The sequence below is a fragment of the Chenopodium quinoa genome, unplaced genomic scaffold, assembly GCF_001683475.1.
Source record: "Chenopodium quinoa cultivar QQ74 unplaced genomic scaffold, ASM168347v1, whole genome shotgun sequence".
NCBI lineage: Eukaryota > Viridiplantae > Streptophyta > Magnoliopsida > Caryophyllales > Amaranthaceae > Chenopodium > Chenopodium quinoa.
This window is the reverse complement of record NW_018743906.1, coordinates 1,521,616-1,662,865: the sequence shown is the minus strand read 5'-3', so window position 1 is coordinate 1,662,865 and position 141,250 is coordinate 1,521,616. Positions and strand designations below refer to the sequence as shown.

General features: G+C 36.4%; 7 protein-coding genes across 8 annotated transcripts; 2 read left to right on the top strand and 5 right to left on the bottom strand.

Moving 5' to 3' along the window:
• Positions 1–9,853: 9,853 nt before the first annotated feature.
• LOC110686952 (UDP-glycosyltransferase 79B6-like) lies at positions 9,854–11,905 on the bottom strand. Its single transcript, XM_021863575.1, has one exon. It carries the CDS (start codon positions 11,580–11,582, stop codon positions 10,203–10,205), a length of 1,380 nt encoding a protein of 459 aa, XP_021719267.1. The 5' UTR covers positions 11,583–11,905; the 3' UTR covers positions 9,854–10,202.
• Positions 11,906–93,905: 82,000 nt separating this feature from the next.
• LOC110686951 lies at positions 93,906–96,301 on the top strand. The gene is made up of 2 exons (XM_021863574.1): positions 93,906–94,766; positions 95,516–96,301. Exons 1-2 carry the CDS (start codon positions 94,179–94,181, stop codon positions 95,966–95,968), a joined length of 1,041 nt encoding a protein of 346 aa, XP_021719266.1. The 5' UTR covers positions 93,906–94,178; the 3' UTR covers positions 95,969–96,301.
• Positions 96,302–109,916: 13,615 nt separating this feature from the next.
• On the top strand, positions 109,917–115,350 carry LOC110686948. The gene is made up of 4 exons (XM_021863569.1): positions 109,917–110,421; positions 112,156–112,371; positions 114,910–114,935; positions 115,019–115,350. The coding sequence occupies exons 1-4, from the start codon at positions 110,086–110,088 to the stop codon at positions 115,236–115,238; spliced, it is 798 nt and encodes a 265-aa protein (XP_021719261.1). The 5' UTR covers positions 109,917–110,085; the 3' UTR covers positions 115,239–115,350.
• LOC110686949 lies at positions 115,315–118,334 on the bottom strand. Of its 2 annotated transcripts, none has more exons than XM_021863571.1 (2): positions 118,135–118,334; positions 115,315–116,133 (listed from the first exon to the last, which is right to left on the bottom strand). In XM_021863571.1, exons 1-2 carry the CDS (start codon positions 118,300–118,302, stop codon positions 115,504–115,506), a joined length of 798 nt encoding a protein of 265 aa, XP_021719263.1. In that variant the 5' UTR covers positions 118,303–118,334; the 3' UTR covers positions 115,315–115,503. The 2 variants fall into 2 exon arrangements, with proteins under 2 accessions (XP_021719263.1, XP_021719262.1); XM_021863570.1 differs by lacking the exon at positions 118,135–118,334 and adding an exon at positions 116,221–116,574.
• A 168-nt stretch (positions 118,335–118,502) lies between these two features.
• On the bottom strand, positions 118,503–120,230 carry LOC110686950. The gene is made up of 2 exons (XM_021863573.1): positions 119,655–120,230; positions 118,503–119,201 (listed from the first exon to the last, which is right to left on the bottom strand). The coding sequence occupies exons 1-2, from the start codon at positions 119,820–119,822 to the stop codon at positions 118,575–118,577; spliced, it is 795 nt and encodes a 264-aa protein (XP_021719265.1). The 5' UTR covers positions 119,823–120,230; the 3' UTR covers positions 118,503–118,574.
• A 7,038-nt stretch (positions 120,231–127,268) lies between these two features.
• Positions 127,269–130,568, bottom strand: LOC110686947 (myb-like protein V). The gene has a single exon (XM_021863568.1). It carries the CDS (start codon positions 130,114–130,116, stop codon positions 127,648–127,650), a length of 2,469 nt encoding a protein of 822 aa, XP_021719260.1. The 5' UTR covers positions 130,117–130,568; the 3' UTR covers positions 127,269–127,647.
• A 7,372-nt stretch (positions 130,569–137,940) lies between these two features.
• On the bottom strand, positions 137,941–138,648 carry LOC110686944 (histone H3.2). The gene has a single exon (XM_021863566.1). The coding sequence runs from the start codon at positions 138,526–138,528 to the stop codon at positions 138,118–138,120; it is 411 nt and encodes a 136-aa protein (XP_021719258.1). The 5' UTR covers positions 138,529–138,648; the 3' UTR covers positions 137,941–138,117.
• Between the last annotated feature and the right edge of the window lie 2,602 nt (positions 138,649–141,250).

Here is a 141,250-nt window from a genome sequence, read left to right as displayed (position 1 = left end):
ACACAAAAGTTTCATTGCTGTTCGAGGGGCTGGTCAAAACCAACACCTTCTAATTGATTTATCCTATCTCCGACAAAGGATTCTCAGACTATTTTCTGTTTCTTTTTAGGCTCCACATATACATCTCGTTCGCTTTCCTCCAAAACAGCATAAAAAATTTTCTTTTGAGCAACTCCTGATGGGGGTAAGGCAGCATTGGAATTCATCACATTCTCGCTCATATTCTTCTTTGCAATTCTGACTTTCCTCTTCCCTATATTCACTTGTGGAGGATGTTCTAGAATTAAATCATGTTCCATCTCCACGACCCCCTCCTCCTGCCTCACAATCTGCTTAAGCAAATTTTTGCACTTGTCCAAGTCTACATTCGGTGCTAAAAGATTCGGTTCCCCAGCTTTCCCCTGCTGCTCTTTCTCTGCCACACTCATTATTTGGAGAACAGTTCTCGAATTTGTTTCATCAACCACAGGGACTAGAGCATCTTCCCTTGATCATGGCAAAACTGCTTGACCTTTTTCTCGGATTGGGGTTGAGAAATGAAGTCTGCGTGCAGCCTCAAGAGGGCCAAGTTTAATAGCAGCATCATCATAGTAACCATGAGCTCTTCCCTTCCTAGGGTGCTTTAACTCCACTTTTAGTTTCCTCTCCTTCTCAACTTCAAAATCCGAATGACGTGTTGTCCTCCTAGGAGAAGCTCTAAGCCATGGACCATATGGGAAGACTATGTCTCTACAATCATCCCTCGATTCTTCTTTGAACGAGCAGCTACTTTAAGTATGGTCTAATCTTTCGCAAAAGAAACAGAACTCCATAATTCGCTCATACTTGATGGTAATCAACTTAGAAGATGATTTCCATTGGTCAGGAACAAACCCCTTCGCAAGGGTTTTTCTATGTCTAGCAGAGCTTTCACACGCATGAATTCCCCTCACCCTAGCAGGTCTGACTCATCGAACTCGATAAAACCTCCAAGAAAGTCACCAATTTCACGCATGAATTCCCCCCACCCTAGCGGGTATGACTCATTGAACTTAAATTATTGTTATTGAATTTAAATTATTTTTTACTGAAATGAAAGATATTTTACCAAATCAAAATTATTTTTACTAATTCTATATTTTTTTTAACTAAATTAAATATATTATTAATTGGTCTCATTTTAAAGAACTTTTTGAAATGAATTTTATGATAGAAATAAAACCGAGTTATAGGATATTTATTAAAAATTATGATTTATTTTGTATATATGAAATATTAGAAGCATAGTGATAATAAAACTATATACAACATTAATCTATATATATACTAAAACAGAGGACACTCGAAGCTCCACTCTAACTATACTTTGACACGTATCGAGCTATTGCTAAAAAAATTTCCGCTTCGTTTTTCACTCCTAAATATAGAAACTAAATCAAAGTTTATATGTTATAAAATAATATAAATATTTTATACACATTTACCTATTACCATAATGTACCTACTTCCTTCTTATGATAATGCGTGTTAAATCAGGATATAATCTTTGATTATACTTCCTTATAATATTATACATCTAAATATTTTTATTACCTTCTTAATATTTGATCTTAACATTTTTTTTTTGAATAGCAATATTTGATCTTAAGCAAGATTCATGATCTTAAGCCGTGAAAATTCTTAATTGCACTACGAGCATGTATTTTTTTTTAACAATGGGTCATGGGTTTGCACTTCATCATTATTGATGATGTAATTTTAAAATATATACACAGTATAAGAATTTTTAAAATAGTGCAATTCATTTTTCTTAAACCATGAAAATTTTATTAGATATGTTAGAAATGATGAGATAATTGATAGTGTATAATTTTGTGACCACATTGTGGCCTGGGATAGCGAGAAAGTGTTATTATGTTGATTAAACCTAAAGTACACAGTTTAAAGGTAATCATAAAGTTTCATAAGATGCTACAAAATCAGTTAGGCCACATTAAAAAAAAATTGATCGGGGGTGTAGGGAATATTTCAAGCATCCCACACATGAGCCTCACTGTGATCATACACTTAAGCATGGTGGCGTCCAAAGGAAAGGAAGCTAGAGTAAAAGAGTTGCCAACAAGTTTTAGAAACTTGTAAATCGTTCACAGGGTGAAGGTTACACCCCTTCACGATCCATGAGATCGCTAACTCCATAGTGGTCTGAAACCATGATTGGATATTCGAGGATGAAGGTACAAATCCAACCTAAAAGAGATTGAACATGCTCTAATAATAGGCCTCTACTTTATTCTTCTCATATTCATGTGCGCTTTCTGACTAACATGCAATCATTAGGTTAACCCAAAATCTTTTAATCTATGTTGGTTGAATTTTAATGCACAAACAAATCAATTATTGGCGATCACTTGAATTATAAACATATTAACCTAAACAAAATTATTAATTATCTTATTAACCATGATTACAAGTACAAATTCCCTTTAAACATGCATAAAAGGCGTGATCAAGCAATAACAATAAATAATACATATCAAGCAACATAATAATAAAATAATCTCAATAAAGCATAATAATATTAGCAAGATCCTAGGCATGATATTAACAAGATTAATAACAAATACTAGCATGTCACTAAACATTAAAAAATCAAAGCTTTATCCCTAACATGGTACTAACATGATATTAAAAAGGATAGGTTGCCACCTAAACATGATACTAGCAACACATGATATTAGAAATTTTAGTTAATACCCTAAACATGATACTAGGAAGCAATAAAAACATCTTAAGATGATACTAGGAATTAAAATAATCAAAGCATGATTTCTTTATCAAAAGATCAATAAAGTAATTAAATTACTTACTTAGATGCCTCATATCTTTTTCTAATAACAAAATACACACGTTAGTAACTTCAAGGAAAATATTAAATCAAATAATTAAATTAAATAATTGAAAGGGAGATTTGGGGCCAAACCCTCAGAAATTATCAACCTTTCACGTTTAGGGTGAAGGCAATTTCGAACTTGGCTAGGTGTGTCTAGAACTAATGTATATGGAATTTTGTATTAGGGAAAGGTTTAGAAAAAGAATAGAGAGGGAATAAGCTTCTAGCTTTAGAGAGAGAAAATAGAGAGAGATGATGATTGTGAATGAATAAAAAAAATGGAGATACGACCCCTATTTATAGAAAATAGGTCGAAAACCGGTCAAAACCAAATCAAGTCCCATTCGGAATAAAATACCTCTTGTCGTGAACGACGGGAGTTAGCGTCAGACGACAAGCACCAGTGCCAGGCGACAGGCTTGTTGTCTTGCGCTGAGTCAGAAATAAAACGCACTTTCCACGCGGAATCCTCTTCTTATATGATTAAGCAGCAAATTCCGCGTTTATCAAATTAAAATTGGGTTTATGGTAAAATACTTATTTTATTCCAAGTAAAACTCTTTAAAATATAATTATCAATCCTAATTCCATTAGAATTTAGAAGGACCTTCTAGATTATTCTAGAAGATTAAAATCAATCCTAATAAATTTAGGAATAAAAATTAATAATAGGCCCTATTCTAGATCATTAGACTGCATATAAAATTCATTTCAAGCTCAATTTAGTATCTTGACCATAACTTCCTCATTATTTTTCGGAATTGGGCTTGTAATATATCGTTGGAAAGCTCTTTTCAAGCCCAATCCAACTACACTATTATTGGATCCTTATCATGAACCTAACTAAATTGGATTGGCTATTTTCATAAATAGTGTATAAAAAGAAATATTTTCAAAAACAGAAAGAGAGATATTTTGATAAAAACAACCACATCACTAGACTTTTCACACTTTCACTTCGTTCGATAATCAAATGACGTGAAAGGTATTCATAACTTGGTTTGGTTTTGGTGAGACACATTTGGGTGTTTGCAGGGGGTTATTCCCTTGGCCAGGGGTTACTTGGTCAGTCAGAGGTAACTTGATTAGGGGTTACTTGGTCAGTCTCGATAGATCAGGGGTTACTCATCGGTTAGTCATGGATTACTCAGTCAGGGGTTACTCATTGGTTAGTTATGGATTACTCAGTCAAGGGTTACTCGGTCGTGGTCAAGGGTTACTTGTATCATTGAGTGTTAGCTGTTCACTTACAAAAGTTGCTGGTAACATATAATATATATAAATGAGCATGAGTCATCCGAATATAAAAAGGTAAAATATGTAAAGGCCATAAATCTTTTTATATCTCCAATTTTTTTTTTTGTAATCCTACATTTAATTAAAATTCTGATACACAATACCATGATAAAATGGGTATATATATCTGTGAATTTGCACGGGTACTAACATGATAAAAACCATAACTAACAGTAAGCTAATTTTAGTTTCAAATTTCAGCATATATAATACATCAACTTTTAAAATCATGCAATTTGCACGGGTACTATACTAGTAACACCTTTTTGTCATCTTCGTGGTGCGACACTAGGCAAAAAATTGGAATATCAAGTGTCGTTATTTCGTGGCCTGGCTGGGAGACCTGATTTATGTATTAGTGATATAATACGATATGATATGATATGATTTAGGTAGTAAATATTTTTTTTTAACACAAAACGAAGGAAATATAATACTGTTATTTAAGGCTTAAAAACATTCAGTACAACAAAAGCATTGCTCTTCAAATCATTCGGAAAGGGAACCCAAAATAAAATACGGGTAGTAAATATCAATAGCAGTTAATACTTAATAGTTATACCTTGTATGATTTATGAACAATAAAAATATTAAATATGGCAATGTAGCAACCACTATGATATGACCTGTCCCAACGGTTTAAGCTCATGTCAAAAATAGTACTCCCTCCAAAATTTGGGGTCGAAACTCCCGCACCGTGATAAAAAATACATATTTTAAATAAAAAGAGGTATTGAATTTTTTTATTTTTTTATTTTTTTATTAAGTTCTAAAATGTTCAATCCATTTGCTTTTTTTTTAGTCCTAAAATGTTCAATCCATTTGCTTTTTTTAGTCCTAAAAACCATTACTATCACATTTTTATCAAAATTCCCCATGTAAATTTTGCATTTCTCATATACTTTTACTCTTTCTGTTTTGTATGAATTGGAACATTTTCTTTTTACACCCGTTTCATCTTTCATATTAATTACAACATTTTTATATTTGAAAAGAACCCACCATTATTTTATAATTTCTCTCTCCCATTAATCCTATTTTTACAAATATTTTATTATTTATCTTTCTTAGAGCAACTCCAACAGTGTAAAATTAGGACTAGCTTGCAATTTATGAAACTAATAAATAATTAGCTTAACCATTGGAATTGCATTACCAAATTAGCTAGGTAAAGCTATTTGCTTAGCTAAGCTAATTAGCTTAGCAAATTGTGGGAATTAAAAAAAATTAATTAAATAAAAAAATTATTGAAAATTTGCTTAACCATTGTGGGATTAATTAGCTACAAGGTAGATTAGCTTTGCAATCCTAGGTGGCATGGCAAGTTAATTTCACAATTAGCTTACCATTGGAGTTGCTCTTACCAACCGCACTTACACTACTTTTATTTTATTTTATTATTATTTCTATTTCCTACTTACAATAATCTTAAATATACTAAAATAACAACCGCTGACATCATCACTTATTAAAATTATACACATGTCAAGCTGTTGTTAAAATTTTCCCCGCCTAAATCAATTGCTGACATCATTTTTTTTACCTTAAATTATTACAATATTTTTTGTGAAGACAATTATTATTATTATTATTATTATTATTATTATTATTATTATTATTATCTGACTTCAAAATATAATTACTATCGGTTAAATAGTACACATAATACATAATTTGCTTAAGTTTATATTGTTCTTCAAAATTAATAAGATCTAAATATCATTACAAATGGCAAGTAATAATTATGTTTTTATAATTTATTTCATATTAGAGACATATATATTTATTTCAATATATTTTTTTACGTCGTGCTTCAAAATTAATAAGATCTAAATATCATTGCGCACGGGACTTATATAGTTTATATTATAAAAAATCCTATAAATTTTCTTAAATTTTGTGAACACCATGGATGGAGCATTACTTTATCTCTATATTTTTTTGCATATCCCGTGTAAATTTACCTTTTTAATGTATTTTTATTATTCTTATTTAAGTTTCTTAATTCCCATTAAATTTTACCAAAATTATATAAACTATATTAAGAGATGGAGGGAGTATTCTTTCTTTTTCTTTTTCTTTTTTTTTTTTTTGGATCATCCATGAATTTTAAGAGGTTATGATAGATTTATATTATGAGGTGATGGCTCTTATGATTTGTCAGTTTTAGCAATAAAGTGATGTGTCAATTGGTTCAGCTTCTTTTTTTTAAAAAAAAAAATTGAAGTTTCTTCATTTTTCATGGTGAGATACTTTGGCCTTGTTTGGTTGATAACATAAAATAAGAGAAGTGGAAATTCATGGGATTTGATAAATTGAGGAGTTGTTTGGTTGACACAAAAAAACTAACATAGGGGAAGTGGAACTTTATAGGAATTTCAACTTCCCACAAAACAAGGGAAGTAAATTACATATCCCTTCCTAGGTCAATTAAAATTCATGGAATTTCTTAATTCTTATATTATTAACCAAACAAATTTAGGAAATTTCTAAGAGTTTCATGAGAGAAATAATTTCCCATAAAATACAATTTTCTATGAAAAATTAATTCTCATGTCAACCAAACAAGGCCTATATATTATTCAACAATTTGTTATAAATTTGATGTTATTCCACCCAAAAATAAGACAATTTTGTACAGGACGACAATAACAAATAACCTACTACCTTGCTCAAAATGAGGAGAGAATCTTACCCACATATATATATATATATATATATATATATATATATATATATATATATATAATTATTTATTTATTTATATTATCTATGATTAATTTGGAAATTATTAAGCTCGACTTTTTAACATTTGTGCCCGCTTTCTTATTCTTATTCTCATAATCTCATGGGATAGTATCAAGTATCAACAATATGTCAATATCCGAATCATTGAAATTGAGTCCGAAAAATCAAACCAGAAATAAGGTAATTGAACCAAAATTTAGAGAAATGAACAAAACTAATCTTTTATACAGTTTATCATATCTTTCGAGTTTAATTCAAAACTTACGATAATAATTTAAGGCGACAAAGATTAATTTGGTATGCAAATTTCTTGAAAATTTATATTCCTCTGTAAGTACTGGAAATGCAAATTCCTTTATGTTAAAGGACCAAATCAACCGTCTTTTAGAAAAAAAGGATCAAATCAATCAAAAGCTTAAATTGATGGTTGAGGTCAAGGAATATGTTTTATACTCTATCACCCGTCTTCACATGAAAGGTCCTTTGGGTTTGAAATGTGGATGTAACACAAGCACTCCCATACCCGGCGCAAATTAATTCCAATTTGAAAGATGGATGGATGAGATTCAAACCCATGACCTTTATGTCACCTTGCTTTGATACCATGATAAATTTCGAGAGAATATGAAATGGGCATGGGTAACCCGAACAAGGAGGAGGAGAGTTTGGTCCACAAACTAGGCTTAAGAGCTTCCATACTAAAACCAATTGGCAATAGCAGGAGTTACTCCTCTACCTTATAAAGTGAAACCACATCTTCTCTTTCTGCAATGTGGGACACTCACAAGTGGGCTACAATGGGTTTCAACACCCCCCCTTCACTTGTGAGTATCCTTAGAATTAGAGCACACCAGAAGGTACAATATAAATCCTCTTTGGAATGAACATCCAATAGAGGCCCTTTAATCAGTGGTTTGACAAATACCCAGTTATGAACGGCCCAACAAACTTGGGCTTTGATACCATGATAAATGACCAACTCGACCAAAAGGTTAAGCTGATGGTTGAGGCACGGGAATATGTTTTATACTCTATCACTTTGAAGTTTAATGAGAAGTTCCAGTTACCAAGGTCTCTCTAGGTAATTAAATTTCCCCATTTTGTAGGAAGTGAAATGAATTTGTCAAAAAAAAAAAAACCTTAAGAATTGCAATTTCAATCCTTTTTTTTTTTTTTTTTTTTTGTCAACCAAACAACATCCAAAATAAATTACCAGGGTTTTAAATATAATGAAGAGTTTCCAAGTAAATTTAACATTACGTATTATAGCTAACTAAAATCATGTCGATGAAGAGTTTTCTAAAGTAACTAAACATTCACTACAAAAAAAATGAGAATAGACAACACTTAAGATTGCAACACTTACAGAAATGTTACTCTTAATAATCTAACGCAACAATATTTATTTGTTACCTTGAACTAAAGTAACGGAAAAAAAAGTGTTACTCTAGACTATATAAGGCAAAAGTTGCTTAAAGTGTTACCTTTTTCTTGTCTAAGACAACAAATATAATAATTGTTACATGAAAAGATAACAATAACAAAACTATTGTTTGAAAATGTAATATTAATATCTATGTTGCCATCTATAGCAACATTTATATATGTGTGTGTGTGTATATATATATATATATAGCAAGTTTGGTAGAGCCGGTGGGAAACTCAAAAGTCACAAGTTCGAGCCCTACCAACTACTAAATGTTTGGGAGTGACAACATTTAGAAACATTTTTTAATTATCTCCTTAGATGGCAACATTTTTCATTTGTTGTTTTTGTAAAAGTGTTGCCTTATGTATCATTTTACCTTGGCTTTCAAAATTGTTGCCTTTGAATAAAAATGTGTTGCCTTATGAATAGACAACGGGGGCATAAATTACGCCTCATATGTGTTGCCTTAGCTACAAGGCAACACTTTTTTATATTAGGCAATGGTTTTCCATTGTTACCTTTGCTTTATTTTGTTGTAGTGATTATTACAATTCAATTTGGTAAGAAAAAAAATGATGCACATAAGATGACACATGTCGTAATTGTGACACACTACTGACACCACATCATAAAGAAGGGTAGCACATGTCATTAATATGTTGGCTCTATATATTGTACGGAATATTCTTATTTTATCTATGGAACTCTCTCTATTCCTAAATAATTAAGATTTGAATACACAATTTGCATCATTACTATCTACAATTTTTTTGATTGAGAAAGATCACTACTACAATATTTACAATTGTATACAGTTAAAAAAAATAAAAAGCCAATGTAAATACTTCCTCCGTTAAATGTTGTGCAACTTTGGGATATTATTTGTGAGATATAAAATATTCCAAAGTTGTACATAACATTTAACAGAGGCAGTAACAAGTCAAAATTAGCATTCTTAACGTTTTCTTCATACTCGTCCTTTTCGAATGGAACGTGATGCTAGCATTCAAAATATTCCAAACTTTGGGATACTAGCATTCTTAACGTTTTCTTCATACTCGTCCTTTTCGAATGGAACGTGATGCTTCAACTACCCTCACGGGTCATGCACTAATGCTCATGCATCTCATCACTCATGTCATGGGCGTTGGGGTGAACGAATTTTATGATATCATCGATGGTTTTTTCTACCGTCGAAAAATAGATGTTTTCTTAAGCTGTGAAAATAGAGTATTACTCCCCCATCCATCCGTGTTTTAATAAGTGTTATACTTTAACCAAACACGCATGTTGAGACACATTTTTAACCATCAATTTATCTAATTATATATTAGAAAAATCATATGAAATTTTATAATATGAAAGTGTACATAATAACGAATCCAATAATGTCTTATTCAACAACATTTGTTTTTATTTATTTTTTATATATTAGTAAAATAATCAAGTCAAAGTCATTATGTGAATAATAAAAAAAAATCAAATTGTAACACTTATTAAAATACGGAGAGAGTAATAAGTGTATTAATCAAACTGATATACTATCTTGTTTTTTAACAAGTGCTTTATTTTGACTGATAATATTTTTTAATTAGCAACTATAGAAATTAGGAAAAAAAAAATATTTAGAAACTTTAAAGTCAGACGAATCTTACAATTACAAACATGACCTTATTGGTTTAGAACAAAGGGATACCTAACAGCATAAACCCTCTTTATTTTCAAATAAAAAAAAAAAAACATAAACCCTCTTAATTTAATTTGTGCTCATCACCCAGTGATCGATGCACTTATTTAATAATGGAGGGGGATTTCTTATCTTACTATCTTAGACCAAACATTTAGATCTTAGGTACCAAATTAATTCATAATCTTCTCCAAATCCATAATAAAGTTATCAATGTAACCCTTCATAAATCCTTGGCTAGCCATAATTTGTCTCCACTTAGCATGATTATTTTTAATTACACACCCCACTTCACTCTTCTCATCCATCACTAACTTAATAGCATTACACAAACTTTCCTTAGACACCCACCCATTCTCTGCCTTCTCCACCTCCACAGCCACCTTCAGCTCCCCTGCCATCAACCTTGTGTTCAATATTTGGTCACCCAATTGCGGCACCAACACTATCTGACTCGCCGCCATCAAACTCTCCCACATGGAACCGAACCCACAATGGTTCACAAAGCACCCTACTGAAGGGTGTGCTAGTATTTGAGGCTGTTGCACCCACCCACCATGCACCACACCCCTATCTCCTACTCTTTCCTTGAACCCCTCGGGGAGCGCCTCCTCGATGGTGCCGCACCCCTTGGGTGGCTTCAAGGCCACTAAGAAGGGTAGTTTTGTCATTTCAAACCCTAGGAGTAGCTCCTGGAACTGATCCCTTTCAAGGATGAACTGACTCCCAAAGGCACAGAACACAACCGAGCCCGGCCCGAACCCGCACAACCAGTCGGCCCATTGGGCTTCAAGTGGGTTGTTACTATTGTCATTTTCAGGAAGTACCGGGCCGGTGAGGATCACGGGCTTGTTGTATTGGGCCGACACGTAATCACAAAAGTTGCCTTCAATCTCACGGCAGGTTCTAATGGCAATGGCGTCACATGATTTCAATGCAGTTGTAATTCGTTCGTAAAAGGTGAAACCGCTTCCATAATCCTCCCCTAAGAAGAGCAAGCTATGGGCCTCAGGCCCGTGCAAGACAACATTAGAGGAGGGGTAGCCCGGAGGAGGCCGGGCTACGTCCTCCTCAGTAAGAGGTCGATCCCGGGCCAGGTTACGGGCCGGGACCAAAGCGATCGCGAGGGATGCAGCGCAAACCACATTATAATTAACGGACTTAATCCCGAGCTTAGCGGCGATCTCAGATGCCCAATGGGCGATATCGTAAAAAAAGAGGTGGGGTTTGGGGCTAAGGCCTATGATCACGCTCTCGACCTCAGGACGAGTGAGGTCAAGAGCGGTGGCAAGATGGCCGGTAAGATTAAGGTGGATGTCGGAGGCGGTTTCGGCCCCGAAAGGAAGAGGGTGGACGTGAGGGACCGTGATAGGGTGAAGGGTGATAAGATTTGGGTAAAGCACCAAATGTTGTAACTGAATCTTGGCTTTGTTGGGTAAAAAGAATGTGATTTTGTGGCCTCTGTCGGCAAGTTTGTTAGCAAGGTGAAGAAAAGGAGTCATATGACCCACGGCAAACCATGGAAACATCACAATGTGGAGTTGTTTAACCATTTTTTTTTTTTTATTTATTTTTTTTTTCTAAAATCTCTTGCAATTATGTTTATACGGGAAAAAAAGGAGTACAAAAAAGGGAGATACCTTCGACTCTATTTATGGAGTGTAAGGTGGAGGGAGGTTTATCCTTTTTCACTCACATTAATCGGTAAATGGTTGGAAATAAATTTAATGTTCAACTAGCATAGTGCCCGTGCGATGCACGAATTATAAATCAAATTATTAAACCCGTAGGAAAAATAAAAACAAAGGTAATTCATTTACTATTAAAGGACTTGTATTAATGGTCAATAAAAAAAATTAAAGGAACGTTATTTGAATAGTATTTTATGTTATTTAAATTTCTTTTAATTTTTTATAATATGTTTTATTAATTGAAAAATAATTGAATAATACTCCACATAGCTATATAAGTGTGGACTAATTTATTTATATCTCCCGTTGAGAAAAAACTAAAATTTTCTTATTATACCATCCGCATCAGTAGCTACAATCAATCTAATATATACATGTTTTATTTACCCGTCGCACTCATTAAATCTATAGACACAATAATAACCTTATATTTGACCTATCAGAACATATATTTTCCTAAGTTAAGCATTGTGCCAAAAACTATATATTATATAATAGTCATATATATAACCAACAGCTGATTAAATATAGTATACGACACAAATACTTCGTATATAGGTATGGATACTGATAATTTTATATAAATAAAATATACGGAGTATATATTACTAAGATTTATCCCTACCTTAATTATAAAAAGGTTAACAAAACTCTTATAATAGTGCATGGACATTTATATATCTAAAATGTTCTTTTTACATATATTTTCCCCCATTTAATTTTAAATGCCTTAAAATTGTCTCTTGAATTCGCTAAATTGATTTAAAAGGTTATGTTTATTTCAATATTTAAAGCCATTTACTATTTTCATTTCCTTTTGTTTTAATTTTTCTATTTAGAATTTATTAGACTATTAGGTTTCAAGATCGAAGTCAATATTTTTTTACCGCACAATCACTAAATCAAAGTCGCTCAACTAAAGTTTTGGACATTGCATAGCTACACAACATCCAACACATTTAATGATTACATGCAAATAATTTTAATAAAACTACGCATTCGATATAAGTTATTAAACAATTTAACTATATATACATTTTGATAGGTTTATATCTTTCATATTAACAAAAATTTACAAATGTTATTATCATATTGTAGGGAATAGTTTCAAGCCTTAAAATCCCACTAGCTTGAACCCCACTGTGATCATACACTAAAGTACGGTGGCGTCCAAAAGGGAATAAGATAGAGCAAAAGAGTCGCCAACAAGTTTTTAAGGAACTTGTAAACCGTTCACGAGGTGAAGGTTACACCCCTTAACGATCCAAGAGATCGTCAACTCCATAAGGTCATGAACCAAATAAGGGTTCGGGGATGAAGGTGCAAATCCAACCTAAAAGAGATTGAACCTGCCCTAATAATAGGCCTCTACTTTATTTTGCTCGTATTCATGTGCGCTTTCTGATTAACATACAATCAATATATCAACCCTAAACCTGTTTAATCTATGTTGGTTGAATATAAATGCACAAATAAACTATTATTGGCGATCACTTGAATTATAATCACAATTAACCTAAAAAGATTATTAAATTATCTTATCAAGCGTGATTGCAAATACCAATTCCCTTTAACCTGTAATAAAAGGTGATCAAGCAATAACAATATAAAATAATATGCATATCAAGCAACACAATAAATAATAATCAATTAATCATAATAAATATAAATATTAGGAAGAACATAGGAAGCATCGTACTTTTAAGCATACTTAATATTAAAGATACCCTAGACATGATACTAGGAATCATCAAAATAACAATCTAAGCATGATTTCTACATCATGAAATCAATTAAACCATTAAAGTACTTACTTTGATGCCTCGTACCTCTTTCTAATTACAAAATACACGCGTTAGTAACTTCAAGGAAAATAATAATCAAAACAATTAAATTAAATAACTGAAATAGAGATTTGGGACCAAACCCTCAGAAATTAAAACCTTTCACGTCTAGGGCGAAGGCAACTTCGAATATGGCTAGGTGTTTCTAGATCTTGTGAATGCGGAATTTTGTATGAAAAAGTAAAGTTTAGAAAAAAATGCTAAAAGATTAATGTTATTGAAAATTGATGAATGAATGATAAAGATGAAGAGAAGAGAGTTGATGAATGAAAAGAATTGATTATTGGTAATTCATAAAGTGATTGTTGATGATAGATGATTGTAGATGATTAATGAAACGGAGTTTTTGATACGATATTTATAGAGAAAATCATCCAAAAAAGATAATTTATCAAACCAGAGTCTGAAAACCACAAAACTAACTTGGCGCCAGCCCTGGCTCATTGGCGCCAGGACCAGTGGCTAGAGCCAGGCGCCAATGGCTGGCGTCTGGCGCCAATCCTGATTCCAGGCGCCAAGGCTTGGGGTTGGACGCCAATTTGGATTTCAACGTGTTTTCGAAAATCTGATAAATTTCCTGTACTGGAAGATAAAATAATATAATTTCAGTCGAAAATGCTATTTGATCTAATTAAAACTCTGAAGAATCCTAATTGAATTAAGAATGATAAGACCTTCTAGAATGTTCTAGAAGACCAAAACCTTTCCTAATTACATTAGGAATGATAAATCATATTAGGCCCTCCCCTAGATCATTGGGCCGTACTTAAAGCTCAAACTGGGCCCAGTTTAGTAAATTGGCCATAAATTCCTCAATATTCATCGGAATTGGGCTTATAATATATCGTTAGAAAGGTCTTTGCAAGCCCCATACAACTACATCACTATTGGACCCATATCATGGACCAACCAAACTATATTGGCTGTTTTCTTAAAATAAAGTTTTCAAAAATAGAGAGAAGAGAAAAGAAAAGAAATAAAACTTTCCGCAACACTAGACCTTTCCACACTTTCGTTTCATTTGATTATGATTCAACGTGAAAGACACTCATCACTGGGTTTGGTTTTGGGGAGACACAAATGGGTGTCTACAGAAGCCCCCACTTTGACTGAGTTTGGATAAACGCAAGTTTCGAAAACGAAAGTCAAAGTATCGATAGGGACGGAGAATGATTCAGAACGTTCTGCGATCCTAAATCAATCTTATAACGCCGATACCTGCAAAACTAGCATTAGTTAAACAGATAGAAGAGTTAAGAAACACGTATCTTGCACCGTCGAGCACACGTCTCTGAAAGTAACCGATTGCTGCTGTATTGTTGCTGCTGTTGTTTTGATGACCTTCCGCAAGCTAGAGAATGCCATCCCGCTTGAAAACCGCTACACCTGTAACTGCTTCCAAATTAGAATATTGTTTCGCCTGAAACTACCTTCTCCGCTGTGATAATATTCCACGTCCAAGGGAATATCATCGAAATTATTTCTCTTGAAATAATTCTCATCCGCATTATGATCATCTTCTATGCCTCAGGAACTATGATCGAAGACAATTTCGCCCGAAATTACCTTCAGTTGTTTGTGACAACTTTCCGCAAGCTAGGGAATGATGTCGAAGACATCTTCTCTTGAAGTCACCCTCATTTGATGCGATAATTTCCCAAAGGAAAATACCGAAGATCCACGCCTGTCGATCTTTAAAAGTTCGCCTGAACTTGCCTTTTGCTATGCCTGTATGTCGGCGCTCTTTGCTCTTGAACCTGTGTGTCGGTGCCTTTTGCTAATGAACCTGTATGTCGGTGCTTTTTGCTAATGAGCCAATGCTTAGGCGCTTTAAGCTTAGTGAGACGATCTTTTTATCAGGTCGATCACTTTATGTAATCAAGTCGATTACCTAATCATGTCAAATTGCTTAGAGGGGCTAACTGGCGTACCAAAGAACCCAAAATATATTGCAGAAGGCTAGCACAACCCCAACAGGTGACTGGCTGCTTTGGCGTCGCTGAAAATCAATCAGCGCCATCCTTACGGCATTAGCGCCATGCGCTGAAATTGGCGTCTGGTGCCAAGCACAGAAAGTGACGCCAATGCCTAGGGACTGGTGCCAGCACGGGAATCACTTTAAATTCCCGTTTTCAGTTCATTTCGTGCTCTGGTTTGTCGCGAACGCTGCTCGAAAGAAGTCGAAACTTCAATTGATCGTTGCTAATTCGTTTCTCAACCGAATTCGCTCAAATTTGTTGCAAATCAAAGCTCTTCTCATCCATATTCCCGATCTATGTAAGTTTTCCTCCAACTCACACCGGTTTTTATGAATTCTTGACATGTTCATTCACGAATTTCATGAAAATTCGAAACTTATGATGCTCAATTTGCTTTTTTTTTTTTATCAAGTTTTATGTCATGAAATTGCTTGTTTATGTTTGTATATTTCCTTGGGAGTAATTTGAGACTCGTTTGACTCAATTTGGTGAAGAAATGAGCAATCCGCCGTTGTTAGACCTCCTAAGGTCGTGAAGAACAATGTGACCCATTCTTGATGTTTCTGCTAGCAATTCTTGTTCAATTTTTCACAATAATCACTATAGTGTTGCAAGAAATTGTTTGATTGCTTGAAAAAATGTTGTCATGCTCAATTTGAATTTGTGCGCTGTTTTAGTACTACGTACTCTGTTTTTGCGAATATAGTATCATGCGGCTAGGCAAACCTTTAGATACTATAGAACCTTGATTTATGATGATTTTGCACAATGTAGCATGGCTAGACAACGAGGCTCAGGTTCACGGTCCCGAAACACTAGACGGGAGCATGAGCCCGTGGAGGACGACACCACACCGTCCACTTCGCTTGGTCAGTTCCCAGAGTGGGATAAGCAGACCTTGTTCTTTGCCCCTGTCCACCACATTTCTGAGAGGGTGAGACGGGGAACCGAGCCTGGGAGGACACGACATCACGGCTCTGGCTGTGATGGTCTGGCAATTTATATAGGATGCATATCGCCAGAGATCGAGAGACAAGACTCCTATGGGAGTCGTGCGGACTGGTTGCCCTGTTCGAGACCTCCGAGGCTATGGTCGCCTCTAGCGGGGGTCACCACATAGTACGCGCTCTGGTGGAGTTCTTTTGGGACACCACCAACACCTTTCATTTTCCATGGGGTGAGATGATGGTCACTCCTACAGACTTCAGTCTCATCACAGGACTGGAGTTCTCTTCTGTGCCGCTGCCATTTGACGGCGGTATCGACGTCTTTTCTCCAGAGGTCGAGGAACTGTTGGGGCCGATTGCTGTTCGGGCCCGAGCTGAGGTCGAGACGACTCAGTTCAGTGCTAGGGGGATTCGCCGCTCGACGCTGGCAGCAGCTCTTGATGACGATGCGACCACCCGAGAGCAGCGGGTGCACATCTTTGTGCTGATGTTGTTGTCAGGGACATTCTCCCCTGACAGGGGTAGTAGGGCGTTGCTTTACTATCTCCCTGCTATTCGCGATCTCCGGCGGATCGGGACTTATGACTGGGCCAGCTTGGCCTATACTGACTTCGTTCGCGCACTGAGGGACTCGTGTCGCCACCGGTCCTTTAGGACAAATGTTGCTTTGTCTGCTTTCTGGAAAGTCGTAGAGGTAAACATTATTCCCTATAAAGTTTAGCCCTATGTGTTAGGCAGCATTTACTCATGCTTTAGCTTTTTGTAGATCTGGTTCTATGAATACTTTCCTTCCATTGCGCCGGCGAGACCATCGCCGAGGGGGTATCCGGTGAGCGCCTGTTAGGGCGGCCACCATGTGGACCCGTCTACTGCACGTGTCCGGAGTCGGGTCATCTCGGTACGATTTTTAGTGTTTATCTTGCCCTTCTGCGACGTTTTAGACATGTTCTTACCCGATTGGTATTTTTATAGGGACCTGAGGTAGTATACCGACCATGGGGTGGTTGGACAGTCCCTGGATTAGTTGCATAGTACTCTGCTGAGCGCCGTTACTTTCTGGGGACCTACGGAGCTGTTGTGTACTTAGGAGAGAGAGTCGCCAGACAACACTCTTCCAATGCTTTTGTTGTTCCTGCTCCTCCACCACGCCACATGTTCAACGAGAGAGAGTTGTTGAGCATGGCTGAGGAGCCTGGTTCTCTTTGGCGGTCCCATGTGATCCTTGGGCGGAGTTATGCTGAGGATCTACTTCCTTTGTTGGCTCCAGCCCCCGTGCCGGCCGAGGATGTGAGGGTAAGATTCTTAACTTTTTGTTTTTCGCTGAGTAGCCCCCAAGTAATACCTTACTGATTTCTTTCTGTTTCATCAGGATGGTCCCACTGAGTTTGTGCCACCCCGTATGTCCATCCACTACCAGGGGATGTACGGGCCGATCGAGGAGATGATTTCTCCGGCTCCTGAGGGCGAGCGCTTCGTGGAGCGATCGATTCCTCGTCACCGGACCAGGGTAAGTCTAGCTCTAATTCAGAATCTTGTATTCAGTTATTGTGTATTTTTATTGACTTAACTTTCCTTGACAGTTCTCACGCGAGGTGGTTTCGGCTATGGCACGATGCCTAGATGCCTTCCGGAGCCAACTTGTCCGGATGAGGAATGCGGTTACCTGTCGTCGAGACGACGCTGTCCGAGAGGTAACTTTTCTTTACTTATTGTTTCTGCACTATGCTTTAGTTTTCACCTTGTTTCTGATTTAATTCTTTTTGCAGGGTCAGCCGATTGCTTCTCACACCCGTACGAGGCCTGAGGGGCGGAGAGAGCCGGCGAGGTCTAGCTTGAGACGTCGTCGCACTTCGTCAGGAGGTAGAGGTGGCTGTTCCGAGGCTGCTCGAGCCGACGTTGCTGAGGGCTCAGGGTCTTCTTCTGAGGATGCTCCTGCTGCACCGGTGGGAGAGGCTACCTCGGCTTTCAGAGGTGGTGGGATGTACGAGGTTGGCTCGTCATCGCAACATCCTCCGCGGTCTCAGCCTCAGGTTGACCTTGGCTGGAGCGGTCCTGTTTTGAGTTTCCCTCCTCCTACGGAGACTGGAGCTGGTGCTGAGGCCGGAGCTGGTGGAGAGGTGACTCCTCAGACGGCGCAGTTTTATGGCATGATGGGTCTACGTCCTCCGGCGCCGTAGTTCATTTCTGTATATGTATTTTATTTTGACTTTTTATAGAACTTTGCCTTTGTCTTGTTATTTAGACACTTTGTTCTGTATTATCTATTATTATGTTAGTGTATATTAGTGTGTGCAAATGTGATAACAATTTTGCGCAAAAATTCCGTCATTTTCATTATTGATGGAGGGTATTATCCGACTCCCCCCAAAAGAAAAAATAAAAAGGAAAAATAAAACGGAGAGAAGGCTAATTTTTGAATTTTAATATAAAATCCAAAAAAGGAAATAAAAAAATTAACTAAAAATAATTGCTATATTTAATAATTAAGAAAAGGATAGAAAGATATTTAGAAGAAATTAAAACAGGGCCATAAAGTCATTAACCGACTCTAATTTAAAATCAGAACGCAAATTGAGCACGCGCGGCTGTCCTGCTGACTTGGCGCCAGCCTGTGGCGCGTGGCGCCAGGCGCTATTGCTAGCGTGTGGCGCCAAAAGCTGTTGTGTGACGCCAATATCGGGGTTTTGACGCCAGTCGACGCTGACTCCGTATTTCATTCAGATTGAAAATCCTCGTAATTTGTGTATAAATAGCCCCCTGCTCAGCCGATACTTCACATAATTCCAGCAAAAAAAAAATTATTCTTCTCTTTAGAAAAAATAATAATCATGTCTTTAGCCACTAAAACCTTCACCTAATATTCTCATGAATGGTGTCGATCTCTCAATGCTAGAGAAATAAAAGAATTGGATTTATTTCACTTGGGGGGAATATATGGCATTAAAGGGGTAGATCTAGACATAGACTTCATACATACCGCTTTAGAATATTGGAACATTGATACACATTGTTTTAGAATAGGGTATGATGAAATTATCCCTTTGCCAGAGGAATTTGGTGCTATTTTAGGCTTCCCTGCAATAGACTTGGTAGTAATCCCTAGAGTAGATGCATATTACTATAAGGATTTTGAGCGCTTTTTTAACTTGAAGGAAAGGGATTTATCAAAAATAGTAGATGGCAATGTGGTGAATTTAAAAGAATTCGCACGCTATTATTTTGATAAATCGCTTTCTGAATCTTTTCACATATATAGAAGAAGGGCGTTCTTATTCTGCATGCTTAATCAATATTGTCTTAGTAGTGGTAAAATTAATGAGGGTCAATCAATTATAACCACTGTGCTTGAACAAATTGAATCAGGGAGAAATCCAATGCCTTTAATAGTTGGAGAGACTATGATTAGTCTAGATGAGTTGAAAAGGGACCCAAAAGCACCTCTTCGCGGTTCTCCAATTTTATTACAGGTAGAAAAATAATATTTTTAATTACAGAAATCAAAAAATATATTTTTGTATTGTAATATTAATTTATTTGCATTGGAATTATTTTTTCAGATGTGGCTAATGGAAAGGCTAGGATTAATTAGCCCTCCGGACGACATTGAAAGTTATACGCCCACTTGCTTTGTGAGAAGAAAGAAGCGCATCCCTAAAATTGGGCGCCATGGGTGGAAGAAAGTCTTTGAATCACGTGATTTCACTATCAAGTGGGTCATCCCATGGTGGAAAATAAAAAGGATGGTTGGTGTTAACAAGCAACCTTTCTGTCGTCTTCCAAGCTTGTCTCGCATGACATATTATTACCTCTGCAGAGTAAAGAGACAATATGGCTTGCTTCAAAATATTCCTTCCGCGGATCTTCGTCCTCCCTATGAGTATCCCATATCTCAAGAAGTAGATAAATTTGACACTTACTGGAGCGCTAGACCTTTATGGGAAGTGATTACCCAAAAGGTTCCTCCTTCTTTACCTAATGATGTAAAGAAGTGGTTGTTGAAGAAGTCTTCAATTGATCAGGGTAGAACCGATGTGAAGAATCGTCTAGGTGACAGGGTGACACCGGCCAAGGAACGCTTAGGTGCAAGAATTGAGTTCAAGACACCTACAATGCCTAAGAAGAAGAATACTACTAAAGACAAGGGGAAAAGGAAATCTACAGACAAGAAGGCTTGGGTGGAAAAGAAGCATGGGGTGCTAGCTGAAGGAGAAACGATCTATTCTAAAATTGAATGTAGGTCCTCTAAAGGATGCCTACTGGCTAAAGTAATGGATGAAGAGGAGGAGGCAGAAAAGAATTGGAAAAGAGCAAAGAAGGAGAAGAAAGACTAGACCATTGCTTAGCTTTAGATTTATTAGATTCTTAATTTTTATTTAAAGTTAATTAATTTCAGCCTTATTTAAATTCCATTAACAATGCAATTTTATTTCATTAATGAAATTTCAGCTTTAAATTAAATTGTTACTTTAAATTTATTTTATTAAAGCAATGAAAAAAACCGAAAAAAAAATTACTTTTCGGAAACCTTTCGAGTACGAAAGTCGAAAATTTTCCGAAAACACCGAAATTCGCCCAGATTTTACGACTGAATTGGCGTCAGTAATTGCATATTGGCGCCAGCTATTGAGGTCTGGTGCCAGGCGCCAATACCGTCGTCTGGCGCTAATGGCTTTTGGCTGGCGCTAGACTCTGTTCTGTGACGCCAGTTGCTTTTCCGACTTTTGTTGACTTTTTGTTGATTCTGGAATGCGAAGATGTCAAAAAATAAAGTGGCCGCACCCGTAATGGGTTTCCTACGTATCCTTTCCTAAGGAATCAGGCCAAACGTAGCTCTCTTGAGTGTCCTACTCAAGTAATTATGGGTAGTATTTTTTAAGTTGATCAAGATTGGTCATGTTTGAGAATTCATTGCCATCCATGTCAGTTAATTTTGCTGCACCACCTGACAGGATTGTTTTGACAATGTAGGGGCCAGACCAATTAGGTCTAAACTTTCCCCTTGGATCTAAAACATTTTTCCTTAGCGCTTTTAATACCAAATCTCTTACTTTGATATTTCTTGTCTTGACCTTCTTATTAAAATGTCTAGCCATACGAGTTTGATAGCACTGAGTGTGATGTAGAGCTTCTAGTCGTTTTTCATCGAGTAGGATCAATTCTTCATATCGTGCCCTAGTCCATTCGACTTCATCGAGTTTACTCTCTAGCGTAATACGTAGAGATGGTATTTCTAGTTCGACAGGTTGTACGTCATCCATTCCATATACCAAAGAAAATGGTGTATTTCCTGTTGACGTACGGATTGACGTGCGATAACCCCACAATGCAAAGTGAAGTTTGTCAGGCCAATCCTTATAATTTTCTGTCATTTTCTCGATGATAGTCTTTAAATTCTTATTAGCTCCCTCGACTGCTCCGTTTGCTTGAGGTCTATAAGGGGATGAATGATGATGTTGGATACCATATTTATGTAGCAATTCTTCACATTCGGCTTGAAAGTGAGTTCCATTGTCACTTATCATTTCATGTGGGACTCCATATCGACAAATGATATTTCTCTCGATAAAGAGTGCTACATGTTTTGCGGTGAGTTTAGCATATGACTGTGCTTCAACCCACTTCGTAAAGTAATCAATTGCTACTAGAATAAATTCATGGCCTCCTGTCCCTGGAGGAGCGATCTTGCCAATTATGTCAATTCCCCATGTAGAAAATGGCCATGGTGATGTGTAGGTGTAGAGAAAAGATGGGGGAACGTGTTGTAGATTGGCATAAATTTGACACTTAGGGCATCTTTTTACATATTGATGGCAGTCCCTATTCATATATGGTAGTCCAATAATACCCTTCTCGCATTATTTTCTGGACTAACATTTTGCCATTTATATGAGTTCCACAAATTCCTTCGTGGACCATTCTCATTATTCTTTGTGCATCCACTTTCCCTACACATAGGAGAGCTCGACCTTTAGGTACCCTTTTATGTAGCTCGTTGTCTATGAGTACATATTGAGAAGCCAAAAGTCTCAAGGCTCGTTTTGCTCTTTTGTCAACATGAGGAGGGTATTCTCCCTTGGTGACATAGTTTAGAATGTCTGTATACCATGATTCTTCTTCTTGTTCTTCATCTTCGTCTTGGACTGGGTCGTCGTCTTCTATAGCCTGTATATATGTTGGTTTGTGCCTTTTTTCGATAGTTAGAGGCATTTGCTCGATATCCGTGGGAATCCTAACCATTGAGGCTAATCTTGCCAAGGCATCAGCAAATTGATTTTCTTCTCTAGGTAGATATGTGTATTCTACCTTCTCTAACTGATCGGTAAGGGTTTCCAGATAAGTTTGGTAAGGGGCTAGGCTTTCGCTCCTAACTTTCCACCTTTTAGATATTTGATTGATAATCAGAGAGGAATCTCCGAATATCCTTAACTTCTTTACTCCCAATGCCAGGGCTGTTTCAAGGCCTACCACACATGCTTCATATTCAGCAGCATTGTTGGTAACGTCGAAATCAAGCTTTATTGAGATTGGGACGTATTCTTCTTTAGGTGATACTAGTAGCACTCCGACACCACATCCCTTTTGGTTTGAGGCTCCGTCAAAATACAAGGTCCAAGTATCATCTTCGGTGACCATCAAATCTTCATCTGGAAATTCATTGTCCTGTATTGGTGTCGAGTCTTCTATTGGAAAATCTGCCAGAAAGTCTGACACCACGGATCCTTTAATAGCTTTTTGTGGCATAAACCGCACATCGAACTGGGCTAAGTTGACTATCCATCTTGAAATACGTCCATTGAGTGTTGATTTCTCGAACAAATATTTGAGTGGATCCAATCGAGATACTACCAAAACGGTATGCACCAACATGTAATGTCTCAACTTAGTCGTGGCCCACACCAAAGCGAGGCACAATTTCTCGAGTGGTGTATAGCGTGTTTCGTATTCGAGCATCTTCTTACTTAAGTAATAGATTGCATTCTCTTTGTTTTCTATCTCTTGTGCTAGCATGGCTCCCATTGCCTCTTTGGTAACCGTTAAATATAACCTAAGAGGTATTCCGGGAAGTGCTGGCGCTAATACGGGAGGATTTGCGAGATAGGATTTGATCCGGTTAAAGGCTTCTTGACATTCGTCATCCCATATTACTGGTACATTCTTCTTGAGATTTTTGAAGATTGGTTCGCATATCGTTGTTAATTTTGATATGAACCTACTTATGTATTGCAACCGGCCAATGAATCCTCGAATCTGTTTCTCGGTCTTGGGCGGTGGCATTGACATGATTGCTTTAATCTTGGTTGGATCTATCTCTATTCCTCTAGAGCTTATGACATACCCTAAGAGCTTGCCTGAGGTGACTCCAAAAGCACATTTTGATGGATTCAACCTCATATTGTATTTTCTTAGCCTTTCGAAAAATTTCCTTAAGGCTACTTGATGGCCTGGACGGTTCTTTGATTTCACAATCATGTCGTCGACATATACTTCGACTTCTTTGTGCATCATGTCATGGAGCAAGGCAGTTGCTGCACGTTGGTAAGTAGCACCTGCGTTTTTCAACCCAAATGGCATTACCGTGTAACAGTAAGTGCCCCATGGTGTGATAAAAGTTTTCTTCTCCATGTCTTCTTCCGCCATGAGAATCTGATTGTACCCTGCGTATCCGTCCATGAATGAGAGAAGCGCGTGATTTGCTGTGTTGTCTACCAAAATATCGATGTGTGGCAAAGGGAAGTCGTCCTTTGGACTTGCCTTATTTAGATCTCGATAGTCGACACACATCCTTACCCTTCCGTCTTTCTTTGGAACTGGGACGACGTTGGCGACCCATTCGGGGTATTTGGATACCTTGATGAAACCTGCAATTATTTGTTTTTGAACTTCTTCTTTTATGTTAAGTGCTACGTCGGGTTTCATTCGACGTAACTTTTGTTTTACAGGTTTCATTCCTGGGATTAATGGTATAGTGTGTTGAGCTATTTCTCTGTTAATGCCTGGCATATCTTCGTATGACCAAGCAAATACATCGATAAATTCTTTAAGCAAGTTAATTAAATCGGTTCTTTCTTGTTTATTCAATGTTAGTCCGATTTTAACTTCTCTTTTATGAGTTGAATCATTTGAGATGTCAACTGTTTCAGTCTCTTCAATTACTGGTGTTTTCTTTTCAAGTGTTTCCATTGCTTTAATAAATTCTTTATCTTTTTCATCGTTAGCTAAGCAATGTTCGTCATCTTGGGTTAGGGAAGAACACGAGAAGTAAGGAGAATGAGCGATATTATTATACTCTGAGATCATTACATCAAAGAGTGATATGTCCTCAGGGACTGGATCACTAACTATCCTAGGAGAAGAAATAGGAAGGGTAGGCGTTATAGCTAAAGACTTAGAAGATTCTAAAGGGAAAGACTCAGACTCTGACTCAGACTCTGACTCTGACGATTCTTCAAACATCGGCCCTTGTCCTGTCGTGATCGATATCTTCCTTCCACTCGGAGTAGTCACCTTGATAGTCTTGCGCCACCCTTGCAGTGATCCTTCAGCTGGAGTAATTAGCTTTGAGGGGTCGAAGTTTTCGCTTTGTAGGACCGTTTGAATGAGTGAGGAGTTATCTTCCTCATAAACAGGCTCATTCTTTTCTCGCCCAAACAGTAATCCCATGACGTTAAAGTCAAAGCATGGGGGTGCTTTCTCCTTATGGACAGGAGTTGGGATTTCGTCAATGAAGTAGAAATCCAAGAAAATCTCGAATCCTGGTTGACGTATGCCATTTACGACAAATGGTTCGGGAAATTCATGGCATGGATAGTCCTCTCCTTCTTTTATAAACTGACCATTAAGCGTAAGAGGGTACTCATCCATTGGAATTGCTTTCTTTTGAAAACGAGCGTCCCTACGTGCTTTCAATTTGTCCTGGGCTCGCTTGAGATCTTTCCGAGTCGGTTCGAAACCAAGTCCGAAAGTATCTAGCTTAGGGAGGCCAGGAAGTGTCCTTGTTTCTTTAGCATAGTGTTGATAATCATGTTGGAATGGGGGTCGTGGCAAAGAGATGTCCTTTCATCCTCTTGGATTAAGGAGACTTCTTCGTTAAAGCCCCATAGGTCTTCATCATCTTCGTCGTGCTCCACGTTGATGATTGGATTCTCTATTGACTTGATCCTCATTGGCGAAGCATCAATAGTGCTGGGGATTCCTCCAACTATAGCTTTCACTTGTTGGTGGAGAGATGAAGGGACGACCTTTAGATCGTGGAGCCAAGGGCGTCCTAACAACAGATTGAATGAGGCTTTGATGTCTACCACTTGAAAAGTAGTAGCATGTTCTATTGCTCCTGCCGTCACATTTAGGGTTATTTTGCCAAGAGCTTGACGTCGAGTATTATAGTAAGCTCTTATTCCTTGTGTGGACAGAGTTAAATCCTCATCCTTTATAACGATCATCCTAGCAGTCCTAAGTGGACAGACATTAATAGCCGATCCATTGTCTACAAGAGTCATGGGAACATTCATTCTTTTGCAGACCACCGTAAGGTTTAACGATTTGTAGTGCTTGTCACCTTCCGGGGGTAAATCTTTATCAGAGAAGGTGATTAGATTAATTGGACTAGGGAGATCACTCGTGAGGAAGTTAGCTAGTCCCTCAGGAGTGGTGTCAGAATCTTATCCCGATTTTATCCAAGGCATTCATCACAACCAACCTATGTTCTCGAGATGTTGCCAGAAGCTTCCATACATTCATCTCCACTTTTTTCTTCTTGAATTGTTAAACGATGTCATTGTCTTCGATGACAGGTATGGGAACTTGCTGTACAGTAGGCATGGGTTTTGTTGAAACAGGAGGTTTTATTCTCCCGGATCTTGTGAGGACGTCTATTGATGAATCTTCTTCAGCCCAAATGTCGTCCGTGGTGTATGATATGGAAGGTGAAGGTTCTAATATGTATTTTAGATAGACATCTTCTTCATCACTGTCCCATACTCCATTAACATTTATATCCTCTTCTTGTTGAACTTGGACTAATTCTTTTCTATCAATCATTTTCTGCACCAAATCCTTGAATTTGAAGCAGTTTTCTATGGTGTGTCCTCCTGACTGATGGTATTGACAGTAATATCTATCTGTTCTTTTTAATGATTCAAATGGTCTCGGTTCGAGAGGTTTGACCTTGCCACTCTCGGAGAGCATTTTAAACATTTGTGCATACGGGATCCCAATTGGAGTATAAACTTTATTGCTCTTCTTGGGTCTTTCGGTGACTTGTAAGGGAAAGTATTTTGCCTCATAAGTCGTTTTTACTGGTGTGAATTCTCTCTTAGGTTCTTCATCATATTCCTTGTGAAATTCATTCAGAATTTTGAGAGTTTCATGTAACAGTTGCGATGTCTCCCTCAGATATAGTGTGAGTATTCGTATCTCTACCTCTTTTACTGGTTCTGGAAGATTATCTTCGACATCAAAAAAGGTCTCTTCTTCTTCTTCTTCGACGTTGGTTACTTTGACAGGCTTAATGAGAGATGAGGGGTCAACTTCGCCTTCTTCATCGGAGATAGCCAATGTGTGAGCTAGAGGTGCATTGTCAATACTCAGTTTCTTACTGGCAGGAGGCAACGACAGCTTATTACTGTCAATCAGGTCTTGGATAGCTTCCTTAAGCTTCCAACAACTTTCAGTAGAATGGCCCCTACCTTGATGATATTTGCAATGTGCATTGGGGTTCCAATTAGGCGACCTCTTCTCGACTGGTGGATCTCCAAATGGTCCAATGGGAGTTATAAGACCTTTTGCATTTAGCCGATCAAACGCGGTGTCATAACTCATGCCAATAGGAGTGAAGTTTCTCCTAAACGGTTTCTTTTGTCCTTGGTTGTTCATGGCGAGGACTTCTCCCAGATTAAAGGTGCTAACATTATTTGAGTGGGCGGTTTTGGAAGAAGAAGGATTGTCGTTCTTCTTTCCTTTCCAGCCACTGTTGGAGTTATTGTTGGAAGCTTTAGATTTAGCTAAGTCATCTTCAATATTAATCCCAATATCATAAACAACCTTAAAGGTATGAAGGTTATTTTGATATTTAAGATGTTTTGAATATTTTTCTTGGAGGTTTTTAATGAACAATCTCACAGACTCTTTTTCACTTGGTACCTCAATCATTTTAGCTGAGGTTTCTCTCCACTTGTTAAAGAAAGATGTGAAGCCTTCATTCTCCTTCTGCTTGAGAATTTCAAGTTCTCTATGGTCAGTTTCGACTTGAACGTTGCAATTGTACCTATCGACGAAAGCGTTTTCTATGGATTCCCAGGTAGAGGTCTTTTCTTTTTCAAGAGAAAAGAACCATTGTTGGCAAACGGTCTCGAGAGATAGCGAGAACAAAGAAGGGAAAACTTTCTTATCGATACCCTTGATACTCATTATTGTTTCAAATGCCCTTAGATGGAAGTAGGGGTTGTCGATTGCCCTAAACTTTGGGATGTCGTTGGCACTGAACTTTTGCGGAAGAAGATCTTTATCCACCGAGACCCCTTGGGATGTGAGTTCTTGAAACTTGTAGTCGCTGGACAACGTGCTTAGGCTTTCTTGCATGAGGTCCATTTGTTTTTGCTTCGCGGGATCCTCGATCTTAAGTGCGAGAAGCTTTAGTGTCTCAGTTACAGTAGCCAGTTGGTTCTTGAGATCATTAACTTCTTCCTGAGTTGCCATTATAACTCTTGCTTTCCTCTTGCGAGCTATAGGTTTGTCAAAAAGTTGGACTTGTACGAAGAGGTTATCTTTGATTAATCGTCCTTCTTTCTTGACCACGCGTTGTAAATTAAGCTAGTTTGCGTTTTAATTACTTGACTCGAATCAGTTTGACTTTATGGCTTTTTAAAAAAAAGTATGCATATTTTTAGGGAGCAATAATGTACATGTGTTTAGGGAACTTAAGTACTATTATTTATTGGAGGATTAATATCCAACTTACCCCCCTAAAAAAATGACGAAAAATAACGCCCGCACACAAGACTCCCTTAATCATGGTCAAGACATGTGTATTAGTGTGTGTATTGAGTGAAAGTGACATGCTTGGACTCTTGTGTAAGACCATGGGACTTAGTGCCTAAACTCGAATATTGATTCAATTAAGCATTATTGCTAGCAAAATTAACCGAATTAAACAGGAAACTGATTAATTAGACATTAGTTGATGACTCGACAAATAATTCGAACTGTCGGCCAAGCGACAGGACTGTCGTCACAATATGGTGGTTGGCGCCAGACGTTTTAGTAAATGTCTGGCGCTACACACCATACAGTGGCACTACAACTCAGATTTTGGCACCAATATTGGAGCCTCAGTCTGGGACTGTTTTTTATATTATTAGTCAACTAGGGTATGCCTAAAGTCGTACTAGGTCAATTCCGATTAAAAGAAGAAAAAAAATTTATTGACTCAAGTTAATTAATTAATTAGGCAAAGTTCTTTAAGTCATTAACACAAATCAACAAACGGTTAGGAGGAGCATAAAATATATATGCACAACAAATAATGCACAATTAGGCAAGTAAGCACAATATGATGCAATGAGTTCGCAACCTAACCATGGCTCTAGTTCTCTAAAGTTCGGGATATGGTTTAGTCAAATAGGGTCCATGGTTAATTGTTCAGATCCACCGCGTAGAAGCCTAACCGTGAAGGGTTAACGCATGTGGATAGAACACCGCGAGTTTCTAGGAAAAACTCACTTGCATGGTTTGGTGAATTCAACCTCTCAGATGTACCCTTTGTTGCCAGGAGCGTTCAATCGGGTAGATAGAGCATGAATTCCCAGAGGGTTATGTCCATATGTAGAACACATATGGGTTTCAGAAAAATGAGAAAAAATTCAATCAGGAAATAGGATCGAGCAAACAATACGAAAAACCGATCGAAATTAGAACGCATATTTCTGGCTCGGTATTGGGGGAAATTGGCGCCAGCAAACAAAGACTGGCGCCAACTTTTGACTGTAGTGCCTGGCGCCAATACTGGCGTCTGGCGCTACGGCTAAAAGTTTGGCGCCAAGCTCATGCCCCTGACGCTACTTCCCACATGCCTCAGCAACTTTCTATGCTCAATAAAATCATCCAGTTTCGCGCGGTGTTATTTCAGTCCTAGTTGTGAAAGACATTTCTCAAATTTCCTACATGTAAAATCCTATGTTTTTTACTCATTACGGATGGTCTTTCCAATGAGAACCTTTTTATGAATATGACAATAATGTTAATCAAAATTACGCACATGAAATACTTAGAACTTTTCGAGTCTCATCCACTCATTTTAAATCATTGCCGAAACAAATTCAGGAATTAAAATAGAAATCCTCCCCAGTGGAGTCGCCAAAAACTATAGGGAATAGTTTCAAGCCTTAAAATCCCACTAGCTTGAACCCCACTGTGATCATACACTAAAGTACAGTGGCGTCCAAAAGGGAAGAAGATAGAGCAAAAGAGTCGCCAACAAGTTTTTAAGGAACTTGTAAATCGTTCACGAGGTGAAGGTTACACCCCTTAACGATCCAAGAGATCGTCAACTCCATAAGGTCATGAACCAAATAAGGGTTCAGGGATGAAGGTAAAAATCCAACCTAAAAGAGATTGAACCTGCCTTAATAATAGGCCTCTACTTTATTTTGCTCGTATTCATGTGCGCTTTTTGATTAACATACAATCAATAGATCAACCCTAAACCTGTTTAATCTATGTTGGTTGAATATAAATGCACAAATAAACTATTATTGGCGATCACTTGAATTATAATCACAATTAACCTAACAAGGTTATTAAACTATCTTATCAAGCGTGATTGCAAATACCAATTTCCTTTAACTTGCAATAAAAGGTGATCAAGCAATAACAATATAAAATAATATGCATATCAAGCAACATAATAAATAATAATCAATTAATCATAATAAATATAAATATTAGGAAGAACATAGGAAGCATCGTACTTTTAAGCATACTTAATATTAAAGATACCCTAGACATGATACTAGGAATCATCAAAATAACAATCTAAGCATGATTTCTACATCATGAAATCAATTAAACCATTAAAGTACTTACTTGGATGCCTCGTACCTCTTTCTAATTACAAAGTACACGCGTTAGTAACTTCAAGGAAAATAATAATCAAAACAATTAAATTAAATAAATGAAATAGAGATTTGGGACCAAACCCTCAGAAATTAAAACCTTTCACGTCTAGGGCGAAGACAACTTCGAATATGGCTAGGTGTTTCTAGATCTTGTGAATGCGGAATTTTGTATGAAAAAGTAAAGTTTATAAAAGAATGCTAAAAGATTAATGTTATTGAAAATTGATGAATGAATGATAAAGATGAAGAGAAGAGAGTTGATGAATGAAAAGAATTGATTATTGGTAATTCATAAAGTGATTGTTGATGATAGATGATTGTACATGATTAATGAAACGGAGTTTTTGATACGATATTTATAGAGAAAATCATCCAAAAAAGATAATTTATCAAAACAGAGTCTGAAGACCACAAAACTAACTTGGCGCCAGCCCTGGCTCATTGGCGCCAGGACCAGTGGCTAGCGCCAGGCGCCAATGGCTGGCGTCTGGCGCCAATCCTGATTCTAGGCGCCAAGGCCTGGGGTTGGACGCCAATTTGGATTTCAACGTGTTTTCGAAAATCTGATAAATTTCCCGTACTGGAAGATAAAATAATATAATTTCAGTCGAAAATGCTATTTGATCTAATTAAAACTCTGAAGAATCCTAATTGAATTAAGAATGATAAGACCTTCTAGAATGTTCTAGAAGACCAAAACCGTTCCTAATTACATTAGGAATGATAAATCATATTAGGCCCTCCCCTAGATCATTGGGCCGTACTTAAAGCTCAAACCGGCCCAGTTTAGTAAATTGGCCATAAATTCCTCAATATTCATCGGAATTGGGCTTATAATATATCGTTGGAAAGGTCTTTGAAAGCCCCATCCAACTACACCACTATTGGACCCATATCATGGACCAACCAAACTGGATTGGCTGTTTTCTTAAAATAAAGTTTTCAAAAACAGAGAGAAGAGAAAAGAAAAGAAATAAAACTTTCCGCAACACTAGACCTTTCCACACTTTCGTTTCATTCGATTATGATACAACGTGAAAGGCAGTCATCACTGGGTTTGGTTTTGGGGAGACACAAATGGGTGTCTACACATATTTTGAAAAAAAAAAATAGACTTTGGAGTTTTGTATAAGATAGATAAAGGAAAAGTTAATTCCCGTCATATATGCATTGAGTTTTGGGTGTTTTATCTGATTCACCATTTGGGCTAATCCAGATTTGAGGATCAGTTCTAGGTTATTAGGTTCCACTCCCCTTCCGATTGTTATTGTAGGGGAGCATACAGGTCCTCCCTACCAAGTGTAGTCTCAATCACCACTACACCAACAACCAATTGGTGTAGTGGTGATTGGGACTACACTTGGTACGGAGGACACATGTTATAAAATATTATATTATATACGTATACTTTTTTATATTATAAAAATTATTATATTATATACACATACTATTATAGTTAAAAGTATTATTATGTATAAAACAACATAAATTATTGCACATGATTGTTGTATATTTAGTATAGTACATGAGCAATGCACGATTTTTAAATCAAAATGTTAGTTTTTCTAAAAAAAAAAAATCATAAGTAATTTCATTGTTAATACGAATATTACAATTTAAAACATAAGTAATAGTTATAATACATTTATATCTATCCCTTTTCCGTCAAATGTCTAATTCAATTTAACTTTTATTCCTCTTATTTAGATTGGTTATTAGTTCATTTTTTTTTTTATTTTTTTTATGCAAGAAAAACAAAAGGTCATTGTAAAAGACATTGTATAGAAAATGAAAGGCCGATTAAAATTAAATTTATGTTCAAGATTATGTATTTTTTTCCAAGACAACATTTCGGCTCAGCATTCAGTATTTGTCAAGGAGTACAACAAACAATTAAAGTAATTTTTACACTATTTTGTATCTTTATCAAAAACTTTTGTATCAAAAACTTTTACATTATTTTGGGTAAATTTTATCAATAAAGCATAAATAACTTTCATTCATTACATGGTAGCTTTTATAATAGGTGCACAATATTTTATTGTACATCTGATTTTTTTAAAAATGTTTATATTGATTTCATAATTGACGTCAAACTAAATATTATCGATTTCATTTAATTTTCATAAAAAAAACAATATTAGCCTTTCAAAATACGAAATATTTGTTTCCTTAATTATGCCACTTTAATCATATTGCTTCAAATTAGTTATTATTCTTTAACTTAACTATAAATAAAGATTGAAAAGATTTTATGGATTATTTGTAGTATTGGAAAGTATATATTTATTATAAAAAATTAAATCAATATTTATGTTAGGAAATCATGAAAATCTTGTGCATGTATAGAAACTTGCTTTTATTGTTTGAAGTTTAACAAAAATAACTATGATTAAATATGTAAATAGTAATTATATAGATATATTTTATACATAAGATAATGTTGATGTTTAAAGGTTTTGATGATGAGGAACTTAAGTTACAACAAACTCATCTCATAAAGACTTTTCAAGTGTTTGTGCAGCCTAGGTGAAATTGATCTTGGAGATGGAAGAAGTAACTAAAGCTGAGAAGACTTGAAGGAGTTCTTTATCAAGAAAGTTATTCAATATAAAAGAAGAGTTCCCTAACAGGAACTGAGTTCCCTCACAGGAACGTTCCTTCACAGGAACTTGAAGATTGCTGACTAAGATCTTTGGAGGAACTTAGTAAGCGTGGAGTCCAAGTAAACCTACCAGAACAAGAGTACAGCGCAGCAATGTTTTAGTTAAGATTTTATCTTCTAGATTCATTGTTAAATATGTTAAGTAGGATATGCATGAAACTTATTAGAAGCGTGACAGTTAGCTTGGCAAATAAATTAAAATCGGAAAAGATAAAAGATAGAAATCGGAAAAAGATTTTCTTTAAATATTTATCTCTTAAAATCAGTTTGTTAAAAAGATATTATGCTTTTTAATTCAATATTTCTATCTTATTTTCTGAAAAGATTTTCTTCAAAGGATTTAATTAAAAAAAACCGTGTTTTAAGATAAGTTAAGTTTTACTTATTTATCTTTATGTAAACCTACTGTTTATACAGGTAATACTCGTATAAATAGTAAAGAATAACATGAGCCTAGGTTTTTGTGAGTTTTATGCGTGAAGAATTTACAGAGCTATAGTTGTGTAAGTTTGCCAAGCTTATCATACTGTCATATTAGTTTCGAGTTTCATGCATAGCTTGCCTATCATATACTAGGTGTTAATTCTTGTATTTGGTTTCGGGTTTATTAGGGTAAGAGTATTTTTATCATTGCATACAGAGAGAGCTTCTGGTGAGAAGGGGGAAGATCTGTACTTAGGGAGTACGAGTGAGTTTGAGTGTGGGACTCAAACTGGGTAGAACAAGGTGTTGTTCTGTAGCAAGTTCATTTTGGAACTTGAGAGTAGAGGCTGGATTATAATAGGTTGTAACTTGGTGTTTGCCCTATTGTAGTGGAATTATTTGTGTTTGAAATCCCTAAGGTAGGGTCGAGGTTTTACTTCTAGTTGGGCACTAGAAGGTTTCCTCGTAAAATCTGTGTGCATCGCAAGTTCCTATTTTGTTCTGTTTTATATTTGCAAAATTATTATTTAGGAACTCAACTACAATTCACCCTCCCTCTTGTAGTGTTCATCTTAATTAACAATTGGTATCAGAGCACGGTTCTCACGTGCAAGCAGATAATTTTGCTGAGTAAGTTCCTGGAGAGATGAATTACAAGGATTTCACCAAGTTTAATATGGAACAAGTAGCTGGATTATTGATGACACATGAACTTCATCTGAGTTCCAATACTGAAAGTTCCAGAAGTAAAAGCCTTGCACTTAAGGCTCAAGATTCAGAAGAATCAGAAGTTGATGAGGAAGAGATGGCTATGCTAGTGAGGAAATTTAAAAAGATGATGAATAATAAGAAGTTCGACAGGAACAAGAAGTTCACAAGTTCTAGAAACACAACGTGCTTCAGGTGTGGGTCAAAAGATCACTTCATTAAGGATTGCCCTGTACAGGATGGAGAGAAAGGAAAGACAAAAGGCAAAGAGCAATCCAAAGAGTCAAAAGTCTATAAGCCTTACTTCACCAAGGACAATGTGAAGAAAGCCATGCTAGCTGCTTGGGGAGATACAGATTCAGAAGAAGAGGAGGACCAACCATTAGAAGAAACTGCTCATTTATGTTTAATGGCAAAAACTGATGAAGCTGCCAAACTAAAGGAGCTTGAGTCTGAGGTATGGTTCTCTTACAATCAATTAAAACATCTATCTAAAGATGTTAGTTGAGACGAACACTACAAGAGGGGGGGTGAATTGAAGGTGAGTTCCTAGTGACTACTTTTTGAATATAAAACAGAATAAAATAGGAACTTCAATGCACACAGGATTTTACGAGGAAACCTTCTAGTGCCCAACTAGAAGTAAAACCTCGACCCTACCTTAGAAATTTCGAACACAAACAATTTCACTATAATAGGGAAAACACCAAGTTATAACCTATTATAATCAAACCTCTACTCACAAGTTCCTGAACAAACTTGCTACATAATAGGACTCTATTCTATCCAGTCTAAGTCCCATACTTAGACTCTCCCTCGTACTCCCTAAGTACAGGCTTTCCAACTTCTCAACAAAAGCTCTCTCTCTGTATGCAATGATAACAAAATCACTCACACCCAAATAACCCAAACCAATTACAAGTACAAACACCTAGTATATGATAGGCAAGCTATGCATGAAACCCGAAACTAATATGACAAGATGATAATCTTGGCAAACTTACACAATTATAGCTCTGTAAATTCTTCACGCATAAACTCACAAAAAACCTAAACTCCTTTTCTTCTCTACTATTTATACAAGTATTATTTGTATAGAAAGTAGGTTTTCTTAAAGATAAATAAGTTAAACTTAACTTATCTTTTCACACGGTTTTTATGTAAATCATTAGAAGAAAATCTTTTCCAAAAAATAAGATAGAAAGATTGAGTTAAAAAGCATAATATCTTTTTAACAAACTGATTTTAAGAAATAATAATTTAAAGAAAATCTTTTTTGAATTCTATCTTTTATCTTTTCCGATTTTAATTTATTTGCCAAGCTAACTTGCCACGCTTCTAATAGACTTCATGCATATCCTACTTAACATATATAAAAATGAATCTAGGAGAAAAAATCTTAACTAAAATATTGCTGCATTGTGCTCTTGTACTGGTAGGATTACTTGCGCTCCACGCTTACTAAGTTCCACCAAAGATCTTAGCCAGCCATCTTCAAGTTCCTGTGAAGGAACGTTCCTGTTAGGGAACTCAGTTCCTGTGAGGGAACTCTTCTTCTGTTTCGAATAACCTTCTTAAATAAAGAATTTCTTCAAGTCTTCTTAGTTTCAGTTACTTCTTCCATCTCCAAGATCAATTTCACCTAAACTAAACAAACACTTGAAAAACCTTTATTAAATGAGTTTGCTGTAGTTTAAGTTCCTCATCATCAAAACCTTTAAACATAAACAATTTCCCCCTCTTTGATGATGACAAACTTAAGCAAACTCTTAGAGAAGATTAAAACAAAATAGAAGGAAGTATTTTTGTATTTTTGATTTATAAAGAAAAAGTAAACACGCAACTGAATTAAAAACAAAAACTAAAAGCAAAAATAGACAAAAATAACTAAGACAGAAGTAAACTAATCTAACAGCATCATATCAGAAGAAAGTTTTGATACTTTATCAACTGGAACCCAGAACAACTTCAGCCTCCATGTTTGCTTCTTATTTTCCCCCTTTTGGCATTATCAAAAAGTCCTTCTTTTTCAAGTTTATTAAGCATCTACCTACAGCCCCACAAGCAATTCATCGTGTGTGGGAAACTAAAGGCAGCGCTACTAAACAACCTCAAGTAAGTTCTACCCTACATCATAAGTGTTCAAAATACATATAAACACACAAGTATAAGCAGAGTTCCAACTTTTTATTAAAAACCAAAAGATTTATCATCCAGTTGAACAATTTAGAAAAATTTACAACCAAAATTAATTGTTCAAATACTTAAAGACAGAAATTAAAATTGTTCATGACTGAAACAGAGAAAATAGGCTAGGCTGAATATGAAATAGGGCAGGCTAGGTTTCAAGGAACTCCAGAATTTTCTTAAAGTCCTCCTTTGTCTGATGTGCTGAGGCCTCCAACCTTTCTTCAATACCCTTGAGTTTCACCAGGAACTCCTCCTTCTGTTCCTGTAGAGCCTTGTTTAGTGCGTGCTCTTGAAACTCCTTTTGCTCTTGAAGTTCCTTGTTCTGTTTTAGCACCATCTTCTTGAGATCCTTTAACTCCTTCCCCTACTCCTGTACCAACTTTTCCAGAGTCACCACATGAAGCTTTCCAGCAGAGTCCTTCATTTGACTCACAACCCTTTCCATTCTGTCAACCAGTTCAGCAACTTGTCCATTGAGGATATTTTCCTCAACATCCAACTCCAGTGGCTGTTCCATACTAGTTTGAGGAACACCACTGGAAGAAATCCTCCTGCTCTTTCTCACAGGCTGCTCAGACACAACCTTTTCTTTCCTCTTCCCTGTCACTTTCTCTTTCTTTTTCTCTCCCTTCTCTAATTTTTGAATTTTTCCTTGTACCACTTTCAAACTTAACCCAACCAAGGTTTCCTCATTAATCACATTTTCTGGCTTTTCATCCAGAGCCCCATATTCCCTTCAGAACTACTCCAACATTTTCAAATATAGTGGACAAAATGGCACCATACCCTACTTTTGTCCTACTAGGAACACAGTGTGCTAAGTGCTGGTACATTAAAGAAGGAAAATTGACCTTGATTTTCTTAGAAATACAGAAAATCACTGCCATATCCAACAAACATGCTTCCCCCTTTTTAGCAGTTCTGGGCAGAATAGTCTTCTTTACCAAATTAAACAACAGCTTGCTTAAGGGGCTAAGATCATTATGACTCATGACCTTCTTCCCTCTCTGACCACCTAAGGCCTCAACAATATCACCAGTCAAATAGCTACCTATATTGACACTTCCCTTCCCCTTAATATAGGTGTCATACCCTTCAGTAGGAGTTTTCAGAATTTTACCTAGGGTTTCAATGTTCAATTCGATTTTTACCCCATTGACAAAACTTGAAATTGTCCCTAATTTTGCTTGAAAATTTTGGCAAAATTCAGTCATAGCTACAGGGTACATATAGTTTGCTGAAACTCTTGACAACAGAAATTCCCAACCTTGGAACTTAATTAAATCAAGAAATTCTAGAAATCTTGCTTTCCTACACCAAACAACATCAATTCGATGACCAAGTACATACCTTCCAGCCTGTGACTCAAGTTCCGCTTGATCAGTCACTTCCTCTTCTTCTTCTTCCTTTTCAGACTCTTCCTTTTCTGAATTGTTTTCCTCCTCTTTATCTTATTCTTCTCCCTCACTCATCTCTTCTTCTTCTTCTTTGTTCTCCTCTGTTGTCTCTTCTGGGTTTTTCCCTTGAGCAAACTTGTCGACTTCCTCAATTTGCTCTTCAAGAGACTTTTCACTTTGTTTCTTTTCTTTCCACTCTTTTAGTCGTTGAAGAACATTTGAGACAGAGGAATCCCCTTGATCGCTTTTAATTTCTACTTCTTTTGGTTTTGGGGGAGATTTTTTAGGGTTTTCAGACGATTTGTTTGAGGTGGAGGATGATTTGTAGTTTACCATGGCTAAGGGAGATGTTTCTTCTTGAATTGTGTTTTCAGAGTGTTGTGATTCTTCTGAGGAGATAAATTCAGCAATGATCACCATTGATGCTTTAGGAAAGGTTTTAAATAGGTTTAAAAAATTTTACTGGAAAGGGATTAATTTGATGTGACAGTGAGGTGAAAGAAGTGGGTGAAATCAGCTTTTATAATAAATGAAGCGGTGTAAGGGAATTTAGGAAGTTTCACTGTTCAGTCATTAATTTAACAAATTCAATTAATTTTTTAAATTTTAAAAACTGGATGAATCTTTCAAAAACTTAACTTTCCAAATTCAATGAAGTTTCTATAAAACACAATTGGAACACGCTTTCTAAATATGTGCAATGTGCAAATTTAATAGCTTATACCATTGAGCAATTTAATGAACTTACCTTTGGTAGTTAACAACGGTGACACTTTAGCTATGTTTATCACACCAAGGTTGTGGTAGAAGCTCTTTTTGCTTTATTTACATTATTTTTTACTTTGCCATATCTTGGAACTTCAGAGGCTAGTACTTCAGCTTGATCATCCCAAGTTCCAGTCTTAATTTCTCAAATCTTTCTCTGTTCAAGGGCTTGGTTAGAATATCTGCAATTTGATTTTTAGTTTGACAAAATTCTAACTTTATATTCCCTTGCTCCACATTATCTTTTAGAAAGTGATGCCTAATGTGGATGTTTTTTACCTTTGAGTGTTGAACTGGATCCTTAGAAATACATATAGCACTAGTATTATCACTGTAAATAGGTACACATTAAAAAATAATACCAAAATCTCTAACCTGTTGTTTTATCCATAGAACTTGAGAGCAACATGTTGCTGCTGCCACATATTCAGCTTCTGCTGTAGATAAAGCAACTGTGTTTTGCTTCTTGGAACCCCAAGAAACTAAACAAGGACCTAAAAATTGTACCATACCTGAAGTGCTTTTTCTATTAACCAAATCACCTACATAGTCAGCATCAGTAAAACTATTTAAATCAAAAGAATCAGTTCTGGGATAGAAGAGACTCAAATCATCAGTTCCTTTCAAGTATCTTGGAATTTTTTTTACTGCTGTCAGGTGAGACTCCTTTGGATTTGCTTGGAACCTTGCACACAGACCTACACTAAAAGATATGTCAGGTCTACTAGCTGTTAAGCAGAGTAGTGAGCCTATCATACCTCGATACATAGATTGATCAATGCAAGTTCCAGATGAATCTTCATCTAATCTAGTAGAAATTCCCATAGGATTATTATTGGTTTTGGCATTTTCCCACTTGTATTTCTTGATCAGTTCCTTAATATATTTTTGCTGATGAATCATGATTCCCTCTTCAGTTTTCTTGATTTGCAAACCCATGAAGAAATTTAATTCTCCAGTCATGCTCATTTCAAATTCTCCACTCATGAGGTTAGCAAAATACTTGCATAGAGATTCGTTAGTTGCACTAAATAAAATATCATCAACATAAATTTGTACAACTAAGATATCAGTTCCATTTGATTTTAAAAACAATGTTTTATCAATTTTACCACGTTTAAAACCATTTGTCAAAAGGAACTTAGATAATCTTTCATACCATGCTCTAGGAGCTTGCTTTAACCCATATAGAGCTTTGTCAAGCTTATAGACATGGTTTGGGAACTCTGGATTTTCAAATCCAGGAGGTTGTTCCACATAGACTTCCTCATTTAAATATCCATTTAAGAAAGCACATTTGACATCCATCTGGTACAGCCTAAATCCCATAAGCAACAAAAGCAATAAGTAAACGAATAGCCTCTAACCTGGCTACTGGTGCAAATGTCTCTTCATAGTCTATTCCTTCCTGCTGGTTGAAACCTTGTACAACTAGTCTTGCTTTGTTCCTGACAATAATACCATGTTCATCTAGTTTGTTTCTGAATACCCATTTTAGTCCAATGGACTTCTTGTCTTTTGGTCTAGGTTCCAGATGCCAAACTTTATTTCTTTCAAATTCATTTAATTCAGCTTGCATGGCATTAATCCAGTCACGTCAGTTAAAGCTTCAACATAATTCTTAGGTTCCATGGAGGAAAGGAATGCATTGAATGCACAAAAGTTCCTAAGCTAAGACCTGGTTTGAGTTCCTTTTGTGATATCACTCATGATTGCATCAACTGGATGTGATTTTTGATGTTTCCAGGGCCTTGGAGTGAAATCCTTGATTGGATACAATCTTTCTTTATTGTTGTTGACTAGTTCTTCTGTAGGAACTTGTTCTTGGAACTCAGTTTGAACTTCTTTAGGAGTTTCCACATTATGGTCTTCATTATGTATATTAGTCTGTTCTTGAAGTGGAGTTCTTGGTGTATTCCCCATCTCAGGATCAACATTTGCTTCAAGATTCGTTACTTCAGCAATTTCAACTTGCTGCTTCTGCAGTGATGCTGGTTCCTCATCTGGATTCTGCTTTCGCACAAGTCCAATTTCGAAATCATCATCACAATCCTGTACATCAACCAAATGTTCAGTTTCGTCAAATATAATATGTACAGACTCCTCAACACACATAGTCCTTTTATTATAGACTCTATAAGCTTTACTATTTGAGGCATATCCTAGGAATACTGCCTTATCACTACGTTCAACAAATTTATCCAAGTTCCTTTTACCATTATTGTGAACAAAGCATTTTCATCCAAAAGATCTAAAGTAGGAAATATTAGGCTTTCTCCCTTTCATAAGTTCATAGGGAGTTTTATTGGTGATGGCCCTAACAGGTACTCTGTTAAGTATATAACATGTTGTGTTTACTGCTTCAGCCCAGAAGTTCCTAGGCAGCCTGCTTGATATCAGCATTGTCCTTGCCATGTCTTCAAGGCTCCTATTCTTGCGTTCCACCACTCCATTTTGTTGTGGAGTTCTTGGGGCAGAGAAGTTGTGATCCATAACATACTCAGTACAGAATTCATCAAATTTTGAATTCTCGAATTCTGTTCCATGATCTGATCTAAGATGTATCAATTGATTGCCTGTTCTTCTCTTTTCTTTCTTTACAAAAGCAACAAAATCATCAAACGTTTCATCCTTGCTTACAAGAAAGAAAACCCAAGTGAACCTTGAAAAATCATCAACAATAACCATTACATATTTCTTACCACTTCTACTTTGGATTCTCATTGGACCACAGAGATCCATATGAATGAGTTCCAAAGGCCTTTTGGTAATTACCATCCTTTTGGACTTGAAGGAAATTCGGGTCTATTTTCCTCTAGCACAAGCTTCACACACTTTGTCATACAGGAACTTAATGCAAGGAAGTCCTTCCACTAAGTTCTTGGTGTTGGGGTTTGGTGAGTCCGACTCACCGCGGAAACAAACCCCGACCCAAGGAACCACTCGCAATAATTAAAATCATAAAGTATAAATAAATAATTACTAAGAAAAGATAACAAATCTTACCCTCGAAGCGAGCTTCGCCCAAAAACCGGGGCTCTTACTTGAAATCTACGAGCAGGTCAAGCGCCGCCCCTCCAACGGTATCCACCCGCAAAAGGGCGAACACAACTTTAAGGTCTACTACCTGGGGGTTAGCGAGGTCCGACCAAAACCCGAGTGTTATATGAGTTTAAGAGTTTTTCCAATATTATGGAATGCTCTTTTTAACTCCCACTCAAGCATCATTTCCTATGCCCAAAGTTGGGTATTTATAGGGAATGATGGAGTATGAAAATCTCTCCCATCAATGTGGGACAATGAGATTTTCTCATTTTATTTTAAAGCTAAAATAAAATTATTAAGCAAACTAGTAATAAATCAACAAGTGTCAAGCATACATGAGAGAGTAGGTGAGGACCACTTGGAGATGGGGACCAAACTTGCTCCCCACTCTCTCCCTCACCTTGTGCCACATGGCAACCCACTTGCTCCCAACCTTCCCCTTATACACGGCCCTATGGCCCGAGACAAGCCACGAGCCAAGCTCGAGCCAAGCCACGAGCCAAGCCCGAGCCCGGCCGACACCCAGCCCGCAGCCAGCCCGCAATCAGCCCGCACCTGGCCCGAGCCCAGCCCGCACCAACTGCTTCTGTGGCATGGTGCGGCTGCGGCTGCTGCCGTGGTGCGGCGCGGCTGCTGCTGTGCCTAGCCCCGGCTTGCTATGCCTAGCCGCGGCTGGCCGTGGCTGCAGCACGGTGCGCCGGCTCGTCTTGCCCCTAGCATTCGGATGCTCGGGGCACTCCGATGCTAGGGTATTTTCGGGAATATTGTTGATTTATTATTATTTTTGCGTGTCTCGTCTTTTATTATTTAGACTCGACTTCCGACGATCGGTTTCGACGCTCTAAGCTCGAATTACCGACTTCTAATTATTTAACACTCGGGCGACGAATTAATTTCTTCCGAATTAATTCGTCGAGTTGGTTCGCATATATTTGCTTGGGTGTGACCCGAAGGGTTTAGTCAAGATTAAGCTGTAATATTAATTATATTAATATTACTGATCGGAAGCGGCCTCCACCTAGGCATTTCGATCATTTGACCTTACTGAATATATTAGCTTTCTAATAATTCTGAACCTGCTATCAGAATAATACACTTGTTCGAAGGACACTATTCCTTTCAATCTCCCACTTATCCTTCCGAACAAGTGTGCATTTAGTGTATAGCCCTTATCCTATTTCTCTTCATGTCTCTTCATGAACTACAGAGTAAGATTACTAGTCATCTCTGTTACGTCCAGAAGTGTTTCTCGAAATCCGAGTTTAACTGTTAATAAGCAGATGATTTCTAAAATCCATCTGAGCACGGCCATGCATTTTTCACAGTCTCGCTCTTCGAGAGGCCTTTTAAACAACAAGACATGTTCCCTATTGTTAGTAGGGGGACATTTCCAGTCTTGTAATGTAGCTTCTCTTACTAAGAGGACTCACCCGACCAATATCTGTCTTTATAATCCCCAGTTACGGCAAACGTTTGGCGGATACCAAAGCGGATCAGTACTCAAACAAGAGATCTCCCACTACTCATGGTCAAAGGAAAAGAGTTCCGATAGTAATAATGAGAAAATACTTATGACGATTTTAAATCTCTTAAAGTATCCTCATAGGTCGATCCAGTATGGTTCTAAACCTATACCTGTGCAAATGATTTATATCCTCATAGCACAAGAAACGGTGCTATAAATCATACTACACACTAATCTCTGATGGTCAACAATCGTCCATAAAATATGACCTTGATTAGGGATAATTTTCGATTAAAATATTCAATGTTCACTTAATAGGTGTTTCTTTATCCAAGCCATTGACTTGATACCCTATTTTGAATATTTATTAAAATCGAATGGACTCATTATTTAATTCTAAACCACAATTAAATAGTTTTGTGGAATATTTAGAAATATTTTATTCCACTATGAAACTTCACAATGTTTCATCTTATGATAAATTGTTTTTCCCAAATGTTTAAAGAGTAATACTCTTCATAAAACATTCATAGAAATCACACCCATATTTGATATGCTTGATTTCTTTCATGCAATTATGAATGTTGTCGTTCATTTATTGCAAAGGTTTAGTTATAATTACTTTGCAAACCTTAGCATCTTCATTATCCACCATTTCCATAATAAGATGATAAAATTTTGAGAGTGTTAATGGATTACATGTGATTCAGGATTTATTGTCCAAGCAATGGCTCCCACTCATTTTCATGATTTGAGACCTTCTACTTGACAACCTACAATCATCAACGTTCAACAACGAACTTTTCCATTTAACATCTTTCCTTATTATTGCCTTTAAGGCAACAATATTCTCAACATATATTTTAGTAGACTCCCTGATGATGCCTTGCTTGGGTTTCACTCCAAGCGACTCACAACGATTTGGGATACCCTAATCACTTGTGATCATGGAAATTTTACTTAAATTCCCACACATTATACATGGATGCACATCCATGTTACCATTCTCAAGCCACGACACTTCTTGCCTCGTGCTTATAAATGGATTCCTTGCTAAGGATCTAATCCTTGTTAAGGTTTGTGCTTGCAACATCAAAACTCAAATTATATTTGTTTCCATGCGTCAAGAACTCATCCAACTACTTATCTAAGTTCTTTGGATGTTCTTGACTATAATCTAATGATCTAATACTTAGATTAATGTCGATTGGTATTATATACGTACTTCACATGCTCTAAGCATTTAAGTCATCTGATGATTCCATATCATCGCTTTACATGATGGATTTAATTCTAGAATTATTCTCAATTTTATTCCATCCATGTAACATTTAGCTCATACAGTTACACTGAGTCTTGCCAAATTGTTCGCTATATGATGTGGTTGAAAGTCTCCTACTAGAGTCCTTTCGTTTGACTTAGTACTTAGCCTAGCTTATACATAGGTCAAACATTTACTTAGCTTCATACATATGGGTCGAAAGCCTTTCAAAGTCTTTCATGTTTAACATGGTAATTTCTTTTACTCATTTAAACATTTAATTAAGTCTATACCATAGAACTTAATTCCCAACATGTACTAAGTATCGTCTTTAGCTCGGTCCATTGTCGAAAATACTTTCAAATCTAAACATTTAGCATTTGATGGTTGTTTCACAATAGAGTTTGTAAACTTCTTGTTGGACCATTACTTTTTTCTCCCACTAAACTTCTTGTTCATCAGAATTTCTATGTTTCTCCATAAGTTAATCCTCTTATTAACTTTATGAGAAAACACGTTCCTATTCCTTCATGCAATGCTTCCTTTAATCCTATGACGGATTCCATGTGCTTGCTTTCAAATCTAGCATTATTTAGATTTTCAAAACCCTTAGACTATTCCATAGTCACTTCCAAAATCCTATTTTGGGTAGGCGGTTTTTGTATCTATTTTTCCATATTTCATATGCGCAATTTTGCTAGATCAATCACGAAAAGACTTGAGCATTCCGATTGGTGAATGGGATTTTACTAAAATCAACTCCTTGAAATTAATTATATCCTTTACAACCAATCTAGCTATGTATGCATATACATTTCCACATTTGTTAGTTTTCTCCTTGAAAACTTATTTGCAATCGATGGGTCTTTCACCTTTCATGCAAATTAATCAAGTTTCAAACATGATTTTCAAACATGGAGTCTATTTCGGATTTTCATGGCTTTTAACCATTATTCGGAATTTGGATTTGTCGTAGCTATCTTACAAGACATTATTCCTTTACTATCTAATAGTAAATAGTATGCTTGTAAGTCTTAGGTTTGTTTCTAACTTAATAGAAAATTTATAGGATTCAATCCAAGCCTTTGGTGAATTCTATACCTATACGGGGCATCAAACACTGAGTTTTAAGGCGCTTTCAAAGCCCTTTTATTATGTTGATCTTACTCCAACATCTTTAATGTTTTGTGAGTAATGAATTCTCTTTTAAGGCACTTGTAAAGTCCTTTTGAGTATTCTTGATCAAGCATTATCACGAAGTCCTTTAAGGTCTTCCGAGATTCTCAGTTCTAGTTTGTTGCTAAGATCGATGGTCATCGAGTTCATTTTTCTCCCACTTGTCGTTTTGGAAACGTGTTACTTTCCAGAAAGACACTACTTAGAGCAACAAACAATTTTTGTTCTCAATTAGGATGTGGAGGTAATACCCGTAGTCTCACTTGAATGCTTACAAAGAGACATGTATATTGTCTTTGGGTAAAAGTTCGTTGTGAAACAAATAGTTAGCTCTTACTTGAGCTATCTTAGTCTTTATTGAGCCATTCAGCTCCCAATTAGTCACCTAGCTCCCACTGAGCCACTTTGCTCCCACTGAGCTAGTGAACTCCTACTGAGACTAAGAGCCTTAGACATATACTTGAAAAGACTTTTAGAAGTTATTTCTATCCATAACTGAATATGGCGTCCTTTCTTAGCTTCGACACATTGTTTAGTGTAACATTAGTCATTTGTGCAAATCTTTAAGAACTTTATAGGAAGGGTTGTGAACCATCATTGTTCGAGTCATTTTCAAATGACACCAACGTCTCCATGATGACACACTATGTTCTTTGTGGAGTTATTTATGAAAATTTCCATTCATAACTTTGAGATAGTCACGCTTGGCTCAAGCAAACATCGCTCGATCTAATCTAGACGTTTTGATATCTTGCCAAGTCGATTCTGTACTTCACCAAACTCTTGAGCTACTTAAGTCAAGTTTGTTCAAATTTGATGAATAAAGCCATATCCTTTTAAATTCTTTGTGAAACGTTGAAGTAATTGAATCCTCTTTAGCCTTCGGAGTCAATTGTATATACCAAGAACAATAGCTCTCTGCTTTGTCGGTTTCAACAAGTAAGACTTTCTTGTCTTAGAACGATTCCAATTCAAGCAACTATCAAGAGCCTATTTAATAGGGCCTTGAGTACGTTCTTGTCGATGTGACATTGCTAAAGATGTTTGGAACGCAAATCAAGCCCATGACTTGAACTTAGTGAGTTTATCATGTTAGAGAAATGTTTGTTTATAATCAAGCATTCTTAACTCAACGCTTGGATAACCATCCCATTCAAATAAATCTCGCAACTATTGCTCATTACTTTGAATGTGAGTCTTTCCGTGTGTAAACGGATCAGTTGCTGATTATGGAACATAATAACCATTACTTGTTCCAGCCTTTGGCTTAAAAGGTCTTTAAACAAAACATACGACCTTACAACTGATGTAGCTCTTCTTGCTTCATTCTAAGCTTGTAAGTCGATAACTTAGCTTAACTTCAATAGTTTGAGGTCACTATCATAGTGGAACACTCAAGCAGTATCCGATACTTGTGAAGATAACGAATTGCTAAGTAAATAACATGAACTCGTGAGTTGAAATGAAATCTAATTCCTTTTCTTCGTTCCTTCTTTCCTATATTTCTTATCATACAATATCTCATAATCTTACTTTAAGAATCATTTCTTTAAGTACCTTGACTCTTATACTTTGTTAGGCATAATCAAGCACCTAGTGCGCCGTTAAACAAAGTTTCATCTTTTCCATTAATTCTTACTCGAATTACTACATCAATGAGTCCTACTCAATTGTGATGCGAAAAGATACATTGGTTGTCAAACATTGACAATCTTGAGTTTGCAACTCAATACCTCATGTTTTATCAAAACTACCTAGTATTTTGAATACATGATGTCCAACCGTCCTTTCGGACTTAATTATAAAAGTCATTCATGAGAATTGTATTTTAGAAATGCTTTTCCTTTCTTTGAGAACTATTCTCAAGGATTTCCTTTACCAATCATGGAAACAATATTATTTGATTTAGAATACTATAAATATAAGTGCTAAGTATAACTATTTATCAAGAACATAATAAGTTTGAAATTTAATAGCATTCATGCAAACTTCAATCTTATTAACGTCTTATTTACGCATAATAACTGTCCCTATTTGGCGAAAATAAGGCGATTCCAAGATCCGAAGAAACAAAGACTGGTTAAGCATGCTTTGGCTTGTCTTAAACACTCAATCTTCTTGGGTAAGCATTGCCTTGCTAATGGCTCTAAGCCACTCTTGGTTAGATAATCGTTGCATCTAATGCATCTTTGACGATGTGTCTCTTTTGCCACGGTATGTGAGGACTCCTCACCCATACCGATGAGTTAAACCAAAACCAACGTGCACACCCGGTGTGCCTTATGCCCCTTGGAGAAGTGATGGCACCTCGCTTTGGCGTATCCTACCATCACTCTCGTTCGGTTAATAAGTGTTGTTTGGAAAGGCAAGTTTGACTCAATATTATTAGGTACCTAGGATTTCTATGTTGGTTGATTTAAGTGAAGTTAACTAATCATCGCAACATCAAGAAAACCTAAACATGCATCTAACAAATAATTCACACATATATATAAGCATAAAATATAAAGCGAAATTATAGATGCATATTGGCAACTAGCATGACCCCTTGAGATCTTCATATCTTCAAAAGGTCTTCATTTGCAATTCGAGGCTTTGTCTTCCAAGATACGCTGTCTTCAAGACTTAACCGAACTATGCAAAAACTAGTGTCTACAACTAGGAATAATCTAAATATTAAAGTACAAAAATACTTAACGGTGCGTAGACCGTATTTAGATTTACAAAAATACATAACGGCACGTAGTCCGTATTTTCTATCCTAGACGGGTCCCACTAGTTGCCATTTCATAAAACCTGTGAGAGAGAATATATACATATATCCCATTCATCCATTCACTATTTGTGAATGGCCCATGCAATTTACAAATCAAAACAAAGTAAAATGCATTTAAACAACGCGCGCACTAGTAACTAATCTAGGTGGTTAACCCGATTAACACGCCTAATTAAAACTAGTCAAAGTTGTTTAACCGATTATATAAATTACGTCATTAATAATTGAAGCTCCCACTAAATTCCGCATTTCCTTAATTAATCCAATTAATTAAGTCGGTAGCACCCAAACTTGTCAAAATGAAATTTTGCCAATGCCGCTCAAAACCGAGGCCTAGCCTCCCAAAATTTTAATTAAAATAAACAAAGTTAATTAAAATAAGTAAAACGGCAAAATAAGCAACTTCAAGCCTACTATGGCTAGCCACCTCACCGCACCAAGTATACACACACGCCAAGACCACAAACACACGGCCCACGGCACAGCCGCGCGTGGCTGCTGCCGCGCGTGTGCTGCTGCCTTGCGTGGCTACTGCCGCGCGTGTGGCCGCAAGTAAGGCGGTGCTGCCACCTTGGCAGCCACATATGGGCTGCTATGCAGCCCGGCTCGCCAAGGTGATGCAATGCCTCGTTTTGCGTGCCACGACCTCGGGATTTGATCCCTTTTCGCAAGACAACAATAATTAATTCTAAATTAATTTTAGAACTAATTTAGAGAGCAAAATAAAATTTTAAACAAGTCTAACTTAATAAAAAATTTTAAAGTGCAAATAACCAAAATAATTCCAAGAACCATTCTTAATTAAATTGGTTTAGCTTGGTGCAACATAAAATTGAGGCAATTTCTCACTTTCAATTTAATCAATTTCAATTAAACTTGAGAATTTGACAAAGTAAAGGGAAGTTGGAAAAAATATGAACTTTAATGTTCAAATGAAAATTCCAACATCTAAATTTTGTGAATCCTTGAAAATTATATCTTCCAACATGAAGATAACCAAATTTCTATAACAAAAATCGAAACTTTATGTTTCCAATCAACTCAAAACGATTAAAACATCAAAGTTTAACACAAAATAACATGGAATTTAGTGGTTTTTAAAGTTTCAATCACTTATGACAAATAAAGATTGAATCTTTAACACTTATTGAAGCCTCAAAATTAAAACTTTCACACTAAAAAGCAATTAGTTTGCAATTATGTGAAAATAAATCAACCTTTAAGCATCAAATACTACCAAGTAAGTGTGCTTTAGGGGACATAAAATTGCAGAAAATAATGCAAATAATCAACCATGTAATCAACAATTTATGCCATTAATTTCAAGGTTAGAAAAGACTTAAAAAATTTTCGTCAAAAACGAAAAACCCCTAGAAATAGGCATTTCTGGTCAGAATTTGGCTAAAATCACAGGCCCCTATGGGAGTAAAAACCTTTCCAGAACATGTTTTCCACCCAAAATTCACTAGTCTTGGGCGAAAATCTGGGTTCTGGGCCAAAATCGACATTAAAAACGGGATTAAAAAAAATAAAACTGAGCTACTAATCTAATTAGCAACTTAAACAAGAAAATTAAGCCAAAATAAACCTTGAAAAACATGATTATAAAAATAAACGAGCGGGGCTCCGATACCGCTGTTGGGGTTTGGTGAGTCCGACTCACCGCGGAAACAAACCCCGACCCAAGGAACCACTCGCTATAATTAAAATCATAAAGCATAAATAAATAATTACTAAGAAAAGATAACAAATCTTACCCTCGAAGCGAGCTTTGCCCAAAAACCGGGGCATTCTCCCTTTCATAAGTTCATAGGGAGTTTTATTGGTGATGGCCCTAACAGATACTCTGTTAAGTATATAACATGCTGTGTTTACTGCTTCAGCCCAGAAGTTCCTAGGCAGCCTGCTTGATATCAGCATTGTCCTTGCCATGTCTTCAAGGCTCCTATTCTTGCGTTCCACCACTCCATTTTGTTGTGGAGTTCTTGGGGCAGAGAAGTTGTGATCCATAACATACTCAGTACAGAATTCATCAAATTTTGAATTCTCGAATTCTGTTCCATGATCTGATCTAAGATGTATCAATTGATTGCCTGTTCTTCTCTTTTCTTTCTTTACAAAAGCAACAAAATCATCAAACGTTTCATCCTTGCTTACAAGAAAGAAAACCCAAGTGAACCTTGAAAAATCATCAACAATAACCATTACATATTTCTTACCACTTCTACTTTGGATTCTCATTGGACCACAGAGATCCATATGAATGAGTTCCAAAGGCCTTTTGGTAATTACCATCCTTTTGGACTTGAAGGAAATTCGGGTCTATTTTCCTCTAGCACAAGCTTCACACACTTTGTCATACAGGAACTTAATGCAAGGAAGTCCTTCCACTAAGTTCTTGGTGTTGGGGTTTGGTGAGTCCGACTCACCGCGGAAACAAACCCCGACCCAAGGAACCACTCGCAATAATTAAAATCATAAAGTATAAATAAATAATTACTAAGAAAAGATAACAAATCTTACCCTCGAAGCGAGCTTCGCCCAAAAACCGGGGCTCTTACTTGAAATCTACGAGCAGGTCAAGCGCCGCCCCTCCAACGGTATCCACCCGCAAAAGGGCGAACACAACTTTAAGGTCTACTACCTGGGGGTTAGCGAGGTCCGACCAAAACCCGAGTGTTATATGAGTTTAAGAGTTTTTCCAATATTATGGAATGCTCTTTTTAACTCCCACTCAAGCATCATTTCCTATGCCCAAAGTTGGGTATTTATAGGGAATGATGGAGTATGAAAATCTCTCCCATCAATGTGGGACAATGAGATTTTCTCATTTTATTTTAAAGCTAAAATAAAATTATTAAGCAAACTAGTAATAAATCAACAAGTGTCAAGCATACATGAGAGAGTAGGTGAGGACCACTTGGAGATGGGGACCAAACTTGCTCCCCACTCTCTCCCTCACCTTGTGCCACATGGCAACCCACTTGCTCCCAACCTTCCCCTTATACACGGCCCTATGGCCCGAGACAAGCCACGAGCCAAGCTCGAGCCAAGCCACGAGCCAAGCCCGAGCCCGGCCGACACCCAGCCCGCAGCCAGCCCGCAATCAGCCCGCACCTGGCCCGAGCCCAGCCCGCACCAACTGCTTCTGTGGCATGGTGCGGCTGCGGCTGCTGCCGTGGTGCGGCGCGGCTGCTGCTGTGCCTAGCCCCGGCTTGCTATGCCTAGCCGCGGCTGGCCGTGGCTGCAGCACGGTGCGCCGGCTCGTCTTGCCCCTAGCATTCGGATGCTCGGGGCACTCCGATGCTAGGGTATTTTCGGGAATATTGTTGATTTATTATTATTTTTGCGTGTCTCGTCTTTTATTATTTAGACTCGACTTCCGACGATCGGTTTCGACGCTCTAAGCTCGAATTACCGACTTCTAATTATTTAACACTCGGGCGTCGAATTAATTTCTTCCGAATTAACTCGTCGAGTTGGTTCGCATATATTTGCTTGGGTGTGACCCGAAGGGTTTAGTCAAGATTAAGCTGTAATATTAATTATATTAATATTACTGATCGGAAGCGGCCTCCACCTAGGCATTCCGATCACTTGACGTTACTGAATATATTAGATTTCTAATAATTCTGAACCCGCTATCAGAATAATACACTTGTTCGAAGGACACTATTCCTTTCACTTGGATCTTTTTTTATCAAGTAAAGAAAAGCTTGCATGGCCAAACCTTTTGTGCCATAAAAGAGGATCATCCTCAATAACACTAAGACATGTTAAACTGCTATTAGAAACCTCATTAAGATCCACAACATATGTGTTCCCTTTACGAGTTCCTTCTAAAATAATGTTCCCAGTGTCATTGTGGATGATTCTACACTTATTAGAAGTAAAGCTAACAGAATTATCTTTGTCACAAAACTATGAAATACTTAACAAATTGTGTTTGAGACCCTCGACTAAAAATACATTATCAATGGCATGGGAACGTGACCTTCCTATCTTTCCAATAGCAATTATATCGCCTTTCATATTATCACCAAAAGTCACTGTTCCACCATAGTAGGCATCCAGTGAGAGAAATCTAGATTTATCTCCAGTCATGTGCTTAGAACAACCACTGTCGAGGTACCAAGTGTTGTTCCCCCTCACTGGAACCTGCAAGAACGAAGAATTAAGCGTTAGAGTCAGGAACCCAGGTTTCCTTGGGTTCCTGTGTAACAGGAGTTGATTCATTTTTCTTAACCCAGATTTGTTCTACATGTTCGACATTCTTCTGAGTGCTTTGTTCTTTCTTAGGACACTTAGCCTGCTTATGTCTTGTATTGCCACAGAAATAACAAACAATGCTACTAGGCAAGTTAACATACTTATTTTCTTTCTGGAACTTCTTTTTAAAACCTAAACCTTCAGTTTTCTTGGTTTGAGCCTTAGTAATCCAATCAGGAACTCTATACTCAATTGGTTGCTTACCTTTGCTAGCTCTCTCAAGTTCCCCCTCAAGACGTGCTTTATCCCTTTTTAAATCTTCCAAATCATGTTTTAATTTTTCAAAATTCGAATAATCAGTAGGTGGAGGAACTTCAGAGTTAGGATTATCAACACTAAGTTTTAACAAAGACAATTCCACATTCAAGAGTATGTTATCTTGTTTCAAGTTCTCAATAGTCTCTTTCAAATTTTTATTATCATCAAACAGACTAAAGAACCTGTATTGAATGTCAAACTTCATGTTATCAACCCATTCACTGTTCTCTTTGTAAGTTACTAAAGCTTTATCACTTTGCTGTTTGGATCTATGTAATTCCTTTAAATCTTCTTGAATTTCCAAAACAGTATTTATTATATTTTCTTTAGACAGATGTTTTGATTGATTGTAAGAAAACCATACCTCAGACTCAAGCTCCTTTAGTTTGGCAGCTTCATCAGTTTTTTCTAGTAGACATAAATGAGCGGTTTCTTCTGATGGTTCGTCCTCCTCTTCTTCTGAATCTGTATCTCCCCAGGCAGCTAGAATGGCTTTCTTCACATTGTCCCTAGTGAAGTAAGGTTTATATACTTTTGACTCTTTGGCTTGCTCCTTGCCTTTTGTCTTTCCTTTCTCTCCATCTTGTACTGGACAATCCTTGATGAAGTGATCTTTCGACCCACACTTGAAGCACGTTGTGTTTCTGGAACTTGTATATTTCTTGTTCCTGTCGAAGTTCTTGTTATTCATCATCCTTTTAAATTTCCTCACTAGCATAGCCATCTCCTCCTCATCAACTTCTGATTCTTCTGAGTCTTGAGCCTTGAGTGCAAGGCTTTTACTTCTGGAACTTTCAGTGTTGGAACTTAGATGGAGTTCATGCGTCATCAATGATCCAGCTAGTTGTTCCATATTAAACTTGGTGAAGTCCTTGGCTTCCTGCATAGCGGTAACCTTGGATCTCAAGCGTTCATCTTGTGGTAGGCTTCTTAAGATCTTCCTAGCCAGTTCATCAATAGGAATATGCCTCCCAAGGGAGTTCAGTTCATTAATAATATCATTGAATCTAGTAAACATCTCTTCTATGGTTTCTTTAGATTGCATTTCAAACCTTTCATACCTAGACATCAGTAAATCTATTTTAGAACGTTTTACCTCGTTAGTACTTTCATGAGTTACCTGTAGCAAATCTCAAATCTGTTTGGATGACTTGCATCCCATGATACGGTTATGTTCACGGGGTCCAAGTCCACAGTGCAAATACTTTATTTCTAAAGCATTCAGTTCAAGTTTCTGATAATCTTCTTTGTCATAATCAGAAATAGATTTAGGAACTACCTCATGTTTGTCATTGGTTGCAGTTATTTCAAAATCACCAGTTTCAATAACACGCCAAACCTGGTAATTTTCAGCCTTGATGAAGATCTCCATCCTGTTCTTCTAGTAGGCACAGAACTTACCGTTGAATATAGGTTGACGTTGGGTTGAGTACCCTTCTTCAAGTTTCTCCTTGTAATTCATCTCTCCAGGAACTTACTCAACAAAGTTATCTGCTTGCACGTGAGAATCGTGCTCTGATACCAATTGTTAGTTGAGACGAACACTACAAGAGGGGGGTGAATTGAAGGTGAGTTCCTAGTGACTACTTTTTGAATATAAAACAGAATAAAATAGGAACTTCAATGCACACAGGATTTTACGAGGAAACCTTCTAGTGCCCAACTAGAAGTAAAACCTCGACCCTACCTTAGGGATTTCGACCACAAACAATTTCACTATAATAGGGAAAACACCAAGTTATAACCTATTATAATCAAACCTCTACTCACAAGTTCCTGAACAAACTTGCTACAGAATAGGACTCTATTCTATCCAGTCTAAGTCCCACACTTAGACTCTCCCTCGTACTCCCTAAGTACAGGCTTTCCAACTTCTCAACAGAAGCTCTCTCTCTGTATGCAATGATAACAAAATCACTCACACCCAAATAACCCAAACCAATTACAAGTACAAACACCTAGTATATGATAGGCAAGCTATGCATGAAACCCGAAACTAATATGACAAGATGATTAGCTTGGCAAACTTACACAATTATAGCTCTGTAAATTCTTCACGCATAAACTCACAAAAAACCTAAACTCCTTTTCTTCTCTACAATTTTTACAAGTATTACTTGTATAGAAAGTAGGTTTTTTTTAAAGATAAATAAGTTAAACTTAACTTATCTTTTCACACGGTTTTTATGTAAATCATTAGAAGAAAATCTTTTCCAAAAAATAAGATAGAAAGATTGAGTTAAAAAGCATAATATCTTTTTAACAAACTGATTTTAAGAAATAATAATTTAAAGAAAATCTTTTTCGAATTCTATCTTTTATCTTTTCCGATTTTAATTTATTTGCCAAGCTAACTTGCCACGCTTCTAATAGACTTCATGCATATCCTACTTAACATATTTAACAATGAATCAAGGTGATAAAATCTTAACTAAGACATTGCTGCGCTGTGCTCTTGTACTGGTAGGATTACTTGCGCTCCACGCTTACTAAGTTCCACCAAAGATCTTAGCCAGCCATCTTCAAGTTCCTGTGAAGGAACGTTCCTGTTAGGGAACTCAGTTCCTGTGAGTGAACTCTTCTTCTGTTTCGAATAACCTTCTTAAATAAAGAACTTCTTCAAGTCTTCTTAGTTTCAGTTACTTATTCCATCTCCAAGATCAATTTCACCTAAAGTAAACAAACACTTGAAAAACCTTTATTAAATGAGTTTGCTGTAGTTTAAGTTCCTCATCATCAAAACCTTTAAACATCAACAAAAGAGAATCTAATAAATCCTGTTTTGGAAATTTAAGAAGATTTAAAGGAATTACATAGATCCAAACAGTAAAGTGATAAAGCTTTAGTTACTTACAAAGAGAACAGTGAATGGGTTGATAACATGAAGTTTGACATTCAATACAGGTTCTTTAGTCTGTTTGATGATAATAAAAATTTAAAAGAGACTATAGAGAATCTGAAACAAGATAACATACTCCTGAATGTGGAATTGTCTTTGTTAAAACTTAGTGTCGATACTCCTAACTCTGAAGTTCCTCCACCTACTGATTATCCGAATTTTGAAAAATTAAAACATGATTTGGAAGATTTAAAAACGGATAAAGGCACGTCTTGAGGGGGAACTTGAGAGAGCTAGGAAAGGTAAGCAACCAATAGAGTATAGAGTTCCTGATTGGATTACTAAGGCTCAAACCAAGAATACTGAAGGTTTAGGTTTTAAAAACAAGTTCCAGAAAGAAAAGAAGTATGTCAACTTGCCTAGTAGCATGGTTTGTTATTTATGTGGCAATATAGGACATAAGCAGGTTAAGTATCCTAAGAAAAAACAAAGCACACAGAAGAATGTCAAACATGTAGAACAAATCTGGATCAAGAAAAATGAATCAACTCCTGTTACACAGGAACCAAAGGAAACCTAGGTTCCTGACTCTAACGTTTAATTCTTCTTGCAGGTTCCAGTGAGGGGGAACAACACTTGGTACCTCGACAGTGGTTGTTCTAAGCACATGACTGGAGATAAATCTAGATTTCTCTCACTGGATGCCTACTATGGTGGAACAGTGACCTTTGGTGATAATATGAAAGGTGATATAATTGCTATTGGAAAGATAGGAAGGTCGCGTTCCCATGCCATTGATAATGTATTTTTAGTCGAGGGCCTCAAACACAATTTGTTAAGTATTTCACAGTTTTGTGACAAAGGTAATTCTGTTAGCTTTACTTCTAATAAGTGTAGAATCATCCACAATGACACTGGGAACATTATTTTGGAAGGAACCCGTAAAGGGAACACATATATTGTGGATCTTAATGAGGTTCCTAACAGCAGTTTAACATGTCTTAGTGTTATTGAGGATGATCCTCTTTTATGGCACAAAAGGTTTTGCCATGCAAGCTTTTCTTTACTTGATAAAATAAGATCTAAGAACTTAGTGGAAGGACTTCCTTGCATTAAGTTCCTGTATGACAAAGTGTGTGAAGCTTGTGCTAGAGGAAAACAGACCCGAATTTTCTTCAAGTCCAAAAAGATGGTAAGTACCAAAAGACCTTTGGAACTCATTCATATGAATCTTTGTGGTCCAATGAGAATCCAAAGTAGAAGTGGTAAGAAATATGTAATGGTTATTGTTGATGATTTTTCAAGGTTCACTTGGGTTTTCTTTCTTGTAAGTAAGGATGAAATGTTTGATGAGTTTGTTGCTTTTGTAAAGAAAGAATAGAGAAGAACAGGCAATCAATTGATACATCTTAGATCAGATCATGGAACAAAATTCGAGAATTCAAAATTTGATGAATTCTGTACTGAGTATGTTATGGATCACAACTTCTCTGCCCCAAGAACTCCACAACAAAATGGAGTGGTGGAACGCAAGAATAGGAGCCTTGAAGACATGGCAAGGACAATGTTGATATCAAGCAGGCTGCCTAGGAACTTCTGGGCTGAAGCAGTAAACACAACATGTTATATACTTAACAGAGTATCTGTTAGGGCTATTACCAATAAAACTCCCTATGAACTTATGAAAGGGAGAAAGCCTAATATTTCCTACTTTAGATCTTTTGGATGCAAATGCTTTGTTCACAATAATGGTAAAAGGAACTTGGGTAAATTTGATGAACGTAGTGATGAGGCAGTATTCCTAGGATATGCCTCGAATAGTAAAGCTTACAAAGTCTATAATAAAAGGACTATGTGTGTTGAGGAGTCTGTAAATATTATATTTGATGAAACTGAACATTTGGTTGATGTACAGGATTGTGATGATGATTTCGAAATTGGACTTGTGTGTAAGCAAAATCCAGATGAGGAACCAGCATCACAGCAGAAGCAGCAAGTTGAAATTGTTGAAGTAACGAATCCTGAAGCAAATGTTGAACCTGAGATGGAGAATGCACCAGGAACTCCACTTCAAGAACAGAATGATGTCCATAATGAAGACCAGAATGTGGAAACACCTGAAGAATTTCAAACTGAGTTCCATGAACAAGTTCCTACAGAAGAACCAGTCAACAATAATGAAGAAAAATTGGATCGAATCAAGGATTTCACTCCAAGGCCCTGGAAATATCAGAAATCACATCCAGTTGATGCAATCATGAGTGATATCACAAAAGAAACTCAAACCACATCTCACCTTAGGAACTTCTGTGCATTCAATGCATTCCTTTCCTCCATGGAACCTAAGAATTATGTTGAAGCTTTAACTGATGCTGACTGGATTAATGCTATGCAAGCTGAATTAAATGAATTTGAAAGAAATAAAGTTTGGCATCTGGAACTTAGACCAAAAGATAAGAAGTCCATTGGATTAAAATGGGTATTCAGAAACAAACTAGATGAACATGGTATTATTGTCAGGAACAAAGCAAGACTAGTTGTACAAGGTTTCAACCAGCAGGAAGGAATAGACTATGAAGAGACATTTGCTCCAGTAGCCAGGTTAGAGGCTATTCGTTTACTTATTGCCTTTGCTGCTTATATGGGATTTAGGTTGTACCAAATGGATGTTAAATGTGCTTTCTTAAATGGATATTTAAATAAGGAAGTCTATGTGAAACAGCCTCCTGGGTTTGAAAATCCAGAGTTCCCAAACCATGTCTATAAGCTTGACAAAGCTCTTTATGGGTTAAAACAAGCTCCTAGAGCATGGTATGAAAGATTATCTAAGTTCCTTTTGGCTAATGGTTTTAAACGTGGTAAAATTGATAAAACATTGTTTTTAAAGTCAAATAGAACTGATATCTTAGTTGTACAAATTTATGTTGATTATATTTTATTTGGGGCAACTAACGAATCTCTATGCAATTATTTTGCTGACCTTATGAGTGGAGAATTTGAAATGAGCATGACTGGAGAATTAAATTTCTTCCTTGGTTTGCAAATCAAGCAAACTGAAGAGGGAATCATGATTCATCAGCAAAAATATATTAAGGAACTAATCAAGAAATACAAGTTGGAAAATGCCAAAACCAATAATACTCCTATGGGAATTGCCACTAGATTAGATGAAGATCCATCTGGAACTTGCATTGATCAATCTATGTATCGAGGTATGATAGGCTCACTACTCTACTTAACAGCTAGTAGGCCTGACATATTTTTTAGTGTAGGTCTGTGTGCCAGGTTCCGAGAAAATCCAAAGGAGTCTCACCTGACAACAGTAAAAAGAATTCTAAGATACATGAAAGGAACTGATTATTTGAGTCTCTTCTATCCCAGAAGTGATTCTTTTGATTTAAATAGTGTTATTGATGCTGACTATGCAGGTGATTTGATTAATAGAAAAAGCACTTCAGGTATGGTACAATTTTTAGGTCCCTGTTTAGTTTCTTAGGGTTCCAAGAAGAAAAACACAGTTGCTTTATCTACTGCAGAAGCTGAATATGTGGCAGCGGCAGCATGTTGCTCACAAGTTCTATGGATAAAACAACAGGTCAGAGATTTTGGAATTATTTTTGAACGTGTACCTATTTACTGTGATAATACTAGTGCTATATGTTTTTCTAAGGATCCAGTTCAACACTCAAAGGTAAAACACATCCACATTAAGCATCACTTTCTAAAAGATAATGTGGAGCAAGGGAATATAAAGTTAGAATTTTGTCAAACTGAAAATCAAATTGTAGATATTCAAACCAAGCCCTTGAACAGAGAAAGATTCGAGAAATTGAGACTGGAACTTGGGATGATCAAGCTGAAGTACTAGCCTCTGAAGTTCCAAGATATGGCAAAGTCAAAAATAATGTAAATAGAGAAAAAAGAGCATTTAACACAATTATGGTTTGCTAAACATAGCTGAAGTGTCACAGTTATTAATCACTGAAGGTAAGTTCATTAAACGCTCAATTAATTTTGCTAGTACTAATTTACATTGTATATGTGTAGAAAACGTGTTCCAATTGCGTAAATAGAAACTTTGTTTTTGCAAATTAAATGAATTTGGAAAGAAAAGGATTTTTGGTAAATTCATCCTGCGCATTTTATTTTTGGAAAATTAATTGAATTTGTTCAATTAATGACTGCTCAATAAACCCCTTAAAATTCCTTACACCGCTTCATAAAATATAAAAGGCACTCACAACCACCTTACATCATCACGCTGTCAAATCAAATTTACTCCACTGTGAAAAAAAAAATTCTACACTCTTCTAAAACCTCTTAAAGAAGAAAACCATGGCCATAATCACATCCCTCAGTTCATCTGAAAATTCACACAACAACCATCCCTCTGAACAAGAAAAAGTTTCATCACTTCTGATTGTTTCTTGCACTGAAACTCAAATCATAAACCCGCCTTCATCCACCATGCAAAACCCTAACCTTGAACAGTTGGAGAAAATCACCAAGTCGGTACTTGACAAATTGAAAGAATGGAAGGAAAAGAAAGGTCAAGAAAAGACTCTGGAGGATCACATTGAGGAAGTTGAGGAGTTTGCTTGCAACTTGGAAGAGGAGGGTTATGAAAAGGAGAAATCAAAGGACGAAGAAGAATTTGATCAAGCTGAGCTTGAATCACAAGCAGGAAGGTATGTTGTTGGTCATCGTATTGATTTAGATTGGTGTAGAAGTGCTAGGTTTCTAGAATTTGTTGATTTGATTAAGTTCCAAGGATGGGAGTATCTGTTGGTTAAAGTTTCTGATAATTTCATGTATCCGATTGCTATGACTGAGTTCTGTCAAAATTTTCAAGCAAAATTGGGTATAATTACTAGTAAGGTAGGTGGTATAAATATTGAATTAGATGTGGAGACACTTAGTAAAATTCTGAAAACCCCTATGAAAGGGTATGAGACTTACAGTAAAGGTAAGACAAGTGTTAAGGTTGGGAATTACTTAAGTGGTGACATAGTTGAAGCCCTTGGAGGAAAAAGGGGGAAGAACACTATGAGTCATAATGATCTGAGTCCTTTAAATAAGCTATTGTTTAACCTTGTTAAGAAAACCGTCTTGCCAAGAACTGCAAAGAAGGGTGAAGCATGTTTGATGGACATGGCTGTGATTTTTTGTCTGTCAAGGAGAATTAAAGTTAATTTTCCCTCACTTATGTATCAGCACTTGGCACACAGTGTTCCAAGTGGAACAAAAGTAGGATATGGTGCTATTTTTTCCACTGTGTTTGAAAGTCTTGGAGTGCAGTTGAAAGGAAAGTATGGAGGCTTAGATGAGAAGCCAGAGAATATGATTAACGCTGATACTCTGGCTGGTCTGAGTTTAGAGGTGGTTCAAAGAAAGATTCAGAAGTTAGAGAAGGAAGAAGAGAAGGTAGAAAAGTCTATAGGGAAGAGAAAACAGAAGGAAATGAGTGACAAACCTGTAAGAAAAAGCAGGAGGCTATCTGCAAATGCTTTGCTTCAGACTAGCATGGAGAAACCTTTGGAGCTGGATGCTGATGAGAAAGTACTTGAGGGGAAAGTGGCTGAACTGACGGATAGAATGGAGAGGGTTGAAATTCAAGCCAAGGAATCAGCTGGAAAGGTTCAGCTTCAAAAGCTGGAGATAATGGTGCAGGAGCAGGAAAAGGCACTAAAAGAACAGAAGAAACTTGTGCAGGCACAGGACAAGGCTCTGAAGGAACAGAAGGAGGAGTTCTAACAGAAGCTACAGAGTCTTGAGCAAAGGATGAAAGCTCTTATTGCACAACAAAAAGAAGACAGCAAACAGATTCTGGACCTCTTGCAGACTTAGCCATTTCCCTCTTAATCTTCCTTAAACTAGCCTACCTTAACTTCCTTTAGCAGTCATGAACAATTTCAGTTTATGTTTTTTATAAAAAAAATTCTTGAAATTTTTCTTTGGTTTGTAATAATTTTTATCTAGCAGGATGATAAATCTTTTGATTTTAATGAATGCTTTTGGAACTGTTTATACATGTGTGCTTTAGTATGTTATGAATGCTTAAACAGGAGAGTGGAACTTTTGTAGGGAAGTTAGCAGCGCTGCCTTCAGTTTCCCACACTCGATGAATTGCTTGTGGGGTTGTGGGTAGATGCTTAATAAACTTGAAAAAGCAGGACTTTTTGATAATGCCAAAAGGGGGAAAAGAAGAAGCAAACATGGAGGCTGAAGTTGTTCTGGGTTCCAGTTGATAAAGTATCAGAACTTTCTTCTGATATGATGCTGATAGATTATTAGTTTACTTTCTGTCTTAGTTATTTTTGTTTTCTGTTTTTTAATTCAGTTGTGTGTTTACTTTTTGTTTGTAAATCAAAAATACAAAAATACGTCCTTCTATTTTGTTTTAACTTTCTCTAGAGTTTGCTTAAGTTTGTCATCATCAAAAAGGGGGAAATTGTTGATGTTTAAAGGTTTTGATGATGAGGAACTTAAACTACAACAAACTCATTTAATAAAGGTTTTTCAAGTGTTTCTTTAGTTTAAGTGAAATTGATCTTGGAGATGAAAGAAGTAACTGAAACTAAGACTTGAAGAAGTTCTTTATTCAAGAAGGTTATTCGAAACAGAAGAAGTGTTCCCTCACAGGAACTGAGTTCCCTAACAGGAACTTGAAGATGGCCGGCTAAGATCTTTGGAGGAACTTAGTAAGCGTGGAGCCCAAGTAAACCTACCAGTACAGGAGCGCGGCGCAACAATGATTTAGTTAAGATTTTATCTTCTAGATTCATTGTTAAATATGTTAAGTAGGATATGCATGAAGTCTATTAGAAGCGTGGCAAGTTAGCTTGGCAAATAAATTAAAATCGGAAAAGATAAAAGATAGAATTCGAAAAAGATTTTCTTTAAATGTTTATTTCTTAAAATCAGTTTGTTAAAAAGATATTATGCTTTTTAACTCAATCTTTCTATCTTATTTTTCGGAAAAGATTTTCTTCTAATGATTTACATAAAAACCGTGTATAAAGATAAGTTAAGTTTAACTTATTTATCTTTAAGAAAACCTACTTGCTATACAAGTAATACTTGTATAAATAGTAGAGAAAAAAGGAGTTTAGGTTTTTTTGTGAGTTTTATGCGTGAAGAATTTACAGAGCTTTAATTTTGTAAGTTTGCCAAGATTATCATCTTGTCATATTAGTTTTGGGTTTCATGCATAGCTTGCCTATCGTATACTAGGTGTCTTTACTTGTAATTGGTTTGGGTTATTTGGGTGAGAGTGTTTTTGTTATCATTGCATATAGAGAGAGCTTCTGTTGAGAAGTTGAGATGATCTGTGCTTAGGGAGTACGAGAGAGAGTTTGAGTGTGGGACTTAGACTGGGTATAATAGAATCCTATTCTGTAGCAAGTTCGTTCAGGAACTTGTGAGTAGAGGTTTGATTATAATAGGTTGTAACTTAGTGTTTGCCCTATTACAGTGAAATTGTTTGTGATCGAAATCCCTAAGGTAGGGTCGAGGTTTTACTTCTAGTTGGGCACTAGAAGGTTTCCTCGTAAAATCCTGTATGCATTGCAAGTTCCTATTTTATTCTGTTTTATATTTGAAAAAGTAGTCACTAGGAACTCAACTACAATTCACCCCCCCTCTTGTAGTGTTCGTCTCAACTAACACTAGGGATGGTTGTAGGGAATATTTCAAGCACCCCACACTTGAGCCCCACTGTGATCATACACTTAAGCATGGTGGCATCCAAAGGGAAGGAAGCTAGAGTAAAAATAGAAGAAGAGTTCTTTAACAAGAACTAAACTCCTTAACAGGAATGTTCCCTAACAGGAACTTGGAAGATGTAAGCTGAAGACAGTAAGTTCCATAAGTAACTTAGGCTGCAAAGTTCCAGTTGAGGACTAGAGATCAAGTGACAGCAGAAACTTGTTCCTGGTCTGCGTGAAGCCCAAGTAATTCAGGTTTACAGAAACGCGGCACAACAACAGTAATTTAGTTAAGATTTTATCTTCTAGATTTATTGTTAAATATGTTAAGTAGATATGCACGAAATTCATTAGAAGCGTGACAAGATAAATTGGCAAATATGATAAAATTGGAAAAGATAAAAAGATAGATTTTAGAAAAAGATTTTATTTAAACTTGTTTATTAAAATCAGTTTGTTAAAAAGATATTTTTTTTTTAATTATATCTTTCTCTATTTTCTAGTAAAAGATTTTCACAAAATATGTTTTACGTAAACCGTGTTTTTGAGATAAGGAAAGTTAAGTTTTATCTTTTTGAAAACCCTACTTTCAAAACAAGTAATACTTGTATAAATAGTATAGAAGTGATCTCATAAGGTTTTTGTGAGTTTATGCGTGAAGAAATCTTAGAGCTTAATTCGTGTAAGTTTTCCAAGCTTTATCTTGTCATATTAGTTTCGGATTTTGTGCATTGCTTTCCTAACATATTCTAAGTGTTATATTTTCTGTAATTGGTTGGGTTATTGGGTGTGAGTTTATGAAATCTACAATCGTATGCAGGTGAGACAACTTTATGTATAAACTATAAAGGCTGTGTTTGTACTGTGAGAGTACAAGTGATTTCAAGTCAGGGGACTTGAATTGGATAGGATAGAGTCCTACTTTGTAGCAAGTTCTAGCTGGAACTTGTGAGCAAAGGCTTGTCTTATAATAGGTTTGTAACTTGGTGTTTGCCCTATTATAGTGGATTGGTTTTTGTGTGAAAATCTCTTAGAAGGGTCGAGGTTTTACTTCCAGTTGGCCCTGGAAGGTTTCCTCATAAAATCTTGTGTGCATTTCTAAGTTCCTTTTATGTTTTGTTTATAATTTGCAAAAGTAGTCACTAGGAACTCAACTACAATTCACCCCCCTCTTGTAGTGTTCTATTGTGAATGCGCAAGTTCGCTGCAATTGTGGGAAGGAAGCTCTACTTAAGACAGTAAGGAAGGGCCCTAATTTTGGGATGAAATTTTATGGGTGCCAGTAAGTTACAAATTAATATTGAATTGTTGCAATTGGTAGCTTTATTTTCCTTATTTTTTTTCTAATTTGTGTAGGATACTCAATGCGATTTCTTTAAATGGGTAAATCAGCACAATGATGTTGAAGAGTACCAGTTCAAGTTGTTGGAAAAGGATACATTCATATGCAAATTAGAGCTTGAACAAAGTTTCATAGATGAAAAAATTAAGAAATTTTAGTTGAAGAAAGCTAATTTGGAGGAAGAATGGAAAGAGGTGAAGAATGATGTCATTAAATTGAGGATTAGGAGGCAGAACTTTGGTAGGACTGAAAAAATTTTGTACATGGAATTAGTGATTTCTTGGATGTTCTTTGTTGTTGTTTATTTCCTTAATTAGTTTGACTCATAAGTAAGGGTTGTAATTGATGTCTATGGATTTGCTATGTTGAATAATATATGGAATTTGGGTAGTGTTTGTTTACATTTGCACACCTATTTTGACGTACCATATTAGAATAATTGTCCTACAATAAAGTGATAGTAATACAGAAATGGCACAAAATTGTGTGTGAAATAAATAAAGAAAACAGAATGACAAATTTTGCACAAAATGATAGAATCTAAATCCTCATCATACATATCAAAATAGTGTGCAAATACACATCAAAATAGGCACTTGAATCCATTGTTTAACAGCACTTGTAGTGCACATACACATGAAAATAGCAGCAGCGGCATTGTTTAACAGAATAAGTATAATAATCTAAGTTCCTTAAATCCAAAAAAACAAGTACACATCATTTCAAGAACACAGAAACAACAGAACAAACCTTAGGCTACACAAAAATCAGAGACATAAGGAATTAATTTATTTTACAAAAAACAAAAAACAAAAAAAAAATAAAAAACAAAAGAATCAGAAAACAAAGAAGCTTACCAATAGGTTTCCATCATCACCAAACACCACACCAAAACCAATTGGTGTCTTTGCTCTTCCTTGACCTAAAACTGGTGCATTACAAGATTAAGAGTCTCTCTCTGCAACTCCCCTTCCTCTGGCTTTCCCATGTCCTGCAATAGGTGCTTCAGCAGACTGGGAGTCTCTCCTTGCTCCTCCCCTTCCTCTAACTCTAACCCTCTCTCTTCCCTGACTTGCATCACTTCCAGTTGCAAGACCCTTGCCTTTTCCTACATTACTTTGTGATCTAGTAATGGTTTGAGACACACCTCTAGCCCCCTCAGTAGACAGAATCATCCTTCCACCCCTACCTAACTGATTGGGTACAGTTGTGCAGAAGTGTTGTGATGGGCAGAGGTTGCTGTTGGAGTAGGTCCTGTAGATGGACTTGAAGTTGAAGCTAACTGGGATTGTAGTTGTGTTGGTTCAGGAGTTAAAGTTGCACCTCTTGGTCTTCCCTTTGCCTTTTTTGTAGGTGGTTGTGTTGGTTCATAGTCCTTCTCTTGGAAGCCCCTCTTATTGTGCCCCTTCTTGTTGAAAATGGAACATGTCATTTCTATGCCTGATCTACTCAAAGAACCTAGCTTCTTAGGATTCTCAAGAGGGTGTTTAATCCTGTTCTTTTTAGGCCTTCCAGGACCAATCTTGATTGGTAGGGGTCCAAATTGCATGGAATCCTTGGCCAATACTTCTCCCCTTCACAAGGAGGTATACAACCACTATACACCTTATATGTCTCCATTTTGTAGCAATCATCAACATAAGCCTCAAGTTCTTTATTTTGAAAATAAATGCAAGTAATAGCATGGAAGCATGGAATGCCTACCATATTCCACTTTCTACAACTATAGCTCCTAGCAACTAAGTCTACATTTACCTGATAATAGTAATATCTCACATTGAACTTACTCTCAGAGGAAGGCATTACATCACAGTTTGCTACCTTTTCCTTCTATTTCTCTAACCTAGCTTGTACTCTAGGACAAATTACAGAAGTCCATTTTTACATTTCTTGTCTTTTTTTCACTAACCTCTGCATCAATGCTACCCTAATATCCTCTAACATGAAAATTAAGTGCTTAGAGCTAGCATTAATGATGTAAGCATTGAATGTTTCTGCCATATTGTTTGTGATAGCTTCAGTTTTTATGCATGGCTTCATGAATGCTCTATAAAAGAAGTTAGGATTATACCTCCTAAATGCAAGAGCAGAATCTGGATTCATTTCACTCAATTCTTCTATTGCCTCATTGAAATCAACTTCATTGTAGCATTTGGCTACCTTCCAAAACTGCAGCTTCATCTCATCTCCTTTATAGGTCCTGTGCCATAGGGCATAAATATGCCTGGCACAGTGCCTATGCTCTATCTTTGGGAGCACTACAGCAACTGCACTTAGTATAGCCTACAAGAACAACAATACCACACCAAAAAATAATCATAACTTTACCATTGAAATCAAATACCAAATAAAGCAAATAAGTAGAAACTTTTACCTGATGCTCATCTGAAATTACAACAATTCCTTCACCATATCCTAGGTCCAAGCAAGATTTGAGATGGTTGAAGAACCACTCCCATGAAAGGTTGTTCTGTCCCTCCACCACAGCCCAATAAATAGAACATTTTCTCATTAGGGTCCCTGGAAACAACACTCAAAATCTGACCCCCTAAGAAAGTCTTCAGAAAAGCTGCATCAACACATATCACTCTCCTACATCTTGTTTTCCAGCCCTCTTTAACACCATCAAAACATGTAAAGAGTCTTTGAAACATTGGGGTAGAAGTGTTAGGTTGTGGAGCAACTACCAACTCCAACATAGTCTCTGGACTCTCAATTTGCAATGCCTTCATGTAGCTCTCAAAATTCGTGTAATGCTCTTTCATAGAGCCATGAAACATTCTGTGAGTCCTATACTTGACTTTGTATGCAAAGTATCTAAACACAATCATTCCGTAAGCTCTTCTTACATTTTCCACAATCTCTTTAGTTGGCCAATGTGGCCTAGCTCTGAAAACCTCTAGCATCTGACTTGCCACCTAAGTTGTTTTAAGTTTCCTATTCTTACTTATATTCCTATGGCATGTATGTGAATCAACTACAGTCTTCACCAGCCATGTTGAATCCCTTGAATGCATGGAACAGTATACAAAAAAAGGGCAATCTCCAACGCATTTCACACCCAACCTCTACCTGCCTATCCAACTCACAATGTATTTCAAATCCCTCCCTTGTATAACTGCATACTTAGTTACAATATCCTTAAAGTCTGAACTATTTGCAAATCTTTGACCTATCTTCTATTTAAACTTGCTGAAATCACCATTAGGCCTCATTAACTCTCCCTTAACACCATCTACCTCATCATCACTACCAGTTGGGGTGTCAATATCTTCATCCTCATTACAATCACTTCTCAAACCTCCTTCTACTGCTTCTGCTTTGCCAACACCACTTTCATCAACAACTTTCCCCTCACAGACTTATTTTTCCAACTGATCAGCTAGTTGAAGTATCCTAGAGTTGCAATCCTTCACTCTATTCCTTGCTTCCCTTAGCTCATCATCACCCTCATTAGTTTCTGCTTCAATGCATTCAAAATCTTCTAGATCTTCAGCTGCCTCAGCATATAGATCTTCATGACCCACTTTAAAAGCACCCTCATCTTCTACACCCTCCTCTTGTTTGTCTCTACCACCTTCCCCCTCATCCTCAGGATCATATGTTGGATCCCCTTCATCACTAGACTCACCATCAAAACCTATTAGATTATTCTATTTCAAAGGGTTGTCTGGCCTACTATCTTCCTAATCATAGTCATGCACAAAATTTGTGTCTACATTAGGCAACTCAGCAGTTGACATAAACTCTAAAGATGGGAATTGAGAAAGGTTTGGAAACTCATTTTGGCTAAAGCTAGGAATTTGAGAAAAGGGTAAGGGGGGTTCTGTTTCTGCTGGTTTAATTGTGGTGGTTGGGTAAGTGTATTGTGATGAAGATGTAGGTGGTTTTTGGGGAAGGTATGCATTTTTTTTAAAGGATGATGTGGTGGATGATTTTGGTGATGATGTGGCAGCATCTTTCTTTTGACCAGGACTATTATTTGGGGATGTGACCAACTTTGTCTGTGGTCCCTTCTTAGGTGTCATTTTTTTTCCTTTGTTAACTTTAGGTGGGGGGATATCAAGTGGTTTGTCTTCTGTTTTGGATTGGGGAAATCTGCTAACATCACTTTCCTTTTGGATAGGTTGGCTCACACAAGTATCCTCAATCTGACTAGGCTGGACATGTGCATGAAGCGTGTCATAATCATACTGCACTACATACACAATAATACCCTTATGTTTAACACCTAACTCACTCATCACTCTACACTCTGCATCTCCATTTAATACTCTCAAACCTTTATCCACATTCATACCAGGAATTTGATAAAACAACTGATTCACCCAATCAAGTCCACTTTGCTTGCCAAACTCAAGCAACTCCCAATAATAGAGTTCATCTGGGTCTATAACAAAATTAGTACACTCACCACCATTATACTCTAATTCACCATTCTTACCCAATTTAAACTCACCCCCATGCCAGAATATGACAATCAAACTATCAAATTGTTTACTCTTTGCAACCTATAATTACATAGCACAATTAGGCTACAAACAACAACACATTCATCACATCAATACTTCACCAAAACCCTAATCAATCACCAATAACATAACTAATCAAAAAACATTCACCGCAACAAGCATTCCTTACAAATTTCCTAACCCCCTCAACTCCAATAATTACCCAGCATAATTATAATCAAGTAAACAAACTAAATTACATGACAAATCACTTCAAATTGAAATATAAATGCACGAAATTCCTAATTCAAACAATCACAATCAATTTCATGGAGTTTTAGCAAGAAAAACGTACCTTTTTTTAGGCATTTACACAAAAGATCGAAACTTTTCTTCCTTCAATCTGCACCACAATCGTACTCAATCAATAGAGTTCCTTTCCGTAATTAATTTGATCTATAATTCAATTTGCTTGCTTCAGTATTTCAGAGAAAATACATGGAGAGAGAGTGAAATTAAGAGGGAAATGAAATTAAAAGGGAAACAGAGAGTGGTTGGGGAAATTAAATACATGTAGGCTTAGGGGAGGGGAAAGTGAAGTTTATGCTTGACTTTACCCCAAAATACAAGCCACGTCAGCATCTTAACCTGCAAAAACCGGTTACCCATTAATTTGTACCATTTAGGGAAGAAGTACATGAAAGGTGGTGTTATTGTGGAATAATCAAAAGGTGGTGTTATTCCTGGCAGACCACTTAAAGGTGGTGTTATTCCTGGAAGACCACTTAAAGGTGGTGTTATTTTTGACAAATTTTCCATCAATATATTAACCCTAAACCTGTTTATCTATGTTGGTTGAATATTCATGCACAAACAAATCTATTATTGGCGTTCACTTGAATTATAATCATATTAGCCTAAACAAGATTATTAGTTATCTTATTAAGCGTGATAACAAGTAAAAATTCCCTTTAAACTTGCAAGAGAGGGTGTGATCAAGCAATAACAACAATATAATCAAGCAACATAATAACAACAATCATCATAACAATAACCTCAAGGCATAATAAAATTAGCAAGATCCTAGGCATGATACTAACAAGATTAATAATAGATAGCATATCACTATAGACACCCATTTGTGTCTCCCCAAAACCAAACCCGGTGATGAATACCTTTCGCATCGAATCATAATCGAATGAAGTGAAAGTGTGGAAATTCTAATGTTGCGGTTAGTTTTTATTAAAAAATCTCTCATTCTGTTTTCGAAAACCTACTCTATTTTATATAAATAGCCAATCTAGTTTAGTTTGGTCCATAACAAGGGTCCAATAATAGTGTAGTTGGATTGAGCTCGAAAAGAGCTTTCCAACAATATATTATAAGCCCAATTCCGATGAATAATGAGGAAGTTTTGGCCAAAATACTAAAATGGGCCCGGTTTGATTTTTATATGCGGCCCAATGATCTAGAGGAGGGCCTATTATGAATTATCATTCCTAATGCAATTAGGATTGATTATAGTCTTTTAGAATTTTCTAGAAGGTTCTTTTGAATCCTAATGAGATTAGGATTAATAATTATGTTTTATGAGTTTTATTTGGAATAAAGAAGTGTTTTATGTGAAATTACGATTTTACCCTTCTTACGGACTTTTACGACTTGATTTTATCAAAAAATAGAAAACGTGTGGAAAAACCTTCTGCAGCGCCAAACGTAGGTTGTCACCTAGCGACAGACTCTATCGTGCGGCGACAGGTGCTGTTGTTAGCGACAGAGGCGTGTTTTATTCCTCTTTGGACTCTGATTCGTATTATCAAATCCGGACTATTTCATTATAAATAGCGTCCTTAGACCTCCATTTTTAATCACCAATTCTGATCAACTCTCATCAAGAATTTCTTGATTCTCTCTCTGTCTTTCTAAACCAACCCTTTTGCAAACAAAATTCCGTATTCACAAGATCTAGACACACCTAGCCAAATTCGAAGTTCCTTTCGCCCTAGACGTGAAAGGTTTGATATTTTTGAGGGTTTGGTCCCAAATCTCTATTTCAATTACTTAATTTAATTGTTTGATTTTATATTTTCCTTGAGGTTACTAACGTGTGTATTTTGTTATTAGAAAGGTGTACGAGGCATCCAAGTAAGTACTTTAATTATTTAATTGATGTTTTGATATAGAAAACATGTTTAGCGTAAGAATAGTTTCCTTATATCAATTATGATTTCTATGATGCTTCCTATTTCTTTCTTAATATCATGTTAGGGCTAAATCTTTGATTTTTATTGTTTAGTGACATGCTAGGGTTTGTTATTAATCTTGTTAGTATCATGCCTAGGATCTTGCTATTATTATGCTTTATTGTTAACATGATTATTTTTATAATTGTTATAATTATTATTATGATGATTATGATTGTTATGATTATTATTATTATTATCATTATGTTGCTTGATGCTTATTATTTTTATTGCTTGATCACACCTTTTATGAATGTTTAAAGGGAATTGGTACTTGTAATCACGCTTAATAAGATAATTTATAATCTTGTTTAGGGTTAATTTGATTATAATTCAAGTGATCACCAATAATAGATTTGTTTGTGCATTAATATTCAACCAACATAGATAAATAGGTTTAGGGTAAATCTATTAATTTCATGTTACTCAGAAAGCGTACATGAGTACAAGAAGAATTAAGTAGAGACCTATTATTATAGGGCAGGTTCTTTCTCTTTTAGATTGGATTTGTACCTTCATCCCCGAACTTCTAGTCTTAGTTCCAGACTTATTGGAGTTGACGATCTCATGGATCATTAAGGGGTGTAACCTTCACCCTGTGACCGGTTTACAAGTTCCTAAAACTTGTTGGCGACTCTTTTTCTCTAGCTTCTTTCTCTTTGGACGCCACCATGCTTAAGTGTATGATCACATTGGGGTTCAAGTTTGGGGTAATGTTTGAAATATTCCCTACAATCACTAAGCATAAAGATCAAACTTTATTTCTAACATGATATTAAAAAATAGGAAACAACTTAAACATGATACTAGAAAGCAATAAAAGCATCATAACATGATACTAGGAATTAAAATAATATAAGCATGATTCTAAAGAATGTGAAGTAAGCTAATAACTTACTTTGATGTCTTATATCTCTTTCTAATAACAAAATACACACGTTAGTAACTTCAAGGAAAATATTAAATCAAACAATTAAATTAAATAATTGAAATAGAGATTTAGGACCAAACCCTCAGAAATTATCAACCTTTCACGTCTAGGGAGAAGGCAACTTCTAGCTTGGCTAGGTGTGTCTAGAACTTGTGAGTGCGGTATTTTTATTTGAAAATGGAAGGCTTAGAAAGAGAGAGAAGAATAAGCTATTAGCTTAAGAGAGTTATTGATGATTGTTCATTATTGTTGGTGAATTATAAAAAAGAAAAATACGACCTTATTTGTAGAAAAAATAGTCCGAAAACGATAGAAAAGAATCAGAATTTGAATCGGAATAAAACTAGCTCTTGTCGCCAGCGACAGGATCCAACGCGAAACGACAAGCATCATGCATGGCGACAGCAGGCTCTGTCATCCGACGACATACTTGTCGTTTGGTGCTGGTTAAAAGATAAAATGTGCTTTTGTACGTAATCCTTTTCTTAAAAAAATTAAGAAATTAAACTCCGTGTTTATCAATTTTAAATTAGATTTTATCATAATCAAACACTTACTTTATTCGAAACCAAATTCATTATTTTTCTAAAAGATAATTATCGATCCTAAATCTATTAGAACTCAAAATAACCTTTATAGACTATTCTAGAAGTTTGGAATCAATCCTAAAAACTTTAGGAATAATAATTAACGGGCCCTCCACTAGATCACTGGGCCATAAAACCATTTTAGACCCAACTTAGTACCTTGGCCATAACTTCCTCATTATTCATCGGAATTGGGCTTATAACATATCATTGGTAAGGTCTTTGCGAGCCCGATCCAACTACCCTATTATTGGACCCTCGTCATGGACCAAGCTAAGTTGGACTGGCTATTTTCATAAATAGAGTAGATTTTCGAAAACAGGAAAAAAAAATTTATTAAAACGACTGCATCACAAGACTTTGCACACTTTCACTTCGTTCGATAATCAAGTGACGTGAAAAATATTCATCACTAACCCTAGGTGGAGGTGGAAGGGGAGAAGAGATGGAGGGAAAAGGATGTCGGTTAGTGGTGAAGGAACCTCGGGCGGCGGCGGATTGGCATGGTATCTGTACTGCGGAGTAGGCATACCTTGGGCTGGAGGACGAGTTCAGAGACGAGCTCATGCTCGCTGCTCGTGCTCACTACTGTTGGGAGGATGGCGATGTTGGAGTAGTGGTGGAGGGTGGCCGGCGTTTCTGCGGTATGTGGTGGAGGGTTTCAGGAGAATTGGCGGAAGCTCAAAAAATTCAAAGGTACGAAAATGAAAATGACGAAGGAAAGGGAAAAAAGAAGGAAAGAAAAAGAGGCCTTATATTACTTTGGCACCGTTTTAAATGGAACTGGTGGCAATATGCTTACCCCTAATCCCGCCCATTTTTTTTCCCACCGGTTTTTAAAAAACCCGGGGGCATTAGTCAATGCCCTATTGATATTTTCTACTAGTGATATGCCAGGTCATCCACTTAATTCTTCAATATGCCACGTCACCCACAAAACCGACAATACTTCATGTGTGTTTCAACTAAATTAAAAAAAATGTGGATGAGAAGGCTTTACTCAACCTCTTTGAAGAAAGATCATTATTAGCCATCTAGGATAATTTTCACTCATGTTCATATCTTGCATAGAAAAAAAAAAAAAAAAAAAACTAAAGCGAAGTTCTATGCTACAAAAGTATTGAAAACACATACTCCACTATTAAATGCCTTTTAAAAATTAGCAGTTGCACAATACAAAAGTAGCAAACCGGGGCAATGCCCGAGCCATTCACTAGTTTATGAATTAAAATTAATCTTTCTCTTTCTCTCTCACCCTAGTCTAATTTTGGGAGAAAATTGATTTCTTCAATCTCCCATGCATTAATTATGAATTAAAATTAATTATTCCTTCAATATTTTTGTTAATTCCTTCTATCTCCCATACATTAATGAATTAAAAATAATCTCTCTCTTTCTCTCTCAACCTAACCTAATTTGGGGAGAAAATTAATCACGTCAAAATTCTAAAAAGGCTAAAGGACAACGCTTAAACTGTACTTTTTTGTGAAAAATGGGAGAGCTAGAAAATTTGAGATTTTGGGTTGTGAAAGTTTTCCAAGAAAATTTATGTTGTAGAAGGAGAAGTAATAGAGATATGAAAATTTAGGAGAAAGAAACATCAACTTCATCATTTGAACCACCATAATTAATCTAGCATGTTGATCATCAGCACAAACATCGACAAAAAAAAATTAGGGTAGTGCACGACAACGGTAGTGCATGGAGGAGGTGGTTCATCAGTAGTACGTGGAGCAGGGAGTTCGAATTCATCGTTGCAGAATAGTGTGCAAATCCTAGGAAATCTCACTGTAGAGATGGTTGTGAACAAATGATAATTATCTAAATAATATTATTGAGAAGTGCATGAAAAATTCATGAAGCATTAAGATGGTTAATTACATATTAGGTCATTGTTGAAGATGGTTTCCCAACATACAATGTATGGATCATGCTTGAGTTCTTGAGAGGGAAGTAGGGAACACAAAGAGAAGAATGAAGAGTTCATGTGGGGGAACACAAAGAAGAAGTCTAAACGTACAAACGTTTACACTTTATATGCACTTCCAAAGAAGAAGGAGAAGCGGTTCCTTACAAGGAATAAGCAACAGTTCTTGAGTGGGAACAAGCAAAGAGAAGTTCCTTTGAAGGAGAAAAAGCTTTGGAGTAAAGTTTCATCAGAAAAACATGAAAACAAAAAATAAGAGTATATTTTATTTCTAGAAATCATGTATGTTGAATAAAAGAAATTGTTTGGAGCAAGCCTAAAGAACTACTACATTGGAACTTCAGTCAGTAAGGAAATCAGTGTTATTGACCAGTTACTTCCTTACGGGTTAGTCTAGAATTCGTTTATAGGAGGAACACAAGTTTGCACAACACTAAAAGTCAATTTTTTACGTTAGTAGTCATTGCATTATACGCTATATTTTCTACTAGATTTAAGGATTTGTTTTGGGTCAGGATTGTTTTCTGTTTAATCTCTAAATAGTTTAATATTTCAAATTAAACATGTTAGTTATTTTAGAATAAAATATTTTAAAAATATTTATTCTTAATGAATAAAATCAAAATCAGTTTTTAATTGTTAAAGTCTTATATATTTGGTTAGGATTTTAATATCTTTTATTTTTTGTTTGTATTTATTTATTTTTTGGAAAATAATAATTAGTTTACACGTTTAATTTGAAATAGCTTTTTAGTGAAGGAAAATAAGGAGATCATGGAGAAAATGTTTTCGCCTTCAATCCATGTCTTCCATTACTTCTTTTGTTCATGGAGTCAGTGTAGATGATGCATAGAGTCTAAAGCACTTAGCTTCTATTATGGATAAAGATCATGGGGTGAATGGGTTTGTCTTTGAAGCACTATAAAAGGCGACTTTCTCATTCATTCCAAACCGTTTGACTTTAGAGAGTCATTCCATATAGTGTCTCACTTGAGTGGAATAGTTTTTCTTTAGAGATATATTATGTCTTTCACATTGGTGAGTTAGTTCCTTCGGGTTTCAAGCTCCTTAAAAGTCTTAAAGTGTCCAACATATTAGTTTTATTTAGTTTATCTTTTATAAGAATTTGAGAATTGTTTAAGGGTTTGAGTGGACTCTTGTATTAGGGTGAGAACTTGAGTGAGTTCTTTGTATGTATGAAAAAGATTTGAGTGAAACTTGACAGATGGAGAAGAGTAAGCCTTTGACTGAAGTCTTGAGTGGGAAACTAGAGAGATAGTGTTGAGGGAAGATCTCAATCTACAATTATTAGAGGAAATGGTTTTTGGGAGTGTGAGTTCGTTGAGGAACTCGGTAAAGGCTCAAGTTGGCCTATTTTAGTGGAAATTTTATATTTAAAATCCCTTGGGGTTGAGGTTTTTCACTTCCTATCAGACCTAGAAAGTTTTCCTCGTAAAATCTCTTTTGCACTATGTAGACACCTAAAAATGTCTCCCCAAAACCAAACCCGTTGATGAACACCTTTCACCGCCATTATTGGTCAAGTTGAGTATTTAATCTTTGGAGTGCTTAAATTCATGTTCTATCCAATATATTTCATGAACCAAACCAATTTCTAGCTCATTTCCCTAAACCATAACCTATTTTCCACTTTTCGTGTCCACATCGCAAAACTGAGAGAAACTGATTTTATGGATATACAATTTTGATCCATTTATTATTTTTTTCTATAGGCCTTTAAAAAAGCTTTCCAACCATATATCATAAGCCCAATTTCGAGCTATAACGAAAAAGATATGAGCAAAACACTAAACTCGGCCTAAAACCGACACCCTTCCACTAAAACGACTATATATTAAAATCTACATATCATTTTACTTGATTCCAATTGGGTTGGAAATTAGACTTGATAAGATTTCCAATGATATATTTTATGCCTTATTCAGAGTTACGGATCAAAAGTTATGATTATTTTAAAAACGGGTAAAAAACTGAAATTACCGCGCAGCAGCAAAAATGCCGCGACGGGGCAAAAGGTGACGTGTCACGGGGCTTATTCCCGTGACACGGTGCCCATCTCTGTAATTCTGCATAATTTTCCCCCGTGTCACGGGATTTTGCACAGTCTCACGGTGCAATTTCCCGTGTCACGGTGCCCATTCCGTGACACGGGAATATTCCGTGTAATTTCCGCGTACTTTTTACATCGTGACACGGCATACTACACTGTGCCACGCTGGAAAATGTCGTGTCACGGCATTTCTTCCTGTGTCACGGTGCACATCCCGTGCCACGGGATTGCTCCGTGTTTTCTCCGCGTAATCCCTAAACGCGTTTTCACTTCCCGTAACCTAATTATTTCTCGCGTCACTCAGTTTTTCCCCGTGTCACGGGATCTTCCCCCGTCTGACGGTGCCTGTCACCGTGTCACGATGCCCTTTTCTGTGACACGATATTATTTTTTAGGGTTTTTATCTTTTTAGGGTTCCGTGTGCTCACTCATCACATTTTCCCTATAAATAGGACCCCCTTTCTGCAGTTCGGGGCACCAATAATCATTCTCTCTCACCTTACACCAAAAATCATTCTCTTCTCCCTCTTTAACCTAATTTCTAGCCTCCTTATTATTCCATAACAATTCCCCTAAGCACTCCAAGGAGTCTATACTTAACCCGAGGTTCCGTCATTAAACCAAGGCGTGAAAGGTACAAATAACTGAGTGTTTAGACCAAATCAACTCTACTTTTTATTTAATTTAATTTTCATTTACTTTATATTTTTTTTATTGAAGTTACTAACAGTTTATTCATGATGTAGCAATTTAAAGGAACGCGCAGAATGCGAGTAATTAATTAATTTAATTACTCTTATTTTATTTTTAATATTGCTAGTATCATGATTAGGGTTGTTATTATTATTATTTGATTTGTCTAACACTATTATTGTTAAATTGCTTCCAATATTAATGTTTATTCTATTATATTTTTTATTGATCACCATATTGCATGTTTAAAGGGAATATGTAATTGAAAATCACGCCTAATAAGATAATTTGGACAACCGGTTTACGTTCCTTTTTAATCTTGTTGTTTGATCAAGTGATCACAAATATTTTAGAATTATATGTTGCATTAATATTTAACCAATTTAGCTTAATAATAGTTTGGAGCAAATTGAATATTTTGGTTTGTATGTCTTTGAGATTGTAGGAATGATTTTCACTATAAGAATCGAGTAGAGGCCAATACGGGCGAATGTGACTCCATGACTCACTTCGTACCATCATCCCCGATCCTCCTTTCGTGGTTCCGAACCATATGGAGTTAGTAATCTCATGGATTATGAATGGGGTGTAACCTTCACGGGTCAATCGTTGTTGCCTTTGTTGTCCCTTATTCGTGATTGCCTTTTTATGATCCGTGAACGGTTTACAAGTTCCTTAAAAACTTGTTGGCGGCTCCCTATTTTCCTTGTCCCTAATCGTATATGTCGATTCCCACTTTCTATGAGTGCCAAGCATATTCACAACATGCTTTTAACGTAGGCGCACTTCGAGCGACGCCTACAATTTGGCGACTCCACTGGGGAGGATTCTTGGTTATTTATCGATTTGAGTGATCGATATTTAATTAAGATGAGTGGATGAGACTTGAAAGATTCTTGAAAAATATTCCTGTGATTAATTTGGCATTTTTGCATATGCATAGACGTTTTAACGTCGCATTTAGGTCTGTCCTGTAGGAAAAATTGAATAACTTGATTGCGTACGAAGGAAAATAGGGCACCAGTCAGATTTTCTGACTGCCGTGCCACGACAAAATCTGCCGTGTCACGGTACAGTGCAGCGTCTGACGATGGGCCGTACCGTGGCACAGGAATCATTGCCGTGTCACGGCAGTCCTAAAATCAGTCCGGTGGCTTATTTTCTCTTCTCACAGTCAACTTCTTTTGATTTTTCTGAAAAAACGTATGTGTTCTACATACGTCTTAGCCCCGGGGGATTGAAGCTCTATCAACCCAAAAACGCTCATGGCAATAAGGGTTCATGTGAGTTATTAAATCCACTCAAACCATGGAGTCGAGTTCGATTTCATCACGAACTCGCGGAGCCGCCCGTTGGCATACACCCTGAAGGGAGGCTGCCTTGCTAACGCCTCCAAACTCTTAACCATGGTACCCTATTGACACCAAATAAACTTGGCCATAGTCGAACATAGAACTTGACCTTAGGTTGCGAACTATTCTTTGCATCATTGTGCCTACATGTTTTATGTTTAGTTGTTTTGATCCTAACCTTAACGATCTTTCTTTGTTTATGGTGGATTATTTTATGACTAACGATTGTCAATGGACCATACTCACTTAGTAATTAGGCAAAAAAAAAAAAAAAAAAAAAAAGGGAAGGGTTGCCGCGACACGGGACTGTCCACCGTGGCGCGGTGGACCTGCAAAAAAAAAAAAAAAAAGGTCTGTCGCGCCACGGGAGCCTCCACCGTGTCACGGCACGGTGGATTTTCAAAAAAAAATCAAAAAATAAAAAAAAAATTCTCGTGCCACGTCAGCATCCACCGTGGCACGGGAATGTTTACCGTGACACGGTGAACTAACGGGAAAGTTCACCGTGTCACGGCGATTTCCACAGTGACATGGTGGATTTTCCAAAAAAAAAAAAAAAAAAAAGGCGTCAGTCTAGTCTTCCATGTTAATTTGGTCCTCGCGTCAGTCATTTTGGTTATTGTTCACATGTCTAGCCATACGATCATACCACGAGTCTTATAACATCACTTAGTCACTCACGAGTCAAGTATAGTCCACACACTTTCTTTATGTTTCGACTCGAGTCGTGCACCAGGTCGTTTATGATCGTATATTAGGTTCATGCACCCTTTTTCGTCATAATAAAAAAATGAGTGGAGTTTTCTCTCCTGTTTTCAAATGTCTATTTTTTTTCTTCCTTTCCTATATTGAGAAATGAGTCAATCAATTAAGTGAATTATTTTATTTCACAGTGCTTGGTCAAGAAATAGGGATAGATTAATACGGTTCGAGTCATTACCGCAACAATCTCTCAGATCTAATAGGCGTTCAAAGAGAACTTTTCCATCTCCATTACTCATCACCTTACAATGGCCACTAAAGAAGATATTGAGAACATCAACAAATCCATCGAGGCACTGTCTTCCATGATGCAAACCCTTACCACTAGGGTCACTACCATGGAAGAAAACAAGGTCACTGTTTCCACCCTTGACAAACTGAAGGAACAAATGAGTAAGATTAATGAGGATTTCACTTATGTAGAACGGCCTCCCACTCCTTTGGATGTGAAGGACAGGCTCCCTGAAAAGTTCTCCACTGCTGATATTCCAAAGTTCAAGCCTACTGACAATCCAATATTCCATTTGAAGGCGTTCTCTGCAACCATGGCTCTTAAGGGATTGGACGTAACACTCTTCCCTACGGTGTTCCCTCTCTCCTTAGAACATGCTTGCCAACAATGGTTTTATTCCTTAGATGTCAAGCATACTACGACTTGACAAGATGTCACCAACAGTTTCATGAATCGTTACAAGTGTAACATTCAAACCAACACTTCTGAACGTGAACTCTCCATTCTCAAACATAAAGAGAATGAAGGCTTCACCGCTTACCTGAACAGGTGGAGGGAAACAACTTCACTCTTGGTAGATCCTCCCAAAGAAAGAGAGATGGTTCGCCTCTTTATTCAAAATCTGACTCATAAATATAGGGGACATCTCAAATTTCTTCCACTGAACACTTTCGAAGCTGTATACGACATCGGCATCAATATCGAGGATGAGCTAATAAAGACTGTTGGTAGTAACAATAATAACACTTGGAAAAACAAGAAGAACGACCATCCTTCTTCTTCGTCTTCTAAGCACGAAAATATTACCAACAATATAAGCCAAGTTGATATCAATGAAGTGTTAGCTCTTGATGCTCCATTGCCCAAGAAGAAAAGAACTTACACTCCTTTAGGAATGACTTATGATGCGGCCTTTGATCACCTTTACGGTCAAGGCTTGATCACACCTATTGGGCCATTTCCAGAGCCAAAACTTGAAGAAAGGAGCGCCAAATGGAATCCCAATGCCCATTGCAAGTACCATCAAGGAAGGGGCCACACTACGGAGCAATGTTGGAATTTGAAGGACGTCATTCAAGACTTGATGGATGAAAACAAACTTCCTATCCCTCCAGGCGGCAAGAAGTAATGAATACAAGGCGCACAGATCATTCGTGCAAGATTTCATGATTTCTTTCTTTATCATTCATCTCCATTCCCCCATTCATGTCTAGCATAGGTTTTCCACTTTGAATTTTTATATGTTTCATGTGTTTCGTTCACCTTTTCCATTAATAAAATGAGAAATTTTCCTTTACATCTCGATCATAGAATTTTTCATTCATTCATTCATTCATTCTCAAAAAAAATAAAAATAAAAAAAAAATTAAAAATAATTTCATTACCGAACTAAACCCAAGGTACACCAATGACTTGAGGCACCTTTGCAACCCTGTCATTCCCTGTCAACCGTTCAATCACATTTCATTTCTTCATCAACCATTTTGAGCCTCGTCTAACGTTTGGCCTTCATTTCTTCAACTCACATTTACTTAAACCTGGGATTGGAAGATGTGTAATTGCATAACATTCAAAAGGCAAGTAAAAAAAAAAGGCAGCAAAGCAGCAATAAAACAATGTCTAAAGGCAAGTGTTCCAATGTCTTTGATATGAACATGTCTCAAATTGCGTCTCTCATCGAGTTCTTGGTATCGTGCCTGAGAAACATGAATGCTAAATGAGTGATGGACCGCATGATCTGAGATTGCCTACATTGATTTAAAAGAATGAAAAAAAAAATGTTGAAAATAAACTTGCAAAATTCAAAATTTTGAAATTCAAAATTAGGGGATTCTCTCGGGTCTTGAGCCTTTTATCCCTTTCTTCCTTAAACCATCAACTTAACCACATTACAACCCTTGAAAGATCTCTTTGAGGTGTACATACACTTGTGCAAAGTTCGGTTAGAGCTACGTTCGGCCTGATTCCTAACGGATACGTAGGCAACCTCATATTGAGGTGCGGCAACATTCATATTCATATCCATGCATGATTGAGTCAAAGAATATCCAATGCTTACCCCTACCCATTTAGAGCTAGACTTGGGGGCTTGAACCCACATCATTTATCCTACCTAGCCTAAAGAATCATCATCTTTGACTCTTCTCACATCTCTTTCCATCGCCATAACCCTTGCAGCCAGCTTTAGTATCACATTCACACACTTCACTCACACATCCATATCCATATCGATCATATTTCCCTTTAAGAGCCCTTTATCATGAAATCTTGTTTCAACACTATGCATGTTTCATCGTCTTTCGGGACAACATTCATTACAAGAAACATTGTATACTTGCTTAGCTTCCTGACCTTAGCAATATTCATTGTTTCATGCATCGCATAATGTGCTGAGAAACATTTATATATCAATGATTTTTAATCATTCAAAGCATATCGTGCTTAGCTACTTGACCTAAGCAACGTTCATTATGCAATAATCACTTCATCTGTATACGTGCTTAGCTTCCAGACCTAATTGACGTTCAAGATCGCTTCTTTACACCATAAATGATACTTAGCTCCAAGACCTAAGTTAATTCAACTATCGTGTCACATGATGTAATTGTCCTTAGCCTCCTGGCCTAAGGACATGCATCATGCATACATTACTTTCAAGAAAAGCAATTTAATCCATGTGATTCATTTTGTCTTGCTCAACGAGGAAGTTCAAAACTTCTTTCCTTTTTTCGCGTCTTTTCTTTTGGGGAAGTTTAAAAAAAAAATTCAAAATTTTCTCATCGAGGGAAGTTCAAAAATAAAAGTTCAGTTTTCACATCTATCTTTTTCGGGAGAAAGTCGGTACCCTCCACTCATGACAAAAATCGACGGAAAATTGCTTTTGCATCTTCGTTTGCTTGTGTCTGCACACACATATACACACACACACTCACAAGTCATACACATGTCATGTCACATCAAGTCAAACTTGGTCAAGTCAGTGGTTAAGTCAATCACAATATATACGAGTCCATTGGCAAATTTATTTTTGCAGGTCTCATCTACAGCCCACGTTCGGGGACAAGCGAACCAACTACAACCCACGTCCGGGGACAAGCGGACCAACTACAACCCACGTCCGGGGACAATCGGACCATCTACAGCCCACGTCCGGGGACAAGCAGACCATCTACAGCCCACGTCCGGGGACAAGCGGACCATCTACAACCCACGTTCGGGGATAAGCGAACACACTACAACCCACGTCCGGGGACAAGCGGACCATGTACAGCCCACGTTCGGGGACAATCGAACTACCATCATTTCATGACGCAAGGTTCTCGATACACAGATACTTGCATTCTCATCATCTCTCGACTTTCCTCAAGCATGGAAAGTATTATCCGGTGGATTTCTTCAAGCATAGAAAACCGCCAAATTCCTTTGTCGAATTTCCTCAAGCATGGAAAGTATTATCCGGTGGATTTCTTCAAGCATAGAAAACCGCCAAATTCATATGCCGGCTTTCCTCAAGCATGGAAAGTATCATCTGGTAGATTTCTTCAGGCTTAGAAAGTTACCAAATTCATCAGTCGGCTTTCCTCAGGCATGGAAAGCGTTTCAACAAACTTCATCCGGTGGATTCCTTCAATCATAGGAAGCTACCAAGCTCATTTGCCACCGATACACTGGTGTTAGATAAGCATTCTATCCCTTTACTCTTTTATCTGTAGAACTAACATTTTTCTGCAGTATCGGCGTATACAGAATGATTTAGGATCGCAGAACGTCTTTAATCATTCTCCGTCCCTATCGGCTACTTTGACTAACGTTTTCGAAACTGACGTTTCTACAAACTCAGTCAAAGTGGGGGCTTCTGTAGACACCTAAAAATGTCTCCCCAAAACCAAACCCGTTGATGAACACCTTTCACCGTCATTATTGGTCGATTGAGTATTTAATCTTTGGAGTGCTTAAATTAATGTTCTATCCAATATATTTCATGAACCACTCCAATTTCTAGCTCATTTCCCTAAATCATAACCTATTTTCCACTTTTCGTGTCCACATCGCAAAACTGAGAGAGACTGATTTTATGGATATAAAATTTTGATCAAATTATTATTTTGTTGGATAGTCCTTTAAATAATCTTTCCAACCATATATCATAATCCCAATTCCGAGCTATAACGAAAAAGAAATGAGCAAAACACTAAACTCGGCCTAAAACCGATACCCTTCCACTAAAACGTCCATATATTAAAATATACATATTATTTTGACTTGATTCATATTGGGTTGTAAATTAGACTTGATAAGCTTTCCAATGATATATTTTATGCCTTATTTCGAGTTACGGATCAAAAGTTATGATTATTTTAAAAACGGGTAAAAAACTGAAATTACCGCGCAGCAGCAAAAATGCCGCGACGCGGCAAAAGCTGACGTGTCACGGGGCTTATTCCCGTGAAACGGTGCCCATCTTTGTAATTCTGCACAATTTTCCCCCGTGTCACGGGATTTTGCACCGTGTCACGGTGCAATTTCCCGTGTCACGGTGCCCATTCCGTGACACGGGAATATTCCGTATAATTTCCGCGTACTTTTTACACCGTGACACGGCATACTGCACTGTGCCACGGTGGAAAATGCCGTGTCACGGAATTTCTTCTCGTGTCACGGTGCACATCCCGTGCCACGGGATTGCTCTGTGTTTTCTCCGCGTAATCCCTAAACGCGTTTTCACTTCCTGTAACCTAATTATTTCCCGCGTCACTCAGTTTTTCCCCATGTCACAGGATCTTCCCTCGTCTGACGGTGCCTGTCACTGTGTCACGGTGCTCTTTGCCGTGACACGGTATTATTTTTTAGGGTTTTTATCTTTTTAAGGTTCCGTGTGCTCACTCATCACATTTTCCCTATAAAAAGGACCCCCCTTTCTGCAGTTCGGGGCACCAATAATCATTCTCTCTCACCTTACACCAAAATCATTCTCTTCTCCCTCTTTAACCTAATTTCTAGCCTCCTTATTCTTCCATAACAATTCCCCTAAGCACTCCAAGGAGTCTATACTTAACCCGAGGTTCCGTCCTTAAACCAAGGTGTGAAAGGTACAAATAACTGAGGGTTTGGACCAAATCAACTCTACTTTTTATTTAATTTAATTCTCATTTACTTTATATTTTTTTATTGGAGTTACTAACAGTTTATTCATGATGTAGTAATTTAAAGGAACGCGCAGAATGTGAGTAATTAATTAATTTAATTACTCTTATTTTATTTTTAATATTGCTAGTATCATGATTAGGGTTGTTATTATTATTATTTGATTTGGCTAACACTATTATTGTTAAATTGCTTCCAATATTAATTTTTATTCTATTATATTTTTTATTGATCACCATATTGCATGTTTAAAGGGAATATGTAATTGAAAATCACGCCTAATAAGATAATTTGGACAACCGGTTTAGATTCCTTTTTAATCTTGTTGTTTAATCAAGTGATCACAAATATTTTAGAATTATATGTTGCATTAATATTTAACCAATTTAGCTTAATAATAGTTTGGAGCAAATTGAATATTTTGGTTTGTATGTCTTTGAGATTGCAGGAATGCTTTTTACTATAAGAATTGAGTAGAAGCCAATACGGGCGAATGTGACTCCATGACTCACTTCGTACCATCATCCCCGATCCTCCTTTCGTGGTTCTGAACCATATGGAGTTAGTAATCTCATGGATTATGAATGGGGTGTAACCTTCGCGGGTCAATCGTTGTTGCCTTTGTTGTCCCTTATTCGTGGTTGCCTTTTTATGATCCGTGAACGGTTTACAAGTTCCTTAAAAACTTGTTGGCGGCTCCCTATTTTCCTTGTCCCTAATCGTATATGTCGATTCCCACTTTTTATGAGTGCCAAACATATTCACAACATGCTTTTAACGTAGGCGCACTTCGAGCGACGCCTACACACTATTTCTCTCTACTTGCGTTAAGTTTCTTTTAATATCGCAAAAAGTAACTAGCAATCCTCATACTACAAATCACGCCTCTTCTCTTGTAATATTCTATCTAAATTAAATAGCACTCACTTCCCATGATTTTTTATGTCAACCAAGCAAGTAGTTAATATGATTGGGGATTTCTTGAAGTTGAATTATATTATTGCAAGTAGTAAACATGATTCGTATCCTACAACAAGTGGTGAAATTTAAATTTTTAAAATTTAAGGGTGGTATTTAATATAAATGGAAAAACAAGTGGTAAAATACAAAATTTCTTTCCTTTTTCAATAAATTATATTATTACAATAAACAAGTAGTTAACTAATGAATGTTTGGTTCACAAATATATATATAATAAACAAGTAGTTAACTAATGAATGTTTGGTTCACAAATATATATATATATATATATATATATATATATATATATATATATATATATATATGAGCATAATCAAACGCTTTCAAAACTTCACCAGCAGGTTAAGCTAGGAGGGCAAGCTGTGCAACGTGGGTTGGGCGTGTTAGGTGGGTTGTATCAACTAGTATTTAAATGGGTCAAAGTGGGTTGGGCTGAAAAAATGGACCCACGACACATCCACTCCTGAGCTCGAGTTGTGTCGAAACGAGCCGAACCCTGGTAACCCAATTATTGGTCTAAGCTGCACCTTTGTGCAGCTAGTCTAGGTGCAACACTAACCCATAAGCTCACAAGCCCAATTTAAAAAAGCCCTAAAACAAAACTAGCCAACACAGAACATAATATTACGCAGCCCACCTACACTCATTTATAGAAGATCAACAACAACTTTTTTTTTTAAAAAAAAAATATCATTTAAAAAACGCATTCCACCCACACAAATTTTACAAAAAAACCCATCACTTCCCAACTGCCATTTATTTTTTGAAATATCAATTTTTTTTTCTTTTTTGGTAATAAACCTTAAATATATTTTTTATAAAAAAAATCATTTAGTCATTTCCATATTAAATTTCTGAATTTAATTTCTCCTCCTTGTGATTTTCTCTCTCACACAATCAAACAAAGTTCATTCTCTCTCATCTATATGATTTGGATACCTTATGTTCATAGAATATTCTGAAATTTTATAGAATAACTATTATTTCCCAACTGCCATAATTTTTAAAAATATACTTCACATATATTTTATTTAAAAACTATTATTTCCCAACTGTCATATTTTCTTACAAATTAATGTCTACATATATATTCATATTTTGAATGCTTATGTTCACTTTCTTAAATGCATATATTCACATTTTTTATGCATATGTCCACTTTCTGAGATGCATATGTTTACTTTCAAGGTACCAATGTAAATGTTCATATTTTGAATGCGTATGTTCATTTTATAAAATGCATATATTCATATTTTTAATGCATATATATGTTCATATTTGTAATACTTATAATTCATATAATTCATAATCATTTTATTTTACATGTCTTCAATTTTCTTGTGTTCATAATTAAATACCTTATATTGGGTATATTTAAAATGTTTGTTCATTCCGTAGGAGGAATTTGGAAAAAAAAAATTAAAGTATCCTTCCAATTCACAAAATCAATCAAAATTCATCACGAAATCAACAAGTAATCAATGAAATTAATATAATAATATTCATCAGATTATGAAAAAAAAACCAATGCAAATACATCGAAAAAAATTAAAAAGTCATCAATTCATATTAATTACATATTCATAAACCTAACTAATTACATAATAATTACAAAAAAAAAATACAATTACAAATTAAGCAAAATCTAACCTAAATAAACCTAATTATAAATCAACACAAAAAAATAACTTAATAACAACTAAATCCATATTGGGCAATGAAATCAATTGAAACAAAATTATATTAGAGAAAACAGAAAAAAGAGGACATCTTGAATGAAAAAGAAAATATTAAAAACATAGAGAGGAAATGTATATCAAAAGAGAAAACAAAAGAGAGAGAAAATTGGGATCAAAATTATTATAGGAAAGAAAAAGGCTAAGAAAAGTGAAAGAAGGAAACTAAGAAAAAAGGGAAGAAGTTATATCAGGGAAGAACATTAAGGGTGAGGAAAAAGAAGTTAGTCAAGTTACTATTGCGTTTCATTAAGAAACAAACAGATAAGGTGGCTAAACGCCTTGAGGTGTTTGCTGTGATGCATCTCCCTTGCATGCTGCAAAGATGACCATCATTAACTTGGTGCTCCTTGCCTCGTTATATTTTTTTCTATTTTTCAGATTCCAGAAACTATATCTCTCGGGTGGACAATTTGTTAGCCAAGTTTTGGTGGAAATCTTCTCAATCGAGTCGTGGGATGGCTCTTTGTTCTTCTAAGTTGTTGCACTTTCCGAAGGGACTAGGGGGTTTGGGTATTCATATTCTTGAATCGTTTAATTCGGCCTTATTAGCAAAACAAAGTTGTCGTATCATTCAATCCCCGCAGCTGTTGGTTTACCGTCTTCTGTTTGCTAAATACTCTTCGTTGGTAGGGGGTGTTGCGTCTTCGGTATCTCGTCCTTCTTGGGGTTGTCATGGTCTTCTATCAGGAAAGTCTGTTTTGCCTAAGGGTTTGGTTTGGAAGGTTGGTTCGGGTTCTCGTGTTCTTATTTTAGAGGATTCTTGGGCTCCTGGTGGACAGGTTTAGTTAAGGGATCTTTCGTCAAAGGCGGTTAGGCCAACTATTGTGTCTTCTATACTTGATTTTCGTTCTTACGCGTGGGATACTTCGATTGTTTATAGGTTGTTTGATTCTCCGTCGGCTACTAGAATTCTTTTGTTGGATCGGCCAAGGAGGCTAATGGATGATTTTTTATATTGGAAGTTTGCCAGGGATGGGGTTTTCTCCACGAAATCGGCTTATGCCTTTCTTTTCCAGTTCCCTGTCACCCCTGATTTTGGAAGCCGGTTGACCCCGGGCTGGTGGCGGAGGTTTTGGAGACTTCCTATTCTTCCTCGATAGTTTGGCTGGAAACTTTTACATGATGCTCTTCCGATGGCATCCCTTCTACATTCCCGGGGTAGTCCGGTTGACCCGGTATGTGCTTTTTTCCATCAGGAGTGGGAGGAGGTGTCGCAAACCTTCAGAGACTGTCTAGCTATCAGATCTTTATGGCGGTCTGGAACGTTAGGGGTTTGTTGGGATCTTTAGAAGTTTCATCAGTTCGGGGATTGGCTAGATGACACCTTTTCTTGGTTCTATTATAACAAATTTTGGAAGGGTATTATGTCTTTATTTTCTCTCCTTTGGGTTATTTGGCTTTCCCAAAACCAGTTAAGGTTCAGACAGACAGTTTGGTTGCCCAGGACGATTAAAGTTTTGGCACAGGATTGATTCAATCATTGTGTTCAGTCCCAGGATTGGAAGAAATCCGTATTGGGATCCTACTCGCCTAGTTCGCTTGTGCTTTCAGGTGATCCATGTTGTGTTTGAGGGTACTATGATATGTCTATTTTATATAGTGTTTTACCCCCGTCCCTTGGTCATAATTGGTATTGTTTTTGGCTCTTTAGTGCCACTTTTATTACTAATTGGTGTTTTCTAGTGTTTTCGTAGTTTTGGTTGACTTTTGTAGGGATTTGCACTTTTGGAGCTTTTTCCCGGGATATTATGAAGTGACTACAAGCATTGGAGCATGGCCAGTTTTTATAGCCCAGGACCGGTTAGTCATCAAACCGGTGATTAAGGACTTAGCATTTGAGATTTCGAGGCATTTGGACCGAGTATTCAAGACCCAAAGAGGAAATCCGAATTGGGCCGAAGAATCGAAGCCCAATCGAGAATTACAAGCTTGCCCAAGTGTACGGGCCTGGCCAAGTAGGCTCCCGCCCGAAGACGCGCCCGGCCGGGCGAGGAAGATTAGTTCGCGCCCGGCTGGGCGCGAGGTTTTTAGGAGCTGATTTCGGCGATTTATCTTAGTTTTAATTAGGAGTAATTATTTTGGTATAAATACGATTTTAATGCTTTCGATTAGAATCTCTTCTCTTAGACCTTCTCTCTCTACTTAGTTTTATATTAGTTTCTTTTTCTACAACTTTGTTCTCTATTTTGTTCTTAATTCATCTCCTTAATTCCGATTACTTTGGTAATGATTTCTTCTACTTTAATCTCGGTTATTTACTTTATTTCTTTCACTATGTCTCCTTTAATTGCTTTGTTTAGTTTATATTTAATTATGTCTAAGTAGTTTTCTTTCTAGGGTTTATGGGGATCCATAAATAATATGAAGGGGTGTGATTTATTGTTGTTAATTGTCAATGGTGGATTAATTTCCTGTTGATTGATTTAATGTTTTATGACTAGATTAGGCCTGATCTTTTATGCATGAGTTTGACTATATTGATTCGAGATTCGAGAGATAAGAATTGATGTTTAGGTCTAGTTTCAATAGGCAGGTTAATTTATATATGCTTAAGTCGAGATTAAAGAGATGAGATTTAATACCGGTAAATTAATTCTGTGATTGTAATAAGTAGCGAGAGACCTTTATGATCTGATTAATTGATGCATTGATGATTGATTGTTATGCTTTACCCTGGAATATTATTTATTGGTGAACCTATGCCCTAGGTCTTTTATCCCTTGATATTCTTCCTACTTTTATTCCTTCCCACTTTTACTCCTAGTAGTTTAGTTCCACTTTTTAATAACAAATTGGTTACTTAATAATTTAGATTGCTTTAATTAATTAGGAATAGAAAGACCAGTTTCCCTGTGGATTCGACCCTACTTCCCTATCTGCATTAGTTAGAGGATTTAGGAATTACTTTTGATTGGGTGATACGACTTTAGCTTGCCAGACTACATAGCATATGCCCCACAGTTTCTTTTATCGTCGATGGAGCTTGGGATTGCTCCACTTGTAGGGTAGGGGCAGGTTGGGTAATCCGTGACCTTTTTTCTTCAGAGATTCCAAGTGAAGGTATAGTAGGGCTTTTTTGTCTAGGTCGGCATTACAGTCTGAGCTACAAGATTGTTTATAGGGACTTCAAGTGGCGGTTCGCAAATGATTCTTGAAGATTCGAATTCATTCTAATTGTGCGGCCTTTCTTTCTTTGCTTTCGAATTCAGGTCCAATGGACATTTTCGATTTGGTGGCTTACTCTGGAATTGCGGGCGGTTATTGAGTTGTTTTTGGTGTGTCAAATTCGTAAGGTTCCTCGGTCCTGGGTTTCTTCGGCTCACTGGTTAGTTGGTTGCGCTCAGCATAAGCAATTGTTGTTTTTTCAGTTCTAGTTTGTTTATTAATGTTGTTTGTTTTTTATTTGATAGCTCTTTGTCAAAAAAAAAAAAAAAACAAAAAACACTGCGTTTAGCAGTGGTGTAGCTATTCTAGAAGCACAAACATGTAGCTAAGAAAATGCCTAGGTGGCCCACTAGCTATTATATTCCACCCTTGCAGATCAGGGTGTGTTGTTTCCAACCCCGCCCACTAGCCACCTCTGGTGATAGGATACGATATATTCACCTAGAGGTGAGACTACAAATGATAATATCGAAAGTGGCCAATTTTGTTAACTTGGATCCTTAAATCATTTTTTGAGGAAAATTATGTTACTAAATTCAAAAACCCGGAGCTCTTTTACAGTTGTTTCACTTAGAGAGCCATGTGCGATCGATCACCCTGCACATGCTCAAAATCATCCCTATATTCACCCTTGTTCCAAAGAATAATTACCTCCAATCAATCCTGCTATTAAAACAGTACAAAGGAGTCGATTAATGTATAGTTTTTTTTGGTACCAATTGACTTTTTTTGGTACAAATACGTGTTACTTTGGCATTGTGATAATGAAAAAATGTGTGTGGAATTGTCTTAATACCCTGCTCGAGTCTATTTAGATATGCTTTGTGATTTAGGCCTTATTCGATCTCTTCATCTTAATAAAAATAAGTTCAGTTCAATAAAATAAGTTCAGCTTATTAAAAAATTTATTTAAATAAAAGGAATAAATATAATAGAAAATTAGAAAAATAAGTTTTAATTAGTAAAATAATTACAGTTGAAATAAAAATAATTTAAATTCATACAAAATATTATCATTTCAGCATAGATAAGGTGAAGAGACCTTATTCTTCTATCGTTATCTACCCATTAGCCAGTAAATGAAAGTAAGTATGCAGCAATCTCTTTTTCATTCTACCTTCAAGTAGATAGAGGTGTTTAAAACTAAGTGAGTCTAATTTAAAACGACTGAATTTAGAATTTAATCTTTATAAACAAAATAATTTAACATGTCCCAAACCTTAAATGATCCAATCCAATGTGAACTAGACCCGAACTTGACCAATAGTTTTAATGGGCACCTATACTGGATTTCTGCCTACAAGCCACTCGAGTAGAGTGCTCCACTAAAACATTACTTGTAAACGAGACATAATTGCCAATCATCATTAACATACATCATTATTTAAGCTTCTATCATTAATTACTTGGTACTAATGATATGTGGGAAATAAATGCTCATTATCCAGGACCATCTACCATGTCATGTGTAAACAAAAATGAATAGCGCAGCCAAAATTTCTATTTTATTTGACAAAAACTTGGTTGTCATATAATTGATTAACTAAAAAATTAAAAACCCTGTAATTAATTTTTTTTTTGTTGGCTGTACAAAGCAACAAAAAAATACATAAAGAAAAGATGAAGCACATGGTTTGTGAGCTGGCATGACCTTACTATGCGCCTCACTCTCCCACCTTTGTAAGCAATTAATCCTTCCTACCCATCTTTTTTATAAGTGTTGAACAAAATTAATTGAACTTCATTCTATCCTATCTTTATCATTTTATTTGTTTATTATAATTTCATAGGTTATTCTAGTTTATTCACCCTTTTCACTCTAATCCACCGATTTTATAGTAGAGTCCGCACATCAGGTGGTAATATCACCTTTTTTTTTTTTTTTTTTTTTAATTTTTATTGTTAATCATTAGAAGCCTTATCATAATTTGGTAGGTCAACTATAGTTATCATCGCATGCGGACAAAGTACAGTGATGGATCAAAAAATATAAGTATGTATTTTGTACAATTTTAAGTCGGTTTAAAGAGTTAAACTTAATTTCAATGACAAACTATGAAAATATCTCAACATTTTGAAATATACAATTCTAAAATAAATACTTTATATTGTCATTGTAGCTTCATGCCTCTACATGAGGTTATCGATTGATGGGAGAACTTATTAATAGGTTTAAAGTTCGAGCTCTTAAAGATATAATTTTAATGACAAACTATGAAAATATCTCAAAATTTTGAAATATACAATTCTAAAATAAATACTTCATATTGTCATTGTAGCTTCATGTGTCTGCATGAGGTCATCGATTGATGGGAGAAATTAATAATAGGTTTAAAGTTCAAACTCTTAAAGACCTGATTGGTCGTATTTGCCTATTTAGATTAATTGGAGTCTAATAAACTCAAAATCCAGATAATTTAAATTCAATTATAACGTGATTTATTAAGTATTTTTATCAATTAACTTGCTTTGCTTTGTTATAAAGAGATTTATACAAGTCTCTCATGAACTCAATCATGTAACAATAAAGACTTTAGTAAAGGATATCCATTGAGATATAAGGAGTAAATTTTATCCTTTTACAAATTGTACCAACCCAAAATTACTATAATAATAGGATTTATACAACTATACTTGCATAGAAGTATAGAACATAGTTACATTTCTTCCAAATGATGCAACTGTCACAAGGGGGGTTAGAGGGTGTATAAAATAAGGTATAATACAAAAATTGTGACCGTATTATATATAAGATGATTGCCTAAAGTCACATGGCCAACCCAAGTCAGCCAATTCACAACTATTCATGTAACAAACTTTATAAATTAAACTTAGATCCATCATATATATATATATAAAAAAAAAAAAAAAAAAAAAAACCTTGTATCTCCCATGTGGGGTACATGTTACGCGTATAACTTGTCAAAGTTTTTTGTTTTTTGTTGCACAAAAGTCTTAGATAGATTAAGATTGGTTAAACTAACTAGCTAGAAATTCAAGTATAGTTTTGGCAATGGAGGAGAAAAATGGCCATGTTGTTGGTAATCTCTTTGAAGATAGTTGGTTTTTTGGAAATAGCTTGTTAAGTAGGTCAAAATCGTCCAAAACTATGGTAAGGTGTAACTCTGATCCTTGTACTTCTTCATCGAGTAGTACCAAGGAAGAAGGGTTGATATCTGATCAGGATCACCCTGCAATGATTAGTAGTCTCCTCCGAACACCATCGCTTCCAGTTGGGTTCGGAGGAGATAGGAAATATCAACTAGGTGACAATGATGATGAGGAGGAGGACGAGGATGAGGAGGGGCCGAGGATGGGTGATTTAATAATGCAAGCAATGCCATTGCCTAAACAAATGCCTAGGAGAAGATTGGATCGAACACCGTCTCTTCCCCCTTGTAGGGGGAAAGAGGCTGTTTCGACGGTGGCAACGACCGGAATCCCGAATGGTGCGGGAGTTGGAAGGTTGAGTCGGAGGGAGTCGTTAGACCCTTCTGTTATGTTGCAAGAGAAAGGTCCTATTGCTGCAATGACTAAACTTACTAGAAGAGCATCCATTGATTCTTCTATGTTGTTGCCTCCTAAGTCCACTACTTCTAAGGTATGCAAATTTTACTATGTTTTAGTCTTGATTAAAATGTTCATATTGTTACATGTGCATATGAAGTCTAATGCTTCTACTTTTTTATTTTAATGAGCTCCAACTATTGGACTTAAAAACTAATTAATGCAGTGTCTCTGAATTTCTTCACATATTCCCTTTCTTGTAAGCAAGAATGGTCAAGTTCCATTAGTGTCGCCGTGTCGGTCACTCTAATTTATAGGTTGAATTTACTAATTTTTAATGAACTAATGATTTATTTACTCGTGTTCGATAGAGTATTACCAGGTCCGGACTGTATGGTACATGTGTCATGTCTAGCAGGTTAAGTCAAGTTTGATCGAGTCTACTGCTCTACTCGGCTAGTCTCAATTATTTCAGAGTTTGCTACGCTTTCATGAACTAAATTTGTTTGTAGTTATGAAATTTGGAGTTTGTTTTGATGCATGTTTATGTTTGTTTCCCGGTCCATCAAGCTAACATTTGACACGTAAATGATTTGTTATGATCTAGATTAATGTAACAAATAAGTTTTCAAGTACATTCCACATTAACTATTGTTCTTTTAGACTGTTGTTTAGTCAATAAGGGACATTAATCATGATAAGAGTGAGTGCTTTTGTCACATGAAAGTGTACTTTTCCCAACAATTACTATTATGTACAGTTTTTTTTGACAATTGTTATTATACATTGTTTCTACACAACATTGGAACTTGACAATTTGTCAATTTGTTTATGTTGTTACAGGGCACGAAGCAGAGTATGAGCAACTCCAAGAATCGACCACACCGGAAACTGGAGTCTCCTAGCATCAACAGCCAAGCAAAACACGACACAAAAATCGAAAAAATCAACAAGAGCAAGTCTCAAAAGAGTCTAAGCGACTTAGAAGTTGAGGAATTACAAGGTTTTAAGGACTTAGGTTTTTCTTTTGATAACGAAAAGTTAAGCCCAAGTGTAACAAAAATACTTCCGGCCTTACAAAGACGAGCTAGCCTTGATAGTAATCATGTAGATATTGGTAAGGTACGAAGGCCTTATCTTTCGGAGTCATGGCAAAGAACAACAACCTCGTCTCCTTTATCAGCGCCTCCAATTCCTAAACGAGGCGATCCAAAAGCCCCGTCAAGTGATGATATGAAGGCTCAAATCAAATTTTGGGCTCGAGCCGTGGCTTCGAATGTGCGCCAAGAGTGTTGATCATACTAAATCAAGAAAATTACTCATCACTAATTATGATTTTTTTTTTATTTTTACTGAAATTAAATAAATTTAGGATTGTTGACTTGCACATTTAAATAAATTCAACCTTGGGCATTGACTTTTTACAGCAAAATTTTTGATACTTCTAAGGAAAGTAAAATGGGATATGAAATTTGCAAAATATCAGTAATAGATTTAATTTTTTAATGGAAGGATGGTGGAGTAGTGTGTTGCCAAGTAATGCCAACTTATTGCCATGATATGAAAAATAATGTAATTTTGTAAATTGTGACATGATCATTATTGTATTGTTATATAAATAATCTTCAAAGATTTCTTAAACAATTTTGTCTCATGAGTCATGACTCATTATTTGCTTCAACACTCATAATTTGAAAATGAAAGTAGTACTCCGTAAAAAGAGATTAAGTAACTTGCATAAAAAATATTTCAATGTCAACTTCATAGTATATCTTTTTGGGTAGACCACTCATAATAAGCAGATTTTGTACTAGTTATCTACAGATTAGATTGTTGTATTATTTGTTTTATTAGTGGTACGACCGACCTGAAAAAAAACTATCTATTTTAATTGTAATCGATCCAATATGATCCGAGAAATTCAAGACCCAAATCCAATCTGTAATCAAACTGAATTCAACCCGAATTCGAACTTGACCCGATCTGAACTTAATCCGACACCGATTTGATTCAACCTAAACTCAACCCAAATCCGATTTGACCCGACTTGAACTCAAATTGAACCGATTTGATCCGAACCGAGCTCAATCCGATCCGAAATTGACCCAACAAATAACCGACCTAATTAATCTGATTTGTTTTGACCCGAACTGATATTAATCCGACCCAATTTTAACTCGATTTAATTTTTACCCGATCCGAATTTAACTCGACCATAATTAATTATTAACCTTTTTATTCAAGTTCTTATACTACTCCGTACTATATTTACTAATTATTAATAAGTTAACTGTAGGGAATAGTTTCAAGCCTTTAAAATCCCACTAGCTTGAACCCCACTGTGATCATACACTAAAGTACAGTGGTGTCCAAAAGGGAAGAAGATAGAGCAAAAGAGTCGCCAACAAGTTTTTAAGGAACTTGTAAACCGTTCACGAGGTGAAGTTTACACCCCTTAACGATCCAAGAGATCGTCAACTCCATATGGTCATGAACCAAATAAGGGTTCGGGGATGATGGTACAAATCCAACCTAAAAGTGATTGAACCTGCCCTAATAATAGGCCTCTACTTTATTCTGCTCGTATTCGTGCGCGCTTTCTGATTAACATGCAATCAATAGATTTAACCCTAAACCTGTTTAATCTATGTTGGTTGAATATTAATGCACAAATAAACTATTATTGGTGATCACTTGAATTATAATCACATTAACCTAACAAGATTATTAATATCTTATTAAGCGCGATTACAAATACAAATTCCCTTTAACATTCAATAAAGGTGATCAAGCAATAAGAATATAAAACAATATGCATATCAAGCAACATAAATAAATAATCAACATCATTAATAATAATAATATCAATCATAATCATAATCATGTTAAAGCATAGCAAGATCCTAGGCATGATACTAACAAGATTAATAACAAACCCTAGCATGTCACTAAGAAATAAAAATCAAATCTTTAACCCTAACATGATACTAACATGAATTAATATTAGGAAGAATATAGAAGGCATCATAGCAATCATATTTGATATTAAAAATACCCTAGATATGATACTAGGAATATCATAATAACAATCTAAACATGATTTCTACATCATAATATCAATTAATCAATTAAAGTACTTACTTGAATGTCTCGTACCTCTTTCTAATAACAAAATACACGCGTTAGTAACTTCAAGGAAAATAATAATCAAAACAATTAAATTAAATAATTGAAAGAGAGATTTGGGACCAAACCCTCAGAAATTAAAACCTTTCACGTCTAGGGCGAAAGCAACTTCGAATATGGATAGGTGTTTCTAGATCTTGTGAATGCGGAATTTTGTATTAAAACCAAAGTTTAGAAAAAGAAAGAGAATAATCAAGAAAATCTTGATGAGAGTTGGTTATTGGTAATTGATAATTGGTGAATGATGAAGATAGTTGATGAAGACTTAAGAATAAAGAGAATTGGTGGATAATAGATGTAGATGATCCCTGAAAACGGAGTTTTTGATACGATATTTATAGAGAAAATCATCCAAAAAAGATAATTTATCAAAACAGAGTCTGAAGATTGCAAAACCACCTTGGCGCCAGCCCTGGCTCATTGGCGCCAGGACCAGTGGCTAGCGCCAGACGCCAATGGCTGGCGTCTGGCGCCAATCCTGATTCCAGGCGCCAAGTCCTGGGGTTGGACGCCAAATTGGCTTTCAACGCGTTTTCGAAATTCTGATAAAATTCCCGTACTGGAAGATAAAATAATATAATTTCAGTCGAAAATGCTATTTGATCTTGATTAAAACTCTGAAGAATCCTAATTGAATTAAGAATGATAAGAACCTTATAGAATGTTCTAGAAGACTAAAACCATTCCTAGAATGATAAATCATATTAGGCCCTCCCCTAGATCATTGGGCCGTACTTAAAGCTCAAACCGGGCCCAGTTTAGTAAATTGGCCATAACTTCCTCAATATTCATCGGAATTGGGCTTATAATATATCGTTGGAAAGGTCTTTGCAAGCCCCATCCAACTACACCACTATCGGACCCATATCATGGACCAACCAAACTGGATTGGCTGTTTTCTTAAAATAAAGTATTCAAAAACAGGAAGAAGAGAAAAGAATTAAAACTTTCCGCAACACTAGACCTTTCCACACTTTCGTTTCATTCGATTATGAATCAACGTGAAAGGTACACATCACTGGGTTTGGTTTTGGGGAGACACAAATGGGTGTCTACAGAAGCCCCCACTTTGACTGAGTTTGGAGAAACGCAAGTTTCGAAAACGAAAGCCAAAGTATCGATAGGGATGGAGAATGATTCAGAACGTTCTGCGATCCTAAATCAATCTTATAACGCCGATACCTACAAAACTAGCGTTAGTTAAACAGATAAAAGAGTTAAGAAACGCGTATCTTGCACCGTCGAGCACACGTCTCTGAAAGTAACCAATTGCTGCTGTTGTTGTTTTGACGACCTCCTACAAGCTAGAGAATGTCATCCTGCCTGAAAAACGCTACGCCTTGTAACTGCTTCCAAATTAGAAGATTGCTTCACCTGAAACTACCTTCTCCGCTGTGATAATATTCCACATCCAAGGGAATACCATCGAAAATTGCTTCCCTTGAAACAATCCTTAGTTTTTTTTTTTTTTTTTTTTTGTGACAACCCTCCACAATATAGGGAACGCCATCTTGCTGTCTGTTTTGACGATCTTCCGCAATCTAGGGAACGCCGTCGATCAATTTTGCTACATCTTGAGCCTTTTCTTGAATCATAGTGACAACCTTTCCAATCATAGCAAAAGTCGTCGAAGACTGCCCATCTCGTGCTATCTTCTCAAATCTCGGGTGACAACCTCCACAATCTTAGCGAATGCCGTCGAAGACCGCCCATCTCGTGCTATCTTCTCAAATCTTTGGTGACAACCTCCACAATCTTAGCGAATGCTGTCGAAGACCGCCCATCTCGTGCTATCTTCTCAAATCTCGGGTGACAACCTCCACAATCTTAGCGAATGCTGTCGAAGACCGCCCATCTCGTACTATCTTCTCAAATCTCGAGTGACAACCTCCACAATCTTAGCGAATGCTGTCGAAGACCGCCCATATCGTGTTATCTTCTCAAATCTTTGGTGACAACCTCCACAATCTTAGTGAATGCTGTCGAAGACCGCCCATCTCGTGCTATCTTCTCAAATCTTTGGTGACAACTTCCACAATCTTAGCGAATGCTGTCGAAAATAACTTTCCTTGAAGTCATCCTCAGTTGTTGCGATAATATTCCAAAGAATATTCCCGAAGACCAACACTTGTCGATCTTTAAAGCTCGCTCGAACTTTGTTTTCGCTATGCCTGTACGCGGCGCTTTCGTTGCTTTGAACCTATACGTCGGTGCCTTTTCTGCTTTTGAGCCAATGCCTAGGCGCTTTAAGCTAAGTGAGACGATCTTTCATCAGGTCGATCACTTATTGCAATTGTAATCAAACTGACTACTTAATCATGTCAAATTGCTTATAGGGGCTAACTGGCGTACCAAGGAACCCAAAATTTCTGCATGAGGTCGAAATCATCTTTCTGAGAGGCTTCGAGCTCTGTTGTTGTTGATATATCTCTGGCGCCAAGAATTGAAGTAGGGTCCTCCCTATTCTGCTGCACCTGTCTTTATTTTGACTATAGAACTTTGCCAATCTCTTTAATCATCTTAGGGTTGACCTAAGGCTTAACGTTGCTTGACTCATCGACTTGACACGACTCAAGGTATAAACTTGACTCGCTGTGATTGACTGACTCGAGGTTGACTCAACTCAAAGTGAAAAGACACGTGTGACTCATGACTCGTGTGTGCATTGTAATGTGATCATGCGACTTGAAAATGCAAAAAAGCAAAAAATTTCCGTCAATTGTGGAGGGTACCGACTTTCTCCCAAAAAAAGAAAGACGTGAAAAAGAAAATCAAAAGTTTGAAGTTTTGAAGATGCATGTTGAATGAGGAGCTTAGTCAAATGTCATTTGATACTATCTCTCAAGGTGCAAGGATTAATCCATCCTAGGCTATCTCAACTGTTGACTCCATGGTGAAAGTATTTGGGTAACTTAGGCACGGAGGCTAAGCACTTCATACTTCGTGATGCAATGATGAATTATGATTGATGAGTGATGTTGATATGACAAGGCATGCTTCAGCGTTGTATTAAGATTTCATGACAAAGGGTTCCTAAGGGAAGTATATTTGGTCATGTATCTGTGCGGTGTGTGAAAGTGACACTAAAGCTAGGCCGCAAGAGCTAAGTGTGTGGAAAAATATATTGAAAAGAGTCAAATGGTGGTGACTCTTAGGCTAGGTAAGCTAATAATGTAGGGATCAAGCCCCCAAGTCTAGCTTTAAATGAAAAGGGATGAGCATAGGGAATTCCTTGATATGATTATGGTGTAAGTGTGTGAATGTGAATATGAATGCATGTTTATTACGGCCGCACCTCGATGTGAGGTTGCCTACGTATCCATTAGGAATCAGGCCGAACGTAGCTCTAGCCAAACCTCGCACAAGTGTGTGTATACCTCAAAAAGGTCTTTTAAGGGTTGTAACGTGGTTAGGCTAAAGGCTGAAGAAGAAGGGGATAAAGGCTCAAGACCCTAGATAAGCCCCCAAGGTGTGCAACCTCGCTTTTGAATCTTTGTATTTATGCTTGAGTTTCTACTCTTTTTAGCTCTTTTGCTTTAGCATTTATTTTATTTTTATAAGTGTGGGCAATCCCGATCATGCTGTCTATCACTCACTTGGCATTCATGTTTCTCAGGCACGGTACCGAGCACTCGATAAGAGACGCAATCTGAGACGTGTTCTTATCGAAGATATTTTCATATCAAAGACATTGGAACACTTACCCTTTTGTACACTTGTTTTGGTTTATTTTTTGCTTTTGCTATCTTTTGAATTTGCTCAAGCTTTCTTTAGACTTGCATAAGTTGCACGCCATCCCATCCCAAGGTTAGGTAGATGTAGGTTGAAAAAAGAAGGGTATATCGTTAGACGAGGTTCAAAGTGGTTTATGAAGAAAGGATTGTATAATTGAAGGGTGAAATGAGATATGATGTGGCTACAAGGGGTGCCTCAAATCATTAGTATACCTTGTGGTTAATTCGACATGGATTTTTTTTTTTTGAATGCAATGTAATGAAATGATCATATGCAAGGAATTAAATTCTCATTTTAAAAAGGGAAAAAGGAAAAATCTACAAAATTAATCTAAAGGAAAAGAAAAGGTGCCTATGCTAGACTTATTGGGGAAAGAAAAGATGAAAAAGAAATAGAAAAAAAGGCCATGAAATCTTGTCGTAGCAGCTCGCCTCTTGTCTTGTGTTGTTTCCTTTATCATCTCTCGCTCTTCTTGTTAAATGGAGGCATGTGAAGCTTGTTATTATCAATCAAATGTTGGATAGCCTCCTTTAGCTTCCAACAGCTCTCAGTAGTATGACCCCTACCTTGATGATACTTGCAGTGTTCGTCTGGATTCCAACTAGGCAATCTTTTTTTAGGTGCGGGATCTTGAATAGGTCCAACGGGAGTAATGAGTCCTTTGGCATGGAGTCGATCGAAGGCAGTATCGTAACTCATCCCAATGGGGGTGAAGTCTTTCCTTAGTTGCTTCTTAGATCCTTGGTTATCTATGGCTAAAACTTCACTGAGATCAAAGGTACTAACATTGTTACTAGAGTGGGCGTTTTCGGAAGAAGAAGGATTGTCGTTCTTCTTTCCTTTCCAGCCACCGTGGTTACTATTGTTAGTAGCTTTTTGCTTTGCAAGGTCATCTTCGATTTCAATTCCGATGTCATAAACGGCCTTGAAAGTATTCAAATTGTGTTGATATTTTAGGTGCTTCGAATACTTTTCTTGGAGATTCTTAATAAACATCCTCACAGATTCCTTTTCGGTGGGGACCTCAATTATCTTAGCGGAAGTTTCCCTCCACTTATTAAAGAAAGAAGTAAAGCCTTCATTTTCTTTTTGTCTTAGCATCTCAAGTTTTCTATGATCGGTTTCAACTTGGATATTGCACTTGTACCTATCAATTTTGGGATGTCGTTGGCATTGAACTTCTGCGGAAGAAGATCTTTGTCCACCGAGACCCCTTGTGATGTAAGCTCTTGAAACTTGTAATCGCTAGACAACTTTCTTAGGCTCTCTTGCATGAGGTCCATCTGTTGTAGCTTCACGGGATCATCAACCTTGAGGGTGAGTAGCTTCAGTGTTTCAGCCATGGTAACCAATTGGTTCCTAAGCTCATTGACTTCTTCTTGAGTTGCCATTATCTTCTTAGCCTTCCTCTTTTGACGAATCGGTTTATCAAAAAGCGAAACTTGAATAAAGAGGTTGTCCTTGATTTATCGCCCTTCTCTCCTCGACCAAGTACTGTGAAAAGGAATTTGGGGATACTTATTGTTAATTATTTGACTCAAACTTTATTCAACATGCAATGGATGGAGGAGGTGAAGAAAGATGGAAGAATGTGAAGAAGATTTAGACGGAGGGATATGAAGAATTAGGAGTAGAATGTACCCCCTCAACTCAAATGACGGAAGAGACAGACTCATGCATGAACCTAAGACATGGCCATGGTGATGTATACTCAAAGTGTGTGCTAAGACTAGTGAGTGTAGATGGTGCGTTAAGACTCGTGTCATGACCATGTGGCTAGACTATGTGACCAAGACTCGATTAATGACTCGACAAGGTGTTATTGACAGCGGAAATTAACCGAATTAATTAGTAAACTGGTTAATTAGACATTAGGTGATGACTCGACAAATAATCCGAACTGTCGGCCAAGCGACAGGACTGTCGTCACAATATGGTGGTTGGCGCCAGACGTTTTAGTAAATGTCTGGCGCTACACACCATACAGTGGCACTACAACTCAGATTTTGGCACCAATATTGGAGCCTCAGTCTGGGACTGTTTTTGATATTATTAGTCAACTAGGGTATGCCTAAAGTCGTACTAGGTCAATTCCGATTAAAAGAAGAAAAAAATTTATTGACTCAAGTTAATTAATTAATTAATTAATTAATTAGGCAAAGTTCTTTAAGTCATTAATTATAATCTCAACACAAATCAACAAACGGTTAAGAGGAGCATGGAATATATATGCGCAACAAATAATGCACAATTAGTCAAGTAGGCACAATATGATGCAATGAGTTCGCAACCTAACCATGGCTCTAGTTCTCTAAAGTTCGGGATATGGTTTAGTCAAATAGGGTCCATGGTTAATTGTCCAGATGCACCGCGTAGAAGCCTAACCGTGAAGGGTTAACGCGTGTGGATAGAACACCGCGAGTTTTTAGAAAAAACTCACTTCCATGGTTTGGTGAATTCAACCTCTCAGATGTACCCTTTGTTGCCAGGAGCGTTCAATCGGGTAGATAGAGCATGAATTCCCAGAGGGTTATGTCCATATGTAGAACACATATGGGTTTCACAAAAGTGAGAAAAAATTCAATCAGGAAGTAGGATCGAGCAAACAATACGAAAAACCGGTCGAAATTAGAGCGCATATTTCTGGCTCGGTATTGGGGGAAATTGGCGCCAGCAAACAGAGACTAGAGCCAACTTTTAACTGTAGCGCCTGGCGCCAATAATGGCGTCTGGCGCTACGGCAAAAAGTGTGGCGCCAAGCTCTGGCCCCTGACGCTACTTCCCACATGACTCAGCAGCTTTCTGTGCTCTATAAAATCATCCAGTTTCGCGCGGTGTTATTTCAGTCCTAGTTGTGAAAGACATTTCTCAAATTTCCTACGTGTAAAATCCTTATGTTTTTTACTCATTACGGATGGTCTTTCCAATGAGAACCTTTTTATTCATATGACAATAATGTTAATCAAAATTACGCACATGAAATACTTAGAACTTTTCGAGTCTCATCCACTCATTCTAAATCATTGCCGAAACAAATTCAGGAATTAAAATAGAAATCCTCCCTAGTGGAGTCGCCAAAAACTGTAGGGAATAGTTTCAAGCCTTTAAAATCCCACTAGCTTGAACCCCACTGTGATCATACACTAAAGTACGGTGGCGTCCAAAAGGGAAGAAGATAGAGCAAAAGAGTCGCCAACAAGTTTTTAAGGAACTTGTAAACCGTTCACGAGGTGAAGGTTACACCCCTTAACGATCCAAGAGATCGTCAACTCCATAAGGTCATGAACCAAATAAGGTTTCGGGGATGATGGTACAAATCCAAACTAAAAGAGATTGAACCTGCCCTAATAATAGGCCTCTACTTTATTCTGCTCGTATTCGTGCGCGCTTTCTGATTAACATGCAATCAATAGATTTAACCCTAAACTTGTTTAATCTATGTGGGTTGAATATTAATGCACAAATAAACTATTATTGGTGATCACTTGAATTATAATCACATTAACCTAACAAGATTATTAATTATCTTATTAAGCGCGATTACAAATACAAATTCCCTTTAACATTCAATAAAGGTGATCAAGCAATAAGAATATAAAACAATATGCATATCAAGCAACATAAATAAATAATCAACATCATTAATAATAATAATATCAATCATAATCATAATCATGTTAAAGCATAGCAAGATCCTAGGCATGATACTAACAAGATTAATAACAAACCCTAGCATGTCACTAAGCAATAAAAATCAAATCTTTAACCCTAACATGATACTAACATGAATTATTATTAGGAAGAATATAGAAGGCATCATAGCAATCATATTTGATATTAAAAATACCCTAGACATGATACTAGGAATATCATAATAACAATCTAAACATGATTTCTACATCATAATATCAATTAATCAATTAAAGTACTTACTTGGATGCCTCGTACCTCTTTCTAATAACAAAATACACGCGTTAGTAACTTCAAGGAAAATAATAATCAAAACAATTAAATTAAATAATTGAAAGAGAGATTTGGGACCAAACCCTCAGAAATTAAAACCTTTCACGTCTAGGGAGAAAGCAACTTCGAATATGGATAGGTGTTTCTAGATCTTGTGAATGCGGAATTTTGTATTAAAACCGAAGTTTAGAAAAAGAAAGAGAATAATCAAGAAAATCTTGATGAGAGTTGGTTATTGGTAATTGATAATTGGTGAATGATGAAGATAGTTGATGAAGACTTAAGAATAAAGAGAATTGGTGGATAATAGATGTAGATGATCCCTGAAAACGGAGTTTTTGATACGATATTTATAGAGAAAATCATCCAAAAAAGATAATTTATCAAAACAGAGTCTGAAGATCGCAAAACCACCTTGGCGCCAGCCCTGGCTCATTGGCGCCAGGACCAGTGGCTAGCGCCAGACGCCAATGGCTGGCGTCTGGCGCCAATCCTGATTCCAGGCGCCAAGGCCTGGGGTTGGACGCCAAATTGGCTTTCAACGCGTTTTCGAAATTCTGATAAAATTCCCGTACTGGAAGATAAAATAATATAATTTTAAGACCCTCTTCACGTCTTCAAATCCCCTACATTTCGAAGATGCCTTGGCTGGGATTGATTGTAGAGTAACCGACGAGATGAATGCAAGGTTGGAGGCTCCGTATTCTAGGGAGGAGATTTTACAAGCTTTGAAACAGATGCATCCTCTGAAAGCCCCGGGTCCGGATGGTATGTGCCCTTTATTTTTTCAGACGTATTGGAATATTGTTGGCCCTGCTGTTACTAATTTGGTTATTGGAGTGCTTAATGGTGAGATGATGTTGGATTTAATTAATAAAACTTTTATTGTGCTTATTTCGAAGAAAAAGGAGCCAGATAAAATGACTGATTTTAGACCTATAAGCTTGTGCAATGTGGTGTATAAATTGGTTACCAAAGTGTTAGCGAATCGTCTGAAAACTTTCCTTTCTGATATTACGTCTATTAATCAGAGTGCTTTTGTCCCGGGGAGATTGATCACGGATAATTTTCTGGTTGCGTTTGAACTGTTTCATCATATGAAAAATTCAGGAAGCGAGAGTGGTTCGCTAGCGCTTAAGGTTGATATGGCTAAGGCGTATGATATGGTGGAATGGGGTTTTCTTAGAGCGGTAATGCACAAATTGGGGTTTGTTGAGAGCTGGATTGATCGGGTAATGCATTGTGTGTCGACGGTCTCCTTTTCGGTTCTTATAAATGGGGCACCTTCGGGGGAGTTCACTCCATCTAGGGGTTTACATCAAGGTGATCCTCTTTCCCCGTATTTGTTTATCTTGTGTGCTGAGGCTTTGTCTGGTTTGTTAACTAAGGCAGTGGAAGGTGGACATCTTCATAGGGTTCGGGTTGCTCCATCGGCTCCGACCATATCACATTTGTTCTTTGCTGACGACAGTATTATTTTTTCTAAGGCCAAGGTGGAGGAAGTTAATACTATTCGTGATATTTTGCATAAGTACGAAGTAGCTTTAGGGAAAATGGTGAATTTTGGGAAGACTACGGTGACTTTTAGTAAGGGTGTTCCGGTGGATAGGAGAGAAGAGTTAGCAAACTTATTTAGGGTGAATATTGTCGATGTGCATGACAAGTATCTTGGCTTACCTACGGTGATAGGGAGGTCAAAGCAGGTGCTTACTAAGGGCATTCGAGAGAAGCTTTGGAGTAGACTTCAAGGGTGGAAGGGGGGTTTTTTATCTAAGGCGGGTCGGGAAGTTTTGATAAAAGTTGTGGCTCAATCAATCCCAACCTACGCGATGAGTGTGTTCAAATTCCCCTCTTCTTTTTGTGACGAGTTGCGTTCTTGGTAGCCAATTTTTGGTGGGGTCAACGGAGGGGAGAGCGTAAAATACATTGGATAGCTTGGAAGAAATTGTGTGAGCCTAAGGCTGCAGGAGGCTTGGGTTTCCGTGATTTCAAGGCTTTTAATTCGGCTCTCTTAGGGAAACAGGCTTGGCGGTTAATTCAGTTTCCGGACTCTTTGGTGGCACAGGTCTTAAAGGCTCGCTATTACCCGAATGGTGAGTTTTTGAGCTCTGATCTTGGCAACTCACCGAGTTATTCTTGGCGAGGGATATGGGGCGTGAAATGGGTGGTTCGGCGTGGTTTAAGGTGGAGGGTTGGAGATGGATTGAGAATTTCGGTTTGGAATAGCTTATGGATCCCGGGTACACAATCTCGAAAGGTGTTATCTCCTAGAGGTAATGTGGCTGAAGATTTGAGAGTGTGTGACTTAATTCATCTTCCAACGGCATCTTAGAATGTTGCTAGGGTGAAGGAAGTGTTTCTACCTTTTGAGTGGGATCGCATTTTGAGCATTCCAATTAGCCAACGCTTACCCGATGATTCTATTTGCTGGGATTTAGAGAAGAGTGGGGATTATACAGTTTGGTCAGCGTATAGGGCCATTTATGGTGATGGGTTGATGGATGAGGCTTCCTCGTCTATTGTTGTTGTTCATTTCTGGTCGAGAATTTGGAGTGCTGACACTCTCCCAAGGGTGAAAACTTTTTTCTGGAGGGCTTCTAGAGGGGCTCTACCTACTCGGGTGGGATATGGGAAGCGTATTGCTGGGAGAGTGTTCACGTGCTTGCTGTATGGGAGCGCTGACGAAACTGAATTGCACGCTCTAAGAGATTGCATTACAGCCAGACTCTTGTAGGAGGAAAGTGGAATAGGGGAGGTTGTTGAAGGCTGCTTTAATGATTTTGGGGAATTGGCAAGGACGTGCTTTGAAATTCTGCCTGTAAGGGAGCACGCCCTTTTCATGTCGGTTTGTTGGGCCATCTGGACAGCTAGAAACAAATGGTTATTTGATGGAGAACCCTGTGATCCTAAGCGATCGATGGAGTATGTGAAGAAGATTTTGCAGGAGGTTCAAGGGGAGGAGCAGCTTAGGGTGCAGGTGGGGAGAGGGGTGAAGCAGCGCTGGACACCTCCTAGTGATGGATGGGTGAAGTTGAATGTTGACGGGGGCGTGTGCGAGGGATTGGGTGCGAGTGCTGGTGCCATTGTGAGGGATTCAGGTGGTGTGCCTCTGCTCGCTGCTGCTTGGAGGACAGAGGAGAGGTGGGTGCCCTGCATCGCCGAAGCTAAGGCAATTTTCTTGGGGCTTAGGGCTGCTATAGATGCTGGGTACACTCGGGTTGAGGTGGAGGGGGATTGCCTAGCCATTATCAACGCAATTGTGACTCGTGAAAGAGGGAGAAGCTGTCTCCATCTGATATTAGATGATATTCATCATTTGTGTTCATTGTTAGATAGTGTGTCTTGGAAGTTCATTCTCAGGGAGGGTAATAAAGTCGCTCATGGTTTAGCTCATTGTTTGTCGTGGGAGGTGGATAGTAGTGTTTGGTTGACGGATTTCCCGTCTTGTATTGTTTTGCTTTTGAACAATGATATCCCTATGAATGAAAGCTAGTTGCTCTTTTGGAGCTTCTCCTCAAAAAAAAAAAAAAAAAAAAAAATCACTATTAGACACACCTTCAACTTTCTTTGAAATAATGATTTACAAACCGTTCCCATGTTTTTTTTTTTTTAATACGGAGTATATTTTTTGTGAAAGAATGTAACATTTTTTTTTTTTAACGGAAAGAATGTTACATTATTATAATAGAATTTGCACACATTAGAAACTGATCATGTTAAAATACCTAAAAATGCATTTTGGTTTTACCTTATACCAAATTCACATGGCCATGATCCAACCTCGTAGCTACAGTCATACCATGATAATCAAATGGTTGGCCTAGACACGACTTGAATTTACAAGTGTCAAGTTGTGTCAAACTTACTCAACACATGACTAGTAACGTATTATGTCATGTCGTTAATCAAATGGTTGGCCTAGGCACGAATTGAATTTATGGGTGTCAAGTTGTGTCAAACTTACTCAACACATCACACATGACTAGTAACGTATTATGTCATGTTGTTAATCAAACGGTTGGCCTAGGCACGATTTGAATTTACGAGTGTCAAGTTGTGTCAAACTTACTCAACACATGACTAGTAACATATTATGTCATGTCGTTTATCAAATGGTTGCCCTAGGCATGACTTGAATTTACGGGTTTTAAGTTGTGTTAAACTTACTCAACACATGACTGATAACGTATTATGTCATATCGTATACAAACGATTGGCCTAGGCCCGACTTGAATTTACGTGTCTCAAGTTGTGTGAAACTTACTCAACACATAAAGTAACTAGTAACATATTATGTCATGTCGTGTCATATTCATCTCATATAGGCATATAATTACTTTTTCCGTGTTCAAGAATCAAGGACGCACCCGGACACAGCCATCTTTAAGAATATCCATCCAAAACCAATTTTAGCGGATCACAATGTAGGAATTTAGCCGGGAAAAAAACAGAAATGCCCAAAATCATACATCTTCTTCCTCCAAACTCAGCGATAGTAAGCTCCCAAAAACACCATTGAAGTTGCACAAATGTTGCAATCCATACATCTTCTTCCTCCAAATTCTCTCACTCCTTCTCATCACCTTCTCCTTAAACCTTTTCTCTCTCCTCCACTCACTTTCCTCCACAAACCCACTTCAACCCACTCTCTCTCCTCCAATCTCCGCCCCAATTCTCAACCATGGCCGCTCTTCGCCGCCGTGGAAGAAGGACCCATCGAACTTTCGCCGGATACTCCGTCAATATTTGCCACAAATGACGACCCTACCCCTCTTCAAGTCTCCACCAGTGTTCTTCTTACTGGGGCTATTACTGTCTTTCTCTTTCGCTCAATTCGTCGCAGAGCTAAACGAGCTAAGGAATTGGTATGAAGAATTGTGTTTGATTATGTGTTGTTTGATTAAATTGCAGTTCTTAGTTTTGTGGGGTTCTTTCAAATTTGTGATACTGGCTTTATACTTGTTTATTAGTAGATTTAATTTGGAATTCATTGAACTTCATTTTTCAATATTGCCTATTGTGTGGATAATGATACGGCTTACCTGCCTGGTGCACGTATATATAAACAATGTAAAGCTTTCATTTGATAAATCAAGTAGCATAACAGCATAAGTATTAATTTTTGCCAAATGCTGATGGTTTATTGTATTTATATTGTTGTTGGTCATATCTTCAATGTTTTTTTAATGTACATTCATAGTTGTTTAGTGTATCTTTATGGCTATTGAATGAATATCTTTTGGTTTGTTTATCATGAATATGTGATGATAATTGAGAATAATGATCCCATTTTCATGAATATATAGTGATTTTATCACAAAAATACTATGCTAATTGTACATATAATGAGTACTTTTGTTGATTTAATTACAAAAATGCAACTTCATTTGCCAATTGCCTTACAAATTTGATAAACTTGTATTTTCTCTCCTCCTTACCTCTTTAATAGGACACCATTGTTATGAGGTCATTTTAAGGACTCGGTTTGAAATACCAAAATTCGCCTTTATAGTTTGTAGATTTGTTGAGAAATGAGGCAAATTTGCTTAATAGGTAAATATGGAGTGACCTGTTATATAGAAATAGAATTGTAGCTTATTAACGTGCGACCAAGGGAGTAAAATATGTTTTGACCACTAGATATTGCATTTTCATTTTCAGGCCTGTAAGAGATCTTTGCTTTAGGTTGGTACAGTTGTTGAATTGCTAGCAAGCATAAAAGTTCAGAATTGTGATTTAGAGATGGTAGTTTTTTGAGTTGGTTTTTGGGATTATGCCTTCCTGTTAACTGTTGATAAAGACGGTCTTTTGGTTGGGTTTATTGCAGCCGCTTGGCCAGTTACTCGAGATTCTCGATTATTCCATTTCTTGATGTTAGCAATGTACAGTGGTCAAATAGGATTATTTTCGTCCCGAGATCTTTTACTTTTTTTCATAATGTGGGAATTAGAATTAATTCCTGTTTATCTACTTTTATCCATGTGGGGGGGAAAGAAACGTCTTTACTCCGCTACTAAATTTATTTTGTATACTGCAGGGGGTTCTATTTTTCTATTAATGGGAGTTCTGGGTGTTGGTTTATATGGTTCCAATGAACCAACATTAAATTTCGAAATATTAGTTAATCAATCGTATCCTATGTCATTAGAAATAATATTCTATATTGGGTTTTTTATTGCGTTTGCTGTCAAATTACCGATTATACCTTTACATACATGGTTACCCGATACCCACGGAGAAGCACATTATAGTACTTGTATGTTGCTAGCCGGAATCTTATTAAAAATGGGAGCGTATGGGTTGGTTCGGATCAATATGGAATTATTACCTCACGCTCATTCTATATTTTCTCCTTCGTTGATGATAATAGGCACAATACAAATAATCTATGCAGCTTCAACATCTCCTGGGCAACGTAATTTAAATCATATTTGGTCACTTAGGCTCCTAGCAAATTGATATCTTGACCCTTGCATCTTTTAGATTTCAATGTTCTTGGTTATATCATTTTACCAATTGAGGCATGTGATTTTCAATACTCGAGCAAAGTTATTGTCTTCTTGAGATGTTAATGTATTGTAGATGTTTTGTGGTCTTAGAGAATGAGAGCCTCTGGTGCAAAGAGTTTGAAAGAGGAAGCATTGGATAGCTTAAAAGCAATTGGATCGGTCTCGATTGAACCTAAATCTTCACCATCCCCTGTTCAGGCCTTCTTAGGAGCGATCACTGCAGCTGTTATTGCAGCCATTCTGTATAAATTTACAACTACTATCGAGGCATCTCTTAATCGGCAAACAATTCCTGATAATTACTCGGTTTGTCCTTTCACTCCTTTCCTTTTTTTTTCCTGAACGTACATGTCCTGATTTTTATTATTATTATTATTAAATTCCATGCTTTCTCACTTTGTTCTGTGGTTTGAGGCTTAGATGAGATTTAATGCTGCTCTAGGAGAGTGTTAAATAAAAAGTAATTTCATAATATCAATAAATGATATGTGACTGTGAGATTTATGTGTAGTTAAGAATATAATTTTATAGAGAAATGGCTTATCATGTAATCCTCACTACTGCTTGATGTTGGTAACAATTTTCATATTCTTTCCCTCTTGCCCATGGAGCCTAATTGTTAATTCATTCTCAATAAAATCATCTTTGTTGGTACTTTTATTACTCTTTCTTCCATGGCTGACCAGCTGTACTTCGGCTATGTTCAGTTCAACTTAGTTAAGATGATATCATCTTACATCGGCTATGATCAGATTAGAAAAGATCAGATCATGTGAACTAAACATAGCCTTCTTCTGAAACAGATGGTGCTTGTTTGCTTCAGCCTCCATCCATGGTATTCATGACCCAAATAATGCATGAAAGTTATATATGTATATAGAGTTTTTTCTTTCCCTTGTATTGGTAAATGGTCCTTGAACGTCTTTTACCCAAAATTCCAAAATTCCAAAATCATATCTTTCTAAAAGTTGACAGCTAACATATTCAATTTTAAGAGAAATATAATACTGACCACTCTTTCAGTGGAGTGATGATGATAATTTTGGTATGTGGCTGTTCAAGTCTTTTACTTTAGTTTCCGTTTTGTTTTCTTCTCTTTTGTTGAGAGAGAAGGGATGGATGGCCCTAGATTTTATGATATCTTAAGCATAAGGCTTACAAACTAATCCAAAGAAAGATTAGTATTTTGCATAAACCTGCCGTCATTGAATGCTGATAGGCAGTTCTCTGTATGTAAACACATACTGCAAAAGTGTGACTTGCAGTAGCTACTAGCTAGTGACATTGTCAACATCTTAGACAAAAAGACTTTGTTTAGATGCATCAATTTGTCATTTCATCTTATTTTTAGATATTAGGCTGCATAGTATATTGTAATGATTTCATCGGAGGAAGAGCTTGTGTTTAACCCTGGTAGTAAAGATTATAAAACTTGACTTGTGCTCCGCTCTCGTCTGAGCCAAGTCCACCACATGACGTTTTACCTGAAACTGCATGATTCAACAGAAGTTAGACTGCTTGACAAAGCTTATTGATGTTTCAATACATCAGGTTTCCTTTCCTGTTTGAAAAGAACTGCTATTTTCTTCCCAGAAGAGTTGTTGGTCTGATTCTAATATTATGGTGGTTGTCTCTACTTGGTCAATCATCTACCAGTAATTGGCTTTTTTACCAGTAACTTCCTTTGTGATACCTTCCTGTTTAGCCGTACATGTTTCACTATTGGACTAGCTTCTCCCTCTTAGAGCTACGTAATTTTAGTTTAACCTTGCCTTCTGCATGCCACAAAGTAGATATAAGCTTGAAAAAGTTCCATGTTTCTTCCTTCTTGTAGCTCAATAGTTGATTCATGTTAGCCAACCCCAAATCATTTTGCGACTAAGGCTTTGTTGTTGTTGTTGTAGCTCTAATAGTGATGTAAGTGCCTCACATAGATGGCTGTATTACATGGCTGCTGCAATAATTATTGCCTTATTAGAGTTTGATTTACTCAGAGACAGATATGTGATCATGTTCTAAAAAATTATGTTCTCAGCCTACATAGAAAGGCTACAAGTAACCTATCCATGTTTTATTTTTATTTTTTTTTATCTTTTTTATTTTTTTTTATCTTTTTTTATTTTTTTTTAGCTGTGTAATTAATAGTTAAAGTAATCTGCCTTTAGCTCTGAAAATGCCTTAAAAACAATGATTCTATGTGTGTTGGTAACTTGGTACGGACATTAATTGCAACCACCATAATATCATATAACCCCTTTCTGTACAACCTTGTTGCATGTGACCATGTCTCTTTATATCATTTTTTATTGATACATAATTATCTATGTCCCTTGTCTGTTTCGAAAATTTACTTAAAATCTGCCTAATATGTTTTGTGGCTGTTGTTTTAAGTTACTTCGTATAATTGAAATTCATGTTTAAGGAGCTAAATAGACATAGTTAGTGAAACAGGCGTATTCTTTGAAGACAGTCCCATGAGGTTTCTTAATCATAATATTCAACACCCTTGTTTATGAAACTGGTATTTGCTCTTCTGGAAATTAATTTCAAAGTCAAAAAAATTTATTAGTGTCATACTTTCCAGTCTTTACATTAGCACATGTTGCTGACTTGATGCATATAAGCTCAGAAATCAATATGCATTCATGCAACTCATGATTAGTGTATTAGGCATATAGTTCTCTGCCTATATGCATTCCTAATGAAGTATCTGAGTGCTGGAATATCGACATGTATGTTCTCCAAAACTCTTGTAAGTTAAAACTTAGTTCGTACTCATGTTTGCTCAGCTAAAAATTTTATGTTTTGTTTGTCATAATCTCTTTGATTTCCCCTGCTTTGCAGGTTCGTCAAATTACTGTTACAATAAGGTACAATTCCTGACTAGTTTATTAAATTTATTCCAGAATTCTTAATAGGCATCAATTTGACTCTTTTCTACTGCTATTTGTAGGACTATTATCAATGGATTGTGCTACCTAGCAACATTTGTTTTTGGCTTCAACGCTCTCGGCTTATTCCTTTACTCAGGGAAGCTCACTCTCGATTCTCTTTTTGGAGACACTGCAGGTAGCGATGAGAATATTACTGACGTAAAAGATTCCAGTTCCCCCAATCTGTCATCTGAAAGTGCTAGTAATCAGGAAAATAATGATTCTGATCAAACTTCTTAATACATCCTGTCATAGATTAGTACAATTTTAGTCTACAAGAGTATAACATACTTTTATGTCGATCACGCTATATATATACAGAATAGCAGCTTTATCAGGTGCAGATTTTGTATGCTGGTTCAGTTTACAATTTTTGACCTTACAAAAAAATTCAGAATATAACAAAATCTCACATAATACAATTCACAATTATTGACTTTATAAAAAGGAGTTATAAACTATCACAAATGGTGTAGCATAGCTAAGGAACAAACAATTATTTCATTTAGAATGCAACAGTAGTAGACATCAGCGCTGTGGTAAGAGCAGTAGCTTGAAGTTCAGAACTACAATCAACCATTATTCCCTCCTGCTCAAAACACTTGGGCACAGTTTTGTTTCTCTCCTCTTCTTTTTCGCTTGACTCGTTAAACTCATCCAGTATCTTCTTATTAACATCGAGAACATACAAAACCGCCACCATTGCAACTGAGGAAAGAAACATAGGAATCGGACCAAATATCCACATCAACATTGTTATAGCAAAATAAATCGCCCTTAAACCGACCTGCCAGAAATTCGCACCATGATACAAAGACTCGACGATGAATTCTTCAGGGACCCCTGCCTTTGGCATACTTAAGAAGAGATTAGCCTGCACATAACACCTAGAAGATTGGACAAAAGACGCGAAAGCAAGCAAGAAAAACAAGAGGATGCTGATGTATTTGATGGAAGTGATTGGTACTCCTGCATCTCCATAGATTATTCTCTTGATTATTTCACTGCTTGAGGAGCTTCCGATCCATGCGCCAATCAAAGAACTCAGGGTTAAAGAGGTGGATGCCATGAAATTCGATGCTACTATCGTGCTGTTCATTACTGTAAAAGCTGGACCTCTACTCATTGCATCAACCTGAGATTAGGCATAAAATCATTGTTGAGATTTTTACAAATATTTTTTTGAGTAAAATAATTTTGAGGAGTTTATATATAGACTAACCTGCATGAGTTTCTTAACCCATATTTTTTGACAGTGATTATGAAAGCCAACAACAGTACACTTCGAATTTCTGAGGTATCTGTATACAAGGAATATATGGTATCCAAACATCATCAACAGCCCTGCTGGTACCAATATCACATCTAGCATCTCCTTTCGCCACTTCATTTCTTCTCCCTCGATCGTCTTGATTGATGTCAATCTTCTCAGTGAATTAAACCAGCAGTATGATTGTATGAAGATTTAGTTTAGTAAGTCTTTTTTTAAAATTTTGCTTTTACAAAAATGAATAAAGTCCATTTCAAGATAGGTAGGAAAAAATAGCGGGAAAAGTATTATGAAAGCTTAGGTTATGATTGCATGCTTTAGCTTTTAATACATAAAAAATATTAATCTAATTAAAGTGGAGTAGTTAAGTTGATTAACTAATGTAAGACGTACTAATCATACAGATAAAACATTTTTAGCACTCAGTAATGCACTTAAACAGTAGGTGATTTGCTGTTGCAGCTAGCCAATAGGATAGCAGAAGAGAGACTAAAATTAACAAGCTAATACAAGATACATTGATCCGTAATACTACTTGTAATTAATTAATCATTTTTTAGGGGTACTGTATTAAGTTACTCTGTAATAGTCCAATCTTTAAAAATTTATTGAGTCTTAGAAATATAAAACAACCTAATGGGATAAAAGTGGAGAAAGAAAAACGAAAAAGAATGTTAGGATATGAGGCAATCTTTAAGTGACGGAGAGAGTACTGCAGTTATAAAGCTTATTGGTATTAGCTTTTTCAAAAATCTATACGCATACACTCATACATTACTCGTGTATATTATGGGTTCCTAAATCCATGTAAATATGTAAAATAGTCCTAAATAAGGAGTATATAATTCAGCATATACAAAATACATCATACTGTATTTTCTTTTAATTTCTTTGATCAAGAAGCAACAGCAGCAGACAACACTGCTGTATTGATTGCAGTTGCTTGAAGTCCATAATTACTATTTGCCATTTCCTGTTGCTCAAAAGGCCTATCCACAGCTATCTTTCTCTTCCCTTCTTTGTTACATGATTCATTAAAATCATGCATATGTTTCTTAGTAACATCAAGAACATACAAAATTGCCACCGTTGCCACTGAGGAAAGAAACATAGGAATTGGACCGAACATCCACATCAACATTTTTATAGCAAAGTAAATCGACCTTAAACCCACTTGCCAGAAATTGCCACCGTGAACACTAAGGCCTCAACGACGAATTCTAAAGGGATTTCAGCCTTTGGCATACTTATGAGGAGGTTATCCTGCACGTAACACCTAGAAGATTGTATGAAAGACGCGAAAGCAAGCAAGAAAAACATGAAGATGCTGATGTATTTGATGGAATTGATTGATAATCCTGTATCTCCGTAGATTATTCTTCCGACTAATTCATTGCTTGAGGAGCTTCCAATCCATGCACCAATCAATGAGCTTAAGGTTAAAGAAGTGGTTGCCGTGAAATTTACTGATATTATTGTGTTGCTCATTGCTGTGAATGTTGGACCTCTACTCATTGCATCAATCTAACACATACAAGATTCAAGCTAAATGAGATAAAATCATAATTGACAAACAATTCCACACTTTCAAATTCTATACTAAGTATTTCCAAAAATTCGAAAAAATTAGTAGGGTCAATCAACCCCGCAATGTATGATAGATTCACTATTTATGCCTATAAAGCGAAGAATCCCACCAAAGACAGGGTAAGGAGGGATCAGATTTACGTAGTCTTATCCCAAAAGCTAATTTGTCGCGTTGACATAGATTTTAGTTGAGACAACTCTAGTACTCTACATATGGATGCTGAAGTTTTGATTTTGTTGAAGCTTAAAAGAATGTACAAAAAGAGTGGATTGACCAACCTGCATAAGTTTCTTGGCCCATATTTTTTGACAATGGTTATCAAATCCAATAGTAGTATCCTCTGATCTTCTGAGATACCTGTATAACAAGTATATATGGTACCCAAACATCACCAACACTCTTCCTGGTACCAGGATTATATCTAGCTCTTCCTTATGCCACTTCATTCTGTTTCTTTTCGACCACGACCTCGATCTGTTTCTCTAGGGAAATCCTGTGTCTTTCTTTTAGAATATTCTTGTAGAGTATCATAAGCAGAAGAACTATATGACAGCTTAAAAACTTATACAAAGAATCTTTATTTAACATATAAAAAGAACTCATGGAATCATATAAAAAAATTGAGCTAATTAAATTGGTTGAGTAGTAATTGGAATGTGCCATTTTATTCTAAAACAGCCTATTATTGAAATGTAACATGGGACAAAGTTTATTTTATTTATAAGCAAGCAACAACAGAAGGCAGAACTGCTGTGTTAATTGTAGTAGCATGGAGTTCACAACTACCATTAGCCATTTCATGATTCTCGAAACGCCTTATTACAGCTTCCTTTCCCTCTTCTTTCTCGCTCGACTCGTTAAAATCATGTAAGTGTTTAGTATTCACATCAAGAACGTACAAAACTGCCACCATTGCAGCTGATGAAAGAAACATAGGAATTGGACCGAATATCCACATTAACATTGTTATAGCAAAGTATATCGCCCTTAAGCCAACCTGCCAGAAATTTGCACCATGAATTAAGTCCTCGACAACAAAGTCTTCAGGGACAACGGCCTTAGGCATACTCAAGAGGAGATTGGCGTGCACATAACACCTAGAAGATTGGATGAAAGACGCGAAAGCAAGTAAGAAAAACAAGAGGATGCTGATGTATTTTATTGAAGTGATTGACTGTCTTGTATCTCCATAAATTAGTCTTCCGACTGCTTCATTTCTTGAGGAGCTTCCAATCCATGCGCCAATCAAAGAGCTTAAGGTTAAAGAAGTGGATGCCATGAAATTTGCTGCTACTATTGTGCTGTTCATTACTGTAAACGCCGGACCTCTACTCATTGCATCAATCTGAAAAGATTAATGTCATCACCCTCATTATTGTACATATTATAGCATAATTAAGTTTAACTTAATAACTATTCAAAAAAAAGTTAAACAATTAACAAACAGAAATATAACAATAATGTTCTAATATGATGTTAATGGTACAATATTATGATTGTTGAGGTGGGTGAAAAGAGTGGTGGCCTTACATGCTTGTTGAATTAGACCAAATTAAAGTACTTAAAAATGAATCAAATGAAATGGCTAGGTAATTTAGTTTGTAGCTTAGAATCATCCCTTGACTCTAGTGCTCGAGTGGAGCATCATGCCAAAGGCAAGGTCACATCAGGTATACGCAATCTTATCCTTCTTATACGTCGAAAGTTGAGACTACCTAGTACCTATACAAGCTTAAGATTTTGTATTCTAAATTAGATGCTTGAAGAAAAGTATGTAAGAAGAGTTTTGTTATGTAACCTGCATAAGCTTCTTGACCCATGCTTTTTGGCAATGGTTATGAAAGCCGAGTACGGTACACCTCGAATTCCTGAGGTATTTATATAGCAAGAAGATATGGTAACCAAACATCATGAATAGCCCTGCTGGTACCAGGATCACATCTAGTTTCTCCTTTTGCCACTTCATTTGCTCTGATTTCGAGTTCTTTCTTTAAAAAAATCCCTCTTAACTCTCTTTTTATATATTTGAATAGAGTAAAAGCAGTAGAGAAGTAGCAATGAAGGTTTAGTTTGTCTTATATCTTGCTTAATTTGATCCTAAAAAAATTTAAAAGAGATAGTAGTCCGAAATTGGAAATTGTGATATTCCAAGTTTAAAATGCAGGGGATGTGCTGGGAATTTGTTATATGTAAGGCTTTGGTTGCTTTTGCTTTTACTACAAAAATTAATAATTGTCTAATTAAATTGGTGGAGTAGTTATATAAAATGATGTAACACTAAGCATTGTTAATTAATGAATGACTTATTCTAAGCCCAATTGACCAGATTGGTAAATAAAAAGAGCATTAGCGCCAAATGCCAATTTGATAAGTAAAAAAAAAAAAAAAAAAAAAAAAAAAAAAAAAAAAAAAAAAAAAACCTAATCTCAAGCGCCAATTTAGTAAAAATAATCTATGAGGTTTTTCTACCAAATTGTCGTTAGGGGTCTTTTTTACCAAATTATTGTTATGGGTCTTTTTTATTTCCTATCCCTAATCCTAGTGATGCAAGATCATTAGCACTCAAAAACGGACACTATGATTCTGAATTAGAGTTAAACCAAGATGACATTTTCTAATACGGGGTATTTGAGTTAATAGGGTGTTTCATGATACAAGAAAAATTGAAAACCTTCTTAATACTTCATGTAATCTTGTTAGCTGGAATATGATGGACAAAATTAGCTAAATGTAACCCTTTTTTTTTTTTTTTGACAGGAGTTAAATGTAACTTGGGTTTGCGGTGAAATTTGATTTTATATTTTTAGAACTTGCACGTAAACTGCGCTTTGGTCAAAACTCCAAACCAAGCCATAATTTTCAGACCTCAAACAAATAAGAAATGGCTTTGTTTGTGCTTTGGTGTAGTTTGGAGTTTTGGACTGCACTAACAACCCTAAGAAAGGTACCACAAGCAAAAAAAAATTTCTCTTTGTATTCATGTAAAGTAGGTATATGTTCAAATTTAAATACTCAACCTTTCGGTTTTTAGGAACTTAATAAAGTCTCGTGTATATTAATTCATAATAACTGCCCATTAGCCATAAAATTTTCAGCCACCTAATATTCCGTGTACTCGTTGTTCTAGGTCTCTCTAGATCATGCTATTTTTGGTGCTTGCTAGGGGTGTCAATTCGGTTAAACAGTTCGGGTTTGGGTTGGGTTTATCAGTTTCGGGTTATAACGGGTCGGTTTATAACGGGTTGAAATAATAAGCGGGTCGGTTTGGGTCGGTTTTGAAAATTATCGGGTCAGTTCGGTTTTGTTTTTTAAATTGCAGTTTCTATTCGGATCAGGTCCTTATCGGGTCGGGTTCTAGTCGGTTCGGGTCATAATCAATTTGGGTTGAACCGGGTCGATTTGAAAACGGGTTTAGCCCGTTTAATGTGGGTTTCGGTTAAAAACGATTCGGGTCTTAATCAAGACGGGTCGTAATTGGTTCGGGTCATAATCAGTTTGGGTTTAACTGGGTCGGTTCGAAAATGGGTTTCGGTTCAAAACAGATCGGGTGAAATCGGGTCCAACCATTATCGTTTCAGGTTATAATCGGTTTAGATTGAACTTGGTTGATTTGAAAACGAGTTTACCCAATTTGAAGCGGGTTTCTAATCAAATCATATCGGGTTAAAATTGAGTCGGATGATTATCGAGTCGAATTAGTCAGATAACGGGTAGGATCGAGTCATGTTATAATCAAGTCAAGTCATAAATAAGTTGGGTTTATCGAGTAGTGGGTTGAAACAGATTAAAGCATAAACATATTGGATAACAGGTTGTAAATGACTCAGTCATAACGGGTTACGGGTTTTAAACGGTTTGGTCACAACAGGTTACGGGTCGTAAACGGTTCGGTCACAACGGGTTACGGATTATAACCGGTTGGGTCACAACGGGTTACGGGTTGGAACGATTTAGGTTTATCGGATTTTTATCGGGTTTTAACGGTTTTCGGTTTAAAACGGGTCGGGTTACTATCGGGTTAAACGTAATCGGTTTGGGTTGCTTTCAGTTTCGGGTTGTAACGGTTTGGCTTGATAACGGTTCGGGTTAGTAACGATTTGCACAAATTCGGTTCAGTTCAATTTCGGTTTGGAAAAAATTGGGTCGGGTCAGTTTTCGGTTTCCAAAAAACGGGTTTTAAACAGTTCAGTTCCTTTTCAAATCGGTTCGAAACAGTCGGGTTTGACAGTTCGGGTCAGAAACTGACAGCTCTGGTCCTTGCTAAACATTTCCTTCAGGTATGAGAAATCTTTTACTCCAATTTTTTATAAAAGGTAAAATAAAAAATAGCTTTCAACTTTTTGTTTTATAAAAAAAATGAACTTTTTTATAGTAGGGGGAAAAACTCATTCCTTAAACTCTAAATGAACTTATGAATATCGAGTTTGCAAAGTATGCTTAACAATTTGGTCAGTTGGTAGCCCAACTCCTATGACATCATAGGCCTCTTGACTAACACAAAATTGTGCTAATCAACATCTCTACAGGGTTAGTTCTGAGCATGTACAGGATGATCGACCGTACAAGGCCCCTAAATGAAACTACTATCAAAGGGGCCCTTGTTATTTAAATTAGTAACATACTTTTCCTCAAAAAATTGATTTTAGGTCCCAATTAATAAACGAAATTACACTGGGCCACTTTCAGTGTTAGCATTTGTAGCCCCGCCTCTGCCTCTCTAACATATGCATATTTGTGTGTGAGTCGGCGGCCCGGCGTATGGTTCAAGTTCCAGCTATAGACTGGTCAATTATGAAGTCTTTTATACAACCTCCGTTAACGGTTATTTGCAACATTTACCAAAAAAGGGTGCTAACTATTATTTGCAACAAACTTATTTCTTTCTTATTTTAGTAACTTTTTTTTTGTTAAATTGACCAAAATACCCTCACTTAAAAATTATTAACACGTAATACTACACATAATTACAAAACATTATAACCTTAATCAAAATTAATTATCTAACCCTTTCCACTCTAATAATCAGATTAATCATCTCCCATTATCTTTCTCTCTCCTCTTCATCTCTCAATTCATCTTCTTCATCTCTCATCTCTCTTCAAATTCCAATCCATCCTTCTAGTGGGTTTTAGATCTAGTAATTTGTGGGTGGTTTGCTTGATTCGTGGTTGAAATTGGTGGCGTTTGGGTGGATTTGCAGATTTGTGGAGGTGGTTCGTGGTTGGGTATTGGTTTCGTGGGTGGGTAATTGATTCGTGGTGACTTTCGGTGGCTCTTGGTGGTCGGTTTCGGGGTTTCTTGGTGGTTTTTTTTCTTAGATTCGTGGTGGTTTCTAGTGGTTTTGGTTTGTGGTGGTTCTTCGTGGTGGTGGTCTGTTGGGATTTGGTTTATGGTGATTTTGGCTGGGTTAGTGGTTGGGTTTTGGTTCATGGTGATTTTTGCTGGGTTGGTGGTTGGGTTTCGGTGGATTTGGTGGTGGTTTTAGGTTCTGGGTTTCGGTGGGTTTGGTGGTTCAGGTTGTTTCCGGTGGTTTTGGTGGTGGTTCTAGGTTTAGTGGGTTTGGGTTTCAGTGGTTCTGATTTTTGTTTAATTGTTTTTATTTTTTTTTTCAGGTAGGATTATACTTAACCACGTAGCCTTATTTTTCAATTATCATGATTTAAAACTTTTGCCTTAGAGTCCGCACAGACCCCTTTGTTGCAGATAACTGTTAACGGGGGTAGTAGTTCATTCAGGTCAATCAATATTAGGTGAACCTGAATTCCTGATCTTTTTCGTTTCGGTTAAATATGCTTGACTCGATACTAGCTCGGGTCATGCAGGTTTGGATTTGGAATGGGGATGTACCGTTTATATTTGGTTTATACTATTTGGATCATGTAACTATGTGAATATTTTATATTACTCCGTATTATTTAGTAAGAAAACTATTATGTGAATTTTACTATTTAGTAAGAAAACTATTATGTGAATTTTACGAAGCAACTTTAAAACGATTGCAAATTCAGTAAAATGTAAATTTGACGAACCTCACGTTTAGGTTAAATTTATATTAAACAAGCCTCAATTTTTACTCAACTTCGAATCAAGTTAGTCTCAAGTTCGCTCTTAGATGAATTCAAGTTATTAGTATAGTAATTATTATTAATATCAGGTTATGATCAACAATCATAATACTTATACTAAGTATAAATAAAAAGAACAAATAAACCTAGAGCATTGCACGAGTATAAACATGGAGTATTGAAGGAGTACTAACTAATAGTAACAATAACGGAGTATTATAAGTTGTGTAGTATTTGAATAACATACAAGGTACCAAATTTATTTGAAAAGATATTAGTGCACGCACCTTAAAATTGAGTGACAAATTAATAACATGATTATCATAAAATTAATAACATAGTTTGACTTATATAGAGAGTACCGTATTTATTTGAAAAGTAACTAGTACACGCATCTTAAAATTGAGTGCTAAACTAATGATATAACTATTATAAAATAAATTAGTATTTGAATTATGTATATATAGAGTACCAAATTTATTTGAATAGCAAACCATGCACGCACCTTAAAATCGAGTGCTAAGTTATAAACAAGTATGATATGTCTTATACGCTATACTTGTTGATTCCAAACATACAAGGAGAGCATGTCAAATATTAGGCAAATGCAAGTAGATTTGTATGCGAAAGTGATCATGGATCGTCATGTTGGACTTCACTCAAAAGTCGACCTTAAAAAATCAAAAAGCCCAAAAATTGTTGGACTATGAAACTAGAATACACTCTACCTATACCCAAAAGTCCAAAACTTACAAGATTTAGCCCAACCAAATCATAGTTGATTTGGCTCTAGTGAAATTGAGAAAGGGGCTAACTTTATTATGATCGCAACCTATAACGAACAATATATCAAAGATTATCGTACAAATCAATCTAAAGCATTCAAATAAAGTAAGAGTAATTAGGAAAAAGAAAGATTAATAAACAGTTAAACATCACATTCAAATTAAAACTTTTAAGAAATTAGGTAATGGTAGTTCTACCTATGACCTATCTAAGGAAAATGTAAGACAATACCATATCCATCATCCATGTGCCAAAGTTTCTAAACGGGTGAAGGACATTACCACGAAGTTGACATACTTTTTTTTTTTTTTTTTTTCAGTAATATGCAGGCCACCTTTTCTATCAAAGGGGTGGTGTGAGGATCAAACCCTAGTTACACCAAGGTGAGATTGAGAGACTGCATTACAAAGTTGTATCAAAGGTGAGATTGAGAGATGAGATGCAGAGACTCACCATCCCTCCACTCCTCGAATTACAAAGTTGTCATACATGATTTTATGATTTTATGGAAATCATTCTCTCACAAACAACACACCTCTTTTTCTTTAATTGGCCTTTTTAATCAACATTATATTACTTCCTTCATTGTTTTCTAATTAATTGTTAATATAGGTCCAACTTATAATCTTTTGATCTAGCTAGTGGAGTTAATAACAGAAAATTTTCATAAGATTACAAGTTATTAGTGATAGTTCTTTTTTTTTAATTAGAAACTAATATAGCCTAGTTAAGCTACCCTAGAAATTATTATATACACCCGAGTGTACGGTGCACTCAAGAGCATTGTTTACTCATTTCTGATTATTGTTAATAATTCAAACAAATACCATTGAATGCACTGTGCATCCAGGTGTATATAACACTCTCCCAAATGGCTTAGTAGTAAATCTAGTGGTATTTCTTAGATATTCTTAATACCATGTTACCATTATATGGTTAAAAGGTGCAAACTCAAAGAGAAAAGATAAAAATTAAAGAAAACCGAGACAAACAAAAACCGTGGAGTGTGTTATTCTATCCGTGCAAAATAAAGTAGTATCTCCACATAACAAGAAAGCAATAATATCTTTTGTAACGTAAGCAAAAGCAACTGGGAAAAGATTTGGAAAAGAAAAGGCTGTCTTGCAATGTTAAAGGAAAAGCTTATAATTTTCGCTAATATTTGTAGGAAAATATGGAAAAAAAATAAATTTTTTGTCCACTTGAAATTGCATTTATTTTCGGGAGCAAAGGACACCCCTTTTCCCATGAAACAACCCCCTGCTTTTCAGGAAGCTAAGACATCAACATTTTGGTGCAATTTTTGTGACTACTCAATGATGTATTATTTACACCGAAAATAGGTTATCTTAGTATCTTTTCATTTTTATTATTAGTTCACATGAAGAACGAGTAATTTTGTTGTTAGAAAAAGGCTATAATAAATTTTTCATTCCGTACATGCACATTAAGCATTTTTTAAAATCATTGAACGAATATGAATGAGTTTATTCAGTTAAATTACGAGTAGCGATTGTAGTAGCATCCAAATATGGAGTAGACATTAAGCATTTTTTAAAATCATTGATCCAATGGGGTTTAGGGCCTGTTCTTTAGACTGAACTCAGCTGAACTGAACTGAATTGAATATTTTATAAGAGAAGGAAATTAGGAGCTGAACTGAACTGAACTGAAAATAAACGTACAAGAACAGGGCCTTAGTTAGATGGTAAAAATTGTGAAAATTGTCAAAGTATGGGCCTAAGCCCATAACATAACATAAGACATTCATATAAAATGTCATTGATAACTCTTGTTTCATTTAGAAGAATATATGTGTTACTTTAATGAAAATGATCCAGGTATTATGCATGAAATAAGGAGTCAAAGCATATTTTTGAACATTGTCACATGTAAAGACAATGAGACAACTATTAAAATTTGGATTAAAAACTAATGATGTATTTCCACTCAACATGTATTATTACTAGTTGCAGTACTCTTACAGGAGTGTTGGCACATGAGTTAACAGGATATACTACTATACTTATTTGTTGTATTACTTTGGGGATCAAATTAATTTCCCTTAGCCTTATATTTCAACTTTCCCGTTTACAGAGGAGAAAATTCTCACATGTTTTTATTAATTATGATTTCATATGATTGATTATTCTAAATCCATATATCTCTTCCTGGTTCGTTGTACCAAATCATATGACCGTACATCAATCCCATATGCACTCTAATTCGTATGCCACTATCCAACAACTAAAATTTAAGGCATTTAAGGTTTTGGCTTTAAAAGTTTATCGAAAGAGTAAGTTTAAGGTATAAGTATTATACTAAAAGTTAATCACGGGTGAGGTCGCCCAAGGCGATAATGTTAGATTGAGCAAACTTAAGCTCTTAAAACAATCACATTTTGTACTCCTCAAAAACTACATTACTTCAACGACAATATATACCAACTTACCAAGTGAATGTTAATGTACTTGTGAAGATAGACTTGGAAATTGAAGGTAACGTTCAACCATGCATTATAAACTATACTAGTTAAATTAATGTAAAAAAACCCATAAAAATCTACCAAATTGTCAGTAAATTCTAACCAATACCACGTGTGATTATACCCTACACACTCAGCTTTTTCAACTCTCTACCACATAAAAAGGTCCAAATATCAAAATGGCACATAAAATGAAGGTAATTAAACATTCCCAAATATTTTTACTGCATTATAATAATACTCCAATTCTATAATTAATCAACTAGTACTAGTAAAACCTAATTACCCATTAAAACCACTAATAGAAAATTCTAGCCTAGAAAATCCCAAAAATTATTTAATTAATTTACAAACAAAAACCTGCCATGCCAACAATTTTCTGCCAAAGGGCCCACAACGGACAAAGACCAATTGCCACGTGGCAGCGACTCACAATCTCAGCCGTTTGATTTTCATCAGAAGCCGACTCCAGCCGCACCGACGCCGAACGTAGCCGGACGATGCGGCTCAAGCTTCCGCCCATTTTCTCTTCCCCACAAACTGCAAGCCATCTCCGGTGGTAGCGTCTTAGCCGCTGATCTCAACGGCGCCGATTTACACCTTGTTAACACAAACGGCTCGTACCCACTACCGCCTTTGGTAAGCTTCTGCTCGATCAAGTTAGCCACCGAGCCGCCCCCGGCTGGGAAAGAAATAGATGATCTTCCTGGCTGAATAGGCGGCTGAGCCGCTTGTTCGTAGCGTTGCTGAACATGAGGCGGAGGCATTGCTGCCACCGCCGCGGGTTTGTTTTTCTTTGGAATCGACGAATCAGACAAGTTGTCGGGTTTATTGACCACCTTCTTATGGTGGCGCTCTGGTAGCCACCGAAGGAAGTCGGTGCTACATACCCATGTTTCTTTAGAGACTTCCATTGATACTTTAGGTTCACACATCATTAATAGCAAACAATCTGGCAAAGTCTTCTTATTTCCTCCTTCTATTGACTTCCTTGCTACTAATTCTTGTTCTTGTTCTTGTTCTTCAACATCAATTTCAACTGGGTCTTTTTCTTGTTCTTGTTCTTGTTCATCTTCTCTGTCTTTTGACTCTGCTGTTGACTCTTCTGATGAATTCAAAGAACAAGAAAATGATGTTAAAATCTCACTGCTTTCACATTTTTGTCTCTCTTCTTCATCTTGAATTGTAGAGATATCGTCGCTATCTAATTCTAATTCTGCTATTTCTTCTTTCTCCACCTTCAATTCTTGCTCATTATTCTCAGAATTATTTAATTCTTGCTCATTATTCTCAGAATTAACAAGTAAATTTCGCTCATTTTCCTCTAAATTAACTACCAAATCCTGCTCATTTTCCGCTGAGCTTATTACCAAATCTTGCTCATTTTCAACATCTTCAAACTCTTCAACTAAAATCGTCTCAATTAAACCCCCATTTGCAGTAATTTCATCTTCAATCAACTGGGTATCTTCCGAATCCTCAAATTCCTCCTCATCTACCATTCCTCTGTTTTCCACACTCTGTTTTTCCTCTGTTTCTTGCTCTTCTTCCTCAGCTTCCTTCAATTCTTCGCCGGCAAAACCCAACATTTCATCCAATTTTTCCAAAACTCCATCAATTTCCTCACTGCCTTTCCCCAATACTTCCGTCTCCTCCCCAATTACCTCAGCATTTTCTTCTCTAAATTCCTCTATTTTCTCATTTCCAATTTCCTCTGTTTTATCGTCTTCAATTTCCTCTGTTTTCTCCGCTAATCCAACATCTCTTTCAGCTTCAATATAATCTCCTTTATGTTTCGCCTCACCATCATCATCGCCATCGTCCTGAAGAGGAAGAGGAACCTCCCACAACTTCCGCGAAAGCGAAGCCATTTTCAAAGGATCAGATCTACACCTCATCAACAACAAAGCATTCTTCGGAGGAACACAAACACTAACTCTCCCACCTTCTTCATCATCTCCATTACTACTATCATTACCATTAATCTCATTACTTTCATTATTATCATTCCTCACATTATTATTATTATCGTCCTTAGGAAACAAATCATCAAATTCCATATCATCAAAAATCGACCGTCTTCTAGAACATTCCCTCTCCATCATCACCACCCTACTATTATCCCTCACCTCCTCCTCCCCACCCACCACTAACTCAATATCTCTCCGCTTTTCCCCACCTTCACCGTCTTGCAACGAAACCAACCACCGGAAAACAGCGCAAGAATTTGGATTTGGATTTTCTCTCTCCTCCCCTGTTTTGCCCTTCTCACCCCCACCACAAAAACCCCCACTACTAAAACAAGAAGATTTGCAAGGAAACAAGCAGCTAAACTCCGACCCAAAAGCTCTCAAAGCTTCACAAATCGTTAACGGAAGATGAACCCATCTCTGATTCCTATGATTCAACCCACATTCCTGCTGACCCTGTTGTGTCTGCACACCATCAATGGAATGTGAATGTGAATGTTCGATTCGTCGAAAGCTAGCTTCGCCACTGCTCCCATTTGTCCCTCCACCGCTCAATCGCTTGCTACGGCAAGCCCTCATCTTCATCTTCTTCCCCTGCTTCTTCGTCTTCACTCTAACCTGCCCGATACAGGTGACTTTAGGCGAAGAGGGTTCCGGGTTATCGGCGAAACCCGAAGAGCCCTTGTTCTTCTTTGATGTCGAAGGAAACATGGCGGGTGATTGAGCTCCACCTCGTAAACTACCGTTGTGTCGGAGACGGCGGCTGAGGGAGGATGACAATGAAAGAGAATTCGAAGATTTATCAACGGAGGTAGCAGCACGACCAGGGCTAAGGATAGATTTGGAAGAAAGGCGCATAGAAGAGGATTTAGAGAGGCGAGAAGTGAAGCAAATGAAGAGCTCACTTGTTGTAGTTGGAGTGCTAGTTGTTCTATGAGGTCTTTCTATGTCCATTTCTAATATTGATTGATTGAAAAGATATTTATTTAGGGGTTTTTTATAGGGGTTTTTTTGGATTGTTAATTAGGTGAAAATGAGATAATAATAATTGGGAGATTTAATTTTTACAAGGAAAGATTAGAGGGTGAAAAATGGAGAAGAAGAAGATGGGAAATGGCAGAGAGAAAGGGAAAGAGAGAGGTGGGAGGTGTAAAATGGGGAGTAGTGGAGAAGTTTAACAGAGTGAAAGAGTACAAAAGGATGAGGGGGTTGTGAGGAGAGAGAAAAGAGAGGGAGGTGATGAAAAGAATGGAGTTTGTCTTTGCATAGAAAGAAAGCATTCTAGTGTAACGCACAATGGGGGTTAAAGTTTGGTTTTTGCCGTTTTGATGTGATTGCTCCTTATCTATGATTTAGACATCCTATCCTTGTTCTTGGTTTTTTTTTCTAGCTTGAATTGATATTCAAAAATTAAAAAAAAAATAAAAATAAAAAAAAAAGGGGGTTCTAATAAAGGTTAATGAAAGGTATCCAAATTCAAAATAACAATTAAATTAGTCATAATAATTAAGTCTAATCAAATGGAAAAAAAAAATTAAAAAAAAAATGAATTCAGATAAGATAAAATAGTTTATATTAGTAGAACACACCATTATATAGGAAAAACTATTATAAACTCATATTAATATCACCTAAACTTGCTTGTACAAATATTCTACAAAACTTTTTTTAAAGACATTATTCTACAAAACTTGTAATCTGTATTCCATTAAATATACTTTTAAGGAAAATTAATACAAATTAAGTAAAAAAATTTTGCTCATCTATCTATGTTTTGTAAGTAATATGGATTATTTATAATCATTTATAAATGAGCCAAATTTCTTAACCTATTCTTCCTATTTCCTTACTTTTTTCATGTACAATTTTGCAAATGAGTACAAAATACTTATTTGCAAATATGGTCAATTATCAATTTTTTATCTCTAAAACAAAGCTCCCTAAAGGTGATAGTAGTAAAGTTGCAATTTAGAATAGAGATATAAGTCAAATTAAGGAGAATTATTACATTGTTATCTATTTTTCAAATCTATTTAATCCAATTTTATCTTTCTAATTGCAAATAATAGATTAAATCAAACATGAGCATTGAGCAAATTTTACAATTTTTTATTTGCTTTGTTTACCATATGGTTACCTATTAAGCCGACTGGTTATTTATTGCATGAGTTGCTTACTTGTTTTCCAAATGTCTTTCTCATAAACACACAACATGATGGAGAAATTTGTTAAGGTCATTCTATTTTCCTAGAAAAAAATAATGGAGTAGGTAGTAATATAAGTACAAAACCATTAGATCGTAAAGTTTATCTATATAGTCTACTCAATTTTTAAAATCAAGATCCATGTTAAATCTATGATTTGTAGTTGATACAATAAACATTGAGCAATATCTCACAATTTGATATAATGGTCCCTTGTTATCAGGAATGCATGAGGTGAGCAAAGTAGCCGATCATATGCACCAGGACAAATCAAAATCCTTAAACTAGACTAATTTAATTAAAAAATGATTAACACAAATAATGCTACCATTGACTGAGGAGCTAATCCAGTCTTTAGCTAGGCCACTGCCCTATCTAAGCATGCATGCATTAACATGGCCAGATCATCTAGCTACCTTCACATATAGCCAAGAACAAAAAAAAAAAAAAAAAAAAAAAAAAAAAAAAAAAAAAAAACTCGTGAATAATTCTACTGTTGTACTTAATTTAATTATAGCCTAACTTCTCATGAATAATCATATTAAATCTAATGGTTTCTCTAAGGACTAACCCAAAATGAATTAGGGTTCAAGTTAGGAATAGTATACTCCACCATCTTACTCTTTTGCATTATTACATTATTCTCCTATGAGTATAACTTCATAATAGCCAACTCACAATCAAAATCAAAACAAAATAACCTTAATAAATAATGTCATAAAGTAAATGTCTTTCTCCTATCCCATTTTTCTTGTCAACTTTTCTAGTTTGTTATCCTAAATTATGTGTAATTTTTTGGAGGTTAATGATGCGTTTATTGGATATATATTTTTTCAAATGTAATTTTTTACAGGTCAATAATGCTTTAATTGGATATATTTTCTCAATGTAATTTTTTTATAAGTCAATGATATAATTTATTGGATATACTCGGTATATATTTTCAATGACATTATTACTAACTCAACCAACAATTATAAAATTAACTATATAAAAACGTCAATCATTCTTTGATGTTTGTCAGAATTAATTCCGATTAAGTGGTGTAGATTATAAGAGATTGCAAAGATAAGAATTGACTAAATAATTAGACAACAATACACATGTAGCAAGTACAAAATTCCCTATCCATGGGTCACCAAATATGTGGACAAATTGTTGAAACTACAATGATATCAATATATACATCTAACACTTTCCAAAAGACATACTTTCTCTGTTATTCAATAATTACATAATTTCTCAAATTTTGACCATAAATTCTCACAAGTCATAATATTTTTCCTGAAATTATCTAAATATGTAGTATCAAAATTAGTTTTAACTTTTTATAATTATTTAACAAGACGTAATTACGATATTCATAAAATTATGGTCAAAATAATGCATTAGAAACCGTAAATAACCAATTAGTGTAACCTTATGTGAAGATTGTCAACGTCCTTGATTATACCAGCCAATACGAGTACTTACGAAAACTACATAGCCAAAAATGAGAAACATTTTGGAAGGTTTAGTAAAGAGGGAGAGGGGTATTTTGGGAATGTAATCACATGGGTTGTTATTTTTGTGAAAAAAAAAAAAAAAAAAAAGGATGGGATGCTGGGGACGAGGTGAGACAGAAAAGAATCCGAAGAATGTACGTGAGTGGAACCCGAGAGTGTTGTAGAAGTACGCCTCACTTGATTACCAGTAGGGCTGTCAAAAGCTGACACGACACGAAAACTTGACACGAATCCGACACGAAATAAGCGGTTTTGGGTCAAGTATTCTCGACCCGTTTACATAATTGGGTCGACACGAACCCGACACGAAATTAAACGGGTTAGGTTTGGGTTGAAATTTTCAACCCGAAACCGAAACGCGTAACCCAATTATATAAATGGGTTGAACGACACCCACTAACTTGACACGAATCCGACACGAAATAAGCGGTTTTGGGTCAAGTATTCTCGACCCGTTTACATAATTGGGTCGACACGAACCCGACACGAAATTAAACGGGTTAGGTTTGGGTTGAAATTTTCAACCCGAAACCGAAACGCGTAACCCAATTATATAAATGGGTTGAACGACACCCACTAACCCGAACCCGACACGCTTAACCTATTATAAAGTAGTAACAAAAACCGAAAATTTTGTTCTAAACTTGTAATTTTGTAAATTGCCTTGGCACCATGTATACATTTAGGTAATTTTTGGCAGTTAATTTGGCGGATAAAATAAATTTCAACTTTTGTAAATTAAAATTTGGCTGTTAATTTGGAACAATTCTTATGTATGGTTGTGCTGCTAAAGCAACCAACTTTAAATTCTTGTAGTACTTTTGCTATAATTACTAATTTTAAACTCTTATAGTATCATTAATGAATTAATGATGTATGTCTTTTTAATTTTTATATTGAATATTATAGTTTATTACATACTATATGGGTAAAAGGTTACACGGGTAACCCGTTTAATAAGCGGGTTAGGTTTGGGTCAAGGGTTTTCAACCCGTTTAATAAATGGGTTAGGTTTGGGTCAAGGGTTTTTCAACCCATTTAACATCGACACGAACACGAACCCGACACGACACGACCCGTTTGACAGCCCTAATTACCAGTAGATAGAGTAGACTTCTTCATTCATTATTTTTAATGTAGACCCACGTTTAGTGCTTGAGCGTGGGTATCACTCTAACCATGACTGGCCTTGTGCCAAGATTTTTCACGCACCCAAAAGGGTGGAATAGGGTTGATTCTTGCTTGTGTCAAGCTACAACAAGAGTTCTATTGAGCCCACTTGTAACATTTTATCTTACATCAAGTCCTATTTGGGTGATGGGTTGATAAAATTTGAGTCGGGTTAGTTACTATAATATGTTTGCTTTTCTGTTAATTATGATTGTTATCTTGTTTACGTATTGATTATTGAACCAACCTGATTCGAATTAGAGTGTGCAATGTAATTGAATTTCAACCCATAAGAAATTACTATAATATTAAATTCATCTTAGTAGCATCTCAATTCCAGTTCATTTCCGAGTTTAGTAGCATCTGAATTTATTAACCTTAAAACCCAAACATTGACCTACCTTGATAAGCATCAAATTCCAATATTGACTCATTAACACTTGATCACCTCAATACAATAAATCCAAACTAAATTAAAGAATGGAATAGTTGAATGGATTTGACCAATTAAGCAATCATAGTATACTGAATATGACTTAATTTGATTGATTCATTTATCTACGTATACGATAAATCAATTGAATTAAAAGAAAGTGTATACATGGGGATACAAGTTTTTATAGTGTCAAAATCCCAAATTGTCATTTTGCAATTTGACATGTCACATGTTGGCATATTGGAACCCAAACTTAATCTCTTTCTTGTGGTGGACGAGCACAATTGGGTAAGAAGATTGCAAAGGTGTACTAATTACGCTGATAAATAGAGACAATGACATGAAAGATTACTTTAATATAGAGGGATATATAGGTGGATTTTAGTATTTAGAGGGGTCACATGGACAGAAATATTAATAATTGTAATCAATGAGATAAGTAGGGAAACCCTAACTTCCCCAAACTCCAAAAAGAAAATGATGTTAGTAGCAATAAAAGTGGGTGGGTCAAGGAGTCAAGACTCTTGAGAAACAGAAAAAGGGCAAAACTTTATTTGACCAACCATTTAACACAAGAAGATGACAACACAAGTATTGTAAAGCTACTCTTTTTTATGTTAAATTATTAACCTAATATATTAATTAATTAGCTTCTTATCTCCTCAATAACAAATAAATAAATAAATAAAGCTTAAGTTAGGGCCACCTTTTAATAAATTCATTCATAAGTGCTATCTTCCCTAGTTCCAACCCCTAATTTCAGGCGTGTGTGAGTGTTATGTTATAATGATTGCTTCCTTTTTTTTTTTTTTTTGGAATTTTCCTATTGGATGTTAAGACTTATGAGTTGCGAGGCCCATGTATTTCTTATATGCAAATTGGGCCTTCTTGGTCGTTTAAACCGGCCCACAAATGAGTGATTTAAGATACTATCCATTTAGTACATGTATGTGACTGAAATGAGCCAGTTAAGTGTATCTAGACTAATTGATTTTTAGATAACACTAAACTCTAAAGTACTTCAGACCCAAATTATTAAGAGAAATGATTTTAGCTCGAGATACTCAAATTCAAGTTGGTATACATGTTCAGTATGGCCGGACCTGAAATAATTGAGCTTAACAAGCTCAAATTTGAGTTGTTAACATCTGTTTTATCAGTGGTGTGCCTTCTAAGCTCGAGCAGTCGAGCTTTGTCTGGTTCATGCGATATCCAATGCATCAATGCATTAAACTTAGGTGTATTTGGGTAGGACCTAGATAAACTCATGTCCTCATTAAGATGATTAGAGAGACATAACAGCGAGCATTAATCCCACCTCAACAACTTAGCTACTGAAAATTATTATTGCCAGCTAAGAGAGGTTAATGTGAGTAATTTTGTACTATCTAACAGCATTATATTCCAATCCCTCCATCCCAGTTATAGAACCCTTTTACATTCATGAAGAACACTATAGTAGCTTGCTTTTCTGCTCAAACTTTTTGCAAGATTTTTATACAAGTATGAAACGAACGGATCACTGCTTTACGCTTATCTCTTCGATTCTGTGCACTATTGAGTCAAACAGCAAGGAATTCAATGAGAAATACCAACATGAAAGCCAATCTCTTGATTCTAGCTTAGAAGTTCAGCAGCCCCGGACTGTCTAAAGTTCAGGGAACAAAGCTCCAACAGAGAACTTACAACCTTACATTAGCACAATTGACTATCTCGTCATAGTAAAAAAGTCCAAACAATAAAAGTTATGAAAATACATCAGATGTTTATCAAGATTGGAGGCTTGCTTTGTTCCATACTCAAAAGCAGCACTTCTTCACCTATCATTGTCAGGCAGCTAGACTGACTTCAACCTCTAAAAATCTGGTGGGTTCATAACTTCAAACACGTTGAGTGCTATATTACAAAAGTCAAGTCATGAGTGCTAATACCTCTTGAGTCTAGCTTAGAAGGTCACCAGGTCCAGCATGTCTAAAGTTTAGCACACTTGAAACCTTAACACGAGCACGAATGACTGTCATGTCAGTACAAAATTACAAATACAGCAATAAATAATGAAATTACATCGGCTGTTTATCAGGAATGGGGCCTTACTTTGTACAATTGTACCATACAATACTCAGAAGCAGCATTTTGTCTATCAGGCAGCTAAACTGATTTCGGCCCTCCATCAATCTAGAGGGTTCATAAGTACTGTATTACAAGAGTTAGAAGTCAAGATGTCATGTAACCCTTAGCACAAAAAAGAGAAACTCATAAATTCAATTTGGCTTTTCTGAGATATGATATCCTTATGAGTATATGCAAATTGATAACCAAATATGTAAAAAAAAAAATTTATCAAACAACCAAATAATAGTACTAAAAAATACATCCAAAAACCCAGAAACCATATATCCTCTGTTCTTGTACCCTCTTTCTCTAAAGCAAATCATCAACCAGTTTCAGTGCAATGGAAAATGAACAAAAAACTTAGATTTTTTTTGGCACGATAGGACCATGCCGAACTCTAACTACAGAGTTTCTGAAATCAGATGAATAGACTGATTAGGATAAGAGATGATATATTGATATCCAATTAAAAAACCCCACTTCCGCTTTCCAATCTCCACAGATATCAGCAAAACACATCCCACCTCATAATACTCCTTCATTCTTTGGTTTTTCACCATTTTTTTTGGCTTCAAAATTCCATCTCTTTCACTTTCTCTCTCCTCCTCAATAATGGTGTCACTCTCCCTCCTTTCAACACTCCCTTCTCTCTCTTCTCCCGCCATTTCTACTACTTCCTGTGTGATTCCCAATTTCTCACATTTTCATTCAATTTTACTCCAAATTATATGATTAACTTAATTTTAGCATAATTTCAGGGTACAATTTGCTGTAGTAGTAACAATTTGGAGGTAGATGATGATCTAGCACCCAGGATTTTTTTTTTTTAAAAAAAAAAACTTTTTTGGGCCCTGGTGAGTCATTTGACCCACCAGGCACAAAGGCAGATCCGCCACTGAGTTGGATGCTCTACCACTAGATTACTTGTTTACATCCCATCCCACAATCCATGACTCTAGATAATAAGAGCATCACCAAATTACAGCTCCACCTCTGAATACAAAGCTCAAAAATGCACACCAATACTTGCATCAAATCATCAAGTTATAGCCATGGTCCAAATGCTAAGTACTCCAGAAATGTTATGTCAACTAATTCTGAAATTTGACGTTATCAACATCATCAAGGTACAGGTTAAACAATGTTCAACCTAATTTGTACGTTGAACAGCTCACTATAATCAGACTAGTCAACTAAGTTCAGATTAAATAACCCAATTAACAATATAGTATCAAAACTTATAAGAAGTACTCAACAACCATTTATAGCATTCCAGAATATAGATTAAATTTACAAACTGCTAAAATAGACAGAAATCAAACAGTAATAATCAATCAAACACAATCAAAAACCAAGAGAAACAGAACAACCATATATATTCATATAGAAAATTAAGACAGTCAATAAATTTATTGACTAACCATCACATTACACCGATAACTACATAATATAGATAATAAACTACTTTCAATTAAAGATCTTCAACATATTACAAAATAAAACCCTAACCCTAACCCTAACCCAGAAATCAAGCCCTCTCACCACGAATCCTTCGGGCAAGCTGGATATCCTTGGGCATAATAGTAACCCTCTTAGCGTGAATTGCGCAGAGGTTAGTATCCTCAAAGAGACCAACCAAGTACGCCTCGGCAGCCTCCTGAAGAGCGGCAACAGCAGAGCTCTGGAAACGGAGATCAGTCTTGAAATCCTGAGCAATTTCTCTGACAAGTCTCTGGAATGGAAGCTTCCTGATGAGAAGCTCAGTGCTCTTCTGGTACTTCCTGATCTCACGAAGCGCAACGGTTCCGGGTCTGAAACGGTGAGGCTTCTTCACTCCGCCGGTGGCTGGGGCTGACTTCCGGGCTGCCTTGGTGGCGAGTTGCTTCCTTGGGGCCTTTCCTCCGGTGGACTTTCTGGCGGTTTGCTTTGTTCGTGCCATTGTTGGTGATGAGAGAGAATATGAAGGATTTTAGAGAGAGAGTTGAGTAAGAATTTTTTAGAGAGAGAAAGTATTGATGAGAGTGAAGAAGGCGGGATTGATGAGATTTCAAGGAGAAATGAGAGGTTGTTTTATAGTGAGGAGTGAAATAAGGGTGGGAGTCAGCAATGAGATCTGGACCGTTATTGAATGGGATGTTAAATCTACGGTTGAGGGTTGTTTATGAGACTTACACGGATTGTGGATCGATGACGTGGTGTACGACTTCCCGCTTTACTTTTTGGTGTAACATTTTGAATTTATGAAAAAATTTAATTGTATTTCAACGGCGGTAATTTGCCACACTTATGGTTGAGTAATGTTCATGTCGTTATTTATGTGTTTATATTGTGGATCAAACTCAAATTGATAATTTTATTCAATTTGTGTGTTTAGTTATGATCGAGGATGAAATGGTTTGAGTTATTTATGGTACCAAGCATTTTTTAATTTGGATTAGATCAAGCAAACGGGTCGTTCGAGTTATTTCGGTTCGGGTCGCTTTCCGGTTAGCAAGTATTCTAGTTGAGTCAAGTAAATTCGGGCTTGGGTCAAATTCGGGTCAACAATTTTGGTTGAATTCATGTCATGTCAAGTCAGGTTTGGGTCGAGTCAGTTGTGGTCGGGTCAATACGAGTTGGGTCAGGTCGGGTCGAGTCAATTTCCAGGACTAATTTTTGGGTCAGGTCGGGTCGAGTCAATAAGTTCTAATCAGGTAAGGTTTAGGTTGAGTCGCCAAAAATAAATTAACATAAACGATGTATGGAAAAATCCCTTTAATTTCAATAATAAGATTAATTTTTATGTAATAATTAAAAACTAAAAAAAAATAAATAAATAAGTCCTATCATCGGGTCATTTTGGGTCGGGTTATTTCGAGTTAGGTCACTTCATATCGTGTCGGTTCGGGTCAATCAATTCGGGTCACTTCGATTTTCGAATCAACTTTGAGTCAGGTCATTCGAGTTAGGTCATTTTCCTGTCTAGTACTCTCGGGTCGGGTTAATTTATGGTCGAGTATGTTCGAGTCGGGTCATGTTCAGGCCGTTCTCTATGTGTCGATATTGTGGATCAAGCATAAATTTATAATTTTATTCGCTTTATGTTTTTAGTTATGATTGGGAATGAAATGGTTTGAGTCATTTATGGTACCAATTTAGTTTGGACTAGATTTGGCAAACAAGTATTCGGCTCGGGTTCGAGTTGAGTCGGGTCTATTCGAGTTTTGGTCAAATTTGGGTCAGCACTTTTGGTTGAGTTCTCATCGGGTCAAATTCGGGTTGAGTAAATTTGGGTCGGGTCAGTTTGGGTCGAGTTAGGTTCGAGTCGAGTCGCCAAAAATAAATTAACTTAAAAGATCTATGGGAAAATCACTCTTATTTCAATAATAAGAGTAATGTTTACTTCATAATAATTAAAAACTAAAGTAAATTTCTTTAAAAAAAAATTTAAAAAATAAAATGTGTTTATATTGCCTTATCGGGTCATTTTGGGTCAGGTTATTCCAAGTCGGGCATTTCAGGTCGGGTCACTTTGGGTCATGTCGATTTGGGTCACTTCGGGTCGAGTCAACTTTGATTTTTGAATTAAGTTCAAGTCAGGTCATTCAGGTCGGGTCAATTTCTTGTCGGGTACATTCGGGTCATGTAAATTTATGATCGAGTATGTTCGGGTCGGGTCATGTTCAAGTCGTTTTTTATGTGTCGATATATAGAACTCAAATTGATAATTTTATTCGGTTTGTGTGTTTAGTTATGATCGGTGATGAAATGGTTTAAGTCATTTATGGTACCAAGCGTATATTTAATTCGGATTATGTAACACCCCAAAATCTCCCTCTACGGAAATACCAGTATAATACGTATAATTATATCGTAGAGATAGACTTGAGCGTATAACCGCCGCGTAATTACGGAAGGCTACTCAAAATACTTAACTAAACAACAAAACTTGCAGCAGAAAATCAACTTTCTTTTATTAATACTTATAAAAATAGTAACATTATTATGATTGCTAAAAAATAAACACAAGACCAACATTCCTAAACTAGGTGAAGCAAATCCCTGGACTCCCATATGCTCATTCATGACTCCACCTGAAAATAGTCAACACTGCTTACCATTACGATAAATAGGGCGAACCAAAACAAATAAGAAATACGGATTAGCAAAATATGCTAAGTACGATAAGTGCAAGATAGTGTAAACACAATTTATTTGCAAACATGCTTTTAAAACCAATTCCAATAATTAATCCAATAAATTCAAAACTCATTATTCCAAAACCGATTCCAATGATTCAATATTCAAAATAAAAGTTAATAAAACCAATTCCTTTATTAAGAACCAATTCCTTTTAATCTAATTCCTCACCCAAGTGTGCACACCCCTCATGCTAGTCTTCTTATATTACAAGGCTATTCTTGAGGAAAGACCCGGTCATACAAAGTCCAAGGCCTTATCAATAAACCAAATCCGAATAGTGGAATTACTAACATGCTTATAAAGCATTAATAATAATAATTCAATGGTTCAATGAATCCTTTTAATATTCAATAGTTTCCAATATTATTTAAACACGATAAGTAATCCAAACCATTCAAAACATGATTTAAAAATCAATCATTCAAATACTTTTATTAAAATAAATACTTTCAAACATAATTTATTTCAAAATCAATTTA

Coding starts and splice junctions, on each gene's coding strand:
- LOC110686952 (XM_021863575.1), bottom strand. CDS start 11,582: ATGGTTAAACAACTCCACATTGTGATGTTTCCATGGTTTGCCGTGGGT.
- LOC110686949 (XM_021863571.1), bottom strand. CDS start 118,302: ATGAAGTGGCATAAGGAAGAGCTAGATATAATCCTGGTACCAGGAAGA. Junction 116,134..118,134: donor GGGCCAAGAAACTTATGCAG/GTTGGTCAATCC, acceptor GCCTAATCTCAG/GTTGATGCAATGAGTAGAGG.
- LOC110686951 (XM_021863574.1), top strand. CDS start 94,179: ATGGAGGAGAAAAATGGCCATGTTGTTGGTAATCTCTTTGAAGATAGT. Junction 94,767..95,515: donor CTAAGTCCACTACTTCTAAG/GTATGCAAATTT, acceptor ATGTTGTTACAG/GGCACGAAGCAGAGTATGAG.
- LOC110686947 (XM_021863568.1), bottom strand. CDS start 130,116: ATGGACATAGAAAGACCTCATAGAACAACTAGCACTCCAACTACAACA.
- LOC110686948 (XM_021863569.1), top strand. CDS start 110,086: ATGTTGCAATCCATACATCTTCTTCCTCCAAATTCTCTCACTCCTTCT. Junction 110,422..112,155: donor CTAAACGAGCTAAGGAATTG/GTATGAAGAATT, acceptor TTGTGGTCTTAG/AGAATGAGAGCCTCTGGTGC. Junction 112,372..114,909: donor CAATTCCTGATAATTACTCG/GTTTGTCCTTTC, acceptor CCTGCTTTGCAG/GTTCGTCAAATTACTGTTAC.
- LOC110686944 (XM_021863566.1), bottom strand. CDS start 138,528: ATGGCACGAACAAAGCAAACCGCCAGAAAGTCCACCGGAGGAAAGGCC.
- LOC110686950 (XM_021863573.1), bottom strand. CDS start 119,822: ATGAAGTGGCAAAAGGAGAAACTAGATGTGATCCTGGTACCAGCAGGG. Junction 119,202..119,654: donor GGGTCAAGAAGCTTATGCAG/GTTACATAACAA, acceptor TAATCTTTTCAG/ATTGATGCAATGAGTAGAGG.